Raw genomic sequence first — 119,490 nt, 5'->3', positions numbered from 1 at the left:
GGACCAAGTTTCAAGGTAGGTTCAGGATGTCCCCAAATTCATCATATTCAGAATACAGTAAGTCCCCTACATATAAATGAGTTCTGCTCCGAGAGCACATTCATAAGTCCAACAAAGTTAGCCTAGGTACCCAACTAACACAATCAGTTGTGTAGTACTGTACTGTAATAGGCTTATAATACTTTTTACACAAATAACACATTAAAAACAAACACAAAAATTAAAACATTTTAATCTTACAGTACAGTACCTTGATAAGTACAGTAGTACAGTAGTACAGTACAACAGCTGGCATACAGGGGCTGGCATCAAGTGAACAGGCAAGAAGAATTACTGACTGGACGAGGGAGGGGAGGTGGGAGATGGTAGAGTTGAAGAATCATCAGCAATAGGAGACGGAGGGAAAGCTGCAATTTCACTCATGCCTGATGCTGATGGCACAGGTTCTGGTTCCTTGCTGGATTCAATTCTATCTATCCTCTAGAAAAAATGATCAAGTGATGTCTGGGTAATAGTTCTTTTTCCCTCATCATAGATAACAAAGTAGCACTGGACTGCATTCTGAACAGCTGCAGCAGCCTTCATGTACCATTCTACATTCGGGTCCTCTGCCTCAAAATCTAACAGTGCCTCCACAAATAAGAAAATCCCCTTGCCATTTCCTGCATGGTGAATCTCTTCAGTTCTTCAGTTACTTCTTCTTCCTCTTGTCTCTCTTCATCCTTTCTCTGGGCCTCCAATTCCATCATTAGTCTTCATTAGTAAACTCCTCATGTTGCATGGCAAGGAGTTCAATAAAGTTGTCCTCTTGCAGATCTAGCTCCAGATTCTCCCTGAGGGTCACTAAGTTGCTGAAGACCTCTTTGGACTACTCATCCACCTTCTCAAATCCATGAAAATCATGAACAAACTTCAGGCAAATGTTCTTCCAAACCCCATTCACGGTGATGGCCATAACCTCATGCCAAGCAAAGTCAATGATTTTTATGGCCTTGTAGATGTTACAGTCCTTCCAAAATTGTCACAAGATTGTTCCTGATTGTCACTTGCCTTTAGTGCCTGACGAAAAGTGTGACATAAATAACATTTCTTGAAAGTCACTTTAACTCCCTGGTCCATAGGTTGGATGAGCGATGCAGTATTCAGTGGCAGATGCACTACTTTGACATCGGGATGAAAGTCGTCCATGAATCGGGGGTGGCACAGAGCACTGTCAAGCAGCAAGAGAATGTTAAATGGGACATCCTTCTCCAAGCAGTATTTCTCTACCTCCGGGATAAAGTGGTAGAGAAACCAGTCCTGGAAAATGGCCTATGTAACCCAAGCTTTGGGTTACTCTTCCACACAACAGGAAGAAAGCCCTTGGCTATGTTTTTAAGGGCTCTTGGGTTCTCTGAATGATAAACTAAGAGAGGCTTCAGCTTCATATCCCTGGAAGCACTGCCACCAAACAACAGAATTAGCCTACCTTTTTGTTTTTTTTAATACATTTATTTATTTATTATTTATTTATTTATTTTTGGCTGCATTGGGTCTTCATTGCTGCACACGAGCTTTCTCTAGTTGCGGCAAGTGGGGGCTACTCTTCATTGGGGTGTGCAGGCATCTCATTGCAGTGGCTTCTCTTGTTGCAGAGCACAGGCCTTAGGTGTGTGGACTCAGTAGTTGTGGCTCACGGGCTTAGATGCTCTGCAGCATGTGGGATCTTCCCGGACCAGGGATCGAACCCGTGTCCCCTGCATTGGCAGGTGGCTTCTTAACCACTGCACCACCAGGGAAGTCCTAGCCTACCTTTTGCTGCTTTGTAGCCTGGCATCAACTTTTCCTCCTTACTGATGTAACTTCAGTCTGGCATCCTCTTCCAGTACAGTCTTGTCTCAACCACATTAAAAACCTGCTCAGGGGACTTCCCTGGTGTGAAGAACCATGGCCCTCTGATTCTTCGCCATGTTACTTCTTCAAGTCTTCATAAAGGCTTTTAGCTTTCTCTTGAATCAGCATAAGCTGAGCAGGACTTAACGCTGATGCTGATCCTGCATCCACACCCTGAAAAGTTTATCCATCTCCTCCATCACTTTTCCATACTTCTTCAATATTATTGTTGACATCATTGGCACAGCAGACTTCACATGATCCATGATCTTGTCCTTGTTCTTTAGAATCAATGGTTGAATGATTCATGTTGTAAGAACAAGTGATGTTTACCACCTTTTCGCCTCGCTCCACTCTCTCAATTATTTTCACTTTTATGTTTCCATTGTTAACACTTGGCACTTCTTAGAAGTACCAGCTATATCGCCACTGCTTTTATGCTTCCTTCCAGACATCCTGGGGTTGAAATAAAGATACTCTACTACTGTACTGTATACAGTACTGTACAGTACACACAAGCACAACCACTTATAAAGGATGAACGTATGTGACAATATACGCCAGACACGTGAACTAACTTACGTGATTGGACGTGCGAACGCACATTTGCATCTTTGAAAGTTCACAACTTGAAGGTTCATATGTAGGGGACTTAGTGTATTCAGAATATCTCGCCAGAGACATTGCTCTCCCCTGGGAGAATGCCACTTATCGCAAACATCTATCACTTGTGCTCATGCCGTAACTAATAAAATTTCCATTCTTTTCTAAATGTGGAAAAATGATATGATGTTTCAAACTTACCAATGTTACTGTTTCCACCCCAACAGATGTTCTTCCCCCCAGAATATCCTGCTGAATTGTTGAGTCTTTGATTTTAAGTTGCATTTCCCATAAAAAAAGAATAACAAATATAAGAGTTTCAAGAAACAAAGAGTACGTTGAAGAAGTTAAAAATAATATCATTTTATTTGCTTCCAAATTAAAGATACTTAAAAAAAACACATAACAGATTTGAGGAGTTTGGGTTTGCCAAATTTTAAGAATGCTAGGAATGCAGAGTCAAAATACAGCAGCTAATTAAAAAGATATGATGGGGAAAAAAGACTAAATATTATCAGTAAAGGAAAGGAGGGATGTTTGGGAAAATAGCATACATAAAAATGATAAATTTAAAAAAACAGAACAAGCCATTTTGTGAACTCAGAGGAAATTTTGAGTAAACGTGAAGTAAGTACATATGACAATTTGAATATATCCTAAAACATCAGAGACCAATGACCTCAGCCTTCTGAGAGAAAGTACATCTTGACATGTTACTATTTTTTTAACATCTTTATTGGAGTATAATTGCTTTAGGATGGTGTGTTAGTGTCTGCTTTATAACAAAGTGAATCAGTTATACATATACATATGTCCCCATATCTCTTCCCTCTTGCATCTCCCTCTCTCCCACCCTCCCTATCCCACCCCTCTAGGTGGTCACAAAGCACCCAGCTGACCTCCCTGTGCTATGCAGCTGCTTCCCACTAGCTATCTATTTTGTTTGGTAGTGATATATGTCCATGCCACTCTCTCACTTTGTCACAGCTTACCCTTACCCTTCCCCGTATCCTCAAATCCATTCTCTAGTAGGTATGCATCTTTATTCCCGTCTTGCCCCTAGGTTCTTCATGACCATTCTTTTTTTTTTTTTTTTTAGATTCCATATATATGTGTTAGCATACGGTATTTGTTTTTCTCTTCCTGACTTACTTCACTCTGTATGACAGATTCTAGGTCCATCCACCTCACTACAAATAACTCAGTTTCATTCCTTTTTATGGCTGAGTAATATTCCATTGTGTATATGTGCCACATCTTTATCCATTCATCTGTTGATGGACAATTCGGTTGCTTCCATGTCCTGGCTATTGTAAATAGAGCTGCAATGAACATTGTGGTACATGACTCTTTTTGAATTATGGTTTTCTCAGGGTATATGCCCAGTAGTAGGATTGCTGGATAATATGGTAGTTCTATTTTTAGTTTTTTAAGGAACCTCCATACTGTTCTCCATAGTAGCTGTATCAATTTACATTCCCACCAACAGTTCAAGAGGGTTCCCTTTTCTCCACACCCTCTCCAGCATTTACTGTTTGTAGATTCTTTGATGATGGCCATTCTGACCAGTGTGAGATGATATCTCATTGTAGTTTTGTTTTGTTTTGTTTTGTTTTTGTTTTTGTTTTGCAGTATGCGGGCCTCTCACTGTTGTGGCCTCTCCCGTTGCGGAGCACAGGCTCCGGACATGCAGGCTCAGCGGCCATGGCTCATGGGCCCAGCCGCTCCACGGCATGTGGGATCCTCCCGGACCGGGGCACAAACCCGTGTCCCCTGCATCGGCAGGCGGACTCTCAACCACTGCGCCACCAGGGAAGCCCCTCATTGTAGTTTTGATTTGCATTTCTCTAATGATTAATGATGTTGAGCATTCTTTCATGTGTCTGTTGGCAATCTGTATATCTTCTATGGAGAAATGTCTATTTAGGTCTTCTGCCCATTTTTGGATTGGGGTGGGGTTTTTTTAATATTGAGCTGCATGAGCTGCTTGTAAATTTTGGAGATTAATCCTTTGTCAGTTGCTTCATTTGCAAATATTTTCTCCCATTCTGAGGGTTGTCTTTTCATAACACTTCATGTTTCCTTATTATAATTCCAAAGACACTGAAATTTTCATTGACCAGGGAATCACTCACCTTGGAGGACTCCTATTCTCTCCACTGTTCTCAAATCTTCTTGTTCCAACCAAGAGATCAGAGAGAGTTTGAACAATTGATACCCTGCTCATGAGCAAAGATATATTAATGGAAAAAGCTCCTGCAAAATATGAGAAACTGTTCAATGACTCAGGTCCTATATTTCCAAAAAAGTGGTAAAATTATTTCAGAAGAGATAAAAATGAAAATTCACCTCTTTCTGTTCTCCAAAAAGATCTTTTCTCTCTGGCCCCTGAAGCCCATGTTCAGATTGCTATACACAATTACAAAGCTTAAGACTTTTTTGAAATGGGAAATGAAGTGCAAAAAGAGATGTTCGTTCACATGGGGAAATCAATACACCAGTGACTGTCAACATTTGGTGTCCAAGAGAATCAAGTCCAGTGTTTATTACAACATAGATGACTGGGCCCCAAGGCCAGAGTTTGATTCAATAAGTGGAGAAAGAGAAGGCACATTTCTAAGACTAATGGTGATGCTGCTAGTCCTAGAACCACATTTTTACACAAACCACCCAAATTGAAAACCATTCATGTAGAGACCAGTGTCTGTTACTTTCCACTGTATTCAGATTTAACATCACCCACCATGCAACACAGAAGGTGCATCATATACATCTGTTCCCTAAGAGGCTACAAGAATGGTGGCAGCTGTACCTGCTGTGGTCAGGTTCTTGTAGTTCTCCAGCATCACATCTCTGTAAGCTTTCTCTGAAAGGGGTCCAGTATAGTCCACTCTTCCTGGGTGAAGTCCACAGCTACATCAGCAAAGGGCACTGAATTCTCAACCATCACACACATACTAGCTTCAGTAAAGTAAGACCTCCACCCATGTTCAGTGGGGAATGGGGACCAGTGACCCATGGCAACAGAGGGATTCAAGGTCTCTCATCATCTCCCCCAGGACACACTGGTCCTAGGTTCTCTTCTATCTACACTCACTCATGATTGACATCCTTCAGCTACAGCTCTAATGTAAGCAAACAATCCCTTTTAAAATCACATCCAAAAAATACTTAGGAATAAACCTCACCAAGGAGGTGAAAGACTTACATGCTGAGAACTAAAAACATTAATAAAGCATATAGAAGATGCTTCAAAGAAATGGAAAGATATCCCATGCTGTTGGATTGGAAGAATTAATATTGTCTAAATGGCCACACTACCCAAAGCAATCTACAGATTTAATGCAATCCCTATCAAATTACCCAAGACATTTTTCACAGAACTAGAACAAATAATCCTAAAATGTATATGGAACCATAAAAGACCCAGAATTGCCAAAGCAAACCTGAGAAAAAAGAACAAAGCAGAAAGCATAACCCTCCCAGACTTCAGACAATACTAAAAGCTACAGTAATCAAAACAGCATGGTACTGGCACAAAAACAGACATACGGATCAATGGAACAGAATAAAGAGCCGAGAAATAAACCTACACACCTTCGACAAAGGAGGCAAGAATATACAATGAGGAAAAGATAGTCTGCTCAGCAAGTGGTGTTGGAAAGGTTGGACAGAAGCATGTAAAATCAGTGAAGTTAGAACACACCCTCACACCATACACAAAAATAACCACAAAATGGCTTAAAGACTTAAATATAAGACATGACACCATAAAACTCCTAGAAGAGAACACAGGCAAAACATTTTCTGACATAAATATTACCAATGTTTCCTTAGGTCAGTTTCCCAAAGCAATAGAAATAAAAGCAAAAATAAACAAATGGGACCTAATCAAACTTGTAAGCTTTTGCACAGCAAAGGAAACCATAAACAAAATGAAAAAACAACCTATGGACTGGGAGAAATTATTTGCAAATGATGTAACCAACAAGTGCTTAATTTCCAAAATATGCAAACAGCTCATACAACTCAATAACAAAAACCAAAAAACCCAATCGAAAAATGGGCAGAAGACCTAAACAGACATTTCTCCAAAGTAGACATACAGATGGCCAATAGGCACATGAAAAGATGCTCATCATCACTAATTATTAGAGAAATGCAAATCAAAACAACATGAGGTACCACCTCACACCAGTCAGAATGGCCATCATTATAAAGTCTACAAATAATAAATGTGGGAGAGGGTGTGGAGAAAAGTGAACCCTCTTACACTGTTGGTGGGAATGTAATTTGGTGCAGCCATTATGGAAAATAGTATGGAGGTTCCTCAAAAGCTAAAAATAGAGTTGCCATATGATCCAGCAATCCCACTCCTGGGTATATATCCAGACAAAACTATAATTCAAAAAGATACATGCACCACTATGTTTGTAGCAGCGCTATTTACAATAGCCAAGACATGGAAACAACCTAAATGTCCACTGACAGATGAATGGATAAAGAAGATATGGTATATACATACAATGGAATATTACTCAGCCATAAAAATAATGTCATTTGCAGCAAAGTAAGTCAGAAAGAGAAAGACACATACTATATGATATCACTTATCTGTGGAATCTAAAATACAACACAAAGGAACATATCTATTAAAAAAAACAGAGAGAACAGACTTGTGGTCGCCAAGGGGGGAAGGGGGGTGGGGGAGGGAAGGATTGATAGTTTGGGATTACCAGATGCAAACTAGTAGGATGAATGAACAACAAGGTCCTACGCACAGGGAATTATATTCAATATCCTGTGATAAACCATAATGGGAAAGTATATGAAAAAGTGTATATATACACACACGCACACACACATACATATGTAACTGAGTCACTTTGCTGTACAAGAGAAATTAACATTGTAGATCAACTATACTTCAATAAATTTTTTTAAAAAACTGAAAGTGGATAGGATATTCTTTTTGAAAACAAGTGTCTTGAAGTTAAAACTAAAATTTGTTACACTTAAAAGGAAATCTTAGCCAGAGCCAAGCAACTGCCATCACTATTATTAAATATTTGTTGATTCCACTGTTCCTCTTCCCTGTTATTAGATACTGAGTACTACATAATTTTCATGTTTTAGGTGTGATGGATTCTCCACCAAGAAACTTAGAGGTATCCATTATTTCTGATAATGAACCATAATAAAATGGATAAATTAAAAAAATAAAATTTGTTCCTTATGTTTCTCCATAATAAATTTTAGATATATTTTTTAAAGTTGATCAGAAACTACAAAATGGCACAAGATCTATGGAAGGGAATTTGTAATAGCCAACAAAAGTAAATGTATACTTGTCTTTGACCTAGAAAAACACCCTACAAACTTATTTACTGCAGGTTATTAACAGATACTAAAACAACTGTTAGGGAGAAAAAGATTCTGAGTATCAAAATATCACCCCACATCTGATGCTTTTATTCTTATGGAAAAGTCTATCTTTAAAATAGAGAGCTCTGGGGCTTCCCTGGTGGCGCAGTGGTTGAGAGTCCGCCTGCCGATGCAGGGGACACGGGTTCGTGCCCCGATCCCGGAAGATCCCACATGCCGCGGAGGGGCTGGGCCCGCGAGCCATGGCCGCGGAGCCTGTGTGTCCGGAGCCTGTGCTCCGCAACGGGAGAGGCCACAGCAGTGAGAGGCCCGCGTACAGCAAAAAAAAAAAAAAAAAAATAGAGAGCTCTGGTGATTACTATCCTAAGCAAGTAATCAAACCTAGCACACTAACCAAGGAATGTCATAAGTTTACATCTTCCCAATGGAATGCAATTTGATGTACACAACATCACCTTCAAAATATTTTGAAATGACCTTTTGAAGCTTCTACACCAGAAGGTGGCACACTTTGGTCACAGGCATGTTTTTGTAAATAGTTTCTTGGGATCACAGCTATGCCCATTTGTTTCCTTAGGTCTTTGGCTGTTCTCCCACTACAAAGGCAGAGCTGAGTAATTCCGTACCTTACAGCCCACAAAGCATCAAGAACTTACTATCTGGACCTGTTCATACCAAAAGCTTGCCAACCTCTCCTCTGAACCCATTTACTAACTGACAGGAAATACAAGACATGAAGGAAAACTTAAACATACTGTGAAAATAGAAGCAGGAATATCAAAATGTGTAACTTTCTAAAAGAAGGCATGTGACTCTTCAAAGAGTCAATATAATGAATATAATAGACAAACAACAGCAAGTGATCTAGGTTAAAACAGAGTAAAAGGCATAAACAATTGTCATATATAAACCCTGATTGGGTTGTAGATCCCCAAACTACCCAAAACATATTTTGGAACAACGTGGAGAAGTTAACCTTTTAGAGTAGATATTAGAAGACATTGTTATTTTTACTTTCCTTGTGTGAAATAATATTATGATTTTACTAGGATAATGCCCATATCTTTAGGAGAAGCCTTACCAAGTTCTTAAAAGTCAAGGAGCATGTATGCAATTTATTTTCAACTTACACTCAAACACCTCATTATACAATGTATTCGTAAATCTACGAGAGAACAAATCTGCACAGTGCTAAAAATAAGTGAATCTACTACAACAAACATTCATTGTACTGGATGTTAACATTTTCTTGAGGTTTAAGATGTTACCAAAAAAAAAAAGTGGGTAAAAAACACACTTAGTCCAAACTACACTCCTACTAGGATGAGAAGAAGACAACATCAGAAGTAGACACCCAGCCCAAGATACTGGGCCTGACTCGTATGATCATTTATAATGTTTTCTTGACTTCTTGAACCATTGCATATGAATCAAATGTTTTTCTTTTCTTTTTTTTTTTTTTTGCGGTACGCAGGCCTCTCACTGTTGTGGCCTCTCCCGTTGCGGAGCACAGGCTCCAGACGCAGAGGCCCAGCGGCCATGGCTCATGGGCCCAGCCGCTCCGCGGCATGTGGGATCCTCCCAGACCGGGGCACGAACCCATGTCCCCTGCATCGGCAGGCGGACTCTCAACCACTGCGCCACCAGCGAAGCCCTTGAGTTCATTCTTGATAATTAATGTATGGTATTCCATTGTATTGAATACACCACAATTTATTTACCCATATCAGTGATGATGGACTTTAAATTGTTTCTAGTGTGGGGCTATTTCAAATACTGCTTATATGAATATTCTTGTACATAGCTCTTGGTGGTCATGTGCAAGCATGCCTGTTATATACATTCCAAAGAGTGGAATTACAGGGTCCTTGGGCATGCATATCTTCTACCATAATAGGTCTGTTTTCCAAATGGATTGTATTAATTTTCTATGCTGCGTAACAAATTACCATAAGCTTATTGGCTTACACAACACCTATTATCTCAGGTTCTGTAGGTTAGCTGGGTTCTCTGTTTTAGGGTTTCACAAGGCTGCAATTCAGATGTCACCCAGGGGTGGATCTTGACCAGAGACTCAACTGCAAAAGAATCTGTTCCTAAGCTCCATCAAGTTGTTGGCAGAATTATCCTTTTGGCTGTATGGTTCATGAGAGTTTGCTTCTTCGATGCCAGCAACAGAGGAAGATTAGGAAAAGTCTGCTAACAAGTTTTATACAATACAATGCATTGTATAAAACAGGAGAGGCATCCCATCACCTCTGCCATATTGTATCGCATATTCTATATAGCCACATTCTGTTGGTTGGAAGGAATATGATTGTAAAAATTTACACTCCCACATAGTCTATGCGCATTCCTGTTGCTCCACATCCCTACCAATACTTGATATTGTCAGCCTTTAAATTTCGACACTGTGTTGGGTGTACTAGCATCTCAGCATGATTTTATTTCCATTTCACTGATCACTGAAACTGAGCATCATTTCATTTGTTTGTGTTTTGGCTTGGTTTTGTTTTGTTTTTTGCCACACCACACAGCACGAGGGACCCTAGTTCCCTAATCAGAGATCGAACCCGTGCCCCCTTCAGCAGAAGCGTGGAGTCTTAACCACTGGGCTGCCAGGAAAGTCCTTTCATGTGTTTACTGATTGTTTGGAAATCTTTCATGAACTGCCTACTCAAGGCTCTTGCCCATTTTTCTTCAGACCTTTGTCTTTTTCTTATGATTTGCAAACTTTACTCACTTATTCTGTTACTTTTCAGATATATATGCTGCAAATATCCTACCCCTCATTATAGCTTACTTTTCCCTTTCTGAATGATGTCTTTTTGATAAACAGAGTTCTTTAGTGTCATCTGTGAAAAGAAATAAACCTCATTTTATTTATTTATTTTTTAAAAATTTATTTATTTTTGGCTGCATTGGGTCTTCGTTGCTGCACGTGGGCGAGCAGGGGCTACTCTTCATTGCAGTGCACGGGCTTCTCATTGCAGTGGCTTCTCTTGTTGCAGAGCACAGGCTCTAGGCGCGTGGGCTTCAGTAGTTGTGGCATGTGGGCTCAGTAGTTGTGGCTCGTGGGCTCTAGAGTGCAGGCTCAGCAATTGCAGTGCATGGGCTTAGCTGCTCCACGGCATGTGGGATCTTCCCTGACCAGGGCTCGAACCCATGTCCCCTGCCTTGGCAGGCAGATTCTTAACCACTGCGCCACCAGGGAAGCCCTAAACCTCATTTTAAATGGAGTCAGAAAGCCCTGAATGGAGACCTTTCAATCACATACCACTTGTTCCAGCCTCCATAAACAGCAGGAAGAAGGAAAATAGAATGTTACTTTTATTACAGTACAAGGGAGGACATTTTTCACATAGGAATTTTATCTCCTGCTTTTAAAAAAAAGGAAGAATTTTTAAATTTAATTTTCATTTTATTTGGGGGTATAGTTGATTTACAATGTCATGTTAGTTTCAGGTGTAGAATTTTTTTTTTTTTTTTTTTTTTTTTTTGCTGTACGCGGGCCTCTCACCGCTGTGGCCTCTCCCGTTGCGGAGCACAGGCTCCGGACACACAGGCTCCGCGGCCATGGCTCGCGGGCCCAGCCGCTCCGCGGCATGTGGGATCCTCCGGGATCGGGGCACGAACCCGTGTCCCCTGCATCGGCAGGCGGACTCTCAACCACTGCGCCACCAGGGAAGCCCTAGAATTTTTTTAAATAGAAAAAAATAAAAGAAAAAAAGGGAAGGAAGATCCCAAGGTAAAAACTTAACAAACAGTAACCTCAATTAAATAGAGTTGGGAGAACCGAAAAGGAAGTTCTCACAACTTGCATTTATAGCAGAGCCCAACAGGAAGAAGACTCCTCTTCTTTCCTGGCAAGGACTCAGCCAATGAAAAGCCATGAACTCTTTTTTTTTTTTAACTAACTTTATTTTTTATTTATTTATAAAATAAATTTATTTATTTTTGGCTACTTTGGTTCTTTGTTGCTGTGCACAGCTTTCTCTAGTTGCAGCGAGTGGGGGCTAATTTTCGTTGCCATGTGTGGGCTTCTCATTGTGGTGGCTTCTCTTGTTGTGGAGCACGGGCTCTAGGCGCATGGGCCCAGTAGTTGTGGCTCACAGGCTCTAGAACACAGGCTCAGTAGTTGTGGCACACGGGCTTAGTTGCCCTGCGGCATGTGGGATCTTCCCAGACCAGGGCTCAAACCCGTGTCCCCTGCATTGGCAGGCAGATTCTTAACCACTGCACCACCAGGGAAGCCCCAAGCCATGAACTCTTTGTTTACTATAGCCCTCCCAACTTCCTTTTCCCCTCTATAAAAACATTCTCCTTCCCTTGCCATGTAGTGACTTACACATGGCTCCCCATTGTTGCAGACCCCCTACTGCAATTCTCTGCTGATCCCAAATAAACCCATCTTTTCTGGAGAAATATCTGGCAGTCTGTTTGTTTCAGGTCAACACCTCCCTGCGCCAGCAACAATGCTCTAACCACCACTTGCAGCCAATGAGAAACAATGTTCTTCTCCAATGAACTTTTGTTCAAAACAACCCTCCCCAGTTTTCTCCTAAAACCTAACAAAAGCAAGCCCCCCTTTTGTTCTCTAGACTTGCCCATAATTCCCCACAGCTTGTTTGTCCCAAATTACAACTCTCTGCCATTCTCAAATAAACCGATTTTGCTGATAAAATAACTTGCTGTTTTATTTTTGAGGCTTACAAGTCCAACTGATCACTCTTTACTGTTATGGTTATGGTATTTCCTCATCTATAAATTGCCTATTTCCATGCCAGCTTTCTATTGAATTGCTTGCATTTTTGTCCTTGATACATAAGAGTAAGTTATATACTTGTATATCCTGGATTTTCTCCTTTATCTTTTTTATATTGCATATATTTTCTCCTGGTTTGTTTCCTATCTTTCAACAGTTTATTTAATTTTGATGTAGGCAACACTTTTCCTTTTGTGTTTTCTTCTTAAGTGGGAATAAATAATAACATATCCCCCAAGAGTTTTGATTGAGCTTTTCTCCTAACATTTTAATATGAAAATTTTCAAATATATACCAAAGTTGGAAAAAATTTATACTAAACATCTTATACACACCACCTAGATTCTGCCATTAGCATTTTACAATTGCATTATCACATATCTAGCCATCCTTCTATCTACCCATCAGTCTTTTCTTCATGCTTTTCAAAGCAAATTGTTACATCAGTACACATCTTCCTATATTTTTCAGTATGTATATCATTAACTAATGCTTAATATTTGCATACAATATTTTATTTTGAGGAAAACTTTAAAGTGAAATATAAAATCTGAAGTGTGCATTTGCTGAATTTTGATAAATACATACACTTGTGTAATCCAAATCACATCAAGATGGACTATTACCCTCACTTGAGAAAATTTCTTCACATTCCTTCCCAGTCAGTTCCCATCCAAAACCTCCCAACAGCCCCTGTTGTGAATTTTTTCACTATAGATTACTTTGTTTTTGTTAGAACTCCATCTAAATAGAAACATATAATATACACTATTTTGTGTAAGGCTCTGTTGGCCTAAAATTATTAAAACATCAAGTTATTTTACCAGCAAAACGAGTTTATTTGGGAACAGCAAAGAACTTCAATTCGGGATATACAACCTATGGTGAACCACAGGCATGTCCAGAGAACAAAGGGAGCCTGCTTTTATAAGGAATAGGGAAGAATTGGAAGGGGCTGTCCTAAATGAAAGCTCACTAGAGGAAGCTCACTAGGGTAGTGACAGCTTCTCCTTGGGTAAGCTGCCACGTTTCTCATAGGTGGTGGGCTGTTGCTGAGACAGGAAAAATTCTTCCTTCAGGATAGCAAAGTGTGCTTCCAGTTTGGGAAAGCAAGGTATGCCTCCTCTTGTGGGGCATACAATTGACCTTGAATAGCAGGGCATGAGAGGGCCCTCTTCTGGCCTCCTGACTCCATTTTAAGTGAGGTTTTATTTATTAATTTTCACAGCTTCTTTCACAAAGCATTTTTTTTTTTTTTTTTTTTTTTGCCGTAAGCGGGCCTCTCACTGTTGTGGCCTCTCCCGTTGCGGAGCACAGGCTCCGGATGCGCAGGCTCAGCGGCCATGGCTCACGGGCCCAGCCGCTCCGCGGCATATGGGATCCTCCCAGACCGGGGCACGAACCCGCATCCCCTGCATCGGCAGGCGGACTCTCAACCACTGCGCCACCAGGGAGGCCCTACAAAGCATGTTTTTTGCCATCATCCATGCCCATGTTGTTTTGAAAGTTCTCATTTAAAGAAGCATTTTCTCATCCCACCATACCTTTGGGTTCTAACACCTGCCTTGTGCTTGTGGAAGGGAGGGTGGACAACAGTTTGAAAGATGAGAAAACAGAGGCCCAGCGTCACCTGAACGTAATTCCACTTCAGCTCTTCCCCCACCCCAGCGGGTCAGGAAAAAAGCACTACTCGGGCAGGACTGAACCTACCCAGTGACCCTGACCCACCCCGCAACTCGGCAGTCCTTACCTCTGCTGAGTGACCATGACGCCCGCTGAAGCTCCAAGCCCGCTGATTCCCACTTCCGCTTCCGTTTTGTGAGCCGGAAAGGGGCGGGGCCCTAGGGAGGAGCCTAAAGAAGCCAGAGGGGCAAACGTGTTCCTGAAATCGCTCCCACCTGGCGCCACTTACCAAGGTAAGTGGACGGAGCTAGAGAGGAGAAAGATTCTTGGGGGGCGTGGCCTGGGCGGAGATAAGGCCTGGGGCGTGACCGGGGCTGAAGACCAATCCTAGAAGGCGAGGCTGGGCGTAGGTACAGGATCTGGTGGGCGGGGCTAAGCCGGACTCCAGGCTCAGGGTCTGAGCTGGGGGAGGGGTTCAGGTGTGAGGGCGGGGCTTGGGCGGGGCCTCGCTTCTAGTTGGTCAGCCCTCAGGATATCCAATACAGGCTTTTCTTGCTCCTTTTCTCTACCATTCCGGACCCTTATACAACAGAACACCAGGTTTAGGAAGGTATCTGATCACAAAGGGATCATCCTCTGTTTACCCTGTTCCTTCTTTAGGGTGTTAAAGTTTAAATTTTTCTTCTTCAGTGGGTTGTATCTTTCTATTAGGTTAACTCCTAGACACTGTACATACATACATCTAAATTTTCGTTTCACTTCCCATTTGATTATTTGGGGGGAGTTCTGAGAGATGAGGGATGTGCTCTGATTTAAATCATAGGTGTAAATCAGAGTATCCTGCTGATAAAGTGGATATTCAACAAATACGAATTCCTTTCATTTTTTTCCCCTTATGAAGGGTGAAGAGGAATACAAATGTTAGCAGCTTCTCTTAATTCCTGTGTTAGGAAGTTATAATACTTTTCAAATAAATTTATTTATTTTTGGCTGCATTGGGTCTTCGTTGCTGCTCACAGGCTTCCTCTAGTTGCAGAGAGCAGGGGCTACTCTTCTTTGCAGTGTGAAGGCTTCTCACTGCGGTGGCTTCTCTTGTTGCGGAGCATGGGCTTCAGGCACACGGGCTTCAATAGTTGTGGCACACAGGCTCAGTAGTTGTCAGGGGAGTCCCATGAAGTTATAGTGAATAATTTACATGGCAAATCTGGTGATGTGCTGCCATCTGCTGGGAATCAAGGGTATTAGATTCTATCTCAACTGGCTACTTTTGAAATCAACCATAAAACTTTCCTTTCCGTATTGGAAAGTTCTCATTTTAAGAAAGCATTTTTCAAGACTATACTTTCAGGGATCATTTCTATAGGTCGTTTCTAGAGAAGTTTCTCTGAATGTGTAGAGCACCTGAAACCACGAGAAGGAGGTGTAGTGTTCTGTCCTGAGCATGAAGCTGGTTATTGGTGTTGCTTCTGCAGCTGCCATTAGCCATTGATGATCGTTCTTCTCTTCCTTTGGGAGAGGGAGAGAATGCCATCTGAGTAAAAAAATAAATAAAAATAATAAAAATTTTAAAATTAAAAAAAGAAAAAAGAAAAGAAAAGGATAAACAAAAAGAGAAACAAAAAAAAGAGAAAAGATTTTTTTAAAAAAAGCATTTTTCCTTACCACTATACCTTTGGGTTCTAACAGTGCTTAGTGCTTAGGCTTGCGCGGGGAAGAGCGATGGTTTGGCAAATGGGAAAACTAAGGCCCAGAGTTATCTAGACACAGTACTTCCACATTACCCCCAGCAATCAGGCTGAAGGAATTTGGGGACTGTGAGAATTTCTGGAGGAAGAATGAACAGCAAGTGCAAAGGTCCTGAGGCAGGAAAACTTTGGCCTCTTTGACCAACAGCAGAAGCTCAATACCTAAAATGGTTGAAGTGAATTGTGAAGGTTGGAGACCAGCAGGAGATAAAATCAGAGAAGTAACAGAGTCAGATCATATGGGGCCATCTGGGCAACTGTAAGAATTTTGGGTTTTACTCTGAGTGCGGTGGGGAGCCCCTGAAGGGTTTTGAGCTACATTATCTGATGTATATTTTTAAAAGATCTCTGTCTTGTGTGTGACTCCATTGAAGCAAATATAGAATTGGGGAGGACAATTAGAAAGTTAAGGCAGGGCCTCCCTGGTGGCGCAAGTGGTTGAGAGTCCGCCTGCCGATGCAGGGGATACGGGTTCGTGCCCCGGTCTGGGAGGATCCCATATGCCGCGGAGCGGCTGGGCCCGTGAGCCATGGCCGCTGAGCCTGCGCGTCCGGAGCCTGTGCTCCGCAACGGGGGAGGCCACAACAGTGAGAGGCCCGCATACCGCAAAAAAAAAAAAAAAAAAAAAAAAAAAAAAAGAAAGTTAAGGCAATAATCCTGATGACAGATGGAGATGTCTGCACAAAGGTGGCAGGGGAGGATGGAAGGAGTGGGACAGTGTTCTGATGCTAGAAATAAGGCAGAGCTGATGACTGTCTGCTGATGGATTTGTTGTGTAGTTTGGGGGCAAGGAGTCAAGAATGACTCTGAGGGACTTCCCTGGTGGCGCAGTGGTTAAGACTCCGCGATCCCAAAGCAGGGGGCCCAGGTTCGATCCCTGGTCAGGGAATTAGGTCCCACATGCATGCTGCAACTAAGAGTTCACATGCTACAACTAAGGAGCCCGCCTGCCACAACTAAGACCCAGCGCAACCAAATAAATAAATAATAAAATAAATATATAGATATTTTTTTAAATGAGGATTTTTGTTTGTTCTGCATTGTCAAATAAAAATAATTCTGGACATTGGTAAAGGGAGACTTCATTCAAAATGGTTATTGCAAGAGGGAGAACACTCCGACGAGATCTGCAAGCATCTTAAAGAGTTAGACAGAAAAAGGCTCTTCTTTTGTTGGGGGAGTTTCTCCCCAAGAAGCTCGGGGAATATCTTTGTATTTAAGGAGGTGCAGTGTACATGGCTGACATTAGCTTTTGATTGCTGAGGCATCTATTTCAAAGACATCCATTTCAGATAAATCTATTACCAGTTGCATAACACAGTTACTAGCTAAACAACCAGATAGAAACAAGGCTGCCCCATCCACGAAGGTCCTCTTTTAGCGATCCCTGGGCAATCTAGATAACTGATTGTTTAAGTGATTGCATTTTTCTCTTCCTGCCCCCTAGTTCCTGCTCTTATGTTTTAAATTCACCAATACAGAGTAAAACCTTAAAATACTTGTCTCCCCACCCTCCACCCCAAGAAAGACAGAACCCAGGTCTGTGCTTCGTATCTCCTTCTATCTGAGACCTTAGGCATGCCCTCATACCTTTTAGGACCTGTGACTAATAAACCTCGTTTTTTCAAGTTCCCTGCTGATTGTTTCTGAGGTGCTTCTTGAAATTGTCAGTGAAAAAAAAATTAGTAGCCAATCTAATAAAGAAATAGAGAATTTTATTCTAGCCAACCTGAGGATTATAACCTGGGAGACAGTCTTTCAGAAAGCTCTGAGGACTTTTCCACCAGCTACAGGTCAAAGCACAGTTATATACATTTGTTTGAGAAAAAGGTTATACATCAAAGTGACATGCTGAGGGTTCACACAGTACAGATCTGCACGTACAAGGCAAATAGTCAGTCATTGTGACCTTTTACAAGATTAAGAAAGGAATGTTATCTCCCAAGGAGTTACCTTGCTGGTGCCAGGAGAAAATTGCTCTTTACAATGGGGCAGGTATTCTTGTGTCTTCTAAGGAGGTCTGGTTAATGTATAATGCAGAAGCACATTGTACACAAAGGAGAGGAGGTAGTGGCCCAAATGGGCAGAGAGAGAATCTTATGTTTAATTTTTTTCTTGTCCAGCCTTAAAATAAATTTATTTCATCACAATCATAATAAGAAACCATAAGGGCCAGTCCAGCCACACAGCAGTGGCTCAGGTTGGGGAAATGTCTGTGGAGGCTTGCTGCATTTAGTCTAGGCCCAGGTGAGTGCTCCAGGCATCCCTAGCTGATAGCATCCTTGTCGATAGGCTGAGATAGACACAAAACAGGCATGGGGACTTCCCTGGTGGCGCAGTGGTTAAGAATCTGCCTGCCAATGCAGGGGACACAGGTTCGATCCCCGGTCCGGGAAGATTCCCCATGCCGCGGAGCAACTAAGCCCTCAAGCCACAACTACTGGGCCCATGTGCCACAACTACTGAAGCCCGCGCACCTAGAGTCCGTGCTCCGCAATGACAGAAGCCAGCGCAATGAGAAGCCTGCGCACCGCAACAAAGAGTAGCCCCCGCTCGCCGCAACTAGAGAAAGCCGGCGTGCAGCAACGAAGACCCAATACAGCCAGAAATATGTAAATAAATAAATTTATTTAAAAAAAAAATTTAAAACAGGTATGCATCTACTTTAGTCTGAGTTAGGGCAGAAACTCCATTCCTCTGGCTCCCTGGGTCCGAGTGGGGGGAATTTCAGCTGAAGCAACAGTCCTGATCCCTCTCTGCACATACACGTGCACACACTTTATCTGAATAGTGGGTTTGGAAGAAGGAGCTGAGTTTGAACGGTTCACACCCTTTCTCTCTGCCTTTTGGAGTCTTCTGGGCCCCAGACAGAGGGTATTTTGATCAGGCTGGGGCCATGCAGTAAGCATCTACAGGAGCCTTGTGGTTGACCAGCTCTGCCATGCCCGAGTAGGTTTGGCAAACTTAGAGGTGAAATATCAGAAAACCCACCGGGCTGCATAGTGGAGCCACGTGTTTCAGTCCTGCTTTTATGGGCCATGAAGCTGATGTTTTCATTGCTGACTCCTGTGACTGGTCTCAAACTCAGGAGGGAAATGAAGAGATGCCCATGATTGGTTTTTGTCCAAAGTAACAATAATAGACTGCCAACTAAAAATTGTCACTTGCCTTCTGGTTCTACAAGAATGAAGTCACTAGCCACTGCAGTGGCTGACCTTCAACACACCTTTCAAGGAGTTCAGCGTGGAGATCAGGAATGAGGCACTCTGTGCTCTGGGAAAAACTGGCAGAACAGGTCTTCCGATGGTTAGATTTTTCAGAAGATTTTATCAGTCTAGTTTCTTCCATCGTCTCATATTTAGAAAAGCACTAAAATTATTAACGGAGACATCTGCCCCTTGCGACTAGCAGCAACCTTCTACCAAATGTGTGCTTGATTGCACGTATCCCCCTTCATTAAAGTCATATGTATACTGACCTCCTCCCCTACCTCTTGGGAGCAGTTCCTCAGAGCTATCTGAGAGGCTGTCTCCTGGGCTATAGTTCTCATTTTGTCCCTAATAAAACTTAACTCACAACTCTCACATTGTGCATTTTTTTTCAGTCAACAAGACAAATAAAGTTTTAGAAGACGATAAGCCAAACTTACAATGATTCCCTGCGGGCCAGGGATTAGAAATAGATTCAATTTCTGTAATGTTAAAATTATTTACAAGCAGGTATTATTTTCAACATCAGGAAAATTTATTGTTAACCAGAAATTATATGTTTTTTAATGCTCTTTTAAATAAAATATTTACTTATTTATTTATTTGGCTGCACCGGGTCTTAGTTGCAGCATGCGGGATCTTTAGTTTTAGCATGCGGGATCTTTAGTTGTAGCATGCGGGATCTTTAGTTGTAGCATGCGGGATCTTTAGTTCCCTGACCAGGGATCGAACGCGGGCCCCCTGCATTGGGACTGTGGAGTCTTAACCACTGGACCACCAGGGAAGTCCCAAGGCTTATTTTATACTTTACTTTTTTAACTGAAGTATACTTTATTTACAATGTTGTGTTAATTTCTGCTCAAGAATTATATGTTTAAACGCAAATAACCATCCATCAGTGAATGGATAACAAATTGTCTCTAGCCATATGATGGAATACTACTCAGGAACAAATTTTTTTCTTAAGTTTTTTGGTTTTTATTTTTTTGGTCACGCTGCAGGGCATGCAGGATCTTAGTTCCCCTGACCACCAGGGATCAAACAGGGGCCCCCTACAGTGGAAGCATGGAGTCCTAACCACTGGACTGCCCGGGAATTCCTGGGAACAAATTTTTGATCCCTGCAACAGTCGGGATAAATCTCAAAATTATTACGCTGGGTGAAAGAAATAAGACCCCTCCCATACACACAGAGAAAATAACACGCTATATGATTCCATTTATATAATATTCTAGGAAAAGCAAAATAATCTATAGCGACAGAAAGATCAGTGGTTGCCTGGGGACAGGAACGGAGGGAGGGTTATGAGGGGCCGCTCAAAAGGAAACTTTTGGGGGTGATGGAAATGTTTGTTATTTTGATTGTAGTGATGGTTTTACGAGTGAACACATGTCAAAAGTCATCAAATTACTTAAACATGTGGTTTGTTATACATTAATTATGCCTCAATAAACTAAAAAATGTTTTTTGTCTAATGGAGCACAGTTACTGGGCCATCCTTTCACATAATGTTCCATGTCAACAAAGCAAATTCACATAATGGTTAAGATCATGGAATAAGATTACTCAAGTTTTGCTACTTCATTGGCTGTGTGGCTTTCGGCAACTTAACTTCTCTGTGCCTCAGTTTCCTCCTCTGTGCCCTTCTCACTGGGATGCTGATAGGAGTCTGTACATGAAGGACTGAGCACAGTACCTGACATGCAATAAGCAAGCACTCGATAAAGGATACCTTACCTTCATGGGATGGTGTATTTTTTGTTTGTTTTGTTTTTTGGGGGGTTTTATGGCCACGTTGCATGGCTTGTGGGATTTTAGTTCCCCGACCAGGGATTGAACCCTGGACCCTTGGCAGTGAGAGCTCGGATCCTAACCACTGGACAGCCAGGGAATTCCCATGGGAGGGTGTATTAATCATGTTTTTTCTTTTCTACATTTTATGATGCTTTGACATCTTAGGTCTTGCAAACCTGGGGAAAGACCGCCCCTCCCAGGGTTAGCTAGTTCCTAGAGATAGCAAACTACATGCCTGGGAGCCCGCTTCTCATATGCAAACCAGCCAATCCGATCACCTCCTTTATCTAACCCTGGGACCCTAAACCAATATTCCCTCTGCCCTAAATCATCCCAGGACCATGTAACATGCAACTAGGGCCCACCCCTAGAGCCTAGAACCCACTGAAATTATTTATTTATTTAAATGCCTTTTAAAACATATTTATTTATTTATATATTTATTTAATTGTTGGCTGCGTTGGGTCTTAGTTGCAGCACGTAGGATCTTCCTTGCAGCATGCGGGATCTTTTGTTGTGGCGCATGGGCTTCTCTCCCTAGTTTCAGCCTGCCGGCTCAGTTGTGATCCCACGGCATGTGGGATCTTGTGGGGATCTTAGTTCCCTGACCAGGGATCAAACCCACGACCCCTGCATTGGAAGGCGGATTCTTAACCACTGGACCACCACGGAAGTCTCCCACTGAAATTATTTAAACCATCCAATTCTTAGCTTGCTCTGCTGGCCTCCCCTGCCTCTCCCATTCCTTCCAGCAAAAACCATAACAGAGGCTCTGGCCCATGCTTTTCCCTCACTCCTTCTGACCAGTCCTGGTGCGCCCCCGTGTGGCCGTGTGTGGCATGGCATACCCCTCCTCTTGGAAAGTGTAGTAATAAGCCCTTCTTTAAAGGACAGTTGGAGGATGGAGAGAATGAAAAGAGACCACCGAAATGAGAAGGCATCTTGAGACCTAAAAACAAGGCAGGCAGCTCCATATAATCAATGGATCCGTTTATTAGAGGGTAACTTGTTCACAGGGTGGGATCAGGTGGACAGCGTCCGGAAGCATTCACAGCCTCACTCCACACCCCCGAGGGGCCATTTGGACAATTTATAGTTAACCTAGGGTATGGGGGATGGTGCTTGGAAACAGGATGTGCATTCCTAAGTCAAGATTTATAAATGGGTAACTAGTCTCATGGGTGCCGGGAATACATCAGCAGTGAAAGTTTTCATCATTGTTTGGGGCCTAACAGAGCATAGAGGCCACCTGAACCTAATGATTATGAAACAGTATTAACTACAAAGCCCTTGACGACAGAGAAGTGATTTACTGTACAGTACAGTCCTGCATAGGGTCAGTGGAAGGTCAGGAGGAACAGGGCCCAAGATGGTGTCAGTTATGCTAATGGCCATACAACCGCTGTCTCCACGTCTATCACCTTACTATACGTGAGTAAAACAAGTTCCAGGTACATTCTGTCTTGTTTTATTTTTATTTTGGTGGGGGTGAATTAGAAAAAAAAAATAGCTTTATTGCTTTGCCAGGCAAAGGGGGCCACAGCAGGCTAATGTCCTCAAAACTGTGTGTCCCGACCTGGAGTGGGGTAGTGAGCAGTTTTATAGTAAAGGTTCAAAGAGGAGGGCGTGATCAGCTCGTGGACATTCTTTTTATTTATTTATTTGTTTGTTTGTTTGTTTGTTTGTTTATATTTTTGGCTGCTTTGGGTCTTCGCCGCTGCCCGTGGGCCCTCTCTATTTGCAGCAAGCGAGGGCCACTCTTCGCTGCAGTGCGCGGGCTCCCCACCGCGGTGCCCTCTCCCGTCGCAGAGCATAAGCTCCAGGTGCACGGGCTCAGCAGCCGTGGTGCACGGGCCCAGCCGCTCCACGGCATGTGGGATCCCCCCAGACCAGGGCTCAAACCCACGTCCCCTGCATTGGCAGGTGGACCCCCAACCACTGCGCCACCAGGGTAGTCCCTCATGGACATGCTTGTGATTCGTTGGTGGTGAGGTAAGTGGGAGTCAGCATCATTAACCTTCTGGTTCTAACCGGTCTGGGGTCTAAATGCTTGTGGGCACCATACCATTAACTTCTCCCACCTGGTGGAGGTTTCAGTATCTGCAAAACAGCTTGAAGATATTATGTATATCCCTTGAGCGGGGGTACCAGGACCCTGCCCCAAGGCTGCACTATTGTCCAGGCACATTTTAAAACAGATGACAGGGACTTCCCTGGAGGTCCAGTGGTTGAGACTCCACGCTTCCACTGCAGGGGCACGGGTTTGATCCCTGGCTGGGGAACTAAGATCCCACATGCCATGCGGTGTGGCCAAAAAAAAAAAAAAGTATATACATATACGTATGTGTAACTGAGTCACGAGTCACTTTGCTGTACAGCAGAAATTAACACAACATTGTAAATCAACTATACTTCAAAAAAAAACCCGTAACGCTCATTTCATGGGTGAGCACTTAGGATCACGATCAGTCTGCCACCTGCATCTTTCAAGTGGTTCAGACTCAAAGGGCAGGAAAAGGAGTTGCTACCTTTTGAACCCCTAAAACCAGAGCCACCTGTGAGGCCCTTCTAACCTCTCCCCATCATCTCTCTGACTTCACTTTTGATTGCTCACCCCTTGTTCCCTCGGCCACTTGGACCTTCTTCCCATCCCTGGAAATTGCCAAGCTCACTCCCATCTCAAGTCTTTGCCTTTTCTGTCTTCCCCACCGCTTCCCGGGGCTCGTTCCTCACCTCTCAGCTCTCGGCTCAGAGAGGCCCACCGTGCCCACTCAGCCAAACACGTGTGCCTCCATCACGTGGCCCTGGTTTATTGTCTCAGAGTCTCTGAAACTGTTCCATGCATGTGTTCACCTTTATCATCCTGCCTTCTTCCTTGTCTGTTTTGTTCACTGCTGTGGTCCCAATGCCTAGAACCATGCTTGCAAAAGAGCGGAGGCTGAAGACACATTTGTTGAATGAATAAACCAAATGCTTTTTTGAAAAATATGATTATTTTTCTTTAATAGCAAAATAATATATATTGCAGAAAACTTGGAAAATACAGAATACAAAATACTGAAAGGACAACTTAGAACCTTTATTAACATTTCGATCATCAAAGCATGAGTTGTATCTGCCCTGCTCTCCATGTCTCCTGCGTGCATGTAGGACTATCAGTGGTGTGTCGGCGTGTCAGTGCTGTGTCGGCATGTCAATGATGTGTCAGTGTGCTGGTGCACATGTGTTGACAGCCCTTCCAGGCTTCCTAAGGGGCCTTGACCCCTCAGGTCTCCCTAACTCCTAACCCACCCTTCCACATCTGTCCTGTTCCTGAGAATGGCTCTTCATCCAGGACCTTCTCGGGCCTCAGGGCTGGTAAAGAGTAAGGCTTTGCAACATAACCGAGAGGTAGCTATGGTCTTCCTCATTTCTGGAGGTGAGGACAGGGGCTCCGAGAGGCTGGCTGATGTCACAGAGGCCACACAGCTGGCAAACCATGATTCCAGTGATCTGAAGGAGTCAAGGCTTGGGTTCTACCTGTGGCCTTCATACCTCTCCAGCCGGATTACCTGCCCACGGTAAGGTGCTGCTCAGAGGGTCTGGGACTCATTAATAAAAGCTGAGAGGGGTCTCAGGGTCGGCTGGTGCAGTCACATCCACCAGTCCATGGACTCTTTGGGGCAGGCCCTGACAATGACCATACAGTGGGGTAGCCCCTTAGACAGGATCCTCTCCGCCTCCTGACCCTCCCAGCCCAGCCCCTGCAGCTCAAGGACCCTGAGCTTGGGCATGGTGAGGCAGGAGGAGAGGATTTCATGCGGGGAAGGCATTTCTGGGGTGATAAGCGGCCCCAGCAGGCACAGACTCTCCAGGGCCGGCATGCCCTCCAGGACCGACAGGCCAGGGGCCGAGAGGCCCCGCACGGTCAGCCGGATCTTCCGCACATCTCGGAGGTGGCGGCTGATGGCCAGGAGAGTGCTGTCGGCCGAGAGGGTGCAGCCCAGCACCTCCAGCCTCTGCAGGTAGCTCAGCTCCTGCAGGCCCATATCCAGCCCGGTCTCGGTCACCCGGTAGGTGCCGCCCAGCACCAGCGAGCGCAGCGCGCGGAAGCGCGTCAGGCCCTGCAGGTGCTCGTCACGGAAGGCGGGGACGCGGTCCAGCACGATGCACTCGAGCAGGGGCAGCACAGTGGGGTCCTGCTCTTTGAGGAGCCAGGCCATGGAGATCTCACAGCTGTGCAGCTCCAGGGTCCTCAGGGTGCAGGGGAGGCTGGTGATGGGCACCATGCTCAGGTTGGCCACGTGCAGGCAGAGGCGCTTGAGGTTGGGGCACTTTTGGCCCAGGGCCCTCATCAGGGCGGGGGACAGCTGGGGAGCTGGGGAGCCCGAGAACAGGTAGCCGCCCATCCGCAGGGAATGGAGCCGGGATGCCATGTACCGGCGAAGGAGGTGCCACATGACTTTTGGCCGCATCTGTAAGAACCAGAAACGGGGTGCGGGGGGGCTGTGACTGGGGGAGAGATGTGGGGCATCTTCCAAGGCCCCCACCTGCCTGGAGACAGGCAGTCCCCAGCTGGGGCTCTGATGTTCCCTGGGAATTCTGTCCTTCCCTCACCAGCCTCACGCAACCAGATACCTCCCCAGGAGCAACAGGATGATTTAATCTGTTTTGACCTCTAGGTTGGAACAAAAGCAATGGCGATAAGAGACCATAACAGATCTGTCTTTAGCAAGAGAGTGGATTCTCGTTATCTTCTGCAGTAAGCAAGAAAGTGAATCCACCTGGCAATATTTTTATCCCCTTTCTTAATGACTACCTCCTCATAGAAATAAGCAATACAAAATAAAGCTGAAAAAGGCTAAAACTGCCCAGGGTAAATTAGACCTAGGTTAAAAGAAAAAAATAAAAATCACAGCTTGGTAATAGTGAAAGCTGCAAAAATTAACCCTGGGAAGTTAGACTTAGTAGAAAACAAACAAACAAACTATAACTGGTACCCTGTGCATTTCATCATATGTACATTTTAGGTTTTAAAAAAAAGGACAGAAAAAAGAAATTGTAGGGACTTCTCTGGTGGTGCAGTGGTTAAGAATCCGCCTGCCAATGCAGGGGACAAGGGTTCGAGCCCTGGCCCGGGAAGATCCCACATGCGGCAGAGCAACTAAGCCTGTGCACCACAACTACTGAGCCTACACTCTAGAGCCCACAAGCCACACTGAGCCTGCATGCCACAACTACTGAAGCCTGCGTGCCTAGAGCCCGTGCTCTGCAACAAGATAAGCCACCGCAATGAGAAGCCCACGCACCACAACCAAGGGTAGCCCCCGCTCTCCACAACTACAACGAAGACCCAACGCAACCAAAAATAAATAAATAAATAAAATTTAAAAGAAATTGCATACCATAAAATCTGTTGACGACTTTTTTTTTTGTAAATATGACTTTTTTATTAGAAAAATCCATGACCAGGCAAGAGGATATTTTGCTACCTCTCAGTTACACCTTTTCTGTTGGGTTCTTGGTATCCCTAATCCTTTTATTCCTAAATTCTTTTTTAAAATTTTTTATTGAAATATAGTTGATTTACTATCTTGTGTTAGTTTCAGCGTACAGCAAAGTGATTCAGATTCAGAATATATATATATTCTTTTTTTACACTGTCTTCCACTTTAGGTTATTACAAGATATTTAGTATAGTTCCCTGTGCTATACAGTAGGTCCTTGTTGGTTATCTATTTTATATACAGTAGTGTGTATATTTTAATCCCAAACTCCTAATCTATCCCTCCCCCCTGTTGACTACTCTTGACAGAGGAATCAAATCTTCCTGATAAGATCTGGACCTGCAAGTTTGGGCCGAGGGAAAGGGACTCACTAGAAATATTGCCCACTAAAAGATATCTCACAAAAGTAGAAGCGACCGTTGGCAAAATTTTAAATGGCCACGAAGCCGGAGGTTGAATCCCTTTTACTTGTAAAAGGACAAAATGAGAAAATCCTTTAAGTTTCATAATATCAAACACTGGCCAGGATGTGGAGAAGCAGTTCTCAGGTCCTGCTGGTGGGACTTGGTCTGGCTACTTTGGAATGCGATCTGGTGGTTTTTACTGAAATGTAAAATGTGGACACCCACTGGCACCTGTTTTGTTTTTAAGAATACAGGAGCAGGAATTCCCTGGCGGTCCAGTGGTTAGGACTCTGCACTTTCACTGCCGAGGGCCCGGGTTTGATCCCTGGTCAGGGAACTAAGATCCCACAAAAAAAAAAAGGGGTGGGGGAGCATCTGCTGCTTCTCTGGGAAAGAACAAGGTGTCCTGGGTGACAGAAGTAGGGAGACCTTACTTTCCAATTTTTATTATTTTGTACCTTTTGAATCCTGTGTATATCTTTTCTGCACCGCCCCCCATATTATTTTTTTAAAACTAATTTTTCAGTTTGTTTAAATGCACATACTGCCTGACCTAGTAAGACCTCTTTTGTGGAATTTACCCTACAGAAACACTGGTTTCTGAGATCGTGGTTTTAACAGCAAAAATCAAATGTCCACTGATAAGATAACAGCCATGTAGGTAGTAACTAAGAACAAAGTAGATCCAGAGATATGAACCCTGGTAACTCCTCAAAACATGCAGGAAAGAGTGGCAAAATGATACTTCAAAGGTTAAAGAAACAAGAAACAATACTATATATTTTATATGGGTACAATTACTCCAATCATAATGGCTAACTTGTATTGAGTACCTACTGTTTGCCAGGTGCAGTGATGAGCATTGAACTAGAAAGCTCACACAGTACTTGGTTGTGTAGTAGGTACCTCTGGAAAAATGCAGTGGCCAGAATCTTGTTACAAGAGTACAGCTATGATTCAACACAGCCTGACTCCAAAGGCCAATCTTGCTCTTGTAACCACTGTACTTTCCTTCCCTTATACAGGGCCAAGGTTATAAATGCATAGAAGGTGGGATAGAAGGAAATATTCCACACTTATAATAGTGGTTACTCTGGGGGAGGGTTGAAGATACCAGGGGATGACTGTCAAAGGCTCTTAGCTTCATCTGTGGCAATACTTCAATGGTTTTTTGTTTTAATTTAGATATAATTGACATATTATATTAGTTTCAGGTGTACACACAATGGTTCGATATTTGTATATCTTGTGAAATGATCACCACAATTAAGTCTAGTTAACATCCATCACCAGACATAGTTACACTACTTCAACATTTTTACAAGAATTATTCATGACTTGTGTGATTTTTAAAAATTAAACCTCAAAAAGAGAAACGCAAAACAAATGTTCTAGTTAATCTCTATTACATATGCTAAAGTATTTAGTGATGAAGTGGACTCTTGTCTGAAATTTATTTTGAAGTGCATTTAAAAAATAAAATGGATTGATGGATGGAAAGAGGGATGGATGGATCGGTCAACAGGGGATAAAACAAATGTAGTTAAATACTAATAGTGGGCAACTTCGTGTTCTCTGTACTATTCTTTCAACTTTTATATATGTTTGAAATTTCTCATAATAAAATGGCAGAAAAAATAACTAAGAACTACATTATTATGTAGTGTATTAGTTTTTTAGTACAGAAAAAATAACCTTTTTTTTTTTTTTTTTTTGCGTTACGCGGGCCTCTCACTGCTGTGGCCTCTCCCATTGTGGAGCACAGGCTCCAGACGCGCAGGCTCAGCGGCCATGGCTCACGGGCCCAGCCGCTCTGCAGCATGTGGGATCTTCCCGGACCGGGGCACGAACCCATGTCCCCTGCATCGGCAGGCAGACTCTCAACCACTGCGCCACCAGGGAAGCCCCAAAATAACCATTTTTAAAGGTGATTTCAATAAAAATAATTTCTATACAAGGCCACAATTACTTATCCAAAACTCCTGGAGACAGACGGGTTTCAGAATTCAGAATTAATGTGGTACAAATACCATATATAATACCATCAGAAGGGTCAAGGGCAGCACCTTGTTATCAGATTAATATCTTTCAGTATAACATGACTTTTATTCCAAGTGGGATAAGGAAAAGGACATTAATAGCCTCACACCAGCTCACATCAGGTGTTGCCACCAAATGAATTTGTGCCAAGCTTACAAAAAACCTTTTCACTTTTCTGGCTTTCTGATTTTGGAACTGCAGATGAAGAACTGAAAGTGAGAAAACACAACGGATCCTACCTCTCAGAAATTGTACTTCTAGGTTTCAGAGTAACTGGTACCTGGATGCAAGAAGACAGACACAAGGACATTCTTGTGGAACAAGAACCAACAGCATTAGTAACACCTTGAAAGTTGTTAGAAATTTGGAATCTGGGGCCCCCACTCCAGGCCACTGAATCAGAATCTGCATTTTAACAAGATCCCCATTGGTGATTCATATGCACAGTAAAGTCTTATAAAGCTGTTCACAACAGTAGAAAGTTGGAAATAACCTAACCATCTGTCAACAGCAAAATAGATAAACAAATTGTGGTATATTCATTTAGCAGCAGTTAAAAGGAATGAATTAGATTTACAAGTGCTGATTAGAATAAATCTCAAAAGCGATGTGTGAATAAAGCTGTTTATATAAGTAAAACAGCATTTAACTAAAGAGTAGAGCAGCATTATCTAAATTTTAGAAATACGTTAACAATACTGTGTGTTGCTTACGGGCACACACATAAGAAGTAAATAAAAACGCGAAGGGATACAAATCCACTTTATGATAGTGGTTACCTCTGAGGAGGGTTTCAAAAGTGCAAGAAATATGCCTAAAAATGTTGTATGCATATGTGTATATATAAACATTTGTATATGTGTTTCACAAGATCAGCAGTAAATAAGGCCAAACGTTAAAAAAAGGTTAAATCTAGGTGGTGAGTACATAGTTTCAGATATTATCCTCTGTACATTTCTTCATATATTTGAAATAGTTCATAATAAAAAGAAAAAAATAAAATGCAAATGGGAGAAAGTGGAAATGGTTTGCCTGCACCACTCAGGAGATTAATTCTGGAAATAAGTTGACTATGGAAAATGATTTCTCCATGAAAACTCATCAATAAGCCCCTTCCCTGTACGACTTTGGTAACACCCATTCTGGACGTGGGGAAACTGAGGCCTGGAGGTCACAGTGGAGCAAATAATTGACGCGGCCGGGATGCACCCGGGACAGCCTCGCTCGAAACACAGGGTTGGAGGCGTGGTCCTCGAGGTCGGGCCAACCCGACCTTGGCCCAGACCTGCCCGGCCAGCCCCGCATACCGTGTAGAGCGTCAGGTCGACATGTCGCCACAGCCACCGGTCGTCCACCAGCCTCTTCCAGCGGTGACAGACCCTGGGGAAGGGGACCCGCCGTTAGAACGTCCCGGCCCCGCGGGGAACAGATGTCCATCTCCTGGTGCACCCCCCCGCCCGGCCCTTCCCTCGCGCGGGGCGGGGCCGCACCTGGAGATGCGGATCCTGTCCCGAACCGGGAGGTAAGAGAAGATCTCCAACAGGACAGAGTCCGGCAAGTCCGCAAAAGTCGCCATGATCCCGCCGACACGCACTTCCGCTTCCGGCGAAAGGGGCTCGGTGACTCGCCTTGGAAGCCCCTGAGACGGTGGGAAGTGAGGGTGCCGGCAGGGAGGTGGTCGTGGCTTCCGGTAGCCTGCAGAATTCTGGCTTTCCTCTTGCGTGGACGTGGTTGGGCCCCGGAGCCAGACCAGCTCGGGATCTGAACGCGGCACCGAGGGTGCGGGTAGGGACTACGACCAAGCCCGGAAGGCGTGGCTAGGGCGACGACGAGACCAGGGGGGCGGGGTTAAGGGAGGGAAAGAGACTCGGGGGGCGCGCCTGGGGAACTAGGACCACGCCCGGAAGGCGTGGCTAGATTGGTGACGAGGTCCGGGGGCGGGGTTAAGAGCGGGAACGAGATTGGGGGGTGGGGGGCTTGGACCAAGCCGGGAAACCGTGGCTGGGGCGGTCACGAGCCCTAAAGGGTGGGATTGAGGGCGGAACCAAGAGCCGAGGACAACGCGGAGAGTTCGAGAATAAATATGTAGAAGTGAAATAGCTTGTTAAAAGATGTGTTGAATTCTTCGCTTTTATTGATGGCGCCAAATTGTTCTCCACAGGGCCTGAATTGACACTCCCTCCAGATATATATCACTTTTTTTTCTAAATATATCACTCACTTTTAAAGTTGCAATTCATAAGGGCAGTGAAATTTATTCAAACATTCCCGTATTGATGAGTATTCATGTTGCTTCCAGTTCTATCACCGCAATTATCGGCGCTAAACATTCTCTTTATATATGTAAGTACATGCATGTGTGTGTGTGTGTGTATACATACACACACACACACACACACACACATACATATGTAATATATACCTCCTATGTGTTTATTTCTATAGGATAAATAACCAGGAGTTGGGTTGATGGGTCAAAGGACATGTGAAGTTTAATTCTGAATAGGTTTTGCCAAATCACACTCCCAAGAGCCTATAATGGCAATACATGGTTTTGGGTTGTTTTTTTTTTGGTTTTTTTGTTTTGTTTTGTTTTGGTTTTGCCACGCTGTGCGGCTTGCAGGATCTTAGTTCCTCGGCCAGAGATTGAACCCGGCCAGGGCAGTGAAAGCACCAAGTCCTAACCACTGGACCGCCAGGAAATTCCCTGGCAATACATGTTTTTAATACACACACACAGAAGAAATTGGAGACGTTGAAAACTGTTTTAAAAAGAAATGCAAACTGGGACTTCCCTGGCGGTCCAGTGGTTAAGACTCTGTGCTTCCATTGCAGGGGGTGCAGCTTCGTTCCCTGGTGGGGGAATTAAGATCCCGCATGATGGGCAGACTGGCTCCACCTCCAAAAAAAAGCAAACTCATTAAGATGTATATGTTAAATGTGTGCAATTTTGTATATCAACTATATCTGAATAAAGCTTAAAAATCTGTATGCTTTCACTTATCCATAAATAAATAAAAAGTAAAACACTGTGGTATTCACCTATCAGATTAAGATGAGGAAGCCAGAAAATACCCACACTAGCCTTGGTGTGAGGAAATAGACCTTCTCAACCACTGCAGATGGGGAAGAATTGATGCAAAATCTTTAAAGACAGTTTGGCAATATCAGATTGCAGCCCCTGTAGGGCCCAATAATTCCACTTCTAGGATCTCAAAATTGTCAGAAAGAATGAGGTAGGTCTTTCTGTGCTGTTTGGAACAATCGCTAGGATATTGTTGTCTTTTAAAAGCAAAAGGTGTAGAGAACAGTGTATAGTTTGATCTCATTGGATATATATATATATATATATATATATATTTATTGTGTTTCATTTTATATATAAAGGCCTGTATGAAAACTAAGTCATTCATTTCTGCCCTTTGACACAACTTAAAATATGCTGCCGTATGTAATACTTTTGTACTGCTTGAATTTTTACCATGTGCAAGAAAGTTCCAAATGTTTATTACTAAATCCAACCCCTTTGATATTTTTCCTCAGACAAGAGTACAGAAAAAAATGCTTCATGCTCTGGCAACCATTTTACGACTGTGGAAGAAAAGACCAAAAGAATCACACAGAGGTCAAGTCGCTTGCCAGGCCCACGAGCCCAGATTTTTCTGATGCCAGAGCGTGGGCTTCTATCCCAGTGCTCTCCGGTTCCCTCTGCAAAGCCCAGGCCGGCACACAGGGGCAATGACTCCTCTGCTCCCAGCGCCTTGGGCTTCCCCTTCACAGCACCTGTGTCACACTGTATTGCAAGGACCTCTTCACTTGTCTTCTTCTTTACTTGTCTTCCTCCTGTATCAGACTGAATTCTGGGGCGGCAGGTCGGCCTTGGACACTGCTGCATCTCCAAGGCCTGCTGACAGGCTGAGATGTTGGGGGAAGGGACCTCCTAAGCAACTCTCTCCACCTCTAAGATTATTTCCCCTCTGGTGAACCTTTAAGTTCAGCAGAACGCAGGTGTCCCTGACCCCAGCTCGGTTACAGGGGTTTCCTAAGAACCATCTCCTCCCCATCAAGCATACAGGAGTGGAGGGATGGGAATCCCTAAGTATAAGCTCCTTCCTCTGGGTCAGAAACTTAGGCGATAAGGGGCAGAGGGGCCCTGCCCAGCTTGCTCCTTGAGTTCGGACCCAGAACTCTCCCTCCTGGGAAGCACCTACCTCCTCACAAGAGCAGCTCTGACAGCAGGTCCTTCGGCTGCCTAGACGGGAGGATGGGGCTGTCCTGGCCCCTCAATGGGCAGGCACTGAGTCCCTTCATGGGAAGCGCCGAATGATATTTACCGGGATGTGGAGAGAGGTCTCTAAGGTGAGGTGTCCTATCTCCTGAGGCCTTTCCCCCTCCCACCTGACTCTGGAGGAAACAGTCCATGCAGCAGTGGCAGCCTAGTCCTGGGACTTCCCATTGCCCATCCCCTCCACTTCCTCAGGATGCCTTAGCCCAGTTGGAGCTGGCAGCCCCCCACTAGATCCCCACTACTGCCCATGGAGCCCAAGTCCCCAACAATCCCAGACTTTATATTCCTCCCCTTTCAGCAGCACTCCTCACCCCTTTCCAATCCCCCCCCCCCCGCCCATAACTCAGCATCACCATCCTGTGCCTTAGCTCCCCCTTTTTAAAAATTTTTTTTTAAATTTGGGGGTTTTTTTTTGGCTGCACCACTCAGCTCCTGGGATCTTAGTTCCCTGGGCACGGACTGAACCCAGGCCCTCGGCAGTGAAAGCGCAGAGTCCTAACCACTGGACCACCAGGGAATTCCCTAGTTATCTTTGAATCAAACATTGAAAAAATAGAACTTCTTGTTTTAAAAAAATAACATTTACTTTTTCTTCTGATTACAAAAGTAACGTATGTTCATTGTAGGTAATCTGGGAAAACACCAAAAGCACCAAAAAGAGGAACATGAGACACAGCAATTCCACCGTCTAGTGGTAAACACCATCAACATCTGGTGTGTCCTAGTATTTCTATGTGAATGCAAAGATGTGCTCCTTCCAAACTTCCTCGGGCACATTAGTCCCCTCAAGCTCACCCTTGACCTTCCCATCTCCCTCTCTTGCCCCATCTGTTCTTCTGCAAGAGGACTGTCAGGGGCTGGTCCAAGACCGATTCTTACTACAATCCTAGGGTGGGGATTGCTCTCCCCATTCATAGATGAGGAAGATGAGAATCAGAGAGGGGAAGAGTTGTGATCACACAGCTTAATATTAAGGGGTTCTGACTCATCTGTCTGGATCCAAAGCCTGTGTCTCCAATCTGAATAAGCTTTCCATTCAGATTCCCTGCCCTCTCAAGCCCACTCAGAGGGATTCTGCAGGGGTCGGAGAAATAACGGATCAAAGTCCTGAGGCAGGAAGGCCCCTGAGTCTAGTGTTTGAGGTGGGACTCCTTGGGCCAGTTCCCTAAGGCAGGACGGCCCCAACAGGGTCACAGAGCACCCTCCCTTTCCCCAGGAAAGCATCTCATGTCTTCCACCTAATCTCATATCCTAGTTTGAGAAGGTGGATTGGGTGAATCAGAAGTGGTGGCGCCGCGGCTTCCCTGGTGGCGCAGTGGTTGAGAATCCGCCTGCCAATGCAGGGGACACGGGTTCGAGCCCTGGTCCGGGAAGATCCCACACGCCACGGAGCAGCTAAGCCTGTGCGCCACAACTACTGAGCCCATGTGCCACAACTACTGAAGCCCGCGCACCTAGAGCCCCCGTGCTCCGCAACAAGAGAAGCCACCACAATGGGGAGCCCACGCACCGCAATGAAGAGTTGCCCCTGCTCGGGGCAACTAGAGAAAGCCCACGCGCAGCAACGAAGACCCAACGCAGCCAAAAATAAATAAAAATTAAAAAAAAAGAAGTGGTGGCCCCTTTTCAGAGTGAATCCTTTTAGGCTCACCAAACTAGGAGAATCCTGTCTGCTGAGAAGGAACAGTTCAAGAGTCAGTTCCATTGGCAGGTTGGACTTAGGGAGGGGTGTTCTCTGTCCCACCAGCTCTGGGGAACCAGACCAGTTCAGGGGCTGCTTTGGCGCTGAAAGGCAAGGTTGGGAACTGCTACACAGTGCCCCCTGTAGGGCGGGAGCGACCTTCCTTGAAGATACAGACCTGAGATATTTTGCAGTTGTGCAGTTTCCGGCTTCCTCGTCAGTGTTGCAGGTAGGCGTGCAACGTGAACTCCATTCTGGTAAGTGCTGGTATCCAGGCCAGGATCAGGAGGCTCCTTCACTTATCGACTGAAGTCTGCACCCAAGATGTCCCTGGGGGCAGGCGAGATAAGCAGAGGGGAGGGGTGAGCAAAACGCTTCCGAGGCCCAGCCCTGAATGAAGGCAGGGGGGCGGACGGGATGCCCGCAGGACTTGCCCCAGGCTCCCCAAAGCCCTAAAGCTGCAGTTAAAGGCTCCGTCAGGCTCAGGAACGAGAGGTAATCCCCGCCCCCCGAGATGCCACACCAGACGGCGTCTCGGCACAGCGAAAAGCCTTCAACTAACTGCATCCAAACGGCTGGGCGCCGGTTAATGACCTCTGACTCTCCACGCCCCCCCCCCTCCGCCGGGACCCTCATTCGGCTCCACGCTCTGTCCACATGTGTCCCTCTACTCAGGCTCGGGACCCCAAAGCTGCTCCTGGGAGCCGCAAGCCCACATCCGGCCCGGGGCTGCGAACTCCGCGGGGTGTTGACAGACACTGGGAGGGGCGGAGGGAGGAGCTTTCGGTTGCGCACTTCCGCTTCCGGTTCTTAGCGTCACCGCTGGCTGGGGCTCTGCCTTCGAGCGAGCTTCGTGTGGCGTCTGCTGGTTCCAGGAGATTCGAGGTGAGGGGGCCAGGTGGAGAGGTCCGGAGTAGGGGAAAGTTGATGGGACCCGGCCATCGAGGATCCGCCCGCCTGCGAGAGGCGAGGCTCGGCCTTCAGGCTACCTGAAATGGGACTGGGCCGGGACGGCGGGTAGGGCGCGCTGCTGCCTGGAGTCCGCGGTCGCCGTGGGGTCCGAGGTCCTGGGACACGGGACTTGGGGCCCAGGAAGAGTCCGATCTGGGGGATTGAGGGGGGCGTGAACATTAAGTCTCAATAACCGGGTGCCTTGGGGCCTGAGGGACCCCTGAAGTCCTGATTCTTTTGCCTCTATCCCCGCCCTGTGTAGCTCCAGCCAGGATGATCGAGGTTGTTTGCAACGACCGTCTGGGGAAGAAGGTCCGCGTTAAGTGCAAGTATCCACTGGCGGCCGAGAGGCGGTGGCTTCCGGAGGGTGCTTAACATGAATGAGGCAGGCAACTCAGTCCATGTTGTAGGGTGATTTTAGTTAAACCCGGGGGCAGGGGTGGGGGCGGGAATGGGGTCCTGGCAGAGTGCATTCACTCCTGGAAATGTCCTCGTCGCGTTCTATCTACCCCTTCCATTTTCCTTAATTCCTCTGCGTCCAGTACTGATGACACCATCGGGGACCTTAAGAAGCTGATTGCAGCCCAAACTGGCACCCGTTGGAACAAGATCGTATTGAAGAAGTGGTGAGTACAGGGGTAGAGCTGGGGGCTGGACAGGAGCAGGCCAGAAGTTTCTGGTTAGGGGAGGGCTGCAGCCAGCCCTTTGCTTAGGCAGAACTTCCTCAGCTTGCCTCCAGGCTGAAGAGCCTCCTTAGGCTTTTTCCTGAAAAGTTTTTATCCCGCAGGTACACGATTTTTAAGGACCACGTATCTCTGGGGGACTGTATCCTTTGACTTCTTGAGGAAGGGTCTACATACCCAGACTTGATTCTCTTTGTTCAATACTGGAGTCTATATGAGATTATGCACATAATGTGTTTAACTTAATATGTGGCACATGCTAAGTATTTAGAAAATGGGAGCCATGTAATTATTTTGTTGGGGGAGGAGGGTGGTTGGTGAAATTTTTTTTTTTTTTTTTTTTTTTTTTTTTGCGGTATGCGGGCCTCTCACTGTTGTGGCCTCCCCCGTTGCGGAGCACAGGCTCCGGACGCGCAGGCTCAGCGGCCATGGCTCACGGGCCCAGCCGCTCCGCGGCATATGGGATCCTCCCAGACCGGGGCACGAACCCGTATCCCCTGCATCGGCAGGCGGACTCTCAACCACTTGCGCCACCAGGGAGGCCCATGGTGAAATGTTTTGATTTGACTCGGCTTGTAAGACTTTGACACTTTTCAGTCAAAGTATTTATTACTGAGCTCCACTTGAGTTGGTTACGGGAGGTCAGAGTGGAGGGAGACTCGGGATGTTTGTTGTGCCAAAGGAACATGAACTTTTTAAAAAGTTTGGATTCTTTTCAAATTAAAATGATCCAAATTAAAATGTGGCCACCCTGACCTAACTGTGACAGATGGGAGGGGTGGGGATGGAGCCCACAGCGAGGATTCCTTAACACCTGTACTTCAGATGAAATCCACGATGGGATGAACCTGGAGCTTTATTACCAATAGAGCAGAATTCCTTCTCCCTGTCCTTCCCTCTTCCCCCACCCTCGCCCCCCTCACTAATATGGATGCTTGTTTTTGAAAACTCATGTTAATAAAAACTTCGAGGCTGCTTCATTCACTGTTGTCATCTTTGAGTGAGGGCTGTCTCTTGAGGGGAGAGCATTTGGTCGTCACTATATTCTCAGTACCCAGCAGCTCAATAAGAGTTCAAGATTGGATCAATGAGGGAGCCAGTAGACTGGGAGCCTGAATGGAAGACCAGAGCTCTGGGGCTAGCCATGGGTCTCTGAAGGTCAAGAGATCCTGGGATTATTGTCATCCTAATGGACCAAGGAACCTCTGGGTAAGGACAGTAGATGTAGTAGTTAGGAATACAGGTTTAGATTCAGAGAGACTATGGGTGGAATCCCAGCTCTGCCACCAACTGTGACCCTGGGCAAGTTACTTAATCTCCCTTAACCTTCATTTTCTTATCCAAACTGGAACCAACCGTGTTTACTTCAGTGGTGGGTTGTGAAGTGGAGATGAGATAAAGCATGATTAAGCAGCCACAGTTCTTAGCACTTATGAAATCCTTATGGACAGAGTAAAACAGTGTGGCATAGGCTATAAGAAGAACCCAGCCTCAACAGTCAGACCAACTGGGTTTGAATTTTGACCATTAGCAGTGGAATTTGGAGGAGTCAGCCTCTCTGATCATCAGTTTCTTCCTCTAAAAAGGGGAACCATGATGACAGTCACATTTCCATGAGATAATGATGAGATAATGGAGTTAAAACAGCAGGATGCCTGGCATTATTAGCTGTCTCCTGCCTTCTTCCCTCAGGTTTGAGTAGACAGGACCCCAAACACTCCATTTCTGTTCCCCTGGCCACAGATCCTGGGGTCAACCTTGGCCTTGTCCTTTCCCAGAGCTACATTCTGGAGCTGCTTTGAGAGTTTCACCTAGAACCTTGCTCCATCCCTTCTCCCCTCTCTGTGTGTTGACTTGGCTGATCCTCCTCAGGATATAACCATGTTCAAGTCTAGCTCACTGCTCCATCCAGGCTTCTGCCTGCCTTTTGACACCAAGCTTCTTGGGATGCAGACCTGCCGGCTGCCTGGGGTGATGGTCTCACCTTGGTCTCCATTGGCCACCTCCCTACCTGCTCCCTTGGCTTCCCTCCTGTCCCTAGGACTCCACTTCCTCCTGACAAGTTAGAAATCTCTGTTTTCTGGTACCCCTGCTCTTATAGGTCAGTATTCTCCTTACCTGTCTGCTTAAAGAACAACCCCCCCCCAATTTTTTTTTTTAATTTCATGACAGCCTTGACAAGGTGAGTCCTTGTTTTCAAATCAGCATAGAAAAGTACAGGCTAAAAGTAAGACCCCACTCCTGGCCCCATTCTCTCTCCTGAGGTCAGGCCTTTCTCAATGCATTTATATAAACTTCAGTTTTATTTTTCAAAAGACTGTGCCAATAACTGCTTGTAGAAAAAATCCAAATGTTTTGTTAAAAATTGTTTCTTATTTTTATAATATCCCCACTGACAGTGGCAATAATTAACATTTGAGTAAATCCAGAAATTTTCTGAAATATAACCTATAGTTTTTATACAATTGGAATAATTATATATTTTGTAATATTTGCATACCATTCAGCGGTTTGCTTTTTTATGCTTTACTTCTTTCTATATAAATTATCTGTTTCATTCTTTTTAATTAGTATTTTTATTGATTTTTGTTTGCTTTTTTTTTTACATAAAAAGGCAGTATGCAGGGATTTTTGTGGTGATGGAACTGCTATGTCTGGAACTGTAGTGGTGGATGCAGGACTCAGCATTTGCCAACCAGGACATAGGGAGAAAGATGGAATGCAGGCTGTCAAATAAATCTGCCTGTATTACAAATGAATCACATGACCCCACCAAAGGGGTTAGGGGAGAAAGGAGCTGACCTAAATAACTTTGAAAAAGTAATTTGATTTAATACTGTAAGGATAAGAAAAAACAATTATACACAAACACTGTACTTTAGTTGGTAACTAGGTTCCTCACAGTGGTATAATTTAGCAAATCTGAAACTAGTTTTGTACATGTATACACACACAGGGTTGGATAATATATTGTGTATAATTAGAGCCAGGTTTCTTGCTGCTGGAGAAAGAATTTACAAATAAAACTAGGAGAGGGTACAGTGGAAGGGGTTGGGTAGAATAAACCCTGTGGGGCTGGATTAGAGTTGGGAGTTATCAATGTGGACTCATGGTTTTTGTTTAATATGTTTACAGACACATGTAGAAATACAGACATGTGCATATATCCATATATTTCCTTTACCCACTTAGAGGGACCAGAAGCCGTGACACCCCAGTATCAGTGAGCACACCCAGCAGCCAGATCTTGGTTTCTAAATAATATTCTCCAATAAAAGGAACCAGGGCTTCTGGGAGAAGTAATTTGGAGTGGGGGTGGGGGGGAGGAGAAGTAATTGATTCCAGAGCTAGGGCAGGGAAAGTACAAGCTGAGCCTGTATTTTCCTGTTCTTATAGGTCAGTATCCTCCTTATCTGTCTGCTTAAAATACAAACCCCCCAAATTTGTGTACCAGAAGGTAAGAAGTACTCAAATAAAAAGGATGGAAGCATGTCGAAAGGGCACAGAGGCCAACCTGTGAAAAAGCTCTCAGTGGCCAAATCTGGAACAACTTGAGCAACAAAATAACAATAGTATTGGATTCTAACCCAAAGAATTAAATGTCCTGAGCCCATGCTCATATAAATAAATAACTGAATATGTAAATGAGTGGGTGGAAAGGGACAACTCTTCATTACAAAAGGATTTCAGTTAGTTGTAGAAGGAAAGAGAGAAATAAGAAATCACCCACCCTTGCATCACCGTAGTAATAATTGCTGTTGGCAAGATGCACTAATAGATGCTAAAATTGGTGGGCAAAAGTTTAAGCAGAAGTAGGATATTTGCACAGTCTGAAAACTATCTCTCCCAAAAGTAGTTATTCATTACAAAGGGGAAAATAGTTCAGATACTGCCCTAACCAAGTGATCAAAAACATCACAACTGAGAGGCAGCTTCTAAGATGGCCCCTAATGATCTCATGTATTCATACCCTTGTGTGATCCCCTCCTCTTGAGTATAGGGTAGATCTAACTTCTGACAAACAGCATATGGCATAAGTGATGGTATATCACTTCTGAGATTGGGTTGTGAAGAGACTGGTTTCTATCTTGCTCTCTTGCTCATTGATGAAAGCCAGATGCCAGGTTGTGAGCTGCCTTACCGACCCCCAGCCAATAGCCAGTGAAGAACTTGTGGTCTTCAGTCCAGTATCCTGTTAGCAACTAAATCGTGCTAGCAGCCATAGGAGGGAGCTTGGAAGCAGATCCTATCCAGTTAAGCCTTCAGATAAGACCACAGACACCCTTGCTGACACCAGCTAAACTGTACTGGAAACTGAGATGGCAAATGTTAATCCACTAAATTGCGGGGTAATTTGTTATGCAGCAGTTGAAACCCTAATACTATCAGTAATACATTGAAACATCATTGATCACCCAGTATGATGCACTGAGAAGGGCATATCATCTCTGTGGTATCCCTCTCAACAATGCATACCCTCAATCTAATCATGAGAAAATACCAGACAAACCCCATCATGACCAAACATCAGAATGAGAGACATTCTACTCTACAAAAGTATCAAGAGCATGAAAGACAAGGAAAGACCTAGAAATTGACATATTGGAGGAGACCAAGGAGACATGACAATGTAGATCCTGAAACATAAAAGGGATATTAGTGGGAAAACTGGGGAAATTCTTTTAAAGTCTAGTTTAGTTAATAGTATTGTACCAATGTTGATTTCTTAGTTTTGATCATTATTCTGTGGCAGAATTTCTCAAGTTTTGGCACTGTTGACATTTTGGGTGGATAATTCTTTGTGCATTGTAGGATGTTCAGTAACATACTCAGCCTCTACCCACTAAATGCGAGTAGCATCTCCTTTCCTCCATTTGTGACAATCAAAAATGTCTTAAACATTGCAAAATGTCCCTTGGGGAGCAAAATCACCCCTAGTTGAGAGCCTCTGTTCTATTATGTAAGATGCTAATATAAGGGAAGGCTGGGTGAAGGACATTGAAAACTATACTACTTTTGCAGCTCTGCCCTAAGTCTACCTAAAATTATCTTTTAAAAAGTATTATTACTACTGTGCTCATATATGCTTGTAAAAAAGAATCAAAATGTTATATTAGAACTTAGTTCCCATTTCTTCCTTCACCTGAATCACCAGTGTTAGTCATTAACATATTTGATAAATCCAGAAATTTTCTGTGATATAAAACTCTAGTTTTTACACAATTGAGATAATTATACATACTCTAATAATACACATAATTAAATTTTTTTTGTTGATTTTTTTTTTTGGTTTTGTTATGCTTTCATACATACTATAATTGCCACACTGTACTGTGACTTGCTTTTTTTTTCACCCAGCAACACATATCCTTGCTATGGACCAGACATTGTTTTTGAGTGCTTTATATAGATTAACTCATTTAATCTTTACATCAAAGGTATTTATGAGATATGTATTTTTCTTACCCTCATTTTGCAGATGGAGAAGCTGAAGTGCAGAAGTTAAGTAATTTGTTCAAGGTCATAGCAAATGGTAGAGCCAGGCTTTGAACTCAAAGCAATCTGCCTCCTGAGTGCTCTTAACCTTCAACTCCCATCCTGCCTCTATAATTTGTCATAACACGTTTCCCTGTGTTTCATGTCATTACACCTCATTCTTTTTAACGGTTATGTAAGGGTCTATGCTATAGATGAACTGTAGTTGAACTCTTCCCTGTTGGTGTCTTGACTCCCATGTCTATCTCCAGCCCTAGGTCTCCAACCACCTCCTCAGTGTCCCACGAGTGCCACAGACTTAATTTTAAATTGACTCATTCAACTATACTTAAATAAAAAATAAATTAAAAAATAAATTGACTCAAACTGAGCTCATCATCCTCCCACTCGCGCCTCCCATGTTGTCCCATCTGAATGGCAATGCCAACACCCACTAGTCACCCAGGACGGAGGCAGAAGCCAGACTGGGAGGAAATAGGTGAAGTAAAGTAGACTCCAACGGAAGTGTAAGGTGCTTGGGTCATGGGTCAGTAGCATAGGGAAAGAGACTTGCACAAAAAATTAAAAGGAGGTGGGCTAGCTTTGGACATCTGGAGGAAACAGGTGGGAAGAGGGAGGATGGAGGAGCCAAATTTAGGCTACTGGGTTCCTATCTGTTCATCACCAAGGTAACTGCATTGCTATGGCAACAGCAAAGGCAGCGCAGCCTCTGCCAAGAGCCTTCTCTGCTGCAGTTACCTCCACACAAACCAGACACTTCCGCATGGGGAGCTGCGGCCCTCCGGGTACGGCTTAGGAAGGCGGGAATTGCTGCTGCAGTAGCCAATCGGATGAGCTCTGCGGCGAAGGACGCAAAGGAGAGGTGAGGACTTCTTTGAAGCTCGGCAAAGGGCGTTGACAAGGAGGGCTCCTGTCCCTTTCCCACCACTTAGGGGCCGAGGAAAGGAAGAGGGCGGGGCCTGGGTGAGGCCGACCGGGGGCGGGGCCCAGGTAAAACCGTGGGAGGTCCCGCCCACCCCCGCTTCTGCTCAATAGGAAGCCAGAGAGCCCGTTCGGACAGTTGGAGCACCCAATGAATGTCGTCGCTAGGCCCCGGTGCGGGGCGGGCCCAGCCAATCGGCAGCGGCGGTGGGCAGGCGCGGGCGGCAGGGGCGGTGCGGCGGAGGCGGAGCGGGCTCTGCGGCAGGAGGGAAGATGGCGGACGAGGAGAAGCTGCCGCCCGGCTGGGAGAAGCGCATGAGCCGCAGCTCAGGTGCCGTGGGGGTCGGGGCTGGGGCGGGGCCGCGAGGGCCCGCGGAAGCAGGGCTCGAGCTCGCCCCTCGGGCGCGGGGCCGCCGCTCGATTGCCGTGGGGTCTTGGCTCCTCCGCGTCGTCCCAGGGTGACGGCCCGGCTCACCCCGTGGGGGCTGCGAGCCTGAGGAGTGGGTAACCCTGAGGAAACTGAGGCAAGGGGCGGGGCCGGAGAGGCCCCTCGCACTGCCCGGGTGGTAGGGGGACGGTGACCCCTCGGCACTCCCTCAGGCGATGGCCCTGGCCCTGCCGATCTGACCGACACCTTTCTTTCGGCCTAATGCACTTGACGTCCGGGGAGAAGGTCTTTGCACCCCGCTGGGCCCAGGGGGCACCCCTGGGGGAGGACACCCCAACCCCATGCTCAGGGCGGGGCCCCAGGGTTGCTCGGCCTCGGGTCCACAACCTCTTACTGCTAACATGCCTGCTGCCATCCATACCTAATTCTGAGTTTGCGATATCCGCCCGGTGGTATTCTGCCTGAGAACATCCCCCCGTGGTCCGGGACCCGATTTAAGCCTTTTCCCCCAATAATAATGTCAATAATAGGGCACGTTTATCTCAGTGCCAAGCACTGTGCCAAGCGTTTTAGGTGTTTTCTTTCTCTGAATGGCTGCAATTCTGGAAGGTAGGTAGTTATTATTACTCCTATTTTGCAGGTCAGGAAACTGAGGCCAGAAAACTGAAGGAACTCGCTCAAGGTCATTCATTTCAGGGGGTGGGGGCTGGGTTAGAATCCAGTCAGTCTGACTCCACAGCCCCCTGCCCTTGTTACTGCAAACCACTGAGATACACTGAGGTTCAGTGTTTCGCTCCGCTGGACCAGAGCTCACAGTCGCAGTAAGAATTCCGATTTATTGAACGCCAGGAGCTCTGGTGAGCACTTTGCATACATCATCATCAACTCTCCACATTAACCCCATGAGGTGTGATGTCCTTATTCTCTCACCTCACCCCCACTTTTCAGATGAGAAAACTGAGGTTCAGGGAGATGGAGCCCATTGCCAAGGTTTTAGAGGCAGTCAGTGGCTCAGCTGTCACCCACCCTGCTGCAGCCCTGGCCTGTGGCTGTGACGTGCAGCCTAAAGCTGATGCTCTGCCCAATTCTGGGCCCCACTCCCTCCATTTCTTCCCAGTTCAACCCTAACAGTGTTCCCCGTGGGTGACATCCATCCCTTCACATTGGTGAGCACAAGTCCTCCACGAAACCCAGGCAAACTCTCCACCCCTGGAATGACACCCTATCTCTACTGGGTCCTACTTCAAGCTTCTTGTTTGCGGCCCTCACTCCATGCTCCTTAGTCTCTGGGTAACATCTGGCCCCAGTAACGCTGGCCCCCAGTTCTGCAGCAGAGCACACTGGGTAGGGGAAAAGAGCAGAGCTTTCGTGTCTGACGCACATGGGTACAGTTCCTGCCTCCCCCGTATGTGCCTGGAGGAAAGTCAACACCCAGGAAATGTTGCTTAGTTTTGTGGTCTATAAAATGGACATAATAGTTGCTACCACACTCCTAATGTGTGCCAGGTGCTATCCTAAGCACGTTACAGATATGAACTCATACAGCAACCCTTCAGGCGGGTATTGCTGTTATCTCCATTTTACAGGTGAGAAAACCGAGGCCCAGGGAAGGTTGATCATACAGTGAGTGGGTGGCAGAGTGGCAGATTTGAACGGGCGGTCTGGCTGCTGAGTGCACGCTTGGAACCTTTCTTCCTCGCCTGGGGTTATTTTCCCCCTTGAAGTTATGAATGACTGAAGTTATAACGTGGTTTTATTGCTTGTTTGGTGTCTGTCTGCCCCCATCTAGAATGTTAGCTCGCTAAGGCCTGGTGGCACTGGTGGACAGCAGTGGGTTGGCTGAATGGAGGCATCTCATTGGCCAGTCCCTTATCACGGCCTCACGGTGGTGTCCTCTGAGCAGGTCCCAGCTGAATTCCACTCCCCCCTCTTCCAGGCCGGGTGTACTACTTCAATCACATCACTAACGCCAGCCAGTGGGAGCGGCCGAGTGGCAATAGCACTGGCGGCGGCAAAAATGGACAAGGGGAGCCCGCCAGGGTCCGCTGCTCACACCTGCTGGTCAAGCACAGCCAGTCACGGCGGCCCTCGTCCTGGCGGCAGGAGAAGATCACCCGGACCAAGGAGGAGGCTCTGGAGCTGATCAATGGTGAGCAGAGGTGGAGACAGGGTCTGGGGATCGGGGGGCAGGTCCCTCTCCCCAGGGGCCAGACTGGGCCTTGTAGAAATCATGCCAGACCCTCTACCCCAGCTTGCTCAGCTGTCAGCTGTGGCCTTGACAGACCTGAAAGTGCCTCTACATGACACAAGCCTGCCTCTCACGGCTGCCTCTCTTTTTCCCCTCCAGCTGGTATTTGAGGGTGAGCCAGGGTAGGTGGGGAGGACCCAACCTTGGGGCTGGCAGACCTGGGTTCAGGTGGTAGCCATGCCACTATAAGCTCCTTGACTTTGGGACATTCACAAGTTGACATTCTCAACTTGAGACTCAGTTTTCACCTCTGTAAAATGGGCATCATCATATACCTGCCTCCAAGGGCCATCGTGAAAACTCAGTGAGATGAGAAAGTGTGTGGCACACAGTGGGTCCTCGTTTAGTGGGAGCTCTCCTTGAGGTATCATCAAGCAGGATCCTGGGGCACATGTATGGATGGGTCAGGGGGGAGGTTGGAAAGGCAGAGTCGGTGAATTAACTCTGCCCTGAAGGAGGAGGCTGTTCCTCATTCTGTTCTGTTCTGTTCTGTTCTGTGTTTCCTCCACAGTCTAGAACAGTTGGTAGGCAAACTTTTTCTGAAAAGGCCAGATGGTAAATATTTTAGGTTTTTTAGGCCATACAGTCTCTGACAGCTCTGCTTGGTAACTCCATAGCAGCCATAGATGATATGTAAACAGATGGGTGCGGCTGTGTGCCAATAAAACTTTATTTACAAAAACAGCAGGATTTGACCCATGGGACATAGTTCGCAGCACCCTGGTCTAGAGCTGTCCAGTGTGGCCACCACTACCTACATGTGTTTATTTCCATTTAAATTAATTAAATTTAAGTCATATTAAAGATTGGGTCCTCAGTCACACTGGGCACACTGTTCAGTAGCCATATGTGGCTAGTGGCTGCCGTCTCGGACAGCACAGATAGAGAATGTTTCCATCCTTGCAGGAAGTTCTGTTGGACAGTGCTGGTCTGGATCACACGTGTGGTTTCATCATCCACTCAGCCTCTCTCACCAGAGATCCCAGACCCCTCCTGGGCCCTCCAACCCCACATAACCCATCTCTCTCCCAAATAGCCTGAGTGCCCCTCCAGCTCTGCCAGGTCCTGGCTGTGTGACCTTGAGGATGTTACTTAACATCTCAGAGCCTCAATCTTTTCACTTGTAAAACTAGCGTTATGATAATAGGACCCATTGCATAGGGTGCTTGAGAAGACTCTGCCCTAATGCAGTAAAGCATGAATAACAGCCTTGGCATCTAGTAAATGTTCTGTAATTGCTGGTGGCTATTATGATGGTTGTTATTAGCACAGCCCTGGCATAATCAGTCCAAATTGGCTGTTGTTTTGCTATGACATCACTGGTCTGGTACTTGGCCGGTGGGATTTTATTTTATTTTTTTTTAGTTATTTATTTATTTCTGGTTGCGTTGGGTCTTCATTGCCGCACGTGGACTTTCTCTAGTTGCAGCGAGCAGAGGCTACTCTTCGTTGCGGCGCGCGGGTGGCTTCTCTTGTTGCGGAGCACAGGCTCTAGTTGCGCGGGCTTCAGTAGGTGTGGCACACGGGCTCAGTAGTTGTGGCGCACGGGCTTAGTTGCTCTGCGGCGTGTGGGATCTTCCCGGACCAGGGATCAAACCCGTGTCCCTTGCATTGGCAGGTGGATTCTTAACCACTGCGCCACCAGGGAAGTCCCTGACCCATGGGATATTACTTAAACACACCTGTACCCACACCTACACCCCCCATACAGTGTCTGGCACCTGATAAATGGCACCTCTTAGCCTCCTACCTCCCAGCCTTGTAGAGCAGAGCCAAGTTCTTGCACAGAATCTTGAAGGCGGATTCAAAGAGCTCACCTCCTGAGCTCCGTGAGGGCAGGGACTGGATCTGTCTCTTTTCCCACTGTATTCTTGCCACCCAACACAAAGCCTGGCCTACGGCAGCGCTTGCAGCCTGGTTTCCTGAATCAGGAGGAAGCGAGAAGGATCCCTGGCAGAGGAAGCGACAGAAATGAAGGCCTGTGGCTGGGCTGTAGGTAGGACTCGGGGCAAGGCTGTGCAGGGGACTGAAGAGGGATGAGACCCCTCAAGGGCAGGTCCCAGCCAGGTGGAGGATGGTCCAGAGTGAGGCCAAGAGTTTGGGTCCTTTCCCAGAGACAGCCGGAAACACATGGCCGTGTGTGACTGGGAGGGGGGCCCTGTGGCACTGGCTTTTAGGAAAGAGCCATGTGGCTGGAAGGTGACGCACCAAGAAAGCCAGAAGGCCCAGGGCCCAGGCTGGCTGGACCAGCGGTGAGCTGTGAGCAATGAGTGGGGTCTGGCGGCCCCAGGGGAAGAGGACGTGGCAGGAAACCCAGAGGAATCACGAGATGACCTCTTGGGTCCTCCTAGCTCCTAGAGGGGTCCCTGTTCTGAGGCTTCCGAACCACATGAGAGCGAGCAAGAGGTGATGGGCACTTGGAGGTTGAGCAGAGGAGGTGCCGTCACTAGTTGAGGGGGTTGGAAAGAGGCACAGTCTGGGTAGAGACTCACTAAATCTGAGGGTCTGAGGAAGAGACGTTGGCAAGGCAACCGTGAGAGGACCTGGATTCAGCAGAGCAGCAGGCCAGAGACAGAAGCCCTTGCGACAGTCCTGGCCAGAGATGGCAGGTGGACATGGGGGTATCTGAGCATCACGTGGAAGGAAAGCTGTTGGGCCCTGGGGACTGCCTGGGAGTGGCAGGTAAGGATGACCCCCATCCCATCTCTAGAATGGACAGGGATGTGTCTGGTGGGGCTCACACTGCAGTGGGAGCCTGGGTGTGCTGAGGTCAGCCTGGGTCTTGGGAAGGGGTGTCTGGGGGTGTGCCCAGTAAGCAGCTGGGCCCTGGGGCCTAGCCTTAAGTCAGTGCACACTTGGGAGTGTTAGCAGGGGTCCGACATGCCTGCCTGTGCCAGAGGGCCTGGTGGAAGCTGTGGGAGGAATTGCAACTAGAAACGCTGTGACTTGAACTTGGGGCAGGTAGGAAGCAGGTAGAGTAGATTCTAGAGAGATTTAGGAGGCAGAATTGGGAGGACGGGGTGATGGATTAGAGGGGCAGGGGTGGGATAAGGTCAGAACCAGTGTGGCCCAGCCCTGGAGTCACACAGAGATGGATCTCGGTGCCAGCGGTGTAGCTTCAAGCAAGTGTCTTTACTCTCAGAGCCTCAGTTGCCTCATCTGTAGGATGGGGACAGGGTGGCCATGAAGATCCAGGGGCCAGCCAGCAGCTGAATGCTCAGCAGAGCAATGGGCTCAGTGTCGGACGCTTCCTGTCTACACAGCAGAGCCTCGACCCCAGTCGTTTAGGAGTGTGTGGTGGGCACCATGGTCTGGACAAGGCTTCTGCCTACCAAGAGCTCCCTGCTGCTTCCCCATGGCCCATGGGTGGAGCTCTGGGCCAGGACGTGGGAGGCCTGGTGGGTTTAGCGTGCAGACCCTCCAGTGACCTTGGCTGTGGTTTTATTCAGTGTCCTGAGATGGGGCTGAGGCAGGCCCCCTCGGGGGTCATTACGAGGGTGCAGTGAGATGGCCCGGGCCATGGTGCACTCGGTAACCAAACACTCGTGTGCCACATCAGCAAGCTTTGGGCGCCTGGGCTTGGTTTTCTCTTTCGTGAAAGTGGATGTTGATCCCCCCTCCTCTGTTCTCGTCATGGGCTTGTTCCAGGTGATAAAGAGATCAGGATTTGGGCGGCACACTCTGCAGCTGGCAGCCTGGGTCCGTCAGTTTGCTTTTAGGTCCTGTGCTCCCCGGTTGCCCCAAGGGAACAGGCTGCCGGCAGTGCGTCCACATTTTCTGCTGAGGCTCCTTTTCCAAGTGCTGGCTCCTCTGCAGCTGCTGGGCTGCGGCCACAGGCTTGTCAGGGATCTGGGGACCGGCTGCCTGTCATTGCCAGTGTCCTTGTGTAAGGAAGCCAGGCCATGGAGAAGTCCTCCCTGCCTACTCCCACCCCTCCATCCCCATATGCCCAGGGCCTGAGGGTCCCAGGGAGGCCCTGATGTGAGCAGCAGTCCCCCTACATGTAACTGTGCCCAGGGCCTAAGGGTCAGTGAGCACCTTTGGCCCAGTGTCCCCACCCAAGGTGGGTGGCTCCCTTCTAGCCTGCTGGTTTTAGGCTGGGTCTCTGGCCTCTCTAGGCACCCCCTGCTGGGATTTGGGCCTTGAAGGAAGGCAGACCTAATCCTGTCACCTTTTTCCCTGTCCAGGCCCCTTCCCTAGTTTGTCTCTAAACCTTTTTTTTTTTTTCTGGTCGTGCTGTGCAGCATGTGGGATCTTAGTTCACCGACCAGGGGTAGAACCCACATGCCCTGCATTGGAAGCGCAGCGTCTTAACCACTGAACCTCCAGGGAGGTCCCGTCTAAACCTTTTTAGAGTCAGAGACCAGTCCGTTTGTTCACTCACTTTCCCTGAAATAATTACGGTGCAGCTCAGGCTGCTATGACAGAATACCATAGGCTAGGTGGTTTAGACAGACATTTATTTCTCACAGTTCTGGAGGCAGCAAGTCCAAGATCAAGGTGTCAACAGGTTTGTTTTCTTCTGAGGCCTCTCTCCTTGGCTTGCAGACAGCCACCTTTTGTGTGCTCACAAGGCCTTACCTCAGTGCATGCAGTGGGGAAAAAGAGAGAGAGCTTTTTGGTGTCTCCTTAAAAGGACACTAATCCTTTCAGATCAGGGCCCCTCCCTTATGACTTAACCTTAATTACTTCAGCAAAGGCCCTATGTCCAAATATCATCACATTGGAGGGTTAGGGCTTCAATATATGAATTCTGGAGGGACATAAACATTCAACCCGTATTATTTATGGACTGACAGCTAGTAATTTTCAGGGGCTCACTCTGCACCAGGCGCTGTTCTGACAGTAATTCCTTTACCCTTCACAGCAGCCCTCCAAGGTCAGAGCTGGTAATTAGCCCATTTTACAGACCAGGCAAGTGAAGCTCCAAGAGACGAAGTCATGTACCAGGGTTGCAGGCTCAGGATCGGTAGAGCTGGGATCCGAACACAGTAGTTGGGGTCCCAGTCCACCCTGCTCTGCCTCAGCTGCCCTGTCGGGTGAGGGTTCGATGGACGCTGTCTGGGTAGGGGTGTTGCCGGTCGGGTGAGGCAGGGCATTGCTGGGAACAGCCCAGGGTGTCTGGTTTGCACTTCCTTTCTTGCCTCCTCTGTAGCATTTGAGCCTGAGGTTCACAGAAAAAAGGCATGAGATTCCAGCATTACCGTCTACAGAACCCAGTGGTGGATCCCTCTCTCTCCTTCCCCGTGACCTGTTTCTGTCTCATTTATTCACGAATTCCTTCAACATTAGTGAACACCTGTTCAGTGCACAGCACGGGGAGCTGGGAACACAGCAGTGAGCAAGGCCGACCTGGTCCCTGTCCTCCCCGTGTGAGACGGCAACAGACGCACAAACAGGAAAGGGGTAAATGCAGGGCCCAGGGAGGCACCTCGCCTAGTGGGGCCTTAGGGAGACTGCTGGGTGAGACCAGAGGACAGCAGATGAGCTTCCGGTGGGAAGAGACGATTAAACAAAGGTTAAGCAAAGGCTGAGAGGTGGGGGTGTGTGTGGGGGGGGCAAGACTGGGCGGGACACCATGGGGGTGTAAGACTGAGCTGAGGGGACACAGGGGGTTCTGAATGTAGCCTTGCATCTTGACTTGTGGCCAGACCCCTGAAGGCCAGCTTTTGAAAGGGAAGCTCAGGAAGGAAGCATTGTTTCTTTAAACAAAATCATTTCAGGCTCCCATCCAAGCAGAATATTTTTCTGAGAGAGTTGGCTGCTCAGAGGAAGATTTGGGTGCTATGAACTACGGGGGACATGGGAATTCTTTGGCATTTGGTTAGGACTCCGCTTTCACTGCCAGGGGCCCAGTGAACTAAGACCCCACAAGCCATGCGGCTGGCCAAATAAACCCCCAAAAAACAAACAAACAAAAAACTATGGGGGACAAAAGCTTGGCTTTTATTCAGTCTTTAGGCTGCTGTTGCATGCACACATGCACTGTGTGCACACCTTGGCCAGGCCACCTAGTCTCGGGGGTTCCCTGCCACTGTGCCCACAGCTCCGGCTGCTGGAGGATGCAGCAGGGGGGTGCTTGTACAGGGTTCAGGGCTGGGCCTGACTCCCCAAGTGCTGGGCATGTGCAGCAGTGCCCCCCAAGGTACCTGGAGGCGGGCAGGTGCCCTGGGGGGCAGTGTGCACTCAGGATTCCCTGGCTGGTGTTACTGAGGTCCAGACAGAAGAGAGAGGAGATATCCTGGTGCTGCCCGGGTGAGGCTGAGGATGCAACCAGAATCCAGGGAGAGGAGGAGGTAGGGGAGGGGTATCCTAGTGACATCCGGTTCAGATCGCAGTCACCCGTGAATGCGTCTGGTACAGGGGCACCACCTACCTGGCAGCCCCAGGGCGGTGTCGGGAGTACCGCAGAGCATTACGGCAGAAGCCACTGCAGCATACGTGCAGTCCACAGAGGGTGGGGCTTGTGTCGCATCCGACGGAGAGCCTGCCTGACCAGGCGGCACATCACAGTGACGGCCAGCGCAGACTGCGAGGTGCAGGCGAGGAGGACCAGGGATGGGCAGGTCGGAGAGAAGTAGGGGCAGCCTCATCACCGGCTGGCACAGCCCACACGGAAGGGGGAACAGAATGGTGACAGCAAGTGCCATTTGTCAAGGTGTCTGTCTGTGCCGGGCACTGTGCTACGGGTCACTGTGGACTGCTGGCAAATGACTGACAGTTGAGGCTCAGAAGTAAAGGGACAGTCAGAACAGAACGAGAGGGACACGGGGGAGGCAGGGGTTACCGGGACAGCTGTGGAAGCAGCCGAGCAGATCAGATACCGGGACACACAGTTGCTGCTGTGACATGCAGTGAGATGGGGGTGGGCGGGGAGTGATAGGTGTGCTGTCACCGTCGTTCCAGGGAGATAGATGGATAAGAGTGACATTGAGGTCGGACAGGAGTTGGAGACCCATGGGCCGACGTGAAGTTTGCACCAGCCGAGCATTAGGCAGATGGCCTGGCTGCGTGTCTGGGCCTCAGAGCACCAGGTAGATTAATCCACAGTGTCCCTGTGGTGCTCAGACAGGTACCAGGCATGTCACAGGCTTGTTTAGGTCAGACAGGAGCCTCGGGTTGAGGTGTCACCATGGAGTTCAGAAACCCACCGGTGGGTGTGACAGGGTGCCTCTCACATCCATTGTGGGCTGGTGTCCCATCGCTAAGCTGGGGGTGGTGCATGGTCCCAGGTCCCCCCGGGGGCCTCAGGGATAATGCCTCCCAGGAGAGTGGCTGTCAGGGAAGCCACGTAGGCCTAGCTCAAGGCAAGGGGCTGTCCGGTGGTGGTCTGGGGAGGACAGGATGGGTTCTTGCTCCAGAGGCTCCTGCCTGGACTCAGGAGAATGGCTGGCGGCCCTTTCCTACCCCGCACACGCAGGGTCTGTGAGAGTCACACAGGTGCTCGGTGCTGCCCCCTGGCGCCCTCTGCTGGGAGCCCTTCCCCTCAGTCATCCTTTTCCTTCCCTCCCATCAGCCCAGCCTCCCCGTCCCTCCGGGGAGAATCGGTACCCAATGGGGACAGTTTGGGCTGCACAGGGGGTGAATCTGGTGCGCTACCAACACACCTTGCTGTCTCTGGGGTGCAGTCTGTGGGAATGACGCACGTCCCTTCCCGAGCCCCGGCTAGGCCGCCGCTGGGTCTCTTCACAATGCCCCAGTAAGCGGCCCTGGCCTTCCTCACACTTTGGAGAGATGAGACAACTGAGCCCCACGGACTGAGGACCCAGCCGTCTCCTGTGGCAGAGTTGGCCTCCTGCCTTTCTCCTAGAAGCCTCTAGAAAACTCTCCACTGGGGCTTCCACCACTGCCCTGGGGCTCTTGGGGGACCCCTGGGTCCCAGTGTCCCTTTTTAACTTCTGTCCTGTCTTCTGCTGTCCTCCCCAGCAGGGCCTGGGGGGTAGATTTTCTCTCAGAGTATGTGTGAGGGTAGGAAGAGGCCATGCTCTGATCATTGTATGTTGCTGAGTGTGTGTGTGGTGGGGAGTGACAGAGCGGGCGGTATTGGGATGGGACGTGAGACCAGCTGGCTGTTGCAGTCACCACGGGGTCACGGTGCGCATGCACGTGAAAGGCACTTTCTGAGTGGGGTGCCGCCCTCCCTGGAGCCGTCTGCCCCGCCCCACCCCTGACGGGGAGGTCTCCCTGTGTGTCCCCCTCGCAGGCTACATCCAGAAGATTAAGTCGGGAGAAGAGGACTTTGAATCTCTGGCCTCACAGTTCAGCGACTGCAGCTCCGCCAAGGCCAGGGGAGACCTGGGTGCCTTCAGCAGAGGTGCGCGAGGAATGGGCACCACCAAACCCCGGCAGGACCCTCTGACCCACCAGCGCCCGCCCACCACCTGGAGATCGGGAGGGGTAACGCCTGTTACATGGGCCTTTGGAGTCCACCAGGTGGCAGCAAAGTCCCTCCCTCAGGCTTCAGAGGCCGCCCTTCTGGGGGTGGTGGCCGCAGAGCCTTCTCCCCAGTGACATTCTCTCTTGCGGTGGGGAGTCCATCCATGTGTCTCTCTGCTCAGTTGTCCCCATCACGGGCCCACCAAGGTGGGTACTTGCTGCCATTTTCCTCTCCTCCTGTTGGAGGTGTAAGGCTGGGGCCCCTTAGAGCCCCAGGGCATGTCCCCCAGCATCCCCTGCCTCGCCCTCATGGGTGGGGAAACCAGGGGTGAGGGGAGGAGGGGGTCAGATCAGCAACCCTGAGTTCAGGCCTCTCCAGCTGGGGCTGTGGAAAAGGGAGGAGCAGAGGGAACCAGGCCTCTGCCTCCTTCCCACTCCTTCCCTGGGGTCTACAGAGCATCAGGGAGGGGCCCAGGCTGGGGCGAGGGGTGTCGGGGAACCAGCAAGGGTCTGTGGACCGCCTGCCCGCCCCAAGAGGCAGGGGAGACAGACGGTGTGGCAGGGGCTGGGGACTGGCGCAGGGAGACCAGTTCACCCCTAGAACGCGTCTCTACGTGCGCGGCAGAGACGGCAGCCCTGCCCTCATCCCTCGTGGCTGTCCTCAGCCTTCCCGGGGCCTCCCTAATTGCCCTGCCGCCCTCAGCTGGGCCCCACGCGCCACTGTGACCGGGCCCTAAACCACGTGACGAATGAGTCCAAATGAGTGCCCGGGGGTGCAGGTGGGAGCCCCATCTGCCTGCCCTGCCTGGTCCTGGCCTTCAGCCCGGGTCTTGACCCCCTACCTGCCATCCCTCATGCTTCCTTCCCCAGGTCAGATGCAGAAGCCATTTGAAGACGCCTCCTTTGCACTGCGGACGGGGGAGATGAGCGGGCCCGTATTCACAGATTCTGGCATCCACATCATCCTGCGCACGGAATGAGGGGTGTGGACGGCCCAGGCCTGCCACACACACACACCCCGCCCCCCCGCCCCGGGGTGGCTGCGGGACAGGGCGGCTGGGCGCGCAGACTCCGCTCCCTGCTACCGCTGACCAGTGGGTACCCCTCCCTGCTCGTGTCACACAGTATTTATTGATCCCAAAATGGCTGGGAGGGGGGCTCTTCACCACCGGGGGCTCCCTGCCAGACTCCCCTCCCCTTTAGGAATTGACTTCAGAAGGGCGCAGGGTGGAGAGGCTCGCAGGGCTTCCAGATCCAAGGGCTGGGGGTGACCTGTCCCAAAGAGAAGGCCTGGTTAGCTGAGGCACCCCCTGTGTCCCCCCAGGTCCAGGACGGGGGCAGGAGGGCCTTGAGTTGTTTCTGGTTTTGCCACCTCCCTCTATTCAGTTGCAAAAAGCAAATGCTCCGCCTGGGGCCCAGGCTGCCTGCTGCTTGGGGGCCCTCTCTAAGCAGCAGTGCAGCACCTTCCCCGGCCTCCATTAAACCTGGAACCACTGTTCTGCTGTCCCTGTCTCTCATTTCCTCCCTGCGGAGGTGAGTGGGGCACGGTTGGGGGAGTGATCATCTCCCACCATCCCTGGCGTCCAGGTGTCCAGGCCGCCTTTCCTCCCTGAGAAGCCTCTCCTCTTCCTGGGCTTGGGGGCCCCAGGCTCTCGGGGAAGTGGAGCGCTGCTCAGCACCAGCGGTCCTCACACTTGGGTGTTAAAGAATGTCCTGGAACGCAAGGGCCCTGACCGTCCAGCTCTGGATTCAGCAGGTCGGGTGGAGCAGGGTTGAAGGCCCTGTGCCCTGGGTGCCCTCACCGCCCTCCCCCCACCAACTCCCTTCAAGCACATGGGCCACTGGAGTTAGAATGAACTACGCCCAGCACCCTGAGGCCTGCTTCCCTGTCACCACAAGCGCTCTGGCAGATTGTGCTTGGGTCCTGCGGCCTCTGCAGGCGTTGTTACCATGGCAGCAGGGGGCCAGCCTGGTGGGGGTGCCCTGCCAGGCGCCTCTGAGAGCAGGGATCCTGCCCCACCCTCTGGGGGAGGGGCCGTCGTGGAGCATAGGGAATCGCTGTGGCACATGGGGGTGGGGGGGACCCTTCCTCCTCTTCAGATTGGGGGCTGGGGTGCGGCCCACCTCTTGTCCATCACCTTCTGGTAGCTGCCCTGGGGCCAGGGCCTGGGCTGGGGGCTCAGGTCAGTCAGGAGGTTTGCAGAGCTGCTGAGAGGCGGTTAGGCCTGGTCTACCCACCTGCTTCATGGGGACCAGCCCGGGGTGGGGGCGGGTGGCGGGCTAGCGGGGCTTAGGCACCTGAGGAAAATAAAGCCCTGCCTGGCCTGACACCAGGGAACACCCCACCCCCTGCCCCCCATCCCCACCAAAGCTGAGTCTCTGATAAAAGCCCCGAGTCTCAAACAGCCACCTGGGCCGACCCCCATCTGGCCAGCTTCTGGAGCCATCGCTCTCTGCCTGCCGCCTGCCAGAGCCTTTGTCATTAGGAAGGTTTAATGAATTTCCTCTCAGCTCTGGTGGGCTGGGGAGAGCCGGCTGGTTGGCTGCCCCTCCAGGCAGAATCCTCTCCCACCCCCCATGGAGGCCACAAGCAGGCAGCAGCCCTGCTGTCTGCGCCAACCGTTCGGTCAACCGTTACTGCACCCCTCCAGGTCCAAAGGAGCCTCTGGGAAGGATCGGAAACGAGTACTTGGGGGCGGAAGGGTTTTCAGGGTCCTGCTCCAAGGCACCACCTGAGGATGGGCCTGTGCCTTGCTCTCAGCACCAAAGGCCTGGGGAAGGTCTCCCTGGGCTCCCAGGCATCTGAGATGCTGCCAGGGAATGGTGCGGCGGCGGCGGCGGTGGTCGTGGTGGCGGCGGTCGTGGTGGTGGTGGTGGTCGTGGTGGTGGTGGTCGTGGTCGTGGTCGTGGTGGTGGTGGTGGTGGTGGTCGTGGTCGTGGTGGTCGTGGTCGTGGTGGTCGTGGTGGTCATGGTCGTGGTCGTGGTGGTGGTGTATGTGGAAATTTTTTTCTTTTGGCCAAGCCGCACAGGTTGGGGGATCTTAGTTCCCTGACCAGGGATCAAACCTGTGCCCCCTGCAGTGGAAGCACAGAGTCCTAACCAATGGACCGCCAGGGAAGTCCCAGGGAAATTTTCTCTGTGTCACTCCCTGTCACTTTGGGCATCCGTGTGTGTGTGTGCGCGCCCCGAAGCCTGCATGTGCCCATGTGACTAGTTGGCCTTAGGTGTTTGTCCTGTGTGACCCGGGGGTACCCCCCGTCTGGGCGTGACCACCTGCCTTCATGGACCTCCCTCTTCCTTTGTCTAGCTGTGCAGCGGCCAAAACCCAAAACAAAAGAACGTTGCTCCTTGGTAAACATGCCCCTAGAGCCCACTCAGCACGCGTGATTCACGAGCTGTGGCTTCTGTCACCTGCTCCACACCCCTCCTGCCCAGAAGAGAGGCCCTAAATCCCAGGCCTTCAGCGTGGTGAGAGTATAGCCTGTCAGTGGTCTGGCACCTCCCGACCCAAACTCGACCCAGGGGGCTGGTTTCCACTCTTTTGCCGTTTTCACCAGCTCAGGCTTCTGTGGCCACAGAGCAGGGCTACAGCCAGTTACTTCAGCTCGGGGTAACATGGGTACTGCCACGGGATGGGCTACAAAGCTTCCCCGATGTAGCCAGATACACATCCACAAAAGGGGAAGTCAGGGTAAGCAGTAGGCAGCCTAGGACACACGCAGATGACACGCAACCCTCACCTGGGTCGAGGGGCAGGGGGTTATTACTCCTTGCCAACCTTGGAACAAAAACCACCAACCCAAAAGTATAAGGAGGGTTGGGCCTGCCTGTGTGTGTGTGTGTGAAAGAGAGAAGGGGCGCCTCTGGGCATCTGTCTGATGCCCAATACAAATTGGAGGGATGGGGCGCGGATGTTCTAGGTGCCCTCACCCTGTGTCTGTTTTTTGTTTGTGTGTTTGTTTTTTAAAAGCAGGTACAGAGCGAAGTGCCTCTCAAGGTGCTTATCCAGGAATCGATTCTCTTCAATGTCGAACTTGTTAATTTAAATGGAAATTAATTGCTTTTCTTGAAGATTTCTTTAAAAAATGGTTTTAAATGAGTGCATTAGACAGTCGCATTTATTATTCATTGGTTTCATCGGCAATACAGCCCCAGTGTCCCGAGTTCCCGGAGATGCCAGCACAGAACGGAGATGATTTAATCAGGCCATTAATTAGAGAGGGGAGACAGGGAGGGAGGGTTCCTCCCAGAGGAGCAAGTTTGGCCTCCGTGGCCTCAGCAGGGGCAGGCGGGCGGGGTGGGGGGAGGGGGACGGTGTTGTCTGGGCCGGTGGGCTGTTTGCACAATGTTTCTGCTGGAGATTTCAGGGGGGGCCGTGTGTTGGGGCAAACGTGGGGGTGGGGAGTGGTCAGCACTACCTTTGTTCCGGGCCACAGCTTCGGAGGCGACTGTCTTCCCCCATCTCCTTGCAGTCTGTCACCCAGGCTACCAAAGATCTGGCTAAAATAAAGCCTTCATTTTGTTTTTCCCCTTCTATGACCCCCTCCCGCCCCACCTTAGTCACACTGCCAAGGTTCCTGAGGCCTTGGCCTCTGCTTACTTCAGTCTCTGCCCCACGCGCTCACACACCCCTTCCCTTCCTGTCTCTGATACTTGCTAGCTTTGCCCGTCCTTCCCCACCAGGAGCTCCAGTCCCCATGTAGGTCCCCACAACAGGGACTATCCCTGCCCAAGCCCAGGCACAGGGCGTGGGTGTGTCCAGCGGAAGGGCCCCCATGCACTTTCAGAATTGCTATCTTTTTTTAATCAGCTAACTCAGAACAGGTGCAACTCATACAAAATGATTTTGATGTTACAAAGAAAAAAGAGAAGAAAAGGGGAAAATTCTGTGTGCTACCCTCTCATACCCATATTCTTAAAAGCAGCCAAATTGTTAAAAACCCATTTTAAAAGTTGCCAGATGGGTCAGTGATGCACCTGTGTGATCAGTGAGTGAAAAAAAAAAAAACAAACAGTGACAAAGAATATTCATTTGAGGCCAGTCTTCATCGTTGTGATAGAGTTCTTGGTTATTTGGATCATGTTGTTTGGATCAATTGAAACAACTTTGGATTGGGTATGCTCGCCTGTCTTCCCAAAGGGCTCGCCCTGCCAGGGCCCTCACCCACCCACCCCCCAGGCTGGGCTTACCCGCCCCTGTTCTCAAAGCTTGTGGCCTGGGACAAGGGGACCCAGCTGGGATGGGCCTCCAGGCTCACCCTCCACCTGGCCTCTTCTGCCCCTTCCAGACACACAGAGCAGCTGAAGCATCAAATGTCAAAGGTCCCATTTATTCCAGCAACCCGGAAAGAAAAAGTGTAAATAAAAAAAGAAACATCCATGCACTCAACTCCTTGGGTCGGGAGGAGGGGACGTGGAGCCAGGAGGAGGAGGACTGGGTGGGATGCAAAGGGGGAAGGGAGGCTGGGAAGAGAGACAGGCAGAGAGAGAGAGCTGGAGGGTCACATCGATCAAAAGATAGAGAGGCCTCAAGAAAAAGAGCGAAGTCTCAAAATCAATAGAGAAGAGACAATACTGAGAAAAACGCACTGACATATACAGAAGCAGAGAATGAAAGCTGGGTGCAAAGGTGGAGAGAGAAAAAACAGTACAGGAGGGGAGAGGGAGAGGGAGAGAGAGGGCAGGACAGAGACAGAAAGATAAACTTGGAAGGACCACAGGCGGAGTAGAAAGGGCTCCCGTGGCCCTCGTGTGGCTGCATGAGCCACGACGGCAGCCCCTAGGGGCCCCCAGCGGTACTGATGACGTGGAAGAGGGTGACATTGTAGAGCACCTGGTGGCCATTGTTCCAGGTGTACAGGGCCCGCTCGCGGGGGTTGTAATCCAGCATGGAGATGTGGGAGTACTGGTTGTGGAAGGGCACGTCTGTGTACTCATAGCTGGACGTGTTGGTGAAGTAGGCGAAGTAGACCTTGGCCCCGGCCAGGTGGGAGTTGGTCACGTAGAGCACGCCACAGATCATGAAGGCCTCGCCGGCGCTGCGCTTGGGGTAGCCGGTGTCCCAGGACCGCACAACCTCGAGGGTGTGCGGGTCCAGCCGGCTGACCACGATGTTGCCTGCGTTCTGGTTGGTGGTGTACACGGCCCAGAGCCCACTCTCGTCCACCATGAAGTCCATGTCCGAGAAGCCACCCCAGGAGTAGGGGAAGGTGTTGTTGTAGCCGGCCCCAGGGAGGTTCCTCTGCACCAGCACAGAACGCGAGCGGAAGTGGTACTTGACCACCACGTTGCTCTGGTACTTGTTGTAGAACAGGGAGCCATTGTACACCACGTGGCCCGTGCCTGCCCACGGCTGGGGCAGCAGGTGCTGGATAAAGTTCTGGCCTTTGATGAAGTCTCCCAGAGTGCGGAACTCCAGGACCCGCCGGCCCTTGTAATAGCCATCCATGTACCAGACCTACAAGAGAGCCACTGGTCACTGGCGGACCACCACCAATGACCCAAAGTTCCCAGCAGCCACTCAGGAATCATGTGGCCATTAGGGATCAACAGTCACTAAGTGGTCATTACTCAATCATGGGGTGTCCAGTGACCTTTCATGACAAGGCATCGTCCCAGTGACTGGGGTCATTTGGTCAGGGAGTGCTATTGGTCTCTGACACTCAGAGGACAGTGCTTGATCCCCAAGAATCGGGGAAATGGCAGTCCCTGCTGACTCACTGGGCCTAGGAGTTCACTGGTCATTGGATATGGGATGGCTAGTGGTCATTAGGCTGCCCTTGGGTGGTAAGAGGTCACGTGAACCCATTGCCTGTGGGTAATTCCTGTAACCACGAGGTAACCGGCATGAACGTCAGCATCCTCTCGGTCAACAACTTTCGCTGTCACCATGGTGTCAGCATTTGTGAGTGCCCTTGCTCATCGGGCTAAGCATGGTTATCGGGCTAAGCATCCTAAAACCTGTAACGCTGATGTTATCATAACCATTTTGAAGATAAGGAAAATTGAGGCTCAGAGACATTAAGGAACCTGCCCAAGTTTCCCAGCTAAGAATTGGTGGAAGCGGGATATAACTCCAAGTCTGATTTCTTTTTTTTCTTTCTTTCTTTTTTTTTTTTTTTTTTTGGTGCCTCGTGGCTTATGAGATCTTAGTTCCCTGAGCAGGGACTGAACCCCTGACCCAGCAGTGGAAGCACCAATCCTAACCACTGGACCACCAGGCAATTCCCCCCAAACCCAAGCTCGTAACCCCTTGGTTGAACCACCATGATGCCTGGGAGGCCAATGATCACAGTGGGGCAGTGGCTATTTGCTACCTCTGATCTATGACACTCAATGGCTGCCCAGTGACCAACATTCGTCACTAGGATAGTCACTAGGCAGTTAATAGATGGTTCCTGTGGATCAGAGGTGATAGGCAATTGTGACCATGGTGGCCACCAGAAGTTTAAAGGTCATTGAGTGGTGCTGGTAGGTCCTAGTCCTTGGGAAGGCAGTGGTCACTGGTGGCTACTTTGAGGTCAGTGGTCACTGGGAGCTGGCCATTAGTACTAGTAACCATTAGTCTCTATACAGTCATTGGAGGTCAGCTGACGTATGGATTCACAGGGCTGGAAAGTTCTTGGTCACTTGGTGGACTCTAGACAGGGGGAGGTCCAAGGGCCCTGGAGACCCTAAGACACTTCAGCCTACAAGATAATCATTGATGTGGAATCGCTTGGCACCTAGGGGCAGCCACAGGCTATGTCTCCTCCCCAGTATAGGCTCTGACCCCTGGCATGGGCCCAGTCACTCACCCGGCTATCCGCACTGGGGGCCATCGTGTCAGTCATCCAGGAGCCGAAGCGGGACCCCATGGCCCGAATGGTGATGGGGTTACTGACTCCCGTCAGCTTCCCACAGCCTGGGAGGCAGGAACAGGGGGGATGAGGGTGGAGAATGGGAAGAGCGCAAGGGAGGCAGGGCAAGGATGAGGTAGTGTGATCAAACTGCAGAGCTGGGAACAGGCGTGAGGAAGGATCCAGAAATCTGGTGTCAAGGGGGAGTTAGGTTGGGGGTGCGGGACTGGAAGTGTAGGGTCAGGAGCATTTCCAGCTTCTGGGTCTAGTTTTGGCCTTGGGTAGGGAGGTCAAGGGTCAAAGTTTTGAAGTTAGAGGTCAAAACCATGCCCTGGGCACACAGAGGGTTTTGGGGTTGGGTGTGGAGGCCAGGGGTCAAGATCAAGGATCAAAGCATACCCAGCTTCTGGGCACAGGCGTGGAGCCGGGCCTCCAGTGCCATCACCCGCTGCTGCAGGTCTTCGTATCCGTAGGCGCCCATCTCCTCCTGGATGGCTGCAAGGCTGCCGGAGAGATTCCTCACCTCCTCCCGCAGGCGCACAATGGTCCTCATGTCCGCCTTGTACTGCTCCAGGACCGAGCTCAGGGGCAACAGCTCCGTCATCCTGTCCTTCATCTCCTGCTCCCAAGGTGGAACCATTGCTGATCCCAACCCCTGACCAGTGACCCAGACCTGAGCCCAGCCTTCAACCCACAACTTCACCCCTTATATCTCTGATGCACACCTGGCCCTTGACATTCAGCCCACACTGGACCCTAGATCTGGGCCAGCCAACACTCGGTCCTTCCCAGATGTGACCCCCACTCTGGGAACTAATGGGCACTGATCCCAGTGCTTCTCTTGACCCCTGACCTGAACCCAGAAGGACCCACCTGGAAGCTCTTGGCTGAGAGGGACCCGTCGGCCGCCCGGAGCCTCGCATCCAGGCTCCGCATGAGGGTCTCCATGCTTCGCACGTACTGGAGGTCACGGTACGTCCGCAACTCAAGGACCTCCATGGACTGGGAGACGTTCTGAACCTAGGAACTGGGAGGGTTAGGGAGAGCCACACTCCTGTCCCCGTCCCCGGGATGCCACAGACAAGACCTGGCGGGGCCAGAGGCCAAACACCCAACCAACCTTCTCCTCCCAACCTTACCAGCAACCTGACCTCCCAATGGCATGCCCAATCCATCCATTGGCTACTAGTCTGGCCACCACCACCTCCCTGTTCTCCCTGCCTCCACTCTCGTCCCCATCAGTCAAGTCTCCACAGAGCAGACAGACAGAGTTTTTTCTTTTTTCTTCTTCTTTTTTTTTTTTTTTTTGGCCACACTGCGAGGCGTGTGGGATCTTAGTTCCCCAACCAGGGATCGAACCCAGGTCCCCTGCAGTAGAAGCGTGGAGTCTTAACCACTGGACCACCGGGGAAGTCCTGAGAGGGAGTTTTTCAAAAGGAAGATTGGATCACCTTCCCCTGCAGACCCTGTGAGCCGGTCCTGCCCCTTTGCCTGCCTCCTCGCCGTGCTCATCCACTGCAACCACCAGCCCAACTTCGCTCACATAGATTTGAAGCTTCTTCCGTCCTCAGGGCCTTTGCACTTGCTGATCTCCCTACCTGGAGCGCTGTTCCCTTTGTCTTCACCGCTGGCTGCGCCTCATCCTTCATGTCTCAACTCCAGCATCACCTCCTCAGAGTGGCCTTCCCTGATCACCCTGCCTTAAGCAGCCACTCACCGTCTCCCCCTTACGTGGTTATTTTCTTTCCAGCTATGACTACTACCTGGAACATTCTAATTCATCTGTCTCCTTTAGGTGGGATCCTCAGAGGCAGACCCAGTGTCTGGCTTGTCCACAGCTGAATGCTCAGTAAATACTAGATGCTCAATAAATTCCTTTAGGCTAAATGAGGGAACTGAAATTCCCCTTGCCCTGACCTCTCCTAATCCAGACTGAGGGCCCCCTAACTCCCACCTCCACTTGGCTAAGTTGAGTTCCTCCCGGCCAAGGTGAACTCACAGGCAACACTGGATGCTTGTTGAAATACACAGACTTTCCTGAACCTTTGTTCACGTGACACTTGGAAGTTCTCAGAAAGCCAAGAGCCTGATACCCATCCTGGACGCCACAAAACATTTTTACGGTCATCGTCAACAATCAGGGGACACCACATGGCCATTCTGCACTGTTGGGGAAAGCAGTTCCAGTGTCACGGGCAGGGCAGGATCCTACAGAGTTAATGGATGGAAGACTCCGGTGCCAACAAGGATCTCTTCTGTCCTCAGCTTCCTCCTCTACAGGATGGCGGTGGGAAGTTGCTAGTCGCTTTCAACACCGACATCAGAGGTGACTAATGGGCAGTTCAGCTGGGTAGTGGCAAGGGACAGCAGTCGGCCTCTAAAGGGCACCGAAATATCCTTGGGAATGTATTGAATGGGGACCAGTTTATATCAACCACAGTCAGAAGGGGAAGGCATCTTTATGTAAGTCTCTTGGGATGGAGGGTGAGACCCTTCTTAGCAGGTGAGTCTGGCTGAGTGCATGGTGGGGCCAGAGCTCACGCACCGAAGACTCAGATGCTGCCACTGGGGTTCTCCTTCCCTGTCCCCATACAGCGCTCAGCTTCTCCTCCAAGGAAAGCACTAAACAGATATTGACCGAAATATCCACCTGGAGGGGAGCCAGGTCATCCACCAGCTCTGAATAATCTGCATGGCTAGATCTGGCCCCAGCTGACCTGGATGGGGGCAGAGGGCAGGGTGGGAATTGGGAGATTTTTCACAAGGGAACCTGGAAGGTTCTTACCTTCTCCATCAGCTGCCGCAGTTCCCGGCTCCGGCCATCGCGGGAGCAGGTGCTCTGTGCGGGGATCACGGCCGTGCAGATGCATTTTCCGTCAGGAGCCTGGGCCGAGGTGTACAGCTGCCAGCCTTCCTCTGGGCTTTGGAAGAGGGTCTGTGGGGAGGTCAGGGTCAGAGAGTGGGAACCCAATGGGGGAATCACCCCATCACTCCTGGGAGAGAAAGGGGGCCCCGGAGAGATGACAGACGTCTTTTGCTGGACCCTTGGAATGTGCCAGACCATGTGCTAAGTGCCAGGCGTGTGTGATCTCAATCCCTCCTCCGGGAGCCCCATTTTACAGATGATAAGACTGAGGTATGAGGGGTGAAGGAACATGGCAAAGAATTGTGGGATTTGAGCCCTTCCAAAGAGGGGAATTCATTCTCTCAAAAGCATTTGCACACGCATGCAACAATGCCTCCATAACCACCATTAGAACATAGACCCAGACCCCTACCGACCCTCAAACCTGAACCTTCCTCTCTGCTTCTCAACCCACAGTGACAGACGGGTTCTGGATATATCTTGGGGGCCACTAAGCACAACTCTACTATTGTCATTCCCCCTTCCACCAACCCCTGTTCCTGAGAAGAGGCAGGGTGATGGCCAAAGGGTGACAGACTCCTCACAGAGACCTCCAAGCCCTTGACTAGAAGGCGTCACTTTTAGACTCCTCCTAAACTAAACTTCAAGTCAGTTGATGCTGCTCAGATAATTCAGGGATCAATTATGGCTGTGCTTTCCAAACCATGCTCCTTGGAACCCTGGCAATCTTACCAGGCATGCTGGGAAGAGGGTACTCTGAAGTCAAATATGTTTGTGCATTGCTGAGTGAAACGAGTTTCTTTCTTTTTTTCTTTTTTCTTTCTTTCTTTTTTTTTTTTTTTGGCCAGGCTGCGTGGCTTGAGGGCTCTTAGTTCCCCAAGCAGGGATCAAACCCGGGCCCTCAGCAGTGAAAGCACAGAGCCCCAACCACTGGGCCACCAGGGAATTCCTGAAACGAGCTTCTTTAATGCAGGACTTATCAGAACCTTTGAAATGCTCATGTTCATCAGGGAACTGATGCTGGTTGTTCAAGTTTTTAAGGGATGCGTGTGTCCTATGGCTCATGTTCATCAGAGCCATATTTTTCCAAAATTATTAGAAAATATCTAGTGAGTGCCTATTCTATGCCAGGCATGGGTCTGGGATAGGGTCTAGGAAGAGAGAGACGAAGAAAGCATATCGATTGCTGCCCATAGATGTGGAGGAGACAGACATGAATTAGGGAATTCTGCCATTACTTCTAGAACTATATGCTGCAGTGAATGCTATAAAGAAAGTACAGAGAGTGACAGACCCTCCCAGGCTGAGGGTCTCAGAGGAGGTGCCCCAGGGAAGGGACATGTAAGTTGAACTTGAGTGATGAGTGAGCCAGGAGAAGGGAAGAGAGGAAGGGACACTTTTGGCACACAAATTCTGACCAATATCTGGACGGATTGGAGAAACATTGTTCAAAAAGCATTGAATCCTCACTGGATGGGATGTGTTGGGCCCCCAGATCAGGCCCCCTTGAGCTTCCCCAGAACGTACTGGAGTCAGTCACAAGTCCCAGTCTTTTTGTTTTTAATCAGGGCATGGTGGTCTCATATGTTCAACAAATATTTGTTAAACTCCTACTGTGTGTCAGGCTCTGTTCTGGATATTGAAAACTCCTCTAGGAGTTACATTAAAGTGGAGAGCAACAGAAATAAACAAATAACTTAACACCAAGTATTTAAAGGGTGATGAGTGCCATAGAGAGAAGTAAAGCAGGGAAGAAATGATGGAGGATGCTAGGGTTGGGGGGTGGTTAGGGATTGCAATTTTAGGGGCCCTGGGAAGGGCTTAATGAGAAGATGTCATTTGAGTAAAGACCTGAAGGAGGTGAGGGAGGAGCCATGAGGATATCTGGGGAAAGATGTTCCAGGCAGAGAGAACAGCAAGTGCAAAGGCCCTGAGGCCGGACCATGCCTGGTATGCTTGGGAAACATGGACGAGGCTAGTTCAGCTAGAACAGAGTCACCGAGGGAGAGATTGTGCGGGGGGTGGGGGAGATGAGGACAGGGATGGGACAGGACAGCATATGCAGGGCCTTGTGGACCATGGGGAGGACACTGATTTTTGCTCTGAGTGAGGTAGGAGCCAAGGAGGGTTCTGTGCAGAGGATGGACAGGGTCTGACTCAGCTGTTCACAAGCGCCCCCTGGCTGCTGTGGGGGGAGGTGACAAGGGTGGGAAACCAGGGCAGAGGTGACTGCAAGAGTCCAGACAAGCCATGATGGGTGGAAACCGAGGAGGTGGGAAGTAGAAGATGCTGGTCCTATCCAGAATGCATTCCTAAGACAGGGAAGAAAGTCTGATAAAACCCCAAGTGTTTTACAGAGAAACAAAGCTTCACCATCATGGATCATTTGCACAGCCACTACTTATCACCCTGCAGAGGCTGTTCCCATGAGCTGTAGCAGAGATAAGCCAGGCTGTGAGTTATGAGCAATCCCAGAGACTCCAGCTGTTAGCCCACCTTTTTCTCTCCCACTCAATAAAGCCTTTTTTTTTTAGCTTATTGGAATGTGAGCAAGTGATATCACTGTACAGATGAGCTTGACTCGTCTGCTAATTTATAAGAAAAATAAATAAATAAACCATTCATAGACGCCACCTGAAACTATTGTAATTAGTCATTCTTTGAGCCTTATGTACACACTTCGGAGGTTGAGGGAACCCCCTCTTTACAAGTCCATGTTTCCCCGGCGGAGGAATGAAGTCACTCACCTTCCCAGGCTCCCTTGCACGCAGGCATGGTCCAGGTGGAGCCCACACTCCAGCCTACTGCAGAGCGCCCAGGATCTCCCACTGCCAAGGGCTTCCTCGGGTGGTCCGAGCCCACCCCCGCCTTTGCACTGGGCAGGCAGAAGCACCTCCCACCCGGAAGTCTCCACTGAGTTCGTGATAAATACCAGCCCTCTCGCCTCTCCAGTGGGAGAACTCTAGGGTGCCTGCTGCCTGCAGTTTCCCAGAGGATCCCATGGGGATCTGTGGTCCAGGTGCCCACAGTGGCACCATTAGATTGCCCTGCCTGGGTTTCCTTCACTTCCCAACTCCCTTTCGCCACTGGTTCCTCCTGGGACTGCATCCCAGCTAAGTATTTGCACTCAACTCCTCTCATCCAGCTCTGCTCTTGAAGAAGCCTGACCAAAACCAAGAAGGATGGCCTAAGACAAAAAGGGTGACCCAGAGGGGGAGGGATAACTTAGGAGGTTGGGGTTAACATACACACACTACTCTATATAAAATAGATCATCGATAAGATCTGACTGTACAGCACAGGGAACTCTATTCAATACTCTATAATAACCTGTATGGGAAAGGAATCTGAAAAAGAATAGATATATGTATATGTATAACTGAATCACTTTGCTGTACACCTGAAACTAACACCACATTGTAAATCAACTAAACTCCAGTATAAGATAAAAATTTAAAAAAAAAAAGTGATTCAGGAATGCCTTCACCTTTGGTTCTAGGAGAATGCAGAACTAGCTTCACCTTTTTTCATGACAAATACAGTTCTCAAAAAACAAAGACAAAAAAAACAAAACCATGAACTTGAGTCCAAACATCTCCATCTGTGCTCCCCTGGCTCTGATCCCCAAGCAATTTGGATAGAACCCCCCCGAAGATTCTCATTTGTGCAGAGACAAAGCAGCCCGGTTCAACATAATTAACATCCCCTTCCTACATTCTGTAGCGTGTCCTTCGAAGCAAACAAGCCATTTTCTCTCAACACACGAAATATTGAATTGTAAAAGAGAAGCAAGATTTAAGTGGCGCAGAGAGAAGGCCTCCACGGCTTTCCTAAAATAATTGTCTGCGTTGGACGCACCTCGCTGGAGTGTTCTCTGTAGCAGCGTAATTAAATGCTCGGGCTTTGGCTGCCAAATCTCAGCACGGCAAAGAGCCTGAGTTTCGCCCATCGGGTTCAAGTTCAAATACATAGTCAATTCATGTCCTTGGGAACCTACTGGAATGTCCTGGAAGGCTCCGTGTTTGACAGTCCAAAGGCCAGCTCTCCCAGACTGGGTTTAGCTTCAAACCAAAGTCACAAATTCTCAGAGGTCACAGTCCTAGGGATAGAGAACGCCTATAACTAAGGGAAATGTTTATAACAGCAGGTGTGAGAGCCGCGGAGCTCTCCCAGTACAGACACTTCTGATCTGGTGGCCTGTCTCACCTCACATGTATATATGTCCATGCCACTCTCTCACTTTGTCACAGCTTACCATTCCCCCTCCCCGTGTCCTCAAGTCCATTCTCTAGTAGGCCTGTGTCTTTATTCCCGTCCTGCCCCTAGATTCTTCATGACCTTTTTTTCTTAGATTCCATATATATGTGTTAGCATACGGTATCTGTCTTTCTCTTTCTGAGTTACTTCACTCTGTATGACAGACTCTAAGTCCATCCACCTCACTACAAATAACTCAATTTCGTTTCTTTTTATGGCTGAGTAATATTCCATTGTATATATGTGCCACATCTTCTTTATCCATTCATCTGTCAGTGGACACTTAGGTTGCTTCCATGTCCTGGCTATTGTACATAGAGCTGCAATGAACATTTTGGTACATGACTCTTTTTGAATTATGGTTTTCTCAGGGTGTATGCCCAGTAGTGGGATTGCTGGGTCGTATGGTAGTTCTATTTGTAGTTTTTTAAGGAACCTCCATACTGTTCTCCATAGTGGCTGGGATTTTTCAAATGCTGCGGCCCCGATTAAGCAGCAGTCTCTGTAACAGGTCCAGGATCGACTGAGTACAGGACACGCAGGAGAAGTTTTTCTAGCTCTCGCGTCCGGGATCATCAGCTCAGCCTACAGCTCCGTCACCTACGTCTTGGTTCAGAAAACAATTCTTGGTTCTTCCGGGGGCCGAGGGATTGCTACAGGATCCCAGGGGCAGCCAACCATTGAGCACTGGCTATTGGGGATTAGCAAACAGGAACAGAGCAAGCAGCTGCCTCTTAATAAGTCAAGGATATTATTGCGTTTGAGGCGGAATAATTTAATCAGGAAGCAGAAGTGGCTTGGGGCTCGTATATTTATTTGTTGGCTGCCTTGTTCCAGAGAGAACTGCAAGTGGTTTACAAGGATATGTAAAATACCACACGATAGCTCCAGTTAAATAGGAGAGCAGGAATTAGATATTTCTGGAGGGCGGTCTGCCAATCCAGAGCTGAAGCCTTAAGGTTTCTGCATTTGTATTTAACGCAGCCAATCTGAGTCTAAGAATTTAGCCCAAGGAAATCATGTGACAAGCACTCAATTGCTACAAGAATGCTCATTAAACTGCTGTCTAAAATTGGACAACTGGAATTTTTTCCCCTCCAGTCGTTTGCCAGTAGGAGCATTGATTTTAAAACTCTACAGCAGGGAATACTATGCAGCCATTAAAACCGGAGACTAGCAGGGATTTTTATCCCCATCTTCAAATTTACCTTCTAAGTTTTCTACAATAAACACGTATTGTTCTTGTGAAGTTCTTTTTCAGTCCGTTTAAAGTTTTGTGGGGGGTTTGGGGGTTTTTTCTGCAAGGAAGAGAGAGAAAAAGTGGGGACATAGAGCCAGAAGTGAGGCTAAGAAAAACCCATCCCTTAAAAACTTGAACAACCAGCATATGGTTGGGCCATAAATTTGGCTTCAAGCTCCTTAGCTGCCAACTCAAAAAGGGAAAGCTGGTCATTTATGCGGCTCCCAGTGTCCTGAAACAAAAACACACCAGATGCTCAGGAGAAAACTTAACTATTTTTAGTACCAAGAACAGGCAAGGATCTCTCCCACGGTCCTCCCAAAAAGGAGTCCGTGTGATGTCACCAGCATCTTTCCAGACAACATCCTTACAATGGAAATGACTCGTTTCTTCTGGATGTTCCTTCTTCCTACTCAGCTGCTAGAGTAGAGCCAGGCGGTTAAGAGCAGGGTCTGAGGGTCAGGCTGCCTGGGTTGATGTCCTGGCTTGGCCACTCACTTGCTGTGCGAGTTGTTTAACCTCCCTGTGTCTCCTTGTCCTCATCTGTAAATTGGACACGATAATTTATACCCACCTCACAGCGTTGCTGGGAAGCTTGAACGAGTCAATACTATACATGTGAGAGGGGACTTCCCTGGTGGTCAAGTGGTTAAGATTCCACGTTCCCAATGCAGGGGGCACGGGTTCAATCCCTGGGTGGGGAATTAAGATCCTGCATGCTGCATGGCGCGGCCAAAAAAAAAAAAATACTATACTTGTGAACAGTCATCAGCATGTAGTAAGTGCTACAGAAGCGTTTGCTATTGTTATTATTATAATCCTCATGATGCTCTAAAGCCAATTTCATAACTTCCTGAAGTCAAAATGGTTTGAATTTGATGCGGGCACTGAATTGAGATGATCTGGAAGAATGGGTGAAAGTCCATTGGATTTGGGGCTGAGAATGCAAGATGATGAGAAGTCACAGCCGGATGGCAGTGAGAGAGAGAAAGAGAGACAGGGAGAGACAGGGTGTCGAGTCCTACCAAAGACAGACATAGACGTTGCTCCATCCTGCTCGCCACGTGACTCGGCCAGTTCAGTTTCTGGTCCTAGTTACATCTCCCTGATGTAATTTGGTGGAGGGGAGTCCTGTTTCAGTGTAACAGGCAATCAACAAAGCTCATGGGACTTCCCTGGCGATCCAGTGGTTAAGACTCCGCACTTCCACTGCATGGGGCGCGGGTTCAATCCCGTAGGGGAACTAAGATCCCACGTGCCATGCGGTCCAGCCAAAACAAAACAAAACAAAACCAAAGAACAACAACAAAAAACAACAATGAAACCCCAAGGCTCACACGGCCGTGTTCTCTGTGGCCCATCCTCTAGGCATCCTCCTCTTCCTAGAACACACCATGCTTTTTCCCACCTTCAGGTCTTTGCACTGGCTGGTCCCTCTGCCATCAAAACTCTTGCCCCATCTCATGGCTGGGCTAACTCTTCCCCATTTCTAGGGCTCAAGCATAAATGTCTCTTGCAAAAGCAGCCTCCACTGTCCCTTGCCCATGTTACCCACTTCTCAATGCATCCTGTGCTTTTTTCCCCTAATACTTGTATTTCTTACTGTATGTCAAGCCTTGTTCTAAGCACTTTGCATGCTTTAACTGATGGAGTTCTCACCATGGCACTAGGAAGCAGGCACTGTCATTATCCACCTTTGAGAGGTGAAGAAAACTAGGGGAGAGAGGGCTCAAATCTCTTGCCCAGAGCTTCACAGTCTATAAGTGGTGGAGCTGGGATTTGAACACAGGCCACATGGCTCCACAGTCTACACCACCATGCTGCACCTCCCCTGTTCTCCTTCAAGCCCTGATCACAATGGCCATTGGGACCTCTTGGGTGTGACCACTGGCTCAAAGCCTGCTTCCGCCCCCCGGACAGGAAAAAGCATGGGAAAGGGGAGTTCTGTCTGCTTTGCTCATTGCTGAATCCCCCAGGCCTGCATGGTGAATGTTTGTTGAATAAGTAGATGCTGATGGGCAAACAGCCCATCACGGATTCACCATGCATTTCCCCTCCACCATCAAATCGGTTTCCGTCTGTCCCAGGGAGGGACTGTCTGAGATCAAGTTGCAGATCATCTGAGACAGGCACAGAGGCCGGCGGCGGCTTCCCTCTGACTGCAGGGACGGCAGAAAGGCGTGATGAATGATCAGGGACATACCTATCTGCCACGCCTCAGCCATGACGGGGCCTGAGTCCCTTTGGAGGGCTTGAGATAATAGCAGGCTGCTCCTGTTACACCTAACAGTATTGGGCAAATCCCCGCTGAGTGATAAGCTTGACAGGCTTTAAAGAAGACATCAGCTCACCACCGGTGCTGAGATGGAGAACCAGAGCCTCCCTCAGTCTGAGCAGCTGGGGCTTGGCCTGTGAGAGTCCGTGGCCGGGGGAGGGGCTGGGATGGGATGAGGGGGGGCGACTGTGAGTTCATTCATTCATGTATTCTTTTTTTTTGGCCACGCCCTGTGGCTTGCAGGATCCTAGTTCCCCCACCAGGGATTGAATCCAAGCCCTCGGCAGGGAAAGCACTGAGTCCCAACACCTGGACCGCCAGGGAATTCCCGATTCATTTATTCATTCGTTCCCTTCCAATGCAGATAAGCCATCTTGCCCTGAGAGGCTATTCAGGCTGGCATACACCACCTCTCACCCTCTGAAGCCAGCCAAGCCATGGCAGAAGACCCCCATTGTCCCTTGGGCCCTGGTCCAGACATACATTCCCGGCTGTCTTAGGCTCTGCCATTACAGTGCCAACGTGGACCAAAATGAATGAAATAGACTTCCTTGGGAAAGATGGGAAGAGACACAGGCCCCTGAATTTGACTGACTGCCCTCCCTGGGGTCCTTCTCCCTGGAGGAGGCTTGCCTTGTGCAAGAATTTACAAACGCAGTCCATTCCCTTGCAGTGTGGCCCAGACTGTCGGAAACACCGTGGATGCCCACAGACAGCCCTAAGGGTAGGGCTGATGGACAGAGGTCTGCATCCAGGCTACAACACGAAGGCCACTCCAGTCATCAGACCAGTTTGCTTTGAGAAAGGACAAGTTCCTGCCCGTCCCCAGCACTCAATAACACCCCATTTGAGGAGACCCCTCAGGGAAGAAAGAAACCCTCACTCGAGTCTCCTGAATCTCACCAGCCTACATTCAGATTCCCAATGACTTCTGAGCTCTTTATCACCCCAGGGCCTTTGAACATGCTGTTCATCCCCACAGTCATCCAGGTGAGCCATGATGAGGGCTTGCACCAGGGTAGATGGAATGGGGACAGCAAATGGGTAGATTCTTATGTTTTAAAGGCAGAGCCCGGTACTTCCCTGGTGGTCCAGTGGTTAAGACTCTGCGCTGCCACTGCAGGGGGCACAGGTTTGATCCTTGGTTGGGGAACTAAGATCCCATATGCCTCATGGCACAGCTAAATAAATAAATAAATATAAAGGCAGAGCCCACAGGATTTGAGGGACTAGATGTGGGGCAGAAGGGAAAGAGGGGAGTTGAGGATGAGTCCAACTTTTGGGGCCCAAGCAATGGAGTGCATGGATGGGGGATACCATTTACTGAGCTGAAAAAGGCTGGAGGAGGAGCCCATGTGGAGTGGGGCAGGGAGGAAAATTAGAGGCGGGATGAAAATCAAGAGTCCAGCCTGAAGGCATGTTCCATTTATGCTGCTTGTGACCACCTCCAAGTGGAAATATCAAGTAGAGGAGGGAGAGGAGAGAGGGTTTGGCTAGAGATACATATTTGGGTGCCCTCAGCAGAGAGATGGGATTAAAAGCTATGAGAAGCCTCTCCTACTGGTTTTTATTTTTATTTTTTAATTTTTGTTTTTGCCGTACGCAGGCCTCTCACTGCTGTGGCCTCTCCCGTTGCGGAGCACAGGCTCTGGACGCGCAGGCTCAGCGGCCATGGCTCACGAGCCCAGCCGCTCCACGGCATGTGGGATCTTCCCAGACCGGGGCACGAACCCGTGTCCCCTGCATCGGCAGGTGGACTCTCAACCACTGCGCCACCAGGGAAGCCCTGGTTTTTTATTTTATTTAACACTTATAGAGTGCTCTTTGCTATAGACTGTTTCTGTCTCCCCAGAATTCATATGTTGAAAACTAATCCCCAATGTGATGGTATTTTGGGGTGGGGTCTTTGGGAGTCGGATTAGTGCCCTTATAAGACACCCCAGGGAGCTCCCTGAATCCTTCTGCCACGTGAGAACACAGCAAAAAGACATCGTCTATGAAAAAGGAATCTGGTTCTCACCGGGCACTGAATCTGCCAGCACCTTGATCTTGGACTTCCCAGCCTCCAGAACTGTGAGAAATAAATGTTGTTTTTTAAGCCACCCCGTCTACAGTATTTTTGTTATAGCAGCCTGAATGAACTAAGATGCTCTTCTAAGCTGCTTTACAAATTTTAAATCCTTGTAGCCTCCCCTCCCCCAATGAGGTATGTACTAACATTAGCTCCATTTTTACGGATGGAAAAACTGAGGCAGAGAGAGGAAAGTTAGTTGCCCAAACTCACAGAGCAAGTGTCTGAGCTGGACTTTGGACCCCAGCCTGTGAGACTCTCAAGTCCTCACTCTTAGCCGCTATGCTCATGGGAGAAGACTCTCTCTCCATGGAAGCTTGGCTTCAAGCCTTGCATCTACTGATCCATTCTCCCCAGAGAAGCCAGAGCCAGCTTTCAAAGTGTCACCCCCGGGCTTCCCTGGTGGTGCAGTGGTTAAGAATCCGCCCGCCAGTGCAGGGGACACGGGTTCGAGCCCTGGTCTGGGAAGATCCCACATGCCGCAGAGCAACTAAGCCTGTGCGCCACAACTACTGAGCTCACACACTGCAACTACTGAAGCCCGTGCGCCTAGAGCCCATGCTCCGCAACAAGAGAAGCCACCGCAATGAGAAGCCCGCTCACTGCAAGGAAGAGTAGCCCCCGCTCGCCGCAACTAGAGAAAGCAGCGCACAGCAACGAAGAACCAAAGCAGCCAAAAATAAATAAGTTTACTAAGTGTCACCCCCCCATAGTGGACCCTTCATGGCCCCCAGTGCCCTCAGTATAAAGCCCAAATGCCACCTGGACGCACTCACCAGTCCTGCCCACTTGGGTACGGCTGAATTCTCAGCCTCACCGCTTACTTGTCTTCACCCACATACAGCTGTTTCAGTTCCCCTTTCTGCCTTTGCATCTTTGTCCGTGCTGTGTTCTTTGCTTAGGACACTCTCCCTCTCCTCCTTCACATGGGGAAAATCTGCTCAGGTCTCAGCAGAGTGGGGTGTTCTGGTTCCAGGATGGACCCCTCCCTTAAATGGTCCCCATTCCCCACCCCCTCACACACACACCCATACACACACAGAGTCCTGACAGTGGGATACAGCAGTTCTATGCAAAGGAAAGTCCTTTAGCATCATAACAATGACAGTAGTTGTAATAATAATTATTATCATCCTCCTTCTCATCAATAACAACTAACATTTATGGAGCATATCCTGTAAGCCAGGCTCTATTCTAAGGGCTTTGCAGCTCGTTTCTCACCAATCCTCAGAAGAACCCTACGAGGTTGAACCCATAATACACGTCCAAATCCTGGATCTGCCACTTCCTCTTTGTGAGTTTCTAAGCAGATCCCTTTGCCTCTTTCATTTGTAAAATGGGAACCAAAACCATCCCTTCCCCTTCCTGCCTGGTCCCCCCATATGCGCACACACACTGAAGTGTAAGCTGCCTGATGGCTGAATTTTCATCCTTTCCTTCCCCTGCTCTGCTGCATACGGTTGGGAACTACAGCTCTCACACTCCTTTGCTTTCAGAAAGGTTCAGCCAATGGGAGGCACTCATGGAGGATATGAGGGCAGGACCAGGGGAGAAGCAGCGGTGTTTCCCTGCTTTCTCTGCCTCCTGTGCTCCAGCATTGGTTCTGTGGCTTCAGCTCCCACTGGGAATCCCAGGCCTGGGCTCTGTTTATACCACCTCTTCTATCCACCACCCCACCACCACCCGTCCTAGGGGAATAAATGCTCTCAGCTGTTGCTAATCTCTGGTTTTCGTTTCCATCTCTGTTTAGTTTTTCATCTCTTCCATCATCTTTGTAACCAATCCCCTGAACTAAAATCCCCGAAAGCCCTAGAAGAGTTGTTTCTCTAGTCAGCCTCTGAAGGGTATAGTAACTGCTCAGTAAATACTGTGCATGAACAGCCAGCTGTAGATCTTATCACACAGGCTGCTTCAGTCCAAATTCTGATCTACTCCTTCCTGTGTGACCTTGGGCAAGTAGCTTAACCCCTCTGTGGCTTTCTTAACCTCTCCATTTCCTCATCTAAAAGTTGGGATAATAACGGCCAGGCTTCACAGGGTTCTTGTGAAAATGATGAATTGGTACATGTCAAGAGTCAGTCATGGTGCCTGGTACATTATGACTGCCCAGTCAGGGGGAGCTTTTATATCAATTCACGGAACCAGCACTGTTCTAGAACTGTTCTATGTCCCCTGCTAACTTTTTTTTTAAATAAACTTTTTATATTGGAAGTATTTTATTTTTTATCCTTTTAATATTTATTTATTTATTTATTTATTTATTTATTTTTGCGGTACGTGGGCCTCTCACTGTTGTGGCCTCTCCCGTTGCAGAGCACAGGCCCCGGACGTGCAGGCCCAGCGGCCATGGCTCACGGGCTCAGCCGCTCCGCGGCATGTGGGATCTTCCTGGACTGGGGCACGAACCCATGTCCTCTGCATTGGCAGGCGGACTCTCAACCACTGCGCCACCAGGGAAGCCCCTAATTTTTATTTTTTTTAATGGATCATTTTTAATTTTATTTTTTCACTAAGCTGCGGGGCACGCAGGATCTTAGTTCCCCGACCAGCAACTGAACCCGTGTCCTCTGCAGTGGAAGCGTGGACTCCTAACCACTGGACCACCAGGGAAGTCCCAGAAGGATTTTAGATTTACAGGAAAATTGTAAAGACAGGACAGAGAGCTTCCATTCACCCCTCACCCGATTTCCCTTGTTGTTAACATCTTACATATCTGTGGCACATTTGTCACAACTAAGAAACCAGCATTGGTTCATCACTCTTACTAAACTCCAGACTTTATTGGGATTCCTCCAGTTTTTCCACTCATGTCTTTTCTGATCCAGAATCCCATCTAGGATTCCACATTGCATTTAGTTGTCACATCTCCTTGATCTCCTCTGGTCTGTAATAGTTTCTTCATCTTTCCTTGCTTTTCATGACCTTGGCAGTTTTGAGGACTACTGGTCAGAGACTTTGTAGAATGCCCCACCAGCTTTGAAGGGCGGGAAGCAGGTCCTAATTTCTCCCTGAGGTTTCCCTGGCTCACAGCCCAATGCCTGGCATGCAGTAGCTGCTTCACAGACACTTCCTGAATGATGAATGAATGAATGAATACAAGAATGGCAGTCATTTATTTCTTTATCCTCCCGCACTCCATGTTCTGCAGGCATCCCTGCCAGAGGCCAGATCTAGAAAAGTTCACAGTGAAATAAAAGCTCTTCTCCTTTCAGAAAGTTTCATTTTTGATCCTTTCTTTGTAGACATCAAGGATTCATTTCTTTAATATTTAGGGGCTTTTGTACCAAAGGGAAGCAGCTACATTTGCATCAGACGTCTCATTTTTCAAGGCAAGTGAGAGAGATATTTTCTAGCAAGACGGGGATTCTTCCTTCCCAGAGCTATTATTTGATTTCTGTTTCTTCCTTCCTGGCCTTCGGGCAGGCGGCAGAGTGGGGGTGAGGGGCTACAGAATTATCCACATTTAAAAACAAATCTTTTGGCCTCGCTGTGCGGCATGCGGGATCTTAGTTCCCTGACCTGGGATCGAACCTGTAACCCCTTCAGTAGAAATGCGGAGTCTTAACCACTGGACCACCAGGGAAGTCCCATCCCATTATCCACATTTTTATGTCCTCTCTGTCATAGCACGGGGAAGATTAATTAGAACCTTGCAGAGTTGCCGAGACTGAATTGGCCTCAGGACCTGGGGCAGGAAGTGGCCTGGCTGTCACGTGATGGAGATGAATTAGAAGCTTTATTTCCCATCCCTCTGTATGGCTCAATATTTGCCACAGGGACCAAGAGACTCGCCTTTGGGTACACAGAGCTTGCCCCTCTTTAACATTAGCTGGTCAGAAATGGGAATTCCCTTTAACCACACAGGCCTGTGGGTCTGGTTGCTTTTTATTTCTCAGCTCTGGGAGGCCAAGGTGAAGCCAGGGAATGTAAGAAAAATACCCACGTCAAGGTCATTTCCCCGTCACCACAGTCCCTGCTGCTGGAAGACACCAGCCCAGGTTTAACCTCTCTCCTGACGTTTGTCAGAAGTAAAAATGAGCCCAGGTGAGCTTTTCTGACGATTCTCTCGACCTATAGGAATTCAATTTCTGGCTTGGGCATAAATTTGCAGTCATCAGTGCCTGCGGTAGGGGATGGGCACATTGGTTGGAGTTGGATTTCTGAAATCAGTCCATCGGTGCACGGAAAAGGTCGTCACGGGGGAAGCCGACCTTCTTTGGCTGCCTCAGGAATCTCACGCCGGGAGCCAGGGACGCCCCTGCACAAAATGGAGGTGTTTGCTCTGAGGCTCCCAGGCGGGGGATGGAGGGAGGGAGGCCTTGAAGGCTGGACAGTGTGGCCAGGAGGTGACAGGGAACACCCGATCTGCTGGCTAATAACTCACAGGGACAGCCAGGCATCAGCACTGCCTGAAAACTGACTTTCGTGGGCTCTGTGTGCGCCGCTGGGGGTGGCAAGTTAATTTGGGGTCCAAACCTTTTATCATTTGGCTACACCTTGGACTCACATTCAGGATTTCAAAGACGGGCATTCAATTCCCCCAGCCAAGGTGAGGCGACAGAGCACGGTCATTTAGGGCACCGAATCTGGAGCCAGGTCGCCTGGGTTCCAATCTCAGCTATGCTGTGTGACCTTGGGTGAGTGACTTAGCCACCCTGGGCCTCTGTTTCCCCACCAGTGATATGGAGCTAAGAATAGAACTGATGCCGTTGAGGTTGTTGTTAGTGTATTTGAATAGCTTAACATCGGCAATGTAATATACATGTGAGTGCAATAAAATTGATTATGGCATGAAAATAAGCAAATAGAGGGAATTCCCTGGTGGCCCAGTGATTAGAACTCGGTGCTTTCACTGCCAGGATCAGGGTTCAATCCCTGGTCGGGGAACTAAGATCCCGCAAGCTGTGCAGTGCAGCCAAAAAAAAAAAAAAAAAAAAGGCAAATAGATGCTGACAGGGAATCCAAAAAGGCAGCCCAGTATCTGGGGCTCAGACAGTCTGCATTTAAATCCTGGCTCTGGGTTACCTTGGGCGAGTTACCCTCTCTGTGCCTCAATTTCCTCAAAGTGGAGAAGAGTGATGACAATGCTTGTGTTTTGAGGGTTAAGGGAGCTAAGATATTTGAAAGACAAAGAGGCGATTAGAAAACAGCGAGACAAAGCCGTGATGGAGCGAGCACAAGAGCAGAGGATGGCTACAGAGCCTGGTTACAAGGGTTCCAGGCAAAGGGAACAGCATGGGCGAAGGCATCCCACAAGTACTGATGATTGAGCACCTACTCTGTGCCAGGTACTGGAGACACAGTAGCAAACAAGATAAGCAAATATCCCTGTTCTCGCAAAGATTCTACTCCAGTAGGGAGAAGATGGTGCACAAGTTGAAGCTCAAATCGGGAGGCCAGGAGATGAGCTGGATATTTTGTTTGCCCCTCCAGGTCCTCTCTCCCCACTTCTCCATCGGCTCTGTGCTCCAGGAGGCTGACCCCTGCAGCCTCCACCTCCCAGAAGCCCCCGCCCTCCAGCTTCCAGCAACGTCTGGCCAGTGAGTGTGACCACGAGAGACTGGGGTGGGGGGCAGGCAGAGGAAAGAGTCTGGGGTATTGAATCCCCTGGTTCCCTTCCTGCCAAGCAATGGTTTCACGGTGGCAATGTTCCTCTCCTGACACTGGTGGCTCCTCTGGGCATCCCCCCAGGATGTCAAGCCCAGGATGTCCGGAAGCAAGCGTAAAAGCAGTGGTGATGTAGCTGGTACTGTACTGTACTTTTCAAGGTACTGTACTGTACGATTAAAAATGTTTCCTTGGGCTTCCCTGGTGGCACAGTGGTTGAGAGTCCGCCTGCCGATGCAGGGGACATGGGTTCGTGCCCCAGTCCGGGAAGATCCCACATGCCGCGGAGCAGCTGGGCCTGTGAGCCATGGCCGCTGGGCCTGTGCATCCAGAGCCTGTGCTCTGCAACGGGAGAGGCCACAACAGTGAGAGGCCCGCGTACCGCCAAAAAAAAAAAGTTTTATTTTTCGTGTTTGTTTTTTATGTATTATTTGTGTGAAAAGTATTATACACCTATTACAGTACAGTACTATATAGCCGATTGTGTTAGTTGGGTACCTAGGCGAACTTTGTTGGACTTACAAACATGATCTCAGAACAGAACTCATTTGTATAGAGGGGACTTAACTGTACAGTCATATTCTGAGGTCCTGAGGGTGCGGACTTCAACTTATGAATTTGTGGGGTGGGGTGTGGGGGGGACATCGTTCAGCCCATAACCATGTGTGAGCAGAGAAAAGATCTGGTCAGGAAGATCATTGAGGGTGGGCTGGTTAGAGCAAGACAGAGAGGCAGAGAAATCCACCAGCAAGATTCAGGTGAGCACATTGGGGGGCTGACTCGGCCCATCCTTTGAAGTTTTCCAGAGCTTTCAAAGAAATGGATCTCAAAGCAAAACAGCTCCGGCCGAGAGGCACATCCTCTGCTCGGAGGGCAGGAGGCAGTGATGGCCACCTGGGTCACTGGAGCCCTTTGTTAGTGTGAATGGTCCACTTGAAGGGAAATTGATCCTGGCTCAGCACAGAGCAGCTGCTCTCAGCCAAAGCTGCTGTAGAGAGGCCCTTTGCCCCCTCTCCTCCAGGGCTGGGACAGGAGCCAGCAGGAGCCCGAGGATTGTTCTACCAGGTCATGGGTCCCAGCAGGACCTTAAGTCAGCATGCATTGTGACTGCCGGCTCCTGCACTGGTCCAAGGTGGAGTTTCAGCATCACCTCCAGTCTTGGCACTCACCAGAGACCAGCTCCGCATGTAATGATTATCATTATCACCAGCCTTGCCGAGTGCCGTCCGTGTGCCAGGCACTATGCAGGCATGTGCGTGTGTGAGGGACTTCCTAGGGCCACCTCCCAGCCATGTGACCTTGGGCAAGTGACTTGAACCTCACTGTGTCTCGGTTTCCCATATATAAAACAGGGCTGGGACTTACCTGGTGGCGCAGTGGATAAGAATCCGCCTGCCAAGTCAGGGGACACGGGTTCGATCCCTGGTCCGGGAAGATCCCACATGCCGCGGAGCAACTAAGCCCATGCACCACAACTACTGAGCCTGCGCTCTAGAGCCCGCACGTCACAACTACTGAGGCTGCATGCCACAACTACTGAAGCCCGCACACCTAGAGCCCGTGCTCTGCGACAAGAGAAGCCACCACAATGAGAAGCCCTCGTACCACAACGAAGAGTAGCCCCCACTTGCCACAACTAGAGAAAGCCTGTGCGCAGCAACGAAGACAAAACAAACAAACAAAACAACAGGGCTAACAGCAGCACCCACCTCTTAGGATTGTGGTGGAGGTAAATGAGTGCCTGAGCACATAGAGCTTCAAACCATACGTAGTAAGAACTGTGGAAGGTCAGCTCCTGATAGGATCACCTCCATTCACCTCCAGACAGTTGTGGGTTGTAGGGGGTGTCCTAAGCTGAAGTCAGGGAGGAAAGGCAAGGGGCAGAGCCTACCATGCCATCAGTCTGTTGAGGGACAGAAGCCATGCTAGATGGTTCCATGGAGGGAATTTAATATGGGGAGTGTGGTGCCAAGGAGCCAGAAGGGCTGGATGGGGTAGGTGCGGAAGGTGAAGTGATCAAAAGAATAGCAACTGTAAGAAGCTGCAGGGTTAGGAACTTCCCTGGTGGTCCAGTGCTTAAGACTCTGTGCTTCCACTTCAGGGGGCACGGGTTCCATCCCTCATTGGGGAACTAAGATCCCACGTGCCACGCGTCGTGACAAAACAAAAAACAAAAAAAACCTGCTGCAGGGTGGCAGGGCAAAGGGGGTTAGTGGAGCTGGACCCAAGGAGGGGAGAACAAGGCCACTGCCTGCAGCAAATAAACAAGGGGAGAAATCCCCTGACTTCTCTCTTCCTCCCGCCTCCAACTGCCACCACGGCTTCCCACTGGCCAAATCTAACAGGAAGCCAGTGAGCAAGGGAACCTGGGAAATGTAGTTTTCAGGGGGTCAACCCCCCTCTGATACCAAAAACAAGGGGAGGGCAAGGAATGAATCTGAGGGACACCATGTAAATGACCAGCCCACAGGACTCAGGGCCCAGCCTGCCTCTCTCTAAAGTTGTCTTAATTACGAAGCTACACACTTAGGGAGGATCTGTTTCAGTCAACTGTCCCATTTCATGCCTCACAATAATAAGTCTTTGAAGGAGCAGTGATAATGCTGGATCCTTCTTATGCATAGTTAAGAGTCACCTAAGTTTATGGGAATTCCCTGGTGGTCCAGTGGTTAGGACTTGGCGTTTTCACTGCAGGGGCCCAGGTTCGATCCCTGGTCAGGGAACTAGGATCCCGAAAGCCATGCAGCATGGCCAAAAGAAGAAGAAAGAAAGAAAGAAAAGAAAAAAGAAAAAAAAGTCACTTAAGTTTAAAAGTCACCTCCTCAAGAAGCCTTCCTTGATTACCTCCTTAAAGAAGATCTTCTCAGTCCCCATCTCCCTGCCTGGTACTTGTCGTGGAAGAAATCATACTATATACATTTGTTGGCTGGGGTAGTGTAGGAGAAGTGTACAAATACAAGGACCTTATATCTTGGTCACCACCATGTTCCCAATGCCTAGAACAGCACTTAGCACATAGTAGGTGTTCAATAAGTATTTGTACAATATTTTTTAAACCCTGAGGTGGTGCTGCTTGCTCTGTATATTAAATAGTGGAGCTAGAATTACAAACCCAGTTCTGTGGCGTTGTAGAGATGCTGGTGTTTACTCTGCCATCCTCCTGCCAACTACCCCAGGGCTGTCCAAACTCTCTGCATCCTTCAGGGTTCAGAGTAAACATTACCACCTCTGAAAAGCCTCCCCCATCCCTTCAGACTGGTCAGAATCCCCTGTGTGTGTGTCTCCAAAGTCCCTACCCCTTCCCTCTTACAAGGTCATTATATCTGATACATTTTCTTGCCTGGATCAGTGTCTGCGTGCCCTATCAGACCTTGAGCTCCAAAAGGGCACAGTTGGGTGCTCTTTCCCACTGCGGCCCCGACACCAGCACGTGCTGGACAGAGTAGGCAGGCATCACCAGGACATGAACGAGTAAATCAATGAACGAACAAATGAATGAATGAATGAGTGCCTCATGCCACTCCAAGTTCTCCAGGTGACCTCTTTCTCCCCCACCCTTCACATATTCTCTGTTCTATTCTCTCAGGGTTTCCTCCCTTCTTCCCACTCCTCTCAGGGTGGATACAGGGGCTTTGGGTTTTGAAGGGGGTGTGGGGTCTAAGGCAGTTGAATGTAGCTCAGAAGCATATAGACCCCAGATCCTAACGACTTGAGTTCAAATCCTGGCTCCTCTGGTTTCTAGCTGTGTGACCTTGGCAAGTGATTTAACTTCTCTGTGCATCCATTTCCACATCTGTGAAATGGGCATGATGGCAGTGCCTTCCTACAGGACCATGGAAGAATGAAATGAGCTACTCGGATCTGTTTCAGGGCTGCATCTCTTCCTCACAGCTCCCTTCTGCAATTCCCAGGCAAGTCTGGGCAGCGGGGAGCTGAATCTCCAGCAGTTAATGAATCCGGAAAGGATCTCAGCTGTGTGAGGGGAGCCCCACTGCCAAGTTGGCCTGATTTTCATCCTGAGAGAGCTGAGAACAGGTTCTGGTGTCAGACATCTGCGCTGTGATTGGCATAAGTGCCTGGTGCTCCCATGACCCTCTTTGTTGGAGCCTGGGGGTGTAGGCAATGCCCTTGGGGCTCTGCCTAGATCTTCTTATAATGGGGCACACACACCCCACAGCTGCTGAGAGTGGAGGCTCACAGCTAGCACTGGTGACCTTCTCTGGAGACCTGCCCTTGGCTCTGGGGCGCTACCACACACTGGAGATGCCTCGGAGGCATCCCCCACCCCCAGGGGCAGCCAATGATTGATTGATGCAGGGGTCCAAAAGCCCACCCCTCTGCGGTACAATGTATGTTCCAGAGCTCCCCCCATCCCTGTGGATCAGGCCAAGCCTGGAATGTACCCGAGTCCCCTTCCCTCGTCCCACTTCCCTTACCCTCCACTCACAATTAGTCATGTGTTCCAAATCCCTGTCTTGGGTTCTGCTTCTCAGGAACCCAACCTAAGATGGGGGGAAACAATGAACATTCAACAGAAGAGGGTATTTATGTGGGTGTCCCTTCAAAGCTCATCTTCACACTCAGGCACCAGGTTCTGTCATTTCCACCTACATACGCCATCTATCATCCACTCCTGATAACAGCACTCGTGTCAGAATGTATCCCCAGTTCTGCCCAGTCCACCCAACCTGCAATGTGCAGCCCCTATCACTCCCCTAGGCTCGCCGCTCTGCTGCGTTTTATTGCATAAAATGTACTGCCCCTTGACCCTACATTAAAATTTATCTTGCTTCCTCTGTCTGCCCCGTGATGCTGTCAGCATTCCAAGGGCAGCATCCAAGGGATGTTTACTGCTTTGCTCATTGCTGTGTCCTCAAGCCAGAACGGTGCCTGGCACCCAGTAGGTGCTCAATAAACATTTCTGGAAATAAAGAATGAATCCTTTAAATGCATTCATTTGGAGACAGCTTTAACTGTCTCTTTCTCTTACCTCTTTACAATCGGAATTTATGCACTTTTCCCTCTCTGGACGGGCGTCTTCCTGGTGCAGTCGTCTCTGCCCTGGTACCCTGGATCCCACCCTCACCGCCCACAGTCTGTTCCCCCTGCAGCGGCCAGAGGGCGCCTGTGAGCACAAGTCAGATCATATTCTTCCTCTGCTCAGAAGCCTCTATGACTCCCATCTCACTCGTAAAAGCCAAAGTCCTCCTGCAGCCCACAAGGCTCTGCACAGTCTGTCCCCGTCCCCTCCCTGCCCTCGCCTCCTCCATGCTCCCCCTCACCCACTGCTCCAGCCACACAGCCCTCCTCTGTTCCTACAACACCCCGAGCACACTTCTATATGAGGTTTTGCACCCGTTATTCCCCCTGCCTGGAATGTCCTTCCAACTCCTTTATTTAATGCCATTGTTTCAAGAGGCCTCCTTGACACCCCTCCTCCTCCAGTCAGAACTACGAATGTCTCAGCACCACCCGTTGCCTTCTTTGCTTTATCAGCTTCCAACACACTACATCATTTATGCATTAATTTTTTGTTCCCCTCTAGAATGTCAGGCAGGGATCTTCACCTGTTTTTGTTCACTGCTGTTTCACCAGTACCTAGAATAGTACCTTGAACACAACAGGTATCCATTTTTTACTTTAAAAAATTCTCACAACTCCCGGGACTTCCCTGGTGGTGCAGTGGTTAAGAATCTGCCTGCCAACGCAGGGGATACGGGTTTGATCCCTGGTCTGGGAAGATCCCACATGCCACGGAGCAACTAAGCCTGTGTGCAACAATTACTGAGCCCATGCACCACAACTACTGAAGCCCAGTGCCTAGAGCCCGTGCTCTGCAACAAGAGAAGCCACCGCAATGAGAAGCCTGCGCACCTCAACGATGGGTAGCCCCAGCTAGATGCAAATAGAGAAAGCCCGCGTGCAGCAACAAAGACCCAATGCAGCCAAAAATAAATTAATTAATTTAATTTTTAAAATTAAAAAAAATTTCTCACAACTCCCTATGAGGCAGGGACTCTGAGTGTCCCCCTACACAGATAAGGACACCGAGGCCCACTGAGGGGAAATGCCATGATTGGCTTGTGGGTCAGGGAGTGGTCCACAAGCATCTCTTTGGGTGTATGAGATTGTGTGAGACTCTGTGCTGTGTGTGCGGGTCTGAGCCTAAATGCCTGTATCTGTCTGAATGTGGACACAGGAGGAGGCTGCCTGGACGTGTTCAGGCCGATTTTGCAAGTGCATGTCTGTGTGTGGAAAGGAGGCAGTGGGCTAGATCCCAGGCAGGTGCGAATGTGTGCTCAGCTGTGTGGGAATGTGTGTGTGTGTGTGTGTGCGCGCGCGCGTCTGTGTGTGTGACAGTGCACTGGACGATGGGGATTTATGTATCCACAGCCAAGCTGTGTGTGGAGTTGGGGGGAGTGAGGAGGGGTAGCTCTGGGAGGTCTGGATGGGGCTGGAGCTGAAGTCGAAGGAATGTGGTGGGTGAGGGAAGAGCCCCGCCAGCCACGGACCTGTTATTTATAGATGGATCCTGGTTCATAGATTCCAATTTTTTTTTTTAATCTCCCTCACTGCCAGGCCCTTATAAATATTCATGAGTTTCCTACCTTGGAATATTTAAGTAGTCAGAGGAGGAGTGGGGCGGGCCATGAGAGGGGAAGGAGAGGGTCCTGGTGGTGACGGGAGGACACGTGGATGGAGAGGACCGGGGTCTCTCTGGAATCGCCTTCTCCCCTCGGTGTTCCTCTTCCAAGCTGCAGTTGGCAAGATGGGGAAGGTTCTCGGCCAATACGGAGATCCGCCAATGCCTACTATTCTTCTTCGCCGGGGGGAAGAGAAGGTATGTATGCTGTTTTCTCAGCTCTGACTATAGCACGGGCTTGGAAACTTGTTGCCCTGAGACCCCGCAGCTCAGGAGGAAGCAGGAGATCCCTCAGATGTGCCATGAAACAATGGAGCTCTGGAGGCAAACTATGGGCAGGGCATGTGTGGCCTCCTGCCTCGTCCCATGGAGGAGAACAGGTGCCAAAGACTAGTCCACATGGGAAGAAATAAAATGTGCATGTGTGGGTCTGCCTCTGTGAATGTCTAACTCTTCGAATGTGTAAGAGACTGTGGCAGCTGATAGAACTGTTCACACAATTTCCAGTTCTCTCTTGGGCACACGATAGGACTGTACTTCCCCAATGTGGCCCTGGGACTTCCTTTAGCCAACGCTATGTGAGTGGAAGTGACCTCCGGCTAAGAGCTCTAACAGCCAGCGCGTGATTTGCCACGTTCTTGCCTCAGGAATTGCGGAAGTGTGTGTTGATGAGAAGCCTCCAGCAGCTGGCCACACAAGGCAGAGATCCCTGCCAGCCCTCATGTAGCATGAGCAATCGCTCATTTGGTCACGCTAATCCGCTGAGACTTGGGGACTGTGTGTTATGCAGCACAGCCTCGCCTACGCTGACTAGCACAGAGCCTGAGAGTGCGTGAGATGGACGAGTGGCACGTCTGTATCCGTGTGGCCAAGAACACACATGAGTGTGTAGCCATGTACAGGCTTAAGAGTGAAAGCATCAGCAACTGGATGCAACTGCACATATCACTGTATAAAACAGGGACTGAGTAAGTCTGTGCAAGACTCTGCAGGTGGGTAAGAAAATGTGACTGTGAATGGCGAGGCACTGCATGCACAACTCCTGGGGGCACTGTTCTCAGAGAACACCGCATCCCCGAGAGTAGTGCCACTGTTGTAAATATGGAAGTGTTAGGACTGTGGTGTGGGAGGCTATGTCTGAATGCACTGCCTTGGCTGGCTGGCAGTGTATCTGTGATGCGGTCTGTGCCTCTGTGTATGTGTGTGTGTGTGAGGATTTGTATACGGCAGCTGTATCAATGTGCGTATTTATGCAAAGCGTGTTGCTGTGTGTTTGAGGCACTTGCATGGGTTTGTGTGCTGTGTGTACCTGTTGCAGCGTGAATGCATGAGCCCCTGTGCGTGATGAGCCTGTGTGAAGTGTAAGCATCACTCTAGTCTCCATCAGAGTGGTCACAGTCAATACGGAAGGAGGGGAATTCCCTGGCTGTTCAGTGGTTACAACTCCAGTGGTTTCACTACCAGGGCCCAGGTTTGATCACTGGTCAGGGACCTAAGATCCTGCAAGATGTGTGGCATGACCAAAAAACCCCGAAAAACAAAAACAAAACAGGGCTTCCCTGGTGGCGCAGTGGTTGAGAGTCCGCCTGCCGATGCAGGGGACACGGGTTCGTGTCCCAGTCCAGGAAGATCCCACATGCCACGGAGCGGCTGGGCCCGTGAGCCATGGCCGCTGAGCCTGTGCGTCCAGAGCCTGTGCTCCGCAACGGGAGAGGCCACAGCAGTGAGAGGCCCGCATACCGCAAAAAAAAAAAAGAAAAAAATAAAGCCCAAAACGAAAACAAACAAACAAACAACATGGAGGGAGGGGAGGCTTGGCTACCCTGGACATTCCCAAGCTGTCAGCTCTGCCGAGCATGTTTCTGGGCCTATGGGCCTGAGCTGGCTCCGACCTGGGTCTTAGGATGACCTGGCATCGGCAAATAAAATTCACTTCCCTTCATTACTCCTGGGACATGCCGTGTCATTGACAATGGACATTAATCAAAGAGGTACTCAACAGTTAGAGCAAAGTGGCTCAACAGGTTGGGAGATCCCCCGAGGGCCTGTTCTCCCCAGCTTTCCCAAGAGAAGCCCATTTTCTGTCTGTATCTTCATAAGCTCTGCTCTGGTCTCTCTAAGGATATGGGTTCAGCACTGGACCATCTCAGGACTCAGGTTCATCTCTTGTCTATCCCAGGACCAGGGTTTGGCCTTGTCTCTCTCAAACTCATACTGTAGCCCTGACTCACCCAGCACTTGGATTCATTCCTGGGCTCCTAGGTCTCCTAGGACCAGGTTTATCTTTGGTCTATCCCCAAACCCAAGTTCAGTCTTTGTCCATCCAGGGCTTGGGCTTGACCCTAGTGTGTCTCAGGGTCAACCACGGAGTATCTTAAGACCTCAGGGGTGTATCTCTGCTCTGCCCCAGGACTTGAATTAATCTCCAGTTTCAGGACCTGAGCTGAGCCTGATCTATCTCAGAATGCAGCTTCCCCAGGTCTATCTTAGTATCTGAGCCCACCTTGCCCTAGCTCAGCTTTCTACAATAGGTGGGAAATGAACAGCTGAAGTTTCCTCTTCCTGGGCATCTCCCCACTCATGGATCACTTCCCCCACAAGTGCTCAGGCCTCTTGAATGAATGTCCACTGCAAATGATTGGTGTGTTCCAGGATTAACAAGGGTAGGGGGATTTTATTTTTCCAATGCCATTATCTAAAATTCACTAGAGTGGATTTTATGGGTCTTTCAAGGATTGTTACAAGGCTTTCTTGATAAGTTATTACAAACAGCTTAATCTTCAAGAGTTGGGGACTTTACGAGAACCCATCGTGAGTCTTACCTCGTACATATTGGAGTTGGACACCCCACTCCCCATCTGATCTCTCTCTAGGCTCATATGCCAAACCTCAGGACAGGAGTTCAGTAAGAGACGTGGAAGAGGGCTTCCTTCATGGGTGTGTACCATGGGGAAGGCCTGCACACCATCACGGGCAATTCCAGCTATATTGGAAAGCTCAAAACATTCTCCGTTCCCCTCCAACATTCCCTGACCTCCCAGGGAAAATAACAGCCATAAAATGGAACGCCCTCTTCTCCCCTGACATAATTTACACACGTTTGCCCCATCCCAGCCCCTCCCTCCTGTTACAGTGGAGGAGCTGTCCTTCATCGTGTAAGGATCATGCAGCTTTTCTTGCTTTGGTCCTCTTCTGCCTTCTCATACAATGTATTGCATTTATCTGTCTCTTGTCTATACTTATCTATCTATCATATTACTTGTCTTTATCTTACATATTTAATCTCTCCCTCTCAAGCAGAACTTTCTCTTTTTTTTTCCCAAGGTATTTTATTTTATTTATTTATTTTTGGCTGCATTGGGTCCTTGTCACCGCACGTGGGCTTTCTCTAGTTGCAGCGGGCAGGGCCTACTCTTCGTTGCGGTGCGCGGGCTTCTCATTGCGGTGGCTTCTCTTGTTGCTGAGCACAGGCTCTAGGTGCTCAGGCTTCAGTAATTATGGCACGTGGTCTCAGTAGCTGTGGCTCGTGGGCTCAGTAGTTGTGGCACGTGGGCTCAGTAGTTGTGGCTCATGGGCTCTAGAGCGCAGGCTCAGTAGTTGTGGCGCACGGGCTTAGTTGCTCTGCAGCATGTGGGAGCTTCCCAGACCAGGGCTCGAACCTGTGTCCCCTGCATTGGCAGGCGGATTCTTAACCACTGTGCCACCAGGGAAGCCCTCTCATTGGTTTTTAAATAAATTCAAGTTTCTCCTACGAAAAAACAAAACGCCGTACTTGACTCCTCCTTCCATCTGTCTACTGCTCCTCTCCTCTTCTTAGTTGCCTACACTAACTGCCTCCATTTCCTCACTTCCTGAACTCGCACCTCCACTACTCCTATCTAGTTTCTGACCCCATCATACGACCAACATAGTTCTTGCAAAGTCCACCCATGGCTTCTACGTTTCTAAATCCAATGGATGCTTTTCAGCCCACCATCTCTCTTGACTTCTCAGCAGGGTTCAACTCTGTTGACTCTTCTCTCTTTCTTGATATATTTCCTTCTCTTGGTTGCCATCACATATGTTTGCATGGTTCCTTCCTACCCCAGTGCATCTGTTTTGCAGACTCATCTTCCTCTACCTGGCCATTAAATGTTACTCTAGATCAGGGTAACTCAACCTAAGCACGATTGACATTTTGGCCAGATAACAATTCTGTGCATTGTAGGATGTTGAGCAGCATTTCTGGCTTCTACCCACTAGACACTGCTGGTATCCCCTCTCAGCTGTGACAACAAAATGTCTGCAGACATTGCCAAATATCTCCCTGGGTGCAAAATCATCTCTGGGTTGAGAACCACTGCTGTAGACTCAGCCTTAGGCTCTCTCTTTACGTCAATCTTTCTCTAAGGATGCTTCCTCTAACCAAATCTTATATCCTCACTTGTATGCATTAACGTCCTTAGAACTCCAAATCCATATATACATCTGACTCCTTGATCCCCTCCGCCCAACACCTTTGGACATCTCAAAAGTACCTCAGTTTCAACATTCTCAAAATGAAATGAAAGATCTTCTCTCTTGAGTCCAGTTCTCATCCAATACTCCCTATGTCACCTTCTCCATCCCCCCAAGCCGGTGGTTCAGATGCCTAGGCATTATCCCCACCCCCATTTCCACTCCCTCACTAAGTCTGGTTGACTTTAACTCCTAGATATTTTTACAACTCATGCAGGTTTCTCCACTCTCTATCACCACTCAATGGTCCAAGCCACCCTCGCAATCCAGAAAGTCTATCTGGTCTACCTTGCTCTACCCTTCCTCTTACCAGTCCACTGAACACATGGGAGCCTCAGGGAACTTTTTTTTCTCATATTTCTTTCCATTATGGTTTATTACAGGATATTGAATATTGTTCCCTGTGTTATACAGTAGGACACTGTTGTTTATCCATTCTATATATAAGTTTGCATCTGCTAAGCCCAAGCTCCCAATCCATGCCTCCCCAACCCCCCTCCTCCTTGGCAACCACAAGTCTCTATATCTGTGAATCTGTTTCTGTTTCATAGATAAGTTCATTTGTGTCATGTTTTAGACTCCACATGTAAGTGATACCATATGATATTTGTACTTCTCTGTCTGACTTACTTCACTTAGTATGATAATCTTTAGGTCCATCCATGTTGCTGCAAGTGGCATTATTTCATCCTTTTTTATGGCTGAGTAGTATTCAATTGTATACATATACCACATCTTCTTTATCCATTCATCTGTTGATGGACATTTAGGTTGTTTCCATGTCTTGGCTATTGTAAACAGTGCTGCTATGAACATAGGGGTGCATTATCTTTTTGAATTATAGTTTTGTCCAGATATATGTCTTAGGAGTGTGATTTCTGGATCATATGGAAACTCTATCTTTAGTTTTTTGAGGAACCTCCATACTGTTTTCCATAGTGGCTGCACCAACTTACATTCCCAGCAACAGTGTAGGAGGGTAGGGAAATTTTATGCGGCACATCTGATGATATCATTCTCCCAACCAAAACCTCATTGGTAGACTCCTTTTATTCTTCGGATACAGATAAAACTCTTTAACAAAGTCACAAGGCCCTGCAGGTCTGCCCTTTATTTACCTCTCTGCTTTCATCCTACACCGTCTTTCTCCTCCAAAGCCTTCTTTGGTCTGTCATACTGCCTACACTTTCCCTCACCTCAGAGCCTTTGCATAAGCAATTCTCTCTGCCTGGAATACCCTTTGTTCTCTGCTTCAGATCTCAGCTCTTACTTCCTCTGACCTTCCAGATTAGATCAAATCCCCTTATTAGAATCTCCTATAACACCAAGAATCTTTTCCTCAAGCTGTTATCACAGTTGCAATTTATATTTCTTTGTGAATATTTGATCATTACCTGTCTCCCTGTTTCGAAGGAGGCTCCATGCACTGCTTGGCTCATCATCTTATCTCCCAGGAAGGGCACACAGTAGGTCCTCAAAAGTACTTGTTGAATAAATTAATGATTGGATAAATGGCCCCAATGCTTTCAGGATTAAATTTGAGTGACTTGCCCTGGCATTTGAGGTTCTCCATGACCTCAAGGACTGAGCTCTCAGTCCAGGTAAAGGTCAGAGCAGAGACCAAAAGACACAAGACACCAAGTGAAGAATAATAATTGCATAGAAGCAGGAAGTCAGAGGCAGGGATGACCAAGAGAATATAGGCCCTCCGGGGGGTGGGGGAATCTTGGGGAATAAATGGCCTTCCATGGATCTTAGAAGGGGATTCAGGCCATTATATCTTCCAGGTTATTAGGAGGCAGAGTGACCCAGCTGGTATCTGGTCTGCTCTGGTCCCCCCGGGGTCTTTTAGAAATGCTTCCTAGGTCTCTGGTTCTCTCTAAACATCACCCCATTTCTCTGTTCCTCACTTTCTCTTACCCCTAACATCTGACCCATCAGCAAGTCCTGATGGCTCTACTTTGAGACATGTGCCAAATCTGCCCACTGTTCACCATTCTGGATGCTTCGATCCCGGCCCAGCCACCACTGGCTTTTGCTTGGACCATTGCAGTCACCTCCTCCTTGATCTCCCTGCTTCCATGCTCACTCCCTGGAATCCATTCCCCATCACAGAAGTTAGAGGGATCTTTACACGATGTGAATCAGATCATGGCTCCCCTCTCCACTGCAACTTGTCAAGTGGCTTCTCACTGTATTTAGAATAAAACCCAACAACTCACTTTGGCCTGTGAGGCCCTGCATGCAGTGTCCCCTGCCAAGCTATAAGACCTTATCCTCTCCTCCTATAGATCCACCTCATCCTCTTTCCAGAAGGCAAGAAGCTCCTTCCCATGTCAGAGCATTTGCACTGTGGTTCCCTCTCCGAGAATGCTCTCCTCCCAGAATCCTCTTCCCTCTCCCAGAATGCTCTTCCCTCTCCCAGAATGCTCCTCTCCCAGTTCTTTCCACCACTGACTCCTTCTCATCTGTGTTCACATGTCACCTCTTCAAACTTCTAACTCTAAGATGGATTAGTCCTGGGGATATTATGTATAGCATGGTGACTCTAGTTACCAACACTGTATTATATACTTGGAAGTTGCTAAGAGAGAAATCTTAAATGTTCTCACCTCACACACACAAAAATGGTGATTATGTGAGGTGATGGAGGAGTTAACTAACCCTACAGTGATAATTATTTTATGATACACACATGTATCAGAACATCTTGTTGTACACCTTAAAGTTACACAATGTTATATGTCAATTATATCTCGATAAAGCTGGGAAAAAAGCCACCTCCCCAGAGAGGCTACCCAGTGTCCTGACAAAATGAGGTTCCCCAGCCTCATTACTTTACTTCTTGTTATTTTTATTACAGCACTTATCTATCCAAAATGAACTTGTTTATGTATTTGCTTACATGTTTGTTGTGTTTCTATATAATATACACATCACAAGACTGAGGTAGACCCATCATATTCACAGCTGTGTCTCAGCACCTGCAACAGTTCCTGAGACTCCAGGCACTCAGTCAGAGTTTATGGAGTAAATGAATGAATGAGTGACGATGTCTAGCATTGCTTCCCCTCCCAGTGACCCTTCTAAGAGAAAGCTCCTACCCATAAATCCCTGCTGAGTGGAATACCTCCATAACCACATGTTCCCAAGTGCCCAAGGTGTCTGGCAAATTGGACAACAAGTGGATTCCTGATACAAGTTGAGACAAATCCTCCAGTCCAGGGAAATGGAATTGGAACCTGGAGGTCAAAGCAATGAAAAGGTATGGAGCCAGTGGGGCCCTGGAGCTGAAGGTGCATGGAGGATTGGGGGCTGCAGAAACCAGAGCCATGGGCAGGCTGAAGTGAGGGGTGCAGAAATGAAGGGTCCCCAGAGTGGAGGGGAGGACAGGAAAGTGGGGATTTTCTCCTGAATCCAGAGTAGCTCCACCTCCACCACATCCCTCACCCTGGTTTAAATCTGCACAGAGCTCTTACTGGGTGATAAGTTCTCATTGTGTGTTACTGGTCTCTTCCCACTAAAATGTCAGCTCCACGAGAGCAAGCACCCTGTCTATCTTGTCCACCTGGTTCCTAGTAGCTGGGTAATAAATATTTGCTAACTGAATTGCAAAATGAGTGAGTGAATGACGGCCTTCCAAGTCCCTAAAGCCCCAGCTGTTGGGTTTTCTGAGACTCCCTCCATTCTTTACCTAAAGCTCCTATTTCACCAGCCCATTTTAGGGGGCTCTATATTCCAAACAGACGCTCTAACACCCACCCACCCCCAGGCAGACAGACTGGAACTGTGATGCTTGGAGGCAAATGAGAATGAAGAGAGATGTCAGGGAAGAGTGCACAGTGGGAGAGGAAACCAGGAGAGAAACAGATGAAGCTGAAACACTGGAGGGACACTGCGGTGGCTGCCAGGACTGAAATGCAGAGGACCAGGATCTCTCTGCATTTCACGGAGAATATTCACAATGGTAGTAACATTTCTACTCAATGGTAATGATGGTCCTTAACATGCTGGGTGCTACTCTAAGCAACTTCTGAGCATTGGCTGCCATAATTGGCCCTTATGCAACGGGGGTGTCAAACTGGTGAGAATTTCAGCTAAGACAGCCTGAGAGAGGCTGGCTCAGGGCTCTGTGTTCCTGGATGGCATTGCCAGGTCACCCAGGCACTCATGTGACTTGAGACATCCTTCCGTGGTCCTCCGAAAAGGGTCTGGGGGCAGTTCCAAGGTCACTCTTTTTTTTTTTTTTGCGGTATGCGGGCCTCTCACTGTTGTGGCCTCTCCTGTTGCGGAGCACAGCCTCCGGACGTGCAGGCTCAGCGGCCATGGCTCACCGGCCCAGCCGCTCTGCGGCATGTGGGATCCTCCCGGATCGGGGCACAAACCCGCGTCCCGTGCATCGGCAGGTGGACTCTCAACCACTGCGCCACCTGGGAAGCCCCCAAGGTCACTGTTGTTGCTTTGAGATCTCACTTTGCCAGGAATCTGGGGAATTTGTGAGGGAGTTGGTCATTTGCGTCCCAAAATAGTGGCATGTGGGTACTGGGGTACACAGAGGCCCTGTGACTGTCTGTGGGCATCCATGTTTATCCACAGGCACCTGTGAGCATCTACGTTCTGGACACATATGGAACATCTGGATACATCAGTGACTAGCTATGTGCATAGGTGCACATTTGTGTAAATTCAAGCGAATGCTGCTGTGCATCAGTGAGCAAGTGCAAGTATACGTGCCTCTTGCACTGTTGTCCATAGCCATGTACATTCCCTTCATTTAGACGTGTTCACAAGCATCCTATTCCCATATACTCTGTGCACAATTTGTGAGCCCATGAGTCAGTCTGCATATATATATAAAGAGTAGCCACATATGTAAATGCACATTGCCTAAACCCACAAACAGCTCTGCCACAGTGTGTCCATCACGCAGGGGAATGCCCCCCTCTAAATACCCACAACCCTCTGTGTGCTATTCTGGACAGCCATGTACATATGTGTATGTCTATCCAGAAGCCATAAACATGTTACACATCTGTGTCCCTTCAAGAACAGATGTTACACATCTGTGTCCCTTCAAGAACCCCCAGAGGGTTCTTCTGGACCCTCCAGGTCCATTCGTGTCCATCCTGTAGCCTTGAACATTCCTACACTCTTCTCAGTAGGAACTGACATCTGTATACATTCTGTCAGTTGCACTCTTAGGTCTCCCCGACTAACTCATTAGCATTGCAGTCAGTCCTGAAATATTCCTGAAGAATTTATGCTTTACTAATAAGCCTGATGTTCTGCTGAGGTCACATGGCACTTACAAGGGCTAATGGAGCCAGCTTTGGCCAGCAGGTCTGGGGAATCCTTGTTTCCTGGAATAGCAAGAGAATGTATTCACCAGAATGAGCAAATTTCTCTTCCTTCTCACTGCACCAAATGTCCCAGCCAGTGCCTGTCTGCAGAACTGAAGTCAGATTTCAAGATATGTTTATGGCCCCGACACTACCCTGGCATCACACAAAGGGCTGTATCTCCAGATTTGTCATTATATCTTGGGCTGCATCACTCTGATGGGAGCTACACTGAGGGTTGCATCAACAGACTGTGTGGGGTGGGAAGGTGCAGGCAGAGGTGAGAAGTAATCCCAAGGGACCCGGTAGGACTGTAGCAATGGGGGAAATGGGGACCCTGATGCCATGCACTGGGGGAGGGAAACTACAGAGGACAGAGGAGCAAATAGTGCATCGAGAGTTAGAACTCGGGAACTCCCTGGCGGTCCAGTGGTTAGGACTCCACGCTTCCACTGCAGGGGACATGGGTTTGATCCCTGGTCAGGGAACTAAGATCCCACATCACACGCGGTGTAGCAAAAAAAAAAAAAAAGAGCTGGAACTCAACTCTCCTGACCCACCAGTGCTGAAGGGGATGGGGAAACTCAGAGTGCAATAGCTGCAGGGGTGGCAGCGGGTGGGGGTGACCAGTACCTCCTGGAAGTTGTAGATATTGTTATGGCTCTGTTATCCCTGCCAGGGGGGTCCTGGAAGACATAGTTTGCCTTGCACTTGAGGATAAATGCTTAATTTGCAAGTGCAGACCTTCACTGCATGGCATAGGAGCCATCCTGTGCCCTGTGCCTTGCCATGTGCCACATCCTCTGTTGGGGTCCTCATGCTCAGGCATTCCCCACATGAGAGACACGCTCTGACCTGCTCCAACATGTCCCGTGTGCTCAGATATGCCTGGTGGCCATCGGACTCTCCTTACACGAAGGGACATGTTTGCCATGAAGACATACCCCACCATGTTCAAACATGCCACAACACGCCCTGACATGCAGGGCAGGCTCTAACATATGCACACATGCCTTTGCATGCTCTGGGGGATGAGCAGGTCTCCAGCCTCTGCCTGAATCTACGCGCCTGAGGCCACCTTACCCTTCCGGATGGATTGATGGGGCAGCAAGGAGAAGGCTGTTATAAATTAAACATTGAGACACCATCTGAGCACCAGACTGCCATCCACTCATTGGCTGGTTTTCTCCCAGGAGGCTGCGGGACCTCAGGGTTGGGGAGAGGGCAGGGGAAGTGACTCGCTTACTTAATTAGTCCTAATTGAGATATCTTTGTAAATATCCCTTTATGGAAGGACACGATCCCATCATTTCCTGGGAATTTGCCATCTCTATTTGTCTCCAACCCCTGAGTATCGTGGAGATGACAACAAAAGAAAGAGCAGTCCGAAGGGCTGCTGGAGATTTAGCCGTGTTTCTGATAATGAAGGCAACACCGAGGGGCAGGCGAGGAGGCTCAGAGATACACAGAGATCCAGGCGGAGTGGCAGCCAGACAGACAGGGAGATACAGGCAGGGAGAGATGGGGAAACTGAAATACAGGGCAGGAGGTGTCACAACAAGAAACACAGAGTCTGAGGGACACAGGCAGAGTCAGAGATGCAGGCTCTGAAATACAGGCAGAGGGAGAGACAGCCAGAGACAGGCAGAGAAGCTTCACACCAGGGAGGACCAGAAGTGGGGACAGATGGACCAGGCGTGGGCCGACAGACCTCCCTCTGCCTTTTCCTGCCTCACCCAGTCTCCCCATCTTCTGGGCAAACTACCTGCTGCAGCAGCAGCAACAATCAAGCCTGATTCCTCTTTGGCCCTTGCAACCCTCCCCTTCTCTCATCCTCCCCCACTCACTCCTGCAATCATCTCCCTTGTTCAAAATGAGCTTCTGCAGCTGCAGCCCAGACAGCTGTTCCATCTTGGAGCCAGCGCTGAGGCCTGGTGGCTGGGTCCTAGAGGGATGCCCTCCTGGGCATCAGAGGGAAATGGGAATGGGGGGTGGAGGGCACAGGGTCACCTAGAGCTTGGGCACCCACCCACCCTTTACCCCGGGCTGAAATCAAAGCTTGGCCCCCATTCCCAGCATCTCCAGGGGGTACAAACGTCTCCTCCCTTGTCCCCCCAGGGCCTTCAAGGGCTGATGCTTGTCTGGCTCATCCTGTCCCACTCACTGAATCCTGCCCAACACCCAACATACGTTCTGGCCCTGTCCTGTCTCAGGAGCCCTCTTAGGTCTGAGAATTGAGTCTCTCCCCCACTCCCTGTCAGGGTCCTGGACTGTGATACAGTAACTACGGTGATATGGTAACAGAATCCTAGAGAGACAGAAACAGAATCCTGACAGACAGACATAGACTGAGAGACAGAGATGGGAGAGATATAGTGACAGAGACACAAAGAGGCAGAGATGGCAGAACCAGAGGCAAAAGAGACACATAGAGATAGAGACACACAGAACGGATGAAACAGACTTAGAGACAGAGATAGAGACAAGACAGACATGGAGAGAAAACAGAGAGCAGGACAGAGACAAAGAAACGCAGACATGAGACCCAGGCAGACAGAGATAACAATCAATATTCACTCAACAAACATTTATTGAAAGTCTATCATATGTTGTAGATACATAGTGAAGACAGAGAGGAATAAAGACAACTAATGAGACAGAGATATGTGAGAGAGAGACACACACACACAGAGACAGACTCAAAATACAAAGTTTAAAAATAGAGAAGCATCAAGGCTAAGACAGAGAGAGACAAGGACTGAGAACCAGCTTGGTCCCTCAGATCTCCCAGTGGCAACTTCTTCACTCCCACACACAAACACACCCAACCCCACATCAAACTCTCTCAAAGCGCCTGAGCCTCCCCCAGAAGCCTGCTTTTTCCTCGCCCAGCTTTGCGGTTGCTCCTCTCTGGAGCTTCACAAAGAGGCGTCAGCCGCCCAGGGCAGGAGGTGAGAAGGATGCTGGGGGCATGAAGACACCAAGAGGCAGAAACCAGAGCTTCCCTCTGGAAGAGGAGGAAGCCAGTATTAACTACACTCAAGCAGCCCCAAAGCCCAGACCACCCTCCCTTGGTAGCTGTCCATGGTGCTGTTGTTGGTGCCGACTGTATGGGCAAAGGCAGTATCTCAAGCCATTTTTATCTGTTGCATCAAGCTTGGGGTCTAGCGTGGTAGTCAGGTATCTGCCTATCTCGCCAGATCCTCAGACACACCACCTGCCATCCCATCCCAACACCTTTACACACCCTGTTCTCTTGGCCTCTCTCCCTCCACGTTACCAGCTCTGTCTTTGCCCAACTCTTACTCATCCTTCATGTCTCAGGGCAAACATCACCTCCTCAGGGAAGCCTTCCTTGATCAACCCTTCCCAGCTTTCTGCCCTCACGGCCACCACCAATCTTTAATTATATAGCCATTTGCACAATTCCAAGTTCACTGTGTCTCCCTATGAAGCTTTGTGAGGAAAGAGATCAAGTCTCTCTTATTCACTGCTGTATCCCCAGCCCCCAAAACAGGACTTGGCACACAGAGGAGCTCAGTGATTACTAGTCAGGGATGACTCTGCTCTCTGGCGGCAAGATCACTCCATACCTTTATGTGAGAAAGTGGCAATGTGCACATTTGTTGGACATCCATTCAAAGAAGGGTTGAGAAACAAAGACACGAGAAAGAAAACTATAAGAAACAGACACTTCTGAGCCATGGGAGAAGACTAAGTGGTCACAGAAATACTTATCAAGGCTCAGAAGTTTCACCAGCAAGACAAAGGGGCAGTGGTCTCATGGGGCAGAACTGAGACCATTCAGGAAATACCTATGGCCCCAAATGAGAAAATCCCAGTAATAAAAAAGAGGGACAAAGTTTTCACTCAGATGGCACTTCCGTCCTGTTGGTGGTAAACAAACAATTACCAAGATGATTTCAGATCGTTATGAGTACTGAGAAGATAATAGAACAGGTTCAAATAATAAAGTGGGGACACTGTAGCTGGGGTGGTCAGGGGAGCTCTCTCTGAGCAGGTGATGTTTGAGCTGGAACAGGAGTGGTGAGAAGGAGCTGGCTAGAGAAAGGACTGGAGGAAGGGTGTTCCCAGAGGATGGGAACAAGTGAAAAGTTCCAGAGGCAGGAACAAGAAAAGCAGCAAGGGATAGAAGAGTGATCCAAGACCTGAGACTCAGGCAGGGGTCTAGTGATAATAATAATAGCGAACCTTATAGGCACCTTCCACGTGCCAGGCACATGGCTGAACACAATGCTATATGGTACAATCTACTATTATCCTCATTTTATGGATGAAGAAACTGAGGCTTACCAAGTTGGGCCAGGGTAAGGAGTTTAGATCTGGTGCAAGTGAGACAGGAAAATGTTAAAATGAGATAAATTTCATACTCACAATCTAGAAGGATTTTCTAACAAAATCAGGTATTTTGAAAAATGCAACTGACAGCCTCATATTCCTTTCCTGCTCCAAACCCCTCCAAGTCTCCCATCCTTTGACACTCAGAATGAAGTACAGACACCTCAGTCCAAATCCCTTTGTGACATGGACCCCTCTGGCCACTCAGGCCACTTCCACAGTCTTCCCAACCTGGCACATTGTCTTCAGCAACTCTGAACAGCTTGCAGTGTCCCTGTCCTCAACAGGATGTTCCTCACTTCTGAGCCTTTGTCCATGCTATTTTTTCTGTCTGGAATGCCCTTGCTCTGTTTTTACTTGGCCAGTTCCTTCTCCACTTTAAGACTTAGTTGGACATCACCACCTCCAAGAAACCTCCATTGCAACCTGGCTGATTTCAGTGCCCCTCTTCTGTGCCCCAACAGCACTCCAGAAATATCTCTGTCTCTACACATACCATGTCGTGTCACAAGTACTGTTGATGAGACAGCGATCTGATTGAAGTCGGGGCATTATTCATCTCTATATTCCATAGTCTAGGACCCTTCCCAGTACAAAGTACGCGCTCAATAAATATTTCCTGACATATTGAGGTGTTTGAGCAAAAGCCATAAGTCCACAGTTAGGAACAGGTGAATAGGCAGGTGTGGGTCAAATCTACAATACACCTACTTTTCTCTACTCCCTTGGTCCCTACCCTGGTCCAGCCCCCATCATCACTCACCTGGACCAGTGCTGTGGCCTCCTCCCCGGTCTCCCAGCTCCCACCCTCACCTCCTACAGTCTGTCCCCCCCACAGGGGCCAGAGAAAAACTGTGAACACCTGAGTTAAGTCCCATCCCTCCTTTGCTTAGCACCCTCCCTGGCATCCCATTTATTCACTTAACAAGTATTTATTGAACACCAACTATGTGCTAGACCCAGTGCCAGGCACTGGGACTATAACTGTCAACAAAAATGGATTTTTAAAAAAATCTCTGCCCTCATGGAGCTGACATTACAGCGGGGAGAATCAGACAACAAAATAAATGTCAACTACACCGTGAATGTTAGAAGGTTAAAAGTGCATGTTGGGGCTTCCCTGGTGGCGCAGTGGTTGAGAGTCCGCCTGCCAATACAGGGGACACGGGTTCGTGCCCCGGTCCGGGAATATCCCACATGCCACGGAGCGGCTGGGCCTGTGAGCCATGGCCGCTGAGCCTGCGTGTCCGGAGCCTGTGCTCCGCGACGGGAGAGGCCACAACAGTGAGAGGCCCGCGTACCGCAAAAAAAAAAAAGTTCCTGTTGAAAAAGAAAGCGTGAAATGAGGAGAGGGAATGCATGAGAAGTTGCAAGTTAAATCTAAAATCCTTGCAAGTCCCTCTCCCCGGAACATGATGTGGCTCCCACCACCTCCCTGCCCTCACCTCTTCTCACTTTCCCCCCTCACTCAATCTGCTTCAGCCACACTGGTTTCCTCACTGACTCTCCAAAAATTCAGGCATATTCCCACCTCAGGGCCTTTGCACTTGCTGTTCCCTCTGCTTACTTCCTTCAGATCTCTGCTTAAATGTCACCTACTCAATCTAAAATAGTCCCCCCCAGCACTCTCCACTCCCCTTATATTGCTCTATGCTTCTTCATAGCACATGTATCACCAAGTATTATAAATTTATCTGTATACTTATTTATTTCTCCCCTACCCTGCCCTAGAATGTCAGTTCCACAAGGACAAGGATTTCTGTCTGTTTTGTTCACTGTCATATCCCTGGCACTTAGAATAGCGCCTGGCACATAGTAGGTGCTCAATAAATATTTGTTGAATAAATGAATGAGTGAATGAGTGGAGATACCCTCCAAGAGAATTCTCATTGTAGAATAAGAGGAAGAGGGATCAGTAGTGTACTTAGGGTTGTTCATAAATATTTGGCCACTCCTCTCTGTCCAGGTCATAGTAGGACCACACTTCTCACCCTCTTTGAGGTTAAGCATGCCATGTGACTTGTGTTGGCCAATGAAATGTGAGCAGAAGTAACGTGTCACTTCTAGGGAAGAGCTTTAGGAGCCAGTGGGGGCTACGCTGTACCTTCCTTTCCCTGCTTCAATGGTCAAGTCATCATAGAGCCTCCATCATTCCAGGTCCATGACGACCATGGACAGAGCTCTCCAGCCAACATGGATACATAGTTCAAGCACCAAATAAACCTGTGCAGTATTAAACCACCGAGATATGAGGCCACTTGTTATGGCAGTGTTACCTTGCCTCTCTTGACTGATACTGAGTATTAGGGTCCTTCGCCCCTGCACAGAAAACTGTCAAGAAAACACATAGATTCTGAACTTTGGTTCTTACTGGGAAGTCCTCAGAGAGCCTCTTGCTGATAGCTGCTCAGACCCTCCCTGTTCCTCCCATGAGGAAAAGGGTCCTCCCCAAACAGAATATCCCTCCTCCATCTCCCCTTCCTTCCCTCCATCCCTCAAGGAGGAGGGGATGGACAAGGGCATAACATACAGGATGCAGGTAACTCACTTCAGGCCCTGTAATGACGGCAGCTGCTGGCAACGGCGCTGACAATTCTTAGTCTGGTTCTGAATTTATGACCCCCAGGTGAGAAGCCATTCCACTGAAGGCTCCCATCCCACAGGGATGGTTTATGGCTGGGAGTTGGCCAAAGGTAGTAGCAGTGGCAGCTTCTCCCTCCCCGTGCCCCTTTCAGAGATGATCTGTAACACCATCTCTCAGAATCTCTTAGAATGCCAAACTGTTTCTCTGCATCCGACAGGGGAGGGGAAACCAGAGACAAGAATGGCCTGAGGGTCTGGGCTCACAGGGGTCGTTTTTAAGTCAAGACCAGCATCCAACTGTCTGCCTCATGACAGGGAATTCTCACTACCTGGGCTCCGGAACCCCTCAGCTTACCCACGTTGGTCCTCTGTAGCTTCGCACAACTCCTTACTGAGCATCTACTCTGTGCCTCCTTACTTCGATTTGTTCTCCCCAATCCTTAGGAAGGTGCATTATTGATTTAGACACTTGACAAATATTTATTCCGTACCTATTATGTGCTTGGCTACAACGTCAAACAGAGCAAACTCTCCTTACTGAACACCTACTATGCACCCAGCCATCTTTCCATTTGAAGATGGAATCCTTATGAAGATGTGATTGTTGATTCAGCCACTTGACAAATATTTATTGTAGGCCTACTCTGCATCAGGGCTTAGGGTTCAATAGTGAGTAAAACACAGATGTTCTCATGGATCCTATGGCTTAATGGGGACTCTAAACTCCCCTTGACTAATGAGGATATTGGAGTTTAGAGAAATTAAGTAATTTCCCCAAGGTCCTACCACTAGTAAATTGCAGGACCAGAATTCAAACCCAGATTCATCTGACTCAGAGTCCTGTCACTAACTGAGCATTTACTATGTCAGGCACTGAGCTGGGATTTTCAAGCATATACACACTTGACATAGAGGAGGTACTCAATTATTTTGTTGAATAAACAAAATGGGTGGATGGATAGAGAAATGGATGGATGGAAGGATGGATGCGTGGAAGAATCGATGGAGAGACAGATGATGGATAATGGGTGGATGGAAAGATAGATGGGTGGAGAGATGGATGGAGAGATGGATGGAAGGATGAAGAGATGGATGGATGGGTAAATGGATGGATAGGTGAGTGGACGGATGGATGGGTGGATGAAAGGATGAGTGTAAAGATGGATGGATAGAGAGCTAGATGGAAGGATGGATGGATGAAGGGCTGGATGGTAGACCTCTTACCCACAACAGTTCTGTGAGGTAGGAATTATCATTCTCATTTCATAGATGGGAAACCGCACCTCAGAACGGTGATGTCACTGGGCCAGAGTGCAAGTCGTGGAGCAAGTTAAGGGAAAGTCTGGATTTCAACCTATGTCTATCAGACTCCCAAGGCACTTTCCTGAGCACCCTCATGTCACAATCCCCTCCCAGGTCCTACCCTGAGTTACTTGGCATCTCACTCCATAGAGCTCTTCTGGCAAGGCTTAGTGAGACTGAGGGATGGGGTGGGGATCAGGAATGGGAGAACTATTAGCTTTCAGCAGGTGACTTCATGGAAGCATTGAATCAAGGTCCTGTTAGCTACAGATGGGCTAGAGTGAAGACCAGGTCAGTTTGGGTACACACACACACTCACACTTACAGAAAATCATGAAACACACAGGAATCCACCCACATGCATACAAACTAGGCACACACACCATTCATAGACCATTTACAGATACACACTTGAACACATATGCACACACTTCTATAAACATACATGTCCACATTTATATGCACAAAACATGTACTTGTACATATTTGCAAAGACACATATACACACACAAAATCATAACTCAGAGACATGCTCTTATACACTATGTACACGTTCCCCAGACATACGTGCTCTCATTTACCCATATGCTGTACATAATACATGAACACATTTACACTGACTCAAACTTTTTAGATGGTAGGGGAGGGGAATTTGGTTTCTGATTTCAATGAGACACCATCTCTCTCCCCCCTCAGAAGGCAATAGCAAGAAGTCTGTCTCAGACTCATGTATATAAACTTATATGCACACATGAAATTACATACATGCAAACCCATAGTCGGGGACATACAACTGCAGACACATCCACACCCAGATACAGTGAGTACTCAGGGACACACCCACACTCATTCTGGGATGCACCCTCATATACAGGGAGACACACTTGTGCCCTCATGCTAGCAAAGCACATAAACTTTCTCACACCCTCCACTCACACACACACCCATACACACACCATGCATAGATAGATACACCAGGACATATTCAAATATCGCTTGATGTGACAGACACACAGATAAACGCTGTTTCACACATTGGCTTCAATTCTGAGGATTTAAACTGCAAGCCCTCACCTGGGCCTAGCCCAGTGACAATTCCCTCCAGGAGCTGGACAAAGTCTGAGCAGGGCACCCCCCTCTCCACTTGCCCACAACCCTTGGGAGCAAAGACCTCTTATCTTTCAGTGTGGTGGCAGTTGGAGGCTAAACAGGGGGGCTGATGAAGTTGGCGGAACATCAAGCAAGAGAGGGAGCCCCCATGAATCCCATTCCAGGTCGAAACCAGATTGAAGGGGGTAAGGAATGGGAGGGAAGGGGCATATCTGGAGGAGGCTGAGGGAAGTTTGCAGTGGAGGATGTCTCCTCCCCTCTCCCCAGGACCCCAGGACCACCATTATTAACCCCGAGGGAGTGCCCCCCAACACACACATCCTGCCCCCCCTCACCCCCCAGGCAAACTCTGTGGCTTGGGAAGCTGGTGATAGAAGAGGATAGTATCGATGGGACGGGGGAGGGAGCAATCCTGCAGTTTCTGGGGGCAGCATGAGCGGGCCTCCTACGGAGGGTCAGTTATGGGAATATTCAGCACGTGGTGAGGCAGGTAATGAGGAGGGAGATGCAGGGGGTGGGGTGTTGTGCAGGGGAGAGAAAAGGAGAGACAGACGAAAAAAAGAGTCGGAGACAGCGCGACAGAGACAGCGCGACAGAGAGGAAAATAGAGAAGCAAACCAGAGGAAAAAGAACAGAGTGAGACAGAGAGAGACAGAAAGAGAGAGACATAGAGACAGAGACAGAGAGAGAAGAGAGGGAGAGAGAGACAGACAGACAGACAAGGGGCTACTCAGAGACACCGAGACACAAACAGGGAGAGATGCTGAAGGTGGAGATCCTCGGAGACCTGGAGACTTCCCTATTCGGAGGCAGGGTTACAACCAGCCGCCCGAATCTACCCTCCAGCTCGGCCCACTCAGCCCGGACCAGGCTGAATTCCGCAGCTCTTCCGCCTGCGCCCCGGGGCCAGAGCGAGCCTAGTACATTGTTGCCGCTCGGACACTGCACACTAATAATAAGAGATAATAATAATAACAATAATGAAGGGCGCGGAGGTGGCTGCGGGTCCTAGGGCTCCTCCGCCTCCGCGTCCAGCCCCCAGCCCCGGGAGGGCGCTCCCTGGCCGGGCGCGCCGGGAAGCTGGGGGGCGGGGGCCCCCGGGGGCTGCTGCGGCGGCGGCGCGAGCACCACGCCCCCCGGGAGCGCCCCCTGCGCAGCGGCCACTCACGATTTTCTCGGAGGCTCCCGCGCGGGACACGGTGCCGTTGAGCCCCACGAGCGAGGGCAGCGTCTGCGACATCCAGTTGGTGACCATGGCCATGGTGCTCAGCACGGCCCCGATCTTGAGCAGCGGCACCGACATCGCGCCCCCGCCTCATGCCCCGCGGCCGCCCGCCGCGCGTCCCTTCTCCGGCCCGCCGCCTGGTGCTCGGTCCCTTGCCACCCAGCCGCCCAGGGGGCGCGAGCGCGAGTTGGGGGACCGGGGCCGGGGCCGGCCAGGGGGGCTCGGGGACGCGGGCTGCGGCTCGGCGCGCCCGGCGGGCTCCGCTTATAAAGCGCCGCCTCGGCCCCCCCCCACCCCCTCCCGCGCCTCCCACAGCCTCCGCGCCGGGCACTTCCAGCCGCTGTGACGTCACGGCTCCGGCCCGGAGCCCGGCGGGGGGCGGGCGGCGCCCCGGCTGTCCCCACTCCTCTCCCCCGGCCTTGCAACCCTCTCTGTCCGGGATCGCCCCACCCCGCAAGGGGCCCCCTCCGGCGGCATTCCCCACCTGCGCCCCCACCCCCGCCGCGGCATTCCCAGCCCCGCCCCCAGCGGTGTTCCCGCCCCTGCCCCCCGAAGCGAGGTATTCCCGGGCCACCCTCCGCTCACAGCCCCTTTCAGAGCCCCGGGCGCTCGGCCTGCGTTTAAATGGGCAGCCGCCCCACCCCGTGCACCCAAAGCTGGCAGGGGGCCGGAGTCGCAAGTCCCCACCCACCTACTGTTAGGACACCGACCCCGGCTCACTAAAACCCGGGAGAGCAGGTATGGGGGGGGGGGGCTCCAGTGCGCTCCCTTGAATCGGGTGGCCAAGGGTTTCCTTTTCCTTGGGGAAGGGGCTTCCCTGGTACCATGACCACTTTGGGGACCGCTTGGTTGTTTCCGAACGAGGGAAGCGCAGAGTGGCAGGTCCGAAAGCAACAGGCGATAACTGGGATGGGGAGTGGGGTCACTTCTGCAGCAGGAGGACCCCCATGACTCCAGGGGGCGGCATTACAACCCCGGACGGCCGAGACGGGAGCTAGCCTTTTGCCGGCAAGTCCCAGCTGGGTCTCCACTCACAACTTGGACTTGGGGTGGAGGCGGGGAACTGATACTTCGGACCTTCCTCCAGACCCCAGGGACCAGCTCCGGGGCCCGCCCCTTCGAAGGAAGGGGGAGTGCAGTGCCCCCAGCTTTGCACCCACGCACCAGCCGGCGGCGGGGGAGAGCCCGGCTGGTTTCATTTCCTCTGTTTTCCCTGCACTCACGCCCCCTCGTGGCGTCCCCGCATCACCTCGCGCGGCCGCCGCGGCCGCCGCAGTCGCCCTCAGTTCGCGGCCGCCGCCGCCATATAGAGGCGGCGATGACTCAGGCCTTTCCCTGGGCCGTGGCAGCTCACCGAGGGCTCGTCTCGGGAGAAGCGCTGAACATGGGGGTAGGGATGGTAGGGGTCTTGAACTATCCTTTTTTTTTTAGCTTAACAGCAGGGAGAGGCAGGTTCTGCCCCTATGTGACCTCCAGCAATGACCTCTCTCTGCCTCAGTTTCCTCATCTGCAAAGTGGGTGGTTGTAAGGACCCATGGACCTAATACGTGTAAATGGCTCCTGTGTCCTGAGAATCAAGTCAAAGCTTTATTGAACATCTACTATGTCCCAAGCACCGTAAACAACAGATTAAAAAAATGCCTGCCTGGGACTTCCCTGGTGGCACAGTGGTTGGGAATCTGCCTGCCAATGCAGGGGACACAGGTTGGGGCTCTGGTCCGCGAGGATCCCACATGCCGTGGAGCAACTAAGCCCCAGCGTGGCAGCTACTGAGCCCGTGCTCTGGAGCCAGCGAGCCACAATTGCTGAGTCCCTGCACCAGAACTACTGAAGCCCACGTGCCTAGAGCCCATGCTCCACAATGAGAGGCCACCTCAATGAGAAGTCGGTGCACCACAACGAAGAGTAGCCCCTGCTTGCCGCAACTAGAGAAAGCCTGCACACAACAAAGACCCAGTGCAGCCAAAAATTAATGAATGAATGAATGAATTATTTTAAAAAGTGCCTGCCTATGTGGAGATGAACATTCTATGGGATAAGACAGACAACAAATGGGGGTGGGGTGGGGAGTAAAATACCTAGGGTATCGGGAGGAAGGGGCATATGGACTAGGTAGGGGAGTAAAACTTTAATCGAGGTGGTTGGGGAATGTGACATTTGAGCAGAGACCTGAATAAGCTGAGGGAGGGAGCCATTTGGATATCTGAAGGAAGAGTTCCAGGCACCAAGAACAGCAAGTGCAAAGGCCCTGGGGTAGGAGAATAAGTGTTCAAGGAACAGGAACGAGGCCCCTGTGGTTGCAGCAGAGTGAGCTGGAGCAGACTGGGGAGAGTTGATGCTTGTAAAGCACTTTGCCCGGTGTCTGGAACATGGTGTTTCACAAATAGTAGCTGACATTGTAATTATTTGCAGCTGATAATGAGCTTTAAAAAATGAGATATCTCGGGGCTTCCCTGGTGGCGCAGTGGTTGAGAGTCCGCCTGCCAATGCAGGGGACGCGGGTTCGTGCTCCGGTCTGGGAAGATCCCGCGTGCCGCGGAGCGGCTGGGCCCGTGAGCCATGGCCGCTGAGCCTGCACGTCCAGAGCCTGTGCTCCGCAACGGGAGAGGCCACAACAGTGAGACGCCCACGTACCGCAGGAAAAAAAAAAAAAAGAGATATCTCCTTGCCTCCTTGTACAACAGCTTGCATTTATGAGTGCTGAACACTTTGCAAACACACTTGCTGAGTACTGGATGCAACCTCCCATGAACAGTACAGCAACTTCCCTATTTACAAGAGAGGAAACTAGGTTCAGAGAGGACAGGGGACCAGCTCAAGGTGACCCAGCACATAAATGGGAGCCCAGGATTTGGACCTAGGTGGGTCTGATTTCAGACCCCAAAACCACTGGGCTCCAAGCCCTCCCTGTCTAGATAATCTGGAACCCAGTGATACTCTCTCACTCTCTCACCGCTGGTGATGTAGGAAACTGCCCTGCCTCCTCCCAGCCAAACTCCTCCAAGGAGTGGTCTACACTCACATCTGCACTTGCTGTCTCTGCTTCCTTACCTCCCACCTCCTGTATGCTTCCAAAACTCCTCTCACTAACGGCACCAGTGACCTTATGATTTGCTGGTCCCACAGCCTCACACAAGCCCTCATTTAGTCACTCTCACAGGTAAGTCTTCATGAATCACTCCCTCCTTCTTGAAAGTCATTTGTCCCTTGACTTCAAGGCTGCACTATCACTGTCTCCTGCCTTCTCCCTAAATGTCTCCCACGGCTTTGTCCTAGGTCCTTAGCCACTGTCATTCTGTATACTGTGCCTGAACCATCCATCACCCTCACATGTAGGGTTTTGGTTCCATTTGGCACACTCCCACCTCAGGACCTTTGCACTTGCTGTCTGCTCTACCCAGAGCACTATTACCACAGATACACATGTGGATTGTTCCTTTACTTCATTTATATTTCTGCGCTATCACTGTGCAAGTCAGAGCAATGCCCTACCCTTCTCCAGAAAACTACATTTCCCAGGTTCCCTGGCACACTGGCTTCCTATTAGTCTCACCCAATGAGAGGCACTGGAGGGAGACTGGAGGGTGGGGAGGAAGGGAGAGGCCAGGGTATTTCTTCTCTCTCTTTCTGCTTAGGGTGGGGGTGTGTATTCTGACAGTGGCTATACCTACTCCATGATCCCATGATCCCAGCTCCCACACAAGAAACTTTTCTTCATCACACCACCCTTTTGTCATGTCCCTCCAGTAGCTTTGTGCTGTGGTTTATTCCTGATCATCCCATCAGTCGGGCTTCTCAACTCTTCCATCTCACACTTAACCAATTCTCTATATTAAATTTCCTCTCTTTGAAACACCTAGACTGGTTTGTTTCCCTGATTGGACTCTGAGCGATCTGGCTACTGTATCCTGAAAGACATCCCCTGGCCACCTCATCTACAATAGCAACCCCTCTGCACCGCCCCCTACTCTGCTCTATTTTTTTGAAGAACATTTATCACCATGTGACATTATATTGTACTTTTATTTGTTTATGGTTTGTCTCCTCCACTAGACTTTCAGCTCCACAAGGGCTCCTACATGTCTGTGTTTTTTACAGCCTCATCCCTAGGGCTTAGCACAGTGACTGGCACATAGTAGGTGCTCAAGAAATTGTTTATTGACTGACTAAATGAATCTACAGCTGAGGCTCCCAAAAGCATTTCTGCAGCCCAGATCTCCATCTAGAGCTCAAACCCCTATGCCCATCTGCTTCTTGGACATCTCCGCTTGTGTGTTTCACAGGACTAATAGCACATGACACCCACCAGAACAACCTCAATCAAAAAGATAGGCAGTACCAAGTGTCGGTGATGAAGTGGAGAAACTTAAACCGCTTTCTAGTGGGAACATAAAATGCTGCAACTACTTTAAGAAACAATTTAGCAGTTTCTTAAAATGTTAAACAGAAATTTACCATCAGACCCAACAATTCCATCCACCCAAGAGAAATGAAAGCATATGTCCATGGAAAGACTTGCATGTGAATATTCATAACAGCATTGTTCCTAATGAATGAAACAATTCAAATGCTCATCAACTGGTGAATGGATAAACAAACTGTGGTACATGTATACAATGGAATGTCATTCAACAATAAAAAGGAACGAACTACTGATACATGCTACAGCATGGATGAACCTCAAAAATATTTTACTAAGTGAAAGAAGCCAGACACAAAAGGCCACATTCTGTATGATTAGTTTACACAAAATGTCCAGAGAAAGCAAATATACAGTGACAGAAATTAGATTAGTGATTGCCTGGAACTGGGGATGGGGTGGGGATGGCATGAGGGATCTTTTGCGGGTGATGGAAATGTTCTAAAACTGGATTGGGGTGACATTTGTACAACTCTGCAAATTTACTAAAAGTCATTGAGTAGCACATTTAAACAGGTGGATTTAATGGTATATAAATTATATCTCAATAAAACTGTTTAAAAGGGGGAATATCCCTAAACTTTCCCTGCAAGTTCCCTCCCCCCAGGAGCCCTGCACTGACCTGAGAATGAGTCCTTCCTTAAATTTTGCACCCTAGATTTCTTGCTTGCCTCACCCTGGTCCTGGCCCAAATGTACCCACAGTTAGAAACTACAGATAGTGCCCCTCTCACCTTCTTTCTCTTTCCCTACTCCTCCATTCAAATTATCACCAATGCCAGCTGAAATTGATGTAGAAATATCTCCAGAAAGAATCCCTTTCTCACTGTCACCATTTGATACTCTAAATATTGTGTTGGGGAGTGTTACAGATTGAATGCCTGTATCCCCCCGAAATTCATATGTTGAAAGCTAATCCCCAATGTGATAGTATTTGGAAATGAAGCCTCTGGGAGGTGATTAGTTCAAGAGGGTGGAGCCCTCATGTATAGGATTAGTGCCCTTATACAGAGATCCCAGAGAGCTCCCTCTCCCTTCCATCATATGAGAACACAGTGAGAAGACACCAAGAAACTGGTCCTCACCAGACACCAAACCTGACAGCAATTTCACTTTGATCCTGGACTTCCCTAACTCCAGAACTGTGAGAAATAGATTTCTGTTGTTTATAAGCCACCTGGTCTATGGTATTCTATTATAGCAACCTGAACACACTAAGGCCAGGTGCCATGAAAAGAAATCTTTTTTCCCTGAACTGAAAATTACCAGGAGGAAAAAAGTTCATAACTCTCAGAAACAATAACAATAATTGCTAAGGTTTACTGAGTACTTATCATGAGCTCAGCACCATCTGCAACAATGTACATGTAATAACTCATTTAACCCTCAGAATACCACTGCGAAGTAGATAGGGTTAAATTCCAATTTTTTTAATGAGGAAATAGTGGCACAGAGATGCTAAGAAACTTTTCCCAGCCCCCAGGAATCTATCCCAGACAGTCAGGCTCCAGAGTCTGGAGCCTGTTCCTGGGTCATTTGGCCCTATTCAAAGGGAAAGAATAAATGTTGATCCCTACTTCAAGCCACATACAAAAATCAATTCCATGTAGATTTAATCTAAATGTGAGAGATAATAAATCTTTTAGAAGTAAATATAGAAGAATATCTTCATTACTCTGGGGTAGGCAAAGATTTCTAAAACAGGACACTAACAAGCACTAACCCTGAAGGAAAAACAGTTATTATTTAAACTACATTCAAATTAAGAAATTCTATTTATCAAAGACATCACTAAGAGAATGAAAAGACAAGCTACATAGTAGGAGAAGATATTTGCAATCCAATATCCAACAAACAACTGATATCCTAATTTTTAATTTATGTAAAAGAGAGAGAAACACAGATAAAAAATTTGGATGTATAAAAACACATATTCTTACAAATTAATAAGAAAAAGGCAGACAACCTAATAGAGAAATGGGCAAAAGACTTGAGCAGGCATTTCACAAAAGGGGATACTCAAGTGGTCAATAAGCATGTGAAAAGGTATTTAAATATTATTAGTCATCAGGAAATGTAAATTAAATACAAAATGTGATACCACTAAACACTCATCAGAATGTCTAAAGTGAAACAGAAAGACAACACCAAGTGTTGGTGATGATGTAGAGCAACTCGAATGCCCAGACACTGCTAGTGGGAGAGTAAATTGGTAAACTCTTTGAAGAGTCTTTGGAACTTTCGAAGACTGTTCAGTAGTTATCTCCTAAAGTTCAATATATTCCTCCCCTATGCCTCAGCAATTCTACTCCTCGGTATATACACTTGAGTCTCACTATTTGTGGGTTCCATATTGTCAAACTCGCCTACTCACTACAATTTATTTGTAACCCCCAAATCAATCCTCATGGGACTTTTGTGGTGATTCACGGACATTCACAGGGTAGCAAAAAATTGAGTCACGGACACACAGGCTCCCAATGGAGATCCACCACAGCCATGCTCTGGCCTTCTTGTTTTAGCTCTCATAACTGTAATCAAGTGTCTTTTTCACAGTCTACTTAGTGCCAAAATTTTCACATTCTCGTGCTTTTTGTTGGTGATCTCGCTATTTAAAGTGGCCCCATGCACAGCGCTAGGTTCTGTCTAGTGCTCTAGGCGCAAGAAGGTTGTAACGTGTCTTCCAGAGAAAATACAACTTGTCGATAAGCTTCACTCAAGCATGAGTTATAGTGCCTTTGGCAGTGAGTTTGATGCCAATGAATCAACAATGTATATGAAATAAGGTGTTTTTAAACGGAAACATTCATAAAAGGAGGTTGCATATTGTTTGGTCAACAAAAATGTCGTGACCAGAAGCTTGCAAGAATCTAACCCCACAATGATTCAGTATTCACTAATTCAGTATTCACTAATTTTTTATAGAACATAATTACTGCGAATAGAGAATCTACTGTACATATATACCAAACAGAAGTGTGAACAAGCATTCACTAAAGACCTGTGTCAGAGTGTTTATTTCAGCAGTTTGTCTCAGCCACAAACTTCACCAACCCAAATGTCAAGAAACAGTAGAATGGATATACCACATGCGATATATCCACAAAATGGAACACCATAAAGCAACAAAAACAAGGAATCAATCACAAAACAATAATACGGAGGAATCTTACAAACATTATGTAGAGCAAAAGAAGCTGGGCACCAAAAACTACATGCTTAATGACTTCATTAAGTTAAAAAGCAGGTCAAACCAGTGCATAGTGAGACATCAGCTTAGCTGTTACTCTTGAGGGGGCAGGTGGCAAGTAGAAGGAGGATGAGGGGGTTTCTGGATTCTTGCAAAGTTCTGTTTCTTGGCCTAGTACTGGTAACATTATGTCACTTCAAGACAATTTATCAAGCTGCACCTTTATGATTTGCCTACTTCTTTGTAGATATGTTTCATGTCAAGAAGGAAGTTTACTCAAAAATATGAATTAAGGTATCAAGTATAAAACATAAGGGTCATTTCTGTTAGATGTGCAGCAGGTAAAAATGCTAGAAGTTCCAGTAGAAAAGCTAGAAAACATAAACCAAGCAAAACTCACTGTCCTTTGTAAGAAGCCAAGTGGTCTCTGTCAACCAACTCTGCCATCTTTGGCTCCATGGTATTTCATTCACACAGAGGAAAGGCATGAATTTACGTCTGCACGTACACAGCTTTGCATCCCTTGGAACACAAATGGTGTTAATCTTCTAGCCTATGCCTGCTTTTAGTTTTTTGCTTGGTTACAGCAAATGTTTGGAAATGGTGTTGAATTCTCCCTGGAATTCTCTCTCTTCCCATCTCTGCTTTCCTGCCTGCCTCAGAATTCCAAGAGGAGATTCCAAAGGAGACAGTAATGCTGGCTGAGGACCTTGGACACCAGACAATGCGAGGTACAGTCCCCCTGTCCTCCCCCAAATATTAGTGCTTCTATGCCTCTGGCTGTCACCAATTTGCCTCAGGTCTTGTTAGCTCCTGAAATAATTCTGTCTTCACACCTTTACTGTCCCTACTCTAGTTTCAGTCAAAGGATCTGTCCCTCACACAAATCCAACCATGTCTCATTCCTGGCTTTAAAACCTTCTATTTAAACAACAAAAAAGCAAACATCCCAGTTTTGAAAAAGAACAAAGGACTTGACTAGACATTTCTCCAAAGAAGATATACAAATGGCCAATAAGCACATGAAAAGATGCTCAGCATCACTAAGTCTTAATAAAATGCAAATCAAAGCCACGATGAAGAACCACCTTACACCCTTTAGGATGAGCTAGGATCAAAAAGTCAAATACTGACAAGTGTTAGTGAGGATGTGGAGAAAATGGAACCCTTGTGCACTGTTGGTGGGAGTGGAAAACGGTCCAGCCACTATGGAAAATGGTATGCATATTCCTCAGAAAGTTAAACACATGATTATCATACAATCCAGAAGACCCACCTCTGGGTATACACCCAAGAGTTAGAAGCAAGGTCTTGAAGAGATATTAGCACAGTCATGCTCATAGCAGCATTATTCACAATAGCCAAAGGTTGAAGCAACCTAAATGTCTATTGAAGGATAAATGGATAAACAAAACGTGCTCCAACCATACAATGAAACTTCCTTTTATTCAGCCTTAAAAAGGAAGGAAATTCTGACACCTGCTACAACATGGATGAATCTAGAGGACATCATGCTCAGTGAAATAAGCCAAAAAGACAAACACTGCATGATTCCACCCATGTGAGGTCCCTAGAGGAGTCAAATTCATAGAGGCAGAAAGTAGGATGAAGATTGCCAGGGGCTGGGGGTAGAGGATGGGGAGTTGTTGTTTAGTGGGTAGAATTTCAGTTTCGCAAGATGAAAAGAGTTCTGGAGATGGATGGTGGTGATGCTTGCACCACAGTGCAAATGTACTTAATGCTACTGAATTGTACACTTAAAAATGGTTAAGATGGTAAATTTTATATTCTGTGTATTTTGCCACAATTTAAAAAACGCTTTTATTTAAACACACGCACACACACACACCCTTACTTGGCCCTGAGAACGTTCCACATTGGGCTGTGTCGCACCCCTCCACTTCCCCAGTACCTCGCTCGGTGTCATTCACATAGGAATTACTAGAGAAATTAAGACTAGAAAGAATCTGGTTCATCATATGCTCCCCATGTTTTTTTTTTTTGGTTTTTTTTTTTTGCGGTACGCGGGCCTCTCACTGTTGTGGCCTCTCCCGTTGCGGAGCACAGGCTCCAGACGCGCAGGCTCAGCGGCCATGGCTCACGGGCCCAGCTGCTCCGCGGCATGTGGGATCTTCCCAGACCGGGGCACGAACCCGTGTCCCCTGCATCGGCAGGCAGACTCTCAACCACTGTGCCACCCTGGAAGCTCTCCCCATGTATTTTTCTTGGGAACAACCAGGATCCTCTCAGCACCTAAAAGGTAAAAAGCTATCTGCCATTTCACTCAATGGCTTCAACCGACTTTGCCTCTTGGTTTCTTTCTTCTCATGCTGCGACTCCCTGTCTTCTCATCTGTTAAGCAGGGCTTAGATGCTAACAGGCACTGAGACCCTCTTGGGTTTCCTAGAAGCAACACAAGTCGGCTTCTGCACACAGACTTCATGGAACCTATTCTGACCCCTCTCTTTTCCTCTGGTTTCTCCTTGATTTGTGGCTGAGCTCTGGATGGATGAGGTTGTGAGACAGACCAGGCTTCCACTCTGGGAGTGAAGATATGTCCATGTTCTTGGACAAGAGTTCCTGAAAAATGGGAACAAAATCTCCTGCCCTTGTCACAACTCCCTTCTCCCCAGCACAGCCAGGCTCAACTTTACAGAAGTTAAATCTTCCATCCCAGTCCTTGAGAGCTCAAGCAGTCACCCAGCCTTGGTGTCCAGTATAAGGCTCAAAACACAGGAGGCTCACAATAAGGCTCAAGGCACAAAAGGCTCACAATGGATGCTTTCTAAATGAATACATGAATGCATGAATAAATGAAAATAGCAAGTTACTGCCTCCCAGGCACTGACACTGAATTCTGGGGACACAGAGTCATTGCCAACACCAACTGCTGGGATTATGAGAAATCCACACACGCCCACATGGTCAACCTGTATGGACACAGGGTCAGTGTGCCCACACACCCACAAACATGATTATGGCACACACATGTCCCTGTGTCCAGTTTGGCCAATGCCAAGTACACTGTCCCTAAACATACATACACACACACATGGACACTACAGACACACTCCTATAGGGCCAGAGTTACAGTGAGGTGAGCCATGCAAGAGCAGAGGTCGATCCTGCCTTTATTTAAATTTTGATATTTTGTTCATCATGGATTTTTTGCATTAATTTTGATTTTCTTAAAATATTGCATTAGGGCTTCCCTGGTGGCGCAGTGGTTGAGAGTCCGCCTGCTGATGCAGGGGACACGGGTTCGTGCCCCGGTCTGGGAAGATCCCACATGCCGCGGAGCAGCTGGGCCCGTGAGCCATGGCTGCTGAGCCTGCGCGTCCGGAGCCTGTGCACCGCAACGGGAGAGGCCACAACAGTGAGAGGCCCGCGTACCGCCAAAAAAAAAATTGCATTAAGATAGTATTTATCTTGGTCTCTGAGGCTTTTGGCACTCCCCTCAATCTTGCACCCAAGGCAAGTGCCTCGTTTGCTTCACACCCTGATCAGGACCCTGGCTGACACACATACCCAGGGGCATCTGCCCACACGTCTTCCCCAGAGTCACAGGGACACACACAGTCTCTGAACAAACCTCATTCTACCACTAGGTGTCGCCCCAGCTCCTTCATCTTCGGCTCAGCATCAACACCACCATTCCTTAGGAAGAAAATGTCCAGTTCACTTATTATCTGGGAGTCCTCAAGATTTCCTTTTACTTCCATCTACCTGGGACATTTACATTTTCTAAAGGCACCCTGGGGGAAACAGCATCTTAACCCCAAATAGTGGTGCCCTGCAATGGTGGAATTTTAGGCACAGATGGAGAAGATGGGTTTCCCTGATGCCTCTGATCCAGGAGCTGTGGTTGAGTTGAAATGGGTATGGGATAGCCCAAGGGGAGGGTTGTTCCCCCGACCCTCCCTTGGCACAAGAGTTCCACTGTTTGAGAAAGAAAGAGACTCTGTGGGAGGAGGAGGGGGATTCATCCATTCATTCAACAGATATTTGTTGAAAACCTACTATGTGCCAGGCTCTGCTGTAGGCACTGATGATACAACAGAGACCACTGGACCCTGATGAGCTGCCCCTCTAAGGGAAGACAGACAATAGGTGAAGAAACAAATCCTGGGAATGTAGTGACAAAGCCTATGAAGAAAAATAACACAGAGTAAGAGCTCAGAAAGTGGCAATGGGAGGTTATTTTTGATGGCCTCTCAGAGGAGGTGACATTTAAGCAGAAAGACAGGGAGGAAGTTGAGTAGCTACCTGGGGGGTCAGTGTCCCAGGCAGAGGAAATGTCAAGTGCAAAGGCCCTGAGGCACGCATTGTACACTGAGCTACTCCTCTTGTCCCATCCTGTGGGGACCCCAGGAAAGAGGTGACCCCAAACCCAGATAGTACCAAAGATGTAGCTAGATCTTTTTTTTTTTTTTTTTGTAAATTTATTTATTTTATTTATTTATTTTTGGCTGTGTTGGGTCTTCATTGCTAAGCATGGGCTTTCTCTAGTTGTGGCGAGCGGGGCCTACTCTTCGTTGCAGTGCACGGGTTTCTTATTGCGGTGGCTTCTCTTGTTGCGAAGCATGGGCGCTAGGCACGTAGGCTTCAGTAGTTGTGGCTCACGGGCTGCAGAGTGCAGGCTCAGTAGTTGTGGCACACAGGCTTAGTTGCTCCGTGGCATGTGGGATCTTCCTGGACCAGGGCTCGAAC

At 48.7% G+C, this 119,490-nt stretch overlaps 4 protein-coding genes and 1 non-coding gene across 7 annotated transcripts; 3 read left to right on the top strand and 2 right to left on the bottom strand.

Annotated features, from left to right (window-relative positions):
- Nucleotides 1–15,580: 15,580 nt before the first annotated feature.
- On the top strand, nt 15,581–15,785 carry LOC132487314 (small nucleolar RNA U3). The gene has a single exon (XR_009531599.1). It is a non-coding gene; the product is annotated as a small nucleolar RNA U3 (small nucleolar RNA).
- Nucleotides 15,786–24,026: 8,241 nt separating this feature from the next.
- Nucleotides 24,027–30,717, bottom strand: FBXL12 (F-box and leucine rich repeat protein 12). 2 transcript variants are annotated; one of them, XM_060094190.1, is made up of 3 exons: nt 30,417–30,717; nt 30,234–30,306; nt 24,027–25,450 (listed from the first exon to the last, which is right to left on the bottom strand). In XM_060094190.1, the coding sequence occupies exons 1-3, from the start codon at nt 30,500–30,502 to the stop codon at nt 24,629–24,631; spliced, it is 981 nt and encodes a 326-aa protein (XP_059950173.1). In that variant the 5' UTR covers nt 30,503–30,717; the 3' UTR covers nt 24,027–24,628. The 2 variants fall into 2 exon arrangements, with proteins under 2 accessions (XP_059950173.1, XP_059950174.1); XM_060094191.1 differs by lacking the exon at nt 30,417–30,717 and adding an exon at nt 29,166–29,206 and having other exon boundaries at nt 30,234–30,310.
- Nucleotides 30,718–35,077: 4,360 nt separating this feature from the next.
- UBL5 (ubiquitin like 5) lies at nt 35,078–37,509 on the top strand. Of its 2 annotated transcripts, none has more exons than XM_060092298.1 (5): nt 35,078–35,152; nt 36,109–36,175; nt 36,389–36,472; nt 36,634–36,671; nt 37,355–37,509. In XM_060092298.1, the coding sequence occupies exons 2-5, from the start codon at nt 36,120–36,122 to the stop codon at nt 37,396–37,398; spliced, it is 222 nt and encodes a 73-aa protein (XP_059948281.1). In that variant the 5' UTR covers nt 35,078–35,152; nt 36,109–36,119; the 3' UTR covers nt 37,399–37,509. The 2 variants fall into 2 exon arrangements, with proteins under 2 accessions (XP_059948281.1, XP_059948280.1); XM_060092297.1 differs by lacking the exon at nt 35,078–35,152 and adding an exon at nt 35,674–35,780.
- Nucleotides 37,510–43,194: 5,685 nt separating this feature from the next.
- Nucleotides 43,195–55,453, top strand: PIN1 (peptidylprolyl cis/trans isomerase, NIMA-interacting 1). The gene is made up of 4 exons (XM_060092296.1): nt 43,195–43,277; nt 45,271–45,483; nt 53,786–53,896; nt 54,829–55,453. Exons 1-4 carry the CDS (start codon nt 43,220–43,222, stop codon nt 54,936–54,938), a joined length of 492 nt encoding a protein of 163 aa, XP_059948279.1. The 5' UTR covers nt 43,195–43,219; the 3' UTR covers nt 54,939–55,453.
- Nucleotides 55,454–59,738: 4,285 nt separating this feature from the next.
- Nucleotides 59,739–107,249, bottom strand: OLFM2 (olfactomedin 2). The gene is made up of 6 exons (XM_060092295.1): nt 107,115–107,249; nt 64,583–64,732; nt 62,671–62,817; nt 62,197–62,416; nt 61,756–61,862; nt 59,739–60,416 (listed from the first exon to the last, which is right to left on the bottom strand). Exons 1-6 carry the CDS (start codon nt 107,247–107,249, stop codon nt 59,739–59,741), a joined length of 1,437 nt encoding a protein of 478 aa, XP_059948278.1.
- Between the last annotated feature and the right edge of the window lie 12,241 nt (nt 107,250–119,490).

Source organism: Mesoplodon densirostris, chromosome 3, assembly GCF_025265405.1.
Source record: "Mesoplodon densirostris isolate mMesDen1 chromosome 3, mMesDen1 primary haplotype, whole genome shotgun sequence".
Classification (NCBI taxonomy): Eukaryota; Metazoa; Chordata; class Mammalia; order Artiodactyla; family Ziphiidae; genus Mesoplodon; species Mesoplodon densirostris.
Note: the sequence above shows the minus strand (reverse complement) of the source record. Positions and strands in the feature narration are given on the sequence as shown.

What these genes read in the sequence shown, in the direction of transcription:
- FBXL12 (XM_060094190.1), bottom strand. Translation starts at nt 30,502, where the DNA reads ATGGCGACTTTTGCGGACTTGCCGGACTCTGTCCTGTTGGAGATCTTC. An exon ending in GACAGGATCCGCATCTCCAG is followed by an intron (nt 30,307 to 30,416) that starts GTGCGGCCCCGC and finishes CCCCTTCCCCAG; the next exon opens with GGTCTGTCACCGCTGGAAGA. An exon ending in TCGACCTGACGCTCTACACG is followed by an intron (nt 25,451 to 30,233) that starts GTATGCGGGGCT and finishes TGGTTCTTACAG; the next exon opens with ATGCGGCCAAAAGTCATGTG.
- UBL5 (XM_060092298.1), top strand. Translation starts at nt 36,120, where the DNA reads ATGATCGAGGTTGTTTGCAACGACCGTCTGGGGAAGAAGGTCCGCGTT. An exon ending in AAGATCGTATTGAAGAAGTG is followed by an intron (nt 36,473 to 36,633) that starts GTGAGTACAGGG and finishes TTTATCCCGCAG; the next exon opens with GTACACGATTTTTAAGGACC. An exon ending in CCACGTATCTCTGGGGGACT is followed by an intron (nt 36,672 to 37,354) that starts GTATCCTTTGAC and finishes CCTGTACTTCAG; the next exon opens with ATGAAATCCACGATGGGATG.
- PIN1 (XM_060092296.1), top strand. Translation starts at nt 43,220, where the DNA reads ATGGCGGACGAGGAGAAGCTGCCGCCCGGCTGGGAGAAGCGCATGAGC. An exon ending in GCGCATGAGCCGCAGCTCAG is followed by an intron (nt 43,278 to 45,270) that starts GTGCCGTGGGGG and finishes CCCCTCTTCCAG; the next exon opens with GCCGGGTGTACTACTTCAAT. An exon ending in CCTGGGTGCCTTCAGCAGAG is followed by an intron (nt 53,897 to 54,828) that starts GTGCGCGAGGAA and finishes TTCCTTCCCCAG; the next exon opens with GTCAGATGCAGAAGCCATTT.
- OLFM2 (XM_060092295.1), bottom strand. Translation starts at nt 107,249, where the DNA reads ATGTCGGTGCCGCTGCTCAAGATCGGGGCCGTGCTGAGCACCATGGCC. An exon ending in TGCGGCAGCTGATGGAGAAG is followed by an intron (nt 62,818 to 64,582) that starts GTAAGAACCTTC and finishes CCCAGTTCCTAG; the next exon opens with GTTCAGAACGTCTCCCAGTC. An exon ending in CGCCTGTGCCCAGAAGCTGG is followed by an intron (nt 61,863 to 62,196) that starts GTATGCTTTGAT and finishes CCTGCCTCCCAG; the next exon opens with GCTGTGGGAAGCTGACGGGA.